Source organism: Crotalus tigris, unplaced genomic scaffold (assembly GCF_016545835.1).
Source record: "Crotalus tigris isolate CLP2741 ecotype Arizona unplaced genomic scaffold, ASM1654583v1 scf7180000017757.759095, whole genome shotgun sequence".
NCBI classification, from domain to species: Eukaryota; Metazoa; Chordata; class Lepidosauria; order Squamata; family Viperidae; genus Crotalus; species Crotalus tigris.
This window is the reverse complement of record NW_024096617.1, coordinates 584,561-728,739: the sequence shown is the minus strand read 5'-3', so window position 1 is coordinate 728,739 and position 144,179 is coordinate 584,561. Positions and strand designations below refer to the sequence as shown.

Genomic DNA, 144,179 nt, shown 5'->3' with positions numbered 1-144,179 from the left:
TGAAGAACCATTTAAGTGCAATTTTTCTTTCTGGTTATAGCATTACTGAATTTCTTCATATCATCTAATATAAATTTAATGTCTTTAGTTTAGGAATGGAGAACTCCAATAAAGGCTTACTGAGTTCTCAAGACATCCTATGTTTTGGGTGGTTAAATCAGTGCTCTCTTATGTTTATTAAAAACATTCTTCAGTGAAATATATTTTAGCAGAAGACAAGGATATAGTCTTTTCTATTTTTTGCCAGGGCACTAATATGAGAAACAGCTTTCAAAGTGCCTGCCAGTTGCCGTGAATGTCTGTCTGAAAGTGCTAAACACTTTGTCACAACTGTTCCAGATTATTTATAACTGACTTCTGAGCTGCCAGAATTTTAGTAGAAACTTTACAGCATAATGATTAGAAACTCTGTTAAGAGTCCCCAGAATTGCAAGATCTCAGCACTAGATTGGAGATTACTTTAGCTAAGAAGTCTATTATGTAATACCTCAGTAAAATTCTCAGTGGTGGGTGTCCATATTTAAAATTCATAAAATAAAGACTAGAAACATGACTTCACAATTGAGCTTGGAATTTCCATTGTAATTCGTTACAGTCAATAAGTGGGTCACCACATGACCTGACTCAATTTTAAGACTGTTTTTTCAGTGGCCATAGTCGCCACAGTCATTAAGCAAATTGTGTGGTCATTAAGTGAACCACGGGGTCATTAAGCAAATCCACTCTCCCAAATGGCAAAACTGGCAAAAAAAAACATTGCAAATAATGGGACTGCAGGATGCTGCAACATGCTATAAATTCAAACATTTATAAATGCTAAACTCTTGAAATGAGATCATGTGACTGTGGGGGGGGAATGGCAGTTTCAACTTCAAGGGTGGGTCATAAGTAACTTTTTAGGGCTTGTCATAACTATAAACAGTCTTAAAATGATCAGTTGTTAAGTGAGGACTACCTGTATATGATTCATAAATTTTCCTCTATTGGGTAGTTCTGTGTTTGAAAACAAAACGCCTCTATCCTTCAGGGAAATAAAGTAGTTCATGTGTTTAAAACAAGGCATTCAGCAGTTATATTTGAGGAAAATTCCAACTAACTTGAAGCCAGATGGTAAATGGAAAAAAACTAAAGCTCTGGTATATTCTGGTGTTCCTTCCCTCATTTTTGGCTTCTTCTTCACCTAAATTGCATCCATTCCTTGTAGCAATGTATATAGTAGCTGCCAAATAATAATATTGCCTGCATTACTGTAGTGATCAAACCTCTGCTTCCTTTGCATATTTCACATTCTTCACATTCTTATGGGAAGTATATAATTATTATATAATTATTTATTCTGCTATTAAGTTACTAGTTGCTATAAGAATGCTGATGTTTTTCCTAATATAGTGAAACAATTAGCATCTTCTGATCTTTCCAGACATCTCCAGATGCTCAAATTCTAACCTTTACTTTCCAAACAACCTTCTGTTTGTTAATCCACCAAATTTATTGATATACCCTTGGGATATTATTATTGTGCATTGTCCCAAATAATTCATCATTTTCTACTTCCTTCATTGCTAAGGAAACAGTAGCTTTTTTGTATATTTAACCAGCAAATTATAGTGCTTGTTAACTATTATTAATTTATAACATGCATTTAATTAGGTATGTTATTTACTCTGTTAAATATGTTCTATGTAATTTCTATTTTTCTAATGATTGTTGACATAGTTCACAGAATATCGTTTCTATTATTATGTAAATATTCTCTTACTAAAAGATACACACACATATATTCTTAAAGGAAAACCAATTCTTTCCAATCTCATACATCATAATTTATAATGTATAACAATTATGAATAGAACAATGGAATGCTATGAATTATATAAATGGTTGCACACAGATGACTTCTTAAAACTAAAGCTAAACCAAAACATAAATAAGAGAGATGAACAAGAAACAAAGAAAACATAGAACTACTCAATTTCTAATTTAATAATAATAATAATATACACCCACTCATTGCCAAGCAGTTCAACAATATACTACAAGGAGGAGAAATTGAAAAGTGGCTAACAACTGGGAAAACCTACCTAATAATGAAAAATCCAGCAAAAGGGGCAACACCAGGCAACTACAGGCCAATTACCTGCTTACCAACAACTTTCAAATTACTAACTGGTGTGGTAGCTGATGCAGCACAACAGCATCTAGTTGAAAACAATCTCTTTCCACCTGAGCAGAAAGGAAACCGCCCCAATAGCAGAGGAACAAAAGATCAACTCCTAATGGACAAAATGATCTTGGAAAACTGCAAGAAAAGGAAGACCAACCTGAATGTGGCATGGATTGACTACAAAAAGGCATTTGACTCTCTGCCACATGACTGGATAATCAAGTGCCTAGAAATAACAGGAGTCAGTAGAAACATCAGAAAATTTATGCAAAGATTGATGGCACAATGGAAGACACAGTTGCAGATCAATGGTGAGAGACTGGGAGAGATTAATATCAAGAGAGGAATATTTCAAGGAGATTCATTGTCACCATTACTATTTGTTATTGCACTGTTTCCTCTGTCAACAATACTGAATAACTCAGGACATGGCTATCAAACATCAAAAATATCTACCAGACTATCCCATCTCCTTTACATGGATGATCTGAAGCTGTATGAAAAAACATCATCTGAAATAGAATTGCTGCTCAACACTGTCCGTATATATAGCCAAGATATTGTAATGGAGTTTGGCTTGGACAAATGTGCCACACTTACTATCAAACAAGGAAAAATAGTGAAAACTGAAGGAATCAAGATGCCCCACGAAAATAACATTAAGAGTCTGGATGAGGAAGAGTACTACAAATACTTGGGTATCTTTCAAGCTGACAACATCAAGCACACTGAAGTCAAGAAAAAGATTAGAGGAGAATACATCAAGAGAGTGAAGAAGATCTTAAAGTCCAAACTCAATGGAGGAAATACCATAAAGGCAATCAACACCTGGGCAATTCCAGTCATTAGGTACACAGCTGGAATAGTGGACTGGACTCAAGCAGAACTAAAAGCAATGGATAGGCAGACCAGAAAAATAATGACAATGAATCATGCCCTTCATCCACGCAGTGACATTGATAGACTTTATCTACCAAGGCAAATAGGTGGGCGTGGAATGCTACAAGTACATCAGATGGTTGAAGAAGAAAAAATGGCTTTGGAAGAATATCTGAAGAACAATGATGAAGATGCACTGAAATTAGTATATCAGGAAGGCTTACTGACTACTGGAGAGACCAAACTGGCCTACAAGAAAGACCAAATGAAGAACAGAATAGAGGCATGGGAAGACAAAGCACTACATGGCCAATACATGAAAAAAATAGCTGGGAAAGCAGATAATAATAAAACCTGGCAATGGCTAAGAGCAGGAAAATTGAAGAAAGAGACCGAGGGACTAATTCTGGCTGCACAAGACCAAGCCTTAAGGACAAATGCATACAAAGTCAAAATTGAGAAGACAGCAACAGACAGTAAATGCCGCCTATGCAAAGAAGCTGAAGAAACAGTGGACCACTTGGTAAGCTGTTGCAAGAAGATTGCACAGACTGATTACAAGCAGCGGCATGACAAAGTAGCAACAATGGTGCATTGGAAGATCTGCAAAAAATATCATTTGCCTGTAAGCAAAAACTGGTGGGATCATAAAATAGAGAAAGTCATAGAAAATGATAAAATTAAACTGCTCTGGGACTTCAGAATTCAAACAGACAAGCACCTGCAACATAACACCCCAGACTTAACAATTGTCGATAAGAAAGACAAAGAAGTCTGGATAGTGGACGTGGCAGTGCCTGGAGACAGCAGAATAGACGAGAAAGAACTGGAGAAGATAACAAAATACAAAGACCTACAAATAGAAATAGAAAGACTGTGGCAAAAACAAGCAAGGGTAGTACCAATAGTAATAGGCTCCTTGGGTGCAATCCCAAAACAACTGGAGCACCACTTGAACACCATTGGCATTGACAAATTCGCTATTAGTCAATTGCAAAAGGCGGCCTTATTAGGAACTGCTTCCATCCTGCGACGATATCTGTAATACCATCAAACATCCACATCTGCCTATCCCAGGTCCTGGGTAAGGACTCGATAGGTAGACAAAATGCCAAATCCAGTCTGAACATCTGGCTGACTGTGCGATGATCCATAATAATAATAATAATAATAATAATAATAATAATAATAATAATAACAACAATTGTCGATAAGAAAGACAAAAAAGTCTGGATAGTGGACGTGGCAGTGCCTGGAGACAGCAGAATAGAAGAGAAAGAACTGGAGAAGATAACAAAATACAAAGACCTACAAATAGAAATAGAAAGACTGTGGCAAAAGCAAGCAAGGGTAGTACCAATAGTCATAGGCTCCTTGGGTGCAATCCCAAAACAACTGGAGCACCACTTGAACACCATTGGCATTGACAAATTCGCTATTAGTCAATTGCAAAAGGCGGCCTTATTAGGAACTGCTTCCATCCTGCGACGATATCTGTAATACCATCAAACATCCACATCTGCCTATCCCAGGTCCTGGGTAAGGACTCGATAGGTAGACAAAATGCCAAATCCAGTCTGAACATCTGGCTGACTGTGCGATGATCGATAATAATAATAATAATAATAATAATAATAATAATAATAATCCCCCAGTGAGGCACTACCTTGACGTGGTTGTGGGGCTTGTGTACTCTGAGGAAGATGAGAGCTATGCCAGAGGTTCAACCATACTGGACAGGTCTCATCAGAGGAGTCAGACAAAGAGTGTCTCTCCCATAAAAAATATGGTGAGACGTAAATTTCAGAATGCCATACCGGCTCGGACGTCGCCCGGGTTAACAAGGTCCGCACTAGATATTGGAGTTCCTGGATATCTGGTGAAAAATGGGTTACAGGACTCAGGACTGTTGGCTGAGCAACCAGGGCCAGCAGCTGCAGAACTACTGGAAGAAAAGGTGTTTACCCGTCGCAGATACACAGTGATGGAAAACAAAGAAATAATGATCTGTTACTACAGATCAAGTCCAACAAGAAGAGGATATCTAAAACGAATGCACCAGTTCTGGAAAGAACAACATCCAGAATCAGAAATAACAGAACAGAGACTAGCAGATCAACGCCGATTTATAACACGAAATAAAGTATTCACAGAAACAGAATTGGACGAACTGCAAAGGTTTACCCAGGGCAAAGAAATCAAAGCCTTACCAGAAGTAATCCAGAATGTAGAGGCAAACCAGGGGGAGTTGGCAGTGAAGGAATCCAGCAGAGCTATACAACTGTTCTCATTTGGAAACCAGGCACCTCTTCCTCAGAAAGAACAAAACCCTCTAACTAAAGAAATAAAAGAACTGAAACAAAGAATAACTGAGCATCTAGAACAGCACAAAAACAACAGAATAAGGCTACCTGCATTGAAGCTTGTTCCAAAGAAACAGCTAGCACAAGCATTAAAAGATGCAAATACTGCAATATCAAGTATAAGCACCAATTCACTGCAAGAAACAAACCAACTAATGTACAGCACAGCTGCAGTTATAACAGAATACCTGGGATGCAAAATCAACAAAAAGAAAAACAAACAAACAGTGCACCAGAAAAATGGAAGGTTAGACTAGAAAATAAGATCAGCAAGTTAAGATCACATGCAAGCAAGCTAGAACAGATGAAAGAAAAGAAGCTGAAGAACAAGAAGACCAAAGAATACCTAATCAAGAAATACCACTTAGAAACAAGGAAGATCAAGGAAGCACTGGAAATAATAAAGCAACAAATAACAGCTATAGCCAGGAAAATCAGTAGATATGAAGCTCGAATTGCAAACTATAGGCAGAACCTCCAATTTCAATCCAATCAGAAACGTTTCTACCAATCCATCAATGGAGAAACTGCAAGGAATCAGTCAGTACCTGACAAGGAAGAAACAGTGCAGTTCTGGAAGCAGATATGGGATAACCCAAAGAAATACAACAAGGATGCGGCTTGGTTAAAAGAGGTGGATGCAAATAAAACAGAAGTTGAAATGAAAGAACTAGTAATAACAACAAAAATGGTAGAAAAAAGAGCAAAGAAAATCAAAAATTGGTCAGCACCAGGTGAAGATGAACTGCATGGGTTTTGGTTGAAACATCTAACTGTTATACACCCACTCATTGCCAAGCAATTCAACAATATACTACAAGGAGGAGAAATTGAAAAGTGGCTAACAACTGGGAAAACCTACCTAATAATGAAAAATCCAGCAAAAGGGGCAACACCAGGTAACTACAGGCCAATTACCTGCTTACCAACAACTTTCAAATTACTAACTGGTGTAGTAGCTGATGCAGTGCAACAGCATCTAGTTGAAAACAATCTCTTTCCACCTGAGCAGAAAGGAAACCGCCCCAATAGCAGAGGAACAAAAGATCAACTCCTAATAGACAAAATGATCTTGGAAAACTGCAAGAGAAGGAAGACCAACCTGAATGTGGCATGGATTGACTACAAAAAGGCATTTGACTCTCTGCCACATGATTGGATAATAAAGTGCCTAGAAATAACAGGAGTCAGTAGAAACATCAGAAAATTTGTGCAAAGATCGATGGCACAATGGAAGACACAGTTGCAGATCAATGGTGAGAGGCTGGGAGAGGTTAATATCAAGAGAGGAATATTTCAAGGAGATTCATTATCACCATTACTATTTGTTATTGCACTGTTTCCTCTGTCAACAATACTGAATAACTCAGGACATGGCTATCAAACATCAAAAACATCTGCCAGACTATCCCACCTCCTTTATATGGATGATCTGAAGCTGTATGGAAAAACATCATCTGAAATAGAATCGCTGCTCAACACTGTCCGTATATATAGCCAAGATATTGTAATGGAGTTTGGCTTGGACAAATGTGCCACACTTACTATCAAACAAGGAAAAATAGTGAAAACTGAAGGAATCAAGATGCCCCACGAAAATAACATTAAGAGTCTGGATGAGGAAGAGTACTACAAATACTTGGGTATCCTTCAAGCTGACAACATCAAGCACACTGAAGTCAAGAAAAAGATTAGAGGTGAATACATCAAGAGAGTGAAGAAGATCTTAAAATCCAAACTCAATGGAGGAAATACCATAAAGGCAATCAACACCTGGGCAATCCCAGTCATTAGGTACACAGCTGGAATAGTGGACTGGACTCAAGCAGAACTAAAAGCAATGGATAGGCAGACCAGAAAAATAATGACAATGAATCATGCCCTTCATCCACGCAGTGACATTGATAGACTTTATCTACCAAGGCAAATAGGTGGGCGTGGAATGCTACAAGTACATCAGATGGTTGAAGAAGAAAAAATGGCTTTGGAAGAATATCTGAAGAACAATGATGAAGATGCACTGAAATTAGTATATCAGGAAGGCTTACTAACTACTGGAGAGACCAAACTGGCCTACAAGAAAGACCAAATGAAGAACAGAATAGAGGCATGGGAAGACAAAGCACTACATGGCCAATACATGAAAAAAATAGCTGGGAAAGCAGATAATAACAAGACCTGGCAATGGCTAAGAGCAGGAAAATTGAAGAAAGAGACCGAGGGACTAATTCTGGCTGCACAAGACCAAGCCTTAAGGACAAATGCATACAAAGTCAAAATTGAGAAGACAGCAACAGACAGTAAGTGCCGCCTATGCAAAGAAGCTGAAGAAACAGTGGACCACTTGGTAAGCTGTTGCAAGAAGATTGCACAAACTGATTACAAGCAGCGGCATGACAAAGTAGCAACAATGGTGCATTGGAAGATCTGCAAAAAATATCATTTGCCTGTAAGCAAAAACTGGTGGGATCATAAAATAGAGAAAGTCATAGAAAATGATAAAATTAAACTGCTCTGGGACTTCAGAATTCAAACAGACAAGCACCTGCAACATAACACCCCAGACTTAACAATTGTCGATAAGAAAGACAAAAAAGTCTGGATAGTGGATGTGGCAGTGCCTGGAGACAGCAGAATAGAAGAGAAAGAACTGGAGAAGATAACAAAATACAAAGACCTACAAATAGAAATAGAAAGACTGTGGCAAAAGCAAGCAAGGGTAGTACCAATAGTAATAGGCTCCTTGGGTGCAATCCCAAAACAACTGGAGCACCACTTGAACACCATTGGCATTGACAAATTCGCTATTAGTCAATTGCAAAAGGCGGCCTTACTAGGAACTGCTTCCATCCTGCGACGATATCTGTAATACCATCAAACATCCACATCTGCCTATCCCAGGTCCTGGGTAAGGACTCGATAGGTAGACAAAATGCCAAATCCAGTCTGAACATCTGGCTGACTGTGCGATGATCCATAATAATAATAATAATAATAAAGTTGGAAGGGACCTTGGAGGTCATCGAGTCCAACCCCCTGCTCAGGCAGGAACTCTACACCATTTCAGACAAATGGTTGTCCAGTCTCTTCTTAAAAACTTCCAGTGTTGGAGCATTCATCGCTTCTGGAGGCAGGTTGTTCCATTGGTTAATTGTTCTAACTGTCAGGAAGTTTCTCCTTAGTTCTAAATTGCTTCTCTCCTTGATCAGTTTCCATCCGTTGCTTCTCGTCCTGCCTTCAGGCGCCTTGGAGAATAGCTTGACTCCCTCTTCTTTGTGGCAGCCCCTGAGATATTGGAACACTGCTATCATGTCCCCCTCGTCCTTTTCTTCGTTAAACTAGACATACCCAATTCCAGCAGCCGTTCCTTATATGTTTTAGCCTCTAGTCCCCTAATCATCTTTGTTGCTCTTCTCTGTACTCTTTCTAGAGTCTCAGCATCTTTTTTATATTGTGGTGACCAAAACTGGATGCAGTATTCTAAGTGTAGTCTTACCAAGGCATTGTAAAGTGATATTAATACTTCACGTGTTCTTGATTCTATCCCTCTGTTAATGCAGCCCAGCACTGTGTTGGCTTTTTTGGCAGCTGCAGCACACTGCTGGCTCATATTTAAGTGATTGTCTACTAGGACTCTGAGATCCCTCTCACAGTTACTACTATTGAGCAAGGTACCCCCTATACTATACCTGTACATTTGGTTTTTCTTGCCTAAATGTAGAACCTTACTTTTCTTCACCATTGAATTTCATTTTGTTAGATAGCGCCCAGTGTTCAAGTCTGTCCAGGTTTTCTTGAATCTTAAACCTATCTTCTGGAGTGTTGGCTATTCCTGCCAGCTTGGTGTTGTCTGCAAATTTGATGAGTTCCCCATCTATCCCCTCGTCCAAATCATTGATGAAGATATTGAAGAACACTGGGCCTAGAACAGAGTCCTGGGCACCCCACTACACACTTCCCTCCATGTAGATGTGGTTCCATTGAGGACCAAATGCTGAGTATGGCTGGTCAGCCAGCTACAAATCCATCTGGTGGTGATGCTGTCTAACCCACATTTTTCTATCTTATCGAGTAGTAGGTTGTGATCTACTTTATCAAATGCCTTACTGAAATCCAAGTAAATTATATCCACAGCATTCCTCTGGTTCAGTTGTCTCTAATAAGAAAATATTTGATACACTAAATAATTGTGAAAGCCAGAATAAAACTTATTACTATGAAGTATTATTCAAGGATAATATATAAAAATTATAGCCAACTTCTTTGGTATTCTGGGATACAATTTTTCTAGCCTAGAGTTTTTAAACTTATGAAGTGAATAAGTTTAAAAATTCTAGGCTAGAAAAATTGTATCCCAGAATACCAAAGAAGTTGGCTATAATTTTTATATATTATCCTTGAATAATTATGGAAAAATAAGTAACAGGTGAGTGGAGAACAAATCTTGTCCCTGTCTTTGAAAATATGAAAAATATATTAAAAAAGATCCAGCAATCTGTATAGTATCAGTCTTATACCGATACCATAGAAAATCCTAGAGAAATTAATAAACACATCAATATATAAGCACCCTGAAAATAATGCAGTAATTATATGAAGTCAGCATGGATTTGCCAAGAACATGTCCTGCCAGACTAACCTTATTTAATAATTGACTGGACAACTTTTCTTAATTATAGGAATGCTTTAGACAAATGTTGCTTTCAATTAAATATTTGATATCTCATGATTGCTTATTGGCAGGCTAGTTATAAGTGAATTGTAAAAAAGTGAAAAAAATAACTACATGTAGTCCTTGTTTAGTAACTTAAACTGCTTCATTTAGCAACTGTTCACAATTACAATGATGATGAAAAAGTAACATTATGACCATTCCTTCCATTTTCCACCTTTGCAGGTTTATAAAATGAAGATAAGTTGAAGTAAGATCATATGCACAATTGTGTTTTCACTTAGCAACTTCTTCCTTAACCACTAAGTTGCCAATCCCAATTAAGTTCACTAAACAAGGACAAGCTGCAATGTTATGTTTTGGATCAGAGATATTATGTTTTTGAAGACATTTTGAAGATACTGTGTTATTTTACAACATTCATGTTATGTCTGTGGTTAATTTGTGCTATGTATTTTATAATTTGTATTTACTAACTTTATTCTTTTTGTCCAAGGTTATGCTTTTCTGCTGTTCCAGGAAGAAAGCTCTGTTCAAGCTTTGATAGATGCCTGTCTAGAAGAAGATGGTAAACTTTATTTATGTGTATCAAGTCCCACTATTAAGGACAAACCAGTAAGTAAAATAATAATTCTTTCAATAATTAAAACCAAATGTTCTGAGTTACCTATTCAGGTTAATGATGGCAGTTTTAGGACTGTAATCCTGAATTTACTTAAATCTTCTTAAGGATTACATTGAAGGTCATCTATGTATTCAAATATAATCATTGCATCCATTATATTGTCCATTATATTCATTTTATGAACAATGAGAATCCTAAAACTTCTATCCTGGTCTTTGATATGTGTTTAAAAAATCTTCATCTCAACAAAACAGCTGTTTATAAAATGCAAGAAGACAAAAAATTACCTCAATGCTGATTTTGCTCATTCAACGTATCTGTTTAATTCATTATGACCAAGGTCAGTAAGCAATGCAACATTCTGCTGACTTAATCATGTTACTTCAAATCATGTTACTTTCCCCGCAAAAGAGTTGGGGAGATTAAACATGTGGATTGTTTAATCTGTTATATAGAATGAAGACTAAAATGTTGTTGTCTTCCTTGAACAGACAAATAAGAATATAAACATACATACATAACAAGTAAGTAAATAACTAACACAATTTCTCTCTTTCTCTCTCTCTCTCTCTCATACACACAGACATAAAGTGTGTGTGTATGAGAGCGAAAGAAATTGTGGTAGTTATTTGCTTATTTGTTATGTATGTATGTTTATATTCTTATTTGTATATTATAAAGTACATTGTGCTCTCTCGCACAATGAGAGAGAGAGAGAGAGAGTGAGAGAGAGAGAGAGAGCACAATGTACTTTATAATATACAATGAAGTGGAATCATAACTAGCATAAAAGCATCAAATAATGTGCTCTTGTCTGTATCATATAACATTCAGCTGAGTAAGAGGAATAACAACAATATTCTTGATATATATGGAATTGACCAGTATATAAACATGTGGCTTATATGCTGCTCAGTTCAAAAAGATTGGCTAGAATAATGCAAATGTAAAATATTGGGCTATTTACTAAAAAGGGTCAATGGAAACAGTGATTGTCCCAATATAGTAAATAATGAAAAAGAACTTGACTCACTGTTTCAGATTTATCAGTCGACTTTCCCCCTATATTGTTACTGATGGGAGAGTGCACAAATTTAACATAGAATAAAGTTTTAAATAATAAATAAAATGGTATTAGCTGTGAATATGTAATATCTACTTACTTTGTAAATAAGATTTATCAGATTTATTTTGTTCTTTTAAAAATGCTCAGTACAAAATATTCAAGAGCTTATCTGCATTCAGTTAGCTAACTGATTAAATGAACAAACTAAATACTTTCCATTCAGACAGATCTCTTAGCCTAAGTAAATAAATGCATCCCTTTTTCACACAACTTTCCTTTAGCTTTTAAAATGTTATTAAGTAGCACAAACTGAATTTTTGATTGCAGATGATATTGTTTAAACATCCTTTGTCTTGCAAGGATTGGCACATAAGGAGTTTTTTAATTATTTTCTTCCCTCCTAAAAGCAAATAAACTAGCATGCCATGTTTTTAAATTACTTAAAAAATCTTCTCCATATTGAAAGGAATTTAACATGTGGTATTAGGTGGGGGTAGAGGCAGTTTTTCAAGAAATATAAACCCCTTTATATAAAATGAAATTAGGAATGCATTTCTGTAATCCTGGTTTCTTTTTCTTATAGTACTTCTAGAAGGACATTTTAAAGGAAATATTATTTAAACCTTAATATGTTATCTATTGAAATCATAACAAGCATTTCGTTTAGAGTTGTGCATGTTTAATTTGAGAAGCAAAGTCACGAAGAGGGGAAGCACTGCTCTTCCTATAGCAGACTTTTATCCCTTTTATCCTTCCTTCCTTCCTTCCTTCCTTCCTTACCTTACCTTACCTTACCTTATCTTACCTAGCTTCTTAACTTTCTACCTAGCCAGTTCAAGGGAGGTGGACCATAGCAAGCTGCATTGGTTCCGAGACTGGGAGGAATATAGCAGAGTGGCAGGCTCAAGGGGACAATGAGGCAGTGAGGATATGAAAACTCAGAAACTATAGCTACCTGCTACATTATCTTGCCCCAAGAGACAGGCCAAAGAATTTTCAGATGGGCAATTTTATATTAGCCAGTCAGTAGATCCAGTTTGATGAGGGTTTTGAGCAGACAGATGGAGTCTATTTGTAGTGTAGAGTACGGGTAGTGTAGTTTTAGCAAATGGGTTGGTTGGATCAACACATTCTCCTAGGCAGATTTTATTTTGAGATGATTTTTTAAAAAATCAAATATGTTCAATATTTAATTTTTAGTTCAGATTCTGTGTGCATTCCATCTCAAATATATAGATTTAGCATCACATTTTGCAGGAATCTATATGCAGTTGAGGGTTTTGTGTACGAAAATTTGGTGATAAAATTGGCCCTCCAGTTCCATGAACCAATCCTGCCATTAGATTGTCTAGTACTCATTTGTTCTGAATTAAGATCCTACATGCATGTACAAAAAGTCCTTGCTTACCGACCATTCATTCAGCAGCCATTTGAAGTTATAAAGAACCGAATAAAGAGACTTACAACTGGTCTTCCTAGGTGGCATTGGCATACAGTTAGATAGTTGCATCATCGCACAGTCCCATGATCACAATTTTCAACCTTCACAGCCAGCTCCTGACAAGCAGAGTCAATGGGGAAGACAGCAGAAGCAATGTTACATGACATCAATTTTAATGACCCATGGTGATTTTCTTAATGACTGCAGCTGGAACTGCCAAACCGCCATCACAAGATGGTCATGGTCATGTGATTTTTCATTTTACAAATATATCATTTAGTGTCAGAGTTGTCAGTCCAGTTGTGGTCAGTAATACATGTGAATCATTTTATGTGTATTTTTTTGCTTCTAAGATTTGGTCGCTTCCTAGATTTTAATGGCAAAAATGGATACTTTAAAGGAAAGGTTATTAATTATAGAAACAGAAGAATTATGTAAACTACAAAATAGACTGGACTTTATTCTTATATAAAAGAAAAAAAATTGAGTGAGTAATTTGAGTCAAGATTGAAAAGATAAAAAAAAATTCTGTGATATAAATTAAATTGTTGAGTACTTTGTAAAAAACATATTATGTCAAATAGTTTATGAACTATCTTATCTTTGTTCTGAATCGTAAGTTCTGTGTTTTTCATCAAAATTGTTCATGTTGCAGTAGCAAAACCTTCACATCTTCATGTCTGCAGGTGCTTTACTATCTTGTGGTCACTTATCAACTATTCATCATAGGTATATAGCTTGGTATATTGGATGCTTCACATTTGACCTAAGTTGTCTTGATATTCTAGAGTCTCTTATATTGCTCTGATGTCTCAGAGAGTAAGCTTACACATTTTGTGGGCATCCTGAATAAAATAGTAAGCTGTATGTCTGTCTGCTTATCCTAATATTCTATGTTGCTATGCCTTTCGGAAGTGAACCTCTTACACTAAGCATTAATCAATCTTTCCTACTTGCAAAACAAGTTGATATTGTGATTGGCACACATTATTGTAAAAGTAAGAATGAAGAGATTCCGGGATAAGCTATCGAAATTTATCATTTTCTAGGCAACCAATGAATGAGACTATCTTGCCATATTGGCAAAGGTTAATGTGTATTTGGTGTTCCTTGGTTAATATAGCCATGAAATAAGGTTAAGCCACAGTGTAGATGTTATTAATGGTTTTACTGCAGGTTTTCATGGAAAACATGTTTTTGTAAAAATGACTTCTAAAACATTCAGCCCACGAGTTGATTTTGATACCTATAGATAGTTAAGACACTGCATAAAAGTTGTTTGGTCTTAGATTAATTTTCAAAAGGCAGATTAAAAGGAAGCTGATTTTTGGAATATTTCAGGTACAAATTCGACCTTGGAATTTAAGCGACAGTGACTTTGTAATGGATGGTTCTCAACCTTTAGACCCCAGAAAAACTATTTTTGTGGGAGGAGTTCCACGACCCCTCCGAGCTGGTGAGTAAAAGTATAAAAAGCCAGCTGAATGTGAAAAACTGCTTGAAACTTGATAAAATAATCTGCCTAGTTTTATTTAGGGTATTTCAAGTGAGTGAGTTCTACTTCTCTTCTTTTTGTATATTTTCTATTTTAAAATGCAGTTGAATGGAACCAACTGGTTAATCTCACAAGTGATTTTTGCTGATACTCTTCTCTCTCTCTTATATTTCAAAATTTCTTCAGGATGATTGGGATATCTACTCAAACAGCTATTATCAGAGGTTGAAGCATAGGAGAGAGAATAAGTGAACATTACAATCCTATTCTTTATCCTTATAGAAAGGATTTTGGTTTTCCTCACCAAAGGAGTCCTTCCAGTTACCAAAGGCAGCTATGTTAAATTCAAGAGGGAATATTAAAAAAAAAAACCAATTTGCATTTCAAGTGAAGAATGGCTATTCCCTTTTGTTTGTCATGATCAGTTTTCAACTTGAAAGTAATTTTCTTAAACTGGTGAAGTTGAGGGAACTATGTGAGTCTCAAAGACTCTCTAGGGTAGAGTAATAAATTTGAGTATAAAAATGATATGGAGAAGCATTTGAATAATCAATCCTTGGATTTTTTTAAATGATAGAGAAACAATTACAACAGTCCCCATAATATATAGTTAATATTTAAGTCTTTCTCTGGAAATATCAGATTATCTTAAGTAAAAATTCTAATAATTCTTGATATATATTTCAGTTTTCAGTTCAAATTTACAAAAGGCAGTTCTTTAGTGTTTGTCTCAGACCCCCAACTTTTTTGGACTGATGGGTTCATTTAGAATTTTGACAACATGTGTTCACTAAATGATTTCTGAGGGAACATTTAAAAAATGCATTCCAGTGGGATATAACAGGTTCAGCAACATCTGTAATAAGCCCCAAGATAGCAAAATAATCCGTGCATTATGACATCATTGTACAAGTAATGGGATTATATAATTGTCCCATAATGTCATGTGTAAGAATGTAAATTGTCATTTGCATAATGACATAACAAACAAAGGTTGCTATTTATCTCTCACTTGTTCAGATGCCTATGGACAAATTCCAAAGTTCATATTTCACCTATTTATTTATTTAGAAAATTTGTATTGCCGCTTACTTGTACATGGTGACTCAAGGCGACTTACCTAAATAGAAAAGCATCCTATAAAAAAAAATAACAAGAGGAAAAATAAAATAATATAATAACCCCCACCCCCCTATTAGCTTGTACCTGCAATGTTCTCTCTTATCATTGCTTATTTTCATCCTCTTTCTTGTAGCTACTTAACATTTTCATTTTTAGATAGTTCATAAGAGACATTTGGTGATCCCAGAGACATTCTTGGAAATAAAGTTCACATTGGAGTTTGACATTTTTACACTTTAAAAACAGCCTTTTAAAAAGGTATTAATTTTTCAGTTTATTAATGAATCACTAAAATTAAACTGTAAACAATTACCAATTAAAAATTAAAATAAATTTCAAATTATTTTAAGTTATTAAAAAACAAGAATATGCTCAGTATATATTCATATATTCTTAAACCCTCCTGTTCAAATTATTTATCTTCATTCCACAATTTGTATATTGTTGAGGACAAATGTCACTAAATTGATTTTATATTTATAGCAACCTAAATTTGCAGATTAGGTGAACAGAGCCATTGTATCAAAAACTCTGCATTTTGTGTATAGCTTTTGCCTTAAAAACAATTTCTGATAATTTGGAGTAGCAAAGGTCTAAAATGAAATGTTATTTCTGGGCTGTAAATACTTTTACTGCCATTAAATAATTCTAATAATGTGTTTGATTTTAATATTTTGTTTTCTCCTTCAATACATGATAACAATTCTGATGGTGTAAGTGGTATATTTACCTACCTAAAATTTGATGGTGTATACACGGTACATATACTTACCTAAAACTGGACTGCCAAAATTGTTGGATATTGGAGCAATCCTATAATGCCATGCCAGTACATTCTAATGTTGCCACATGCCTCCCAATACTCTTTAAAAATAGTTCTTGAACTATTTGCCTGAAGAATTATACTATTATATTATTGTATTTATTTCAATACATTTTCTCTAATTGATTTGAGAGACCTCTATTAACTGTTTCTTTATCTACAACATGTCTTTTTTTATCCCCAGTTTCTAATCCTCTAAATATTTTAAACAGAAAGCATTCAAGAACCTTTCATAATGCGGCATATTTTTTGACATTGCCCTTTAATATTTTTCTCTACTTCAAGAATAGTTACTTTGAAATCTGTAAGCGTAAAGGGACTTCATCATCTTTAAGGACTGTTGTTAAAATAGCCTAATCCTCCATTTATAAAATAGCACTGTTTTCCTTTGTCTATAAGGCAAATTTTGATGCTACTTTCAGATTTCATTAGAAAAGCCTAAACTAGGATCCAGAATGTTCTATACATATAATAGTCTTTCATTTAAAAAGATGTCAAGTTTTGACTATATAGTTTGAATTCTTCAATCTCTGTTCATTTTTTAAAATGTATATTTTAATATAATGGAAGAAGCATCAGTTGAAAACCTATAAAATAAATTAATCTTTCCCAGATTGGTTTCTCTTTTTTAAATACAAATTTTGTTTTTAGAAATTGCCAAAAATAATTTTGCTAGTTAAGGAAATATGTAGTATTTAGGAATGATTTAAATAATTTAAGAAGTAGAGGTATTTTTAAGAAGACACAGTTTTCACTAAAATAGTTTTTGGATGAGTGTCATAATTAAGTTGATCTTTAATTTTATGCATTAGCAAATTTAAATTAGCAATTTTAACAGGAAACTGTTGAGGAGAAATTAAAATTCTAATGAGAGCCAATTTGGTATAGTGGTCAGGCTAGAAGCTGGGAGACTGATTTCTAGTCCTGCCTTGGACACAAAGCCGGATGGGTGACCTTGAACCAGTCACTTTCTCTCAACCAGAGGAAGGAGGCAGTGGCAAACCACTTCTGAAAAGTCTTGCCAAGAAAACTGCAGGGACTTGTTCAGGTAGTCTCTAAGAAACTGGCACAGTTGAATGGAAGAAAAAAAATCTAATATACTGTTTATGGCAACTTTATCCCTTACCTCAGGGGTCTTCAAACGTGGCGCCTTTATGACTTGTGGACTTCAATTCCGAGAATTCCTCAGCCAGCGTGCCTGGGAGTTGAAGTCCACAAGTCATAAAAGGACCAGGTTTGAAGATCCCTGCCTTACCTGGTGCTATAATTTGGAATTGTGTTGGTAAACAATGCCTCAGCCTTTTTAAAATTTATTTTTAGCCATGCTATTGCATGATTAGTTTAATTTTTCTTCTTTGACTAAAGGGAATTTCTGATTTGACTTAGGCAACATTACAACAGTATCCTCAGAGCATGTATAACTTGCTTCCTCAGGAGGTTGTTACTGTTATCAATAACTGTTGTTACCAATGTTATTGTTTAAATTGTATAAAAGGGCTTTCAGTGACATAGATTGGAGCAGAGAATGGGTAAACCGATTTTGTTCCTCTCTGTATAATTATATGTTGTGAATCTATATCTTTAAGTCTTACAATCACATTTAATTTAAAATATAATTTTATAAATTTAACTCCAAATATGTATTTTTTCTCACGTCTTAAGCAAAAATGACTGTGCCAACATACTGAAGACTTTGTAAGCATCTAGAATAAAAAGGCCAGTTTTTTAAATCCAATATAGAATGTTAAGAATATACCTAATTGGATTTCCAATCTGTTTGCTCCTGATAAATCCAATTTAATCCAGATTAATATAATTACCAATCATTGAATGTAATCTATTGACCAATGTTGACATGCATATTTTAGTATCTTGGTTCACTAATGGGATAGGTGTATTGGAAAATGCCTGTATGATACTTCCTGTCTTTGAGAATAACTACAGATCATTCCCTTATCCACCACTCATTCAGTGACCATGAAAAGTTTACAAGCACATTGAACAAAAAAATTATATGTCCCTGTAGCCATTGCAAACTCTCTGTGGTCATGTGATTGCAATTTGGGCACTAGATAACTGGCGTGCACTTACAATGGTCACAGTGTCCCATTGTCCCATCATCATTTGTGACCTTCATTAGGAAAGCTAACAAAAAGTTACAAGTCACTGTCCAGTAATGTGCTTAACGGCCTGTGGTGATTCACTTAATAACCACAGCTGGATGAAATGACATTGAACCACAGATGAACTGACATTGTAAGTCTGCATGATCACATGACTTTTACTTATGACCACATCACTTAGCAATGGAATTGCTAGTCACAACTGTAGTCGGTAATTGAGAATTACCTCTGCTATTATTCTAAAAATGTTGAACTGAGACTTCTTTCAAATAATTAGTTACATCTATTTCTTTAGACTATGTGCTGTATACAACCATCTATTACTATCAGCTATTGACAGAATCACTGAAATTGATTTCTTTTACTATAATCCAGTAATAAAAACAATATGTTTCAAAAGAGAAACTTTTCCTTGTGCATTGGCTAATACTTTAGCTTTTGTCTCAATATTTGTAACATGTTTAATTAATGGCCTTGTTTGCTATGTTATTTGTATTTGTTTCTTTTAAGTTTTGTCCATTGTCTAAATAATTTTAATAATGTTTAGATTTAGTCCTTTTATATTGCTTTCTCAAATTTTATTGTCTGCTACTTTAAACTGGCCTTTTTAATCATAGCTGATACCTAGATTGCTTTACTCTAGTTCCGTTTGATTATTTAAAATCAACTCAAGGTTTTTTCAAATGCAGGATACTGATTTTGATGTATCTATTCTATTTTTATTAATATGTCATATATCTCATCGTTTCAGTTTTTAGTTCAAGCTATTTAGGAAGACATTTGGGAAGTGGTGGCAATAATCTCTTCCTTTGGATATTTGGTATCCAAAGTAAATTTTATATTTAGATTAATTATCTCAAACATACACTCCTGAAAAAATATATTGAAATACTACCTATTTCTTCTAATGGTTGAAATTGCAGTTTAACTTATTTTTTAGTTATAATAATATGCTGGTGGTATTCTTTTCTTATGGCTAATCAAATTTTGCTTTTTAAGTTTGTCTCTTGGGTGATAGATCAGAGGTGTTCTGTATTAGATTTCTTGGGTGTTTACTCCATGTTCAATTTGAGGAAGGTCTTTCTAACTCCTTTTCCCCCTCCTCATTGCTCTCAAAGTTTTATAATTAATGGAAGACAATTAAGGGATCATCTTCCTAAGAAATAAGTAAAAACATTAACAGTATAGAAGTACCAGAGAATTCTAAAGTTTAAATTTATGGCCATTTTACCATATTCATGTTCTCTTATAGTTGAACTAGCTATGATTATGGATCGTTTGTATGGAGGAGTCTGCTATGCTGGCATTGATACAGACCCAGAGTTAAAGTACCCCAAAGGTGCTGGTAGAGTGGCTTTCTCCAATCAGCAGAGCTATATTGCTGCTATTAGTGCACGCTTTGTCCAGCTCCAACACAATGACATCGATAAACGGGTAAGTAAAACATTTTTGGTTGGCTTAACTCTGCAGGCGAATTGCATCGATGCCTGGTGAAGCTGGATCATTCATTGATCTATAATCCAGGATTATCCAATGTGGCTAAAAGTTGCTTTACAGAGGCTAAGACTATAATATAAATTAGTACATTTTTTAAAAATGAACAGGTAGGATTACATGTTTTGATCATAGTGTCTAATATGTTTACAAGAAAAATAAGGCAGTATGTGAAAGGTAGAACTTCTAATAGAATATTAAAACAAATTATATTTTAACATGGAATATACTCAAATATACTTGATAGTTTCACAAATAGTGCTCACTTTCTGACTATTTGTTCAGTATCTCTTTGAACTTACGATGGCAGTAAAAAATTAGTCTTAGAACTGGTCCATAAATTAGTGGCCATCATAGCGCTTGACAACTGGCGTGCATTTATGATGGTCACAGTGATTGCCATTTGTGATCCTCACAACCAGCTTCAAACAAGCAAAGCCAATGGAGAATCTGGAGGAAGTCACAAGTTATGGTCATATGACATTGTGCTTAACGACCCATGGTGATTCAGTTAATGACCACAGCTGGAATTGATATCATAAATCATCACAGTCATGACATCACACAACTGCACCACTTACAAAAGAGTTGCCAATCCCAATTGTGGTCAGTAAATGAAGAATATCTGTATATAGGCCTTTCAGTTCAAATCTGGAGTGACTTTAAACTTGAGAAAAAAGAGATACTAAACATTCCTTGTAATAGAGAAAAAAATGACAGTAATATTTGAACAACGATTAAATTAAAGGCAGAATTCCTTTGGTAATTTAAATAACAAAAACCAAGCTTTTCTACAAATACTGTGAAACATAGAAATGTATTTTTTCTGATACAACTTTTTAAATTTGCAGCAGCATGATATGACAAGATATACCAATTAAAATTACCCCTTCTGTTCAATATATGTGATGTCTTAAAGCTGAAAAACTGTTTCTCTTTCTTTTAAAGCTGGGGAATTCTGGCTCTTGTCTACTTTGTGAGAGGTTGCACTAGAGTCAATTCTGACGTGCAAGGGTCATTCACAAATGCTCTTTATTTTGACTCTGTACCTGTCTCCTTTTATAGGTGGAAGTAAAGCCATATGTGCTTGATGATCAGATGTGTGATGAATGCCAGGGTACTCGCTGTGGTGGAAAATTTGCTCCATTCTTTTGTGCCAATGTTACCTGCTTGCAGTATTACTGTGAATACTGTTGGGCGAGCATTCATTCTCGGGCTGGACGAGAGTTCCACAAGCCGCTCGTGAAGGAAGGAGGCGACCGGCCCCGCCACGTGCCCTTCCGTTGGAGCTGAGGCCCGGGCCGAAGGCCAGCAGTACTGGAGCCGACTGGATTGAAGGGGAAAGGAGTGCTGCCTCAGGGCTTTTGTGTTCTGGAAATCTGTGCATTCATCCTTGACTTTAATGAAGAGATGGGTCTTTTTATTATGATGATGGTTATGATTATAATGATGATGATGATTATGATTATTTACAGTCACATTACTGAACACTATGTCCAGTATAATACAAGCCTAGCAGAGTGTAACTGTACTGATTTTGCACTTTGATTCACACAAACATCTGCTTGGTACCTTAATTTCTGACCTGAGACTTGTCACGGCTAACAATAAGTAGACTGCTATGGTCATCAGCCTCCACTAGGTTGGTGTATATGTGATTAAGATTTTTTTAAATTATGTACTTTTATTTTAAAACTGGAGCATGCACTTATTTTCAGAAACTTTGATTTGCCCCTAGCACATGATTTACCAAAGGTAACACTCACAAGTAGGTGGCAGATGTAGCAAAAATTTACAGTGGATATTCAGCAATCATTCAGAGTAGGAAAAACCCTAAACAATCTTTAGTTGCTCTCTATTTTTACTGATAAGGATGATACCTCATAAGCTGGATCACATTTTCTCCACTCCCATCTCCCCATCCCTTTTCTATTTTGCTGAGGGTTTCCTATTTGTTTAGGCCTTTTAGTGTTATGTAAATGTATGCTGCAATAGCTTTTGCTGCTATTAAGATGGTATTACTAATACCACATTACTCTATTCAAGCTAGGGTATCATTTAAAAAGATAATTATGTGATTTAAAACAGTAATGGCTGCTGAAAGATCAGTAGAGCATTCAGAAAGCTTCCAAGGAAGGTCAATAGTTTTGACTGCATGTTTAATCAGGTTGACGCATGCAATAAATTTTTTATAGATATCTAATACAAAAATCTACCCACAGTGCACCAATTAAGATTCTATATAGGCTACAAAGTACTCAATAAAATAATTTAAAACACACACACACATACGCACACAGGTTACTGACTGGAGGAAGGCATGTCTAAGTCTGTGTAGATGCTTCTGAAATTAAAATCAGCCCATAGCCGTATCACCTATATTACAACAGATATTTTTTAAAAAGAATAGATGTAGAAATATCCTTAAACAGATTTGTGAATGATAGACGAAGTACTTTGCGGTGCTCTGTTCTATATTGTGCAATTTATTTTATATAGTAAAGTGATTATGTCTAGTACTGTGATCAAACTAACTGTTTAAGCCTCTATGTCTACCATTCACACTCTTTTGAAAGTTCAACCATAGAAACAAATACATATGCGCACTCACAAAACAAATTTTGAGCTCTTAGTTCCTATCTCATAAATGCTTGCACCTATTTATGTAGCTGCAGCCCATGTCCAGAAAACCAAAGAGCTCACAATAGCATATGTACACTACCAGCTTAAATAGTGGCTGATAAACGGGGCACATTTGGATTGGGAAAAGTGGTGCTAAAGAAATGTCTGCATACAAAAATTACCTTGGGTATGATATTTAATTTCTTAAATCCTGGATGTATCCTGTGAAGCTTGAATATATTTGAGATCTAATCTGAACAGTGGACATTTTTTTAGCATATAATATGGGGCTACAAGGCAAACACATAAACACATATTAGTGTGCTATTTATGAAAATGTGAGAATGTGTACATTATTTTTCTGGGTTTTCTGTGGGTTTGTTCTTTCCCCACCCCATCCCTAGTTTTGGAGGTCTGGGGACAGTCTTGAGTGGATATGGCGCTGCATAGTAGATGTTGAAATGTCCCCGTTTTGAGTGTTGTGATGGCCTTGTTAATGTTGTAACTTTCTACATTTTCTTTTAGTGTTCAGTTGGAATTATTGGCTTGGGGGGGAGGGGGAGAAAATCTTTCTCTGTTGAAAAAAAAAATAGTTTTTTACTGGTTTAAAATTTTTCATTCTTCTTGGTATCCCTTTTGCAATTTCTCCTGGGCATTTTTGTGATATTGCTTTATCTAGCCCAGCAATCTATTTTGTTTTGTTTGGGGTTTTCTTTTTCCTTTCCCTTCTTTTTTTCATCTATACAAGATTTGTTATGCACTACTTTTTGTAACTAGACAGTTTTCAATAGTTGGCAGATTATTCTTTTTTAAAGAAAAAAAGGCATGCTTTCTGACTGACATGATCTTTTGCAATACCTCAATTTTGAAATATAGGAAAGAAAATATTTTCTAAGTAAGTTTATTCAGAAAAAAATATATATTAATTTAATTCTGTGAGGAAATGATTTAACAGATGGGTAACTTTATTTTTTTCATGCTTATTTGCTTTTTTGAAAATGAAGTTAGAGCTTTATAACTGTATTGAAGATCATAGCTATCCTACCGAAGTCTACCTAATTATGTGAAACAAACATTTATGAAGAAATGTCCCTTTTCCACACACAAACATAGCTGGAAAGAAAGGAGAACGGGGGGGGGAGAGATGCTGGAAGTTATATAAACAATGAGATTAAAATGAATACAGCAAGGAAATTTGAAAACAAATTGCTTTGGTGCTGGAAGTTGTGAACAGAAGGTGAAAAACCTGTTTTGCCCTTAATTTGTATATTTATAATCAAGCGATTATGCACGACTGACCAGAATTGTGAGAGTTCTTCTGTTTGTATTTTTTTAAAGATAATTTTTAGTTTATTAAATTATAACAAGTTCCCCTTTTGTTTTGTAAATGAATGTGCCCCCCCCTTCCCCCGGTTGTTAATATCTTACCCCATTATTCTGAGAGGGTCCTTCCAGAAAAGAAGTTATTTTTTAAAACAAATTGTTCTGAACTGCAACTGGATGAAGGAGCCCCCGGGTACCACAGGCCCACTTGTGGCCTTCCCTCAATGCGAGACTTGAACTAGTCGGTTTTCTTTTTGAAAGCAACTTAACCTCGAATATTTGTTGTTATGTGCAATACTGTTTGTACTGTTTGTATAAAAAAGAAAAAAGAAAAGAAAAAAGGCATAAATCTTTATTGCAAATTTATTTTCATTGCAAACTTTAGACATTGTGATTCACTAAGATCATTTTTCTACTGTCAAATATGTACCTTTTCTTCATGCTGGTATTTTTTCAATAGTAATGTAGCCTTTGTACTGAGACAGATTTTCATTGTTATTTTTAGAAAGATTTTTTGCTAAGAGAAATTTAAACATTGACATATTTTTCATTTTTATTTCAGATTTTCTTTAAGGAATGCTTTCTCAACCATTAATATAGTTGTTTCTGGAAGAGACTTTCATATCTGGTCAATGTCATTAATATTATTTTGTATTTTTACTTGGAATAAATTAATTTTATGATGCTAATTCTTTAAAAGTTTATTTTTTTCATTTTCAGTTATTTTTGAAGCTAAAAACCTTTGTAATATTGTTACTAAAGTGTCTAGTTTTTTGAAATGCAAAGCTTTATGTATTAACTTGCTGATGTGGTTTACAATGGTGTGAAAATGGTTGGATATGTGAAATGATTGAAAAACTGTAATGAATAATTGGGCAATAAAATTACAGAATGAAGCAGGAAAATGATGTGATATTTTTTAGAAGCTTTTTCCTTTATCAGAATGATTTAGGAAGACAATAGGGATGTCACAGTACCAGTTCGCTGTCTAGATTTGTACAACACCAATGTTAATAAACACTGTTGCTGTTGTAATTCACTCCAATCCGTAGAAATAACAGGTCTACAATCTTGGCTGTTTAGCATCCTACCAGTTTGCTTCCTCACCATTACCATGGGCATATCCAGTACTGTTGCATAGTGGGTGCACGGGTGAAAAATAAATGGAACTACGCAGCATTAAGGCTTGGCTAAGTCACCTCCTCCGTACTCAACCATCCATCCTCTTTATGGACGTTTTTGTTTTTGAACTATTCCCTTAAATCTCTCCCAAATGGCTTCTGGGTGATCTGCCATGCTTTTATTTATTTATTAAACCTATCCTTCATGCTGCATTTCCCTGCGCCTCTTTACATGGTAACTCAGAACAAATGGAGGAAATTTGTATAGTATCTACATAATGTTACAGTGTACCATACAGTGTAAGTTTCTCATAGTTAGTGCTATCTAATGCATGTGTAGGAACCCTTATTACCTGATCTGAGCACTTTTTTCAAGCTGCCTGTATATTTCTCCCTTTCTTGTGTTAGGCCTCTTACAGCGTAAGAACAGCATCTGTTGCTGCTATAAAAATAACATTGCATCATTTTTTGTAGTTCATCTCCACCTTTGCCTGTCCTACCCCTTTACTGCAATACTAGCAAAACCTCTGTGTGGAAGCTGGGTACTGTTATCCCTTCCTTTAGATCAGTGATTCTCAGACTTGGCAATTTGAAGATATGTGGACTTCAATTCCCAGAATTGTGCAGCTAGCGTGGCTGGGGAATTCTGGAAGTTGAAGTCCCCACATCTTCAAGACACCAACTTTGAAAAGCCTTGCTTTAGATCCTGCAACTCAAACTGGTGTTACATAAACAGAAGATACAATGACCTTCTCCAGATAAATCAGTCATGGGATTTTATCTGTTTTTATGAGTACTTCAGCTGAAGGGAAGCTGTCCCTTGATGTCTTCTGTAAATATCTGGAGTTGGCCTTTGTGAGTTCTTTGTAAGTAATGTATAGGCAATTTCAAATAGTAAAATTTAGACTCTAACTAGGTTCTATGGTTGGAACAAACACAAATTGAAAAAGCATAATACAGTAGAAGTGAAGGAGAATTTTTTCAAACTCCTGCAAGAATGGAGTGAGGTGAGTGTGTGCTTATACTCCTGCCTACACACTTGCCTAGTAGGAAAGCAGGTTTTTTAAAAAAATGTATTACAAATATGCAGTTATTATAGATTTCATTATCTTTGTTAGAGTAGTACAAAATACTGTGCTTTACTAGGAGAAAATCTCCTATGCTAATATTTCAGTATTGTGACATCTCTACTTGCAAGATACGAGTGAAAGATTAGTCACAGATTGGTTTTTTAAACTATTTTTGTTAAACCTGCCTTTTATGTAGTTGCTTTTTACACCAGTTTGTATAATGTCAGCATTCCTTTTTTTCCACTTAAAAAGTTTTCTTAATTTCTACTGTTGTAGTGTTTCTGTCTTAACCATACAGTCTGTTCTAATATTCATGCTATGATTTACTCCTGAACAGGAGAAGAGTAAGAGCTGTTTTGTTATTCTGCACATTTTAAATTTATTTAACATTGTTTAGCAACAAGTAGATATTCAGGGTGCTAATACAGGAAAATCATTTCTGCTTTTTTTGCTGGTTTGTTTCTGGATGTTGTTCTGTTGGGGTATAAAGTATTAGGTATTTGTAATTTGCTGTCTAAAATAATGGAGATGAGTGTTCACAGCTAAGATCTCTGTAGTTGTTTTTTTTAACTGACTAATTTTCAGTGTACCATATCTTTTATTACATGTTCTCTTTAGACTGGTTTTGCTAGTAACCCTAAAAGGCTTTTACCTTTTATTTTTTATTTTTTTTGGCTTGGACTAATGCTTTGTATGGAACTGCAGTACTGTGACTAAACATGAAGCTCCACGCTGCTATTGCTTACAACTGCTTCAACTTTGTAGTTTGGAATTATTTTTTTTCTGTAATAACTTATTAAATCTAGTTGTATGAAGTATGGAAACTTGTCATCATTTGAATATTTAAAAAAGCAACGGGGAAGATACAATCGAATTAGAAATTGGAAATTTAAAGCACACACACCTTCGGCTACATGTTACACTTTTAACAAAGTACACATTTAAATAGTGTTTTCATTATTGTTTTACTTATCACAAGAATTCATCAAGAGTATTTGACACCGAAGCACAGTTGCACAAGCACAAGTGGCATCGTATCTACTTACTAGGATCCTAAGAGATTGTCACTCAATATCCATCAGGTGCAAGATTTTAATCATTTTGTTCTCATTTCTTGGATCAAATTTCTGTACACCGAGGCAAAAATCAAGAGTGCTTGTTGGAAGAAGAGGAAGATGGTATAATGCAATTTTGCTATTGCTGGGAAACATTGTTCTGTTCTTTCTGAGCAGAATTTCTCAATACTATTTTATTTCTCCACCCTGAAATTTGTTTAATAGGTCCTTGTGTTATATTTTGATTACTGAGCCCTATTTGAGCCAGTAATGGGGCTTCAGTAGCAAATTTTGCTATCTATCTAATAGCAAAAGAGTTATTAAGAAAAATAATAAATTGAACCATTGAGTTTATAACAATGAGAAAACGCCACAGGTCTTTGTCTATCAATTCCTATAGTTGGAAAATAATATCTAAACTCTCTTAAACTATTCTGAACTTAGACACTGACTCCTACCCCATTCTATTAACTCCATGCAAGTTGTAATTATAATTGTGTAGGTCAAATTCCAATGATTATATTTTAAAACAAGGGAGAAACACATGAAGGAAGACAGTGACTTTTTCCAATTGTTTTAATTGATTGCAATCTGGCTAATACCTAAATCGGGTTCCCAACCGGGGGTGCTTGCATCCCCTGTGGATGTGAGTCGATATTCGAAAACGTGGGTTTAGAAGTTTCCAAAATTACAGTGTATATGCATAATTTGTTGCCGTTATGTCGAACATTTGTAAGGGGTGCAAGAATATATCAGAAGCGTTCTAGGGGCGCAGGGTATAGAAAAGGTTGGGAACCGCTGACCTAGATGAACTGAAAAAATATAGGTAGTAAACTTTTCATTTAACGCTTCCCACTCGGCTTTCTCAAAACTATTACTCTTAATATGGAAACCTGATTAAAGAGCAAGCAGCAAGGGTGGTTGATGTTTTATATATTGAGAGGATTAAATAAAAGGGCATGTATATAATATATTTGGATGTTTAGGAAGCAAAATTTGGCTTTAAATTCAGCTGCTATGTATTTTTTTTAATTCAAAAAGTTATACAAACTTCCCAAAAAAGAAAAGAAATTTTACAAAAATACAACAAAATTAGACAAAAACATTAAAAATGTGGATTAAAAAGACTCATATCCCTATATTGTTTGCAACAATTATTAACTTCCTCCCCTTCCAAATCAGATCCAGGATTTAGAAACATCTATATCTATTTGCAATCAGCTTTACCTGTTATACATCTATCTATTATAAATGTAAAGAAAAAATAGTTAGCAGGTTAAACCAACAGTGAAGTTAAACTTCAAAGGCCTATGTTAACAATCTATTATTGTAACTGACTCGTAGGAAGTCTACAACAGCTTCTTATTATCTACTACAGGTCACTGCAATCATTATTTTTAATGCATCCAGGATCAAATATCCTTGTTTGGTTCTTAATAAAACTTTTAAGATTTTAACATCTCATTTCCCAGAGTCATAAGTCTTTATTGTAAATATCTCTGCAGCACCCATTGTTCAGGAAGCCTCCCTGTAAGCATCATTTCTTCTCAATTATTGTCTGGTTAAGTATAGTAAATCCATCCTCCAAAGTCGATTCATTTTACCAAGGAAGTCCAGTCCATCCCTCATCAATGTCATTATCTCTGAATTTCTTGTATTTGTGCCCTTTCAGCCTTTTCGACACAGCCTGCAGTTCTCGGATGAGGCACTGTCACCTTCAGGATTGGCAGCTCCAATCCAGGTTCTAATCCATCAGACTCCAAATCAGGTCCAGCTGTTATTCTCTACCTTTGAGTAATATCCTGGAATTGATTCAAAACCTTTGCTGACCCATCAAATTTTTTATTTAAATTTTCAAATATAGTTTGTGAGATAGCATTTTTCCCCCAAAGGCTTCCCAGAGAGCTTTATCTCTTTTTGTACGTATTGTAAAGACAAACAGTTCTTGATTTTAAGGACAAAAAAAAAAAAGACATACCATAACAAAAATCCACAGAGAAAACTTGATGTAAAATTTCCCAGAATATAAAGTAATGAAAAGAAAAGGAATTTTCCCAACAATAGTTAAAAAAATAGGACCAAGCTTTTAAAAATCTAATAAAAACAAAATCCTTATAGTAAAATCCAATATAGGTGTAAATCAGATTGAATAGCTTTCACTATCAGAGAGTGAGTTTTCTCACCATTGGCTTCCTTACAGTGAAAGAATAAAAATGGTTTAGAGTTCCAAAGTGAAGAACTTTATAAAAATCCAGCAAGGGATGATAGGATAGACCAGCCTTCAACTAGTCAGTTCAAATGTAGATCAAAAAGTAAGCAAAGCTTTAAAGCAGTGGTTCGCAACCTTCCTAATGCCGCGACCCTTTAATACAGTTCCTCAAGTTGTGGTGACCCCTAACCCCCCCATCCAGCTGGCCGGGGAGGGGTATCAAAAACTTGACCAAAAGAAAAAGAAAAAATGGAAAAAACTTAAAACCATTTGTTTAGTGATCAAAGTTACAGTGGCACTGAAAGCCAGATTTGCTTAACAATCACATGATCCATTTAACAACTGCAGTAATTTGCTTAACCATAGCCAAAAGGTTTTAAAACTGTGTGTGACTCCCTTAACAACTAGCTTGCTTAGGAAGAGAAATTCTAGTCCCAATTGTGGTAATAAGTTGAGGATTGCCTGTTCTGTTTCACATAATATATTTAAAAAGGCACAGCTGTTATTCACTCTATTAAGTAGTTAAATACAGATTTTAAATTTCTACAGCATTCTTAACCAATAAATCATTTAAAAGTTGTCAGAATGCTGTAACACTATAATGGAAGCCATCCCCTATGATGCTTTAAAGTAGATAATGTTAATGGGGAGCAATCTGGTAGGCAAACTAAAGAGAAGATGGAATTTGCATTTAATATTCATTTTTATTTATATTTATATACACACAATGTCAGTTGCAGCTAAGAGAATATATGGTATATATATCTTGCAACTACACACATACCTACACAGAGTGAATTGCAGTTACTAAAAGCAATATTTCTCAAACTTGGAAGCATGATGTTTGACTTCATTTCTCAGAATTCTCCAGTCACCAAGCCAGAATTCTGAGAGTTGAAGTCCACACATCTTCATGTTTCCAAGCTTGAGAAACACTGCTTTATAGATAAATAGCTGAATAGGATGGAGATAAAAGGGAGTACTCAAAGATAGATATTATTGAGCTCAGTTTCTACAGAGTTCCATATGTATGTACTAGTCCAGAGTTCCTCAACCTTTCTGGCTTTGTGGACCCACATAGGCAGGGAGAAGGGATGGTTTTGCATAAGTGGTGGGGAACCAGGCGTGCACAGCTCCATTCACACAAGCAATAGGCACATGTGCCCGCTGCGCACACAAATGGACTGTACACGCACACCCTCACCTGTTGCTCATGTGAGTGGGGATGCATTCACATGCACACATGCACTTCTGCAGCCCAGTTCCAAAGGGCTCAAAGCCCAGTAATGGATCACGGCCCAGAGTCAGGGAAGTGGGGGGAGGGAGGGCAATTTTTTTTTTCAACCCAAATGCTAAAACGGATGCTGGGATGAGATATGGAGTAGAATTTCATGCTTCAAAATGGTGCTGGTTGTTTACAAAAATTGATCATTCTGGTGCTCAGGGAAGAAAATTCCAGATCCCAGAGTCAGGGATGGGAGGGGGAGCAGGAGGACCAAATTTTTTTCAGCCCAAATGCTAAAACAGATGCCGGGATGAGATTCTGAGCTGAATTTCGTGCTTAAAAATGCTGTTGGATGCTGTTTTTAAAAATCAACCATATCTGGTGCCCTGCAAAGAAAAATCCTGATGCCGGGGTCAGGGACGTGGGAGCTAGGAGGCCAACATCTTTTTAAATTCAAATGCTAAAATGGACACCGAGATAACATTTAGTATTTAATTTTATGATGAAAAATGGTGCTGGTTGCTCTTTTTAAAAATTGACCATAATGTGTTTGGCAAAGAAAATTTCGGATGCCGGGGTCAGGGACAAAAGGGGCTGGGAAGCCAATTTTTTTTTCTACAAAATGCTACAACAGATGCCGGGATAAGTTTCTGAGTTGAATTTGATACTTAAAACAGGTTCTGGTTGCTCTTTTTAAAAATCAACCATATTTAGCCCTGGTGAAGAAAATTCATACCCCCGGGGTCAGGGACGTGGAGGTCGGGAGGCCAATTTTTTTTCAGCCCAAATGCTACAATGGAAGCTGAGACCAGATCTGGGGTGGAATTTCATACTTGAAAATGGTACTACTTGCTGTTTTTAAAAATCAAACATATTTGGTCCCAGCCAAGAAAATTCCTGATGCTGGAGTCGGGGATGCAGGGGGCTGGGAGGACAAAAAAAATTCAACCCAAATGCTAAAAACCAGAAGCCTGGAGTGCAATTTCATGCTTAAAAATGGTTCTGGTGGCTGTTTAAAAAATCGAACATATGTGGTGTCCGGCAACACCAGAATTTTTCTGATGCTGGGGGCAGGGATGTAGGTGGGGGGCAGGTGGCCAACATATTTTGAAACCCAAATGCTTAAATGGGTGATCGGATGAGATTCAGGTTTTAATTTTATTATTTAAAAATGCTGCTGGTTGCTGTTGCTGGTGAAGAAAATTTGTGATGCTGGGGTCAGGGATGCGGGAAGCTGGAAGGTGAAAATTGTTTTCAACCCAAATGCTAAAACAGACACCAGGAAGAAATTTGGGGTGGAATCTCATGCTTGAAAATGGTGGTGGTTGTTTTTAAAAATTGACCCAGGGTAGAAAATTCCTGATGTCCAGGTTGGGGCCGGGTGGGGTGGGAGGCCAATTTGTTTTTCAACCAAATTCTAAAACAGATTCCAGGATGAAATTTGGGGTTTAATTTTATTCTTAAAAATGGTGTGGTTTGCTGTTTCTAAAAATCAACCATATCTGGTGCCTGGCGAAAATTCCTGATGCCGGGGTCAGGGATGCGGGGCTGGGAGGCCAAAATTTTTTTCAACCCTAATGGTAAAACAAACACCGGGACAAGATCCGGGGTGGAATTTCATGCTTAAATATGGTGCTTTATGATAGCTTTTGGAAGATCGGTGCTCTCTGGCCCAGCTGAAGCCACAATACACTGAGCCAATTCTTTGGTGGACCTTTTTGCACTACAAACGGACAGGACCTCTTCAGGATGGCCTTTTCCATCTTCAAAGATTCGTCCTAGCTGAATCGCTAAGAATTGCACATCTGAGGTTTGTGAAAAGCTAGAATTAATTGCTTTTTTGGATTCTTGATGTAGGATTATAGATTATTTCTTTTACGCTGTATGCCAGGGGGTATCCAATCCTGGCAATTTTAAGGCTTGTGGACTTCAACTCTAGAATTCCTCAGCCAATTCTAGAGTTGAAGTCCACAAGCCTTAAAATTGCCAAGCTTGGACACCCCTGGCATACAACGTAAAATAAATAATCTATAATCTATAATCCTTGAAGGAAAAGCCTTAACCCATCAGCATTTCAAATACTAAATCATCTTTCAGAGCAGGTCCTTCCTGTGGGAGGATTGGCCATGTAGACCAAGATGGCTGGGTTGCCAGAGAAAATGAGCCATCCAGCTGGAGAACAAGTACTTCTAACAGTCCTTCAGTGTCCTTCCACTCTTATTTCTAACTTAGAGTTTATGTATAACTCTCTCACCAGTGGGTTTCTTCATATGACCAGCTTGTTTTTTTTCAAGCAAAAAATACAAAGAGCTGAAAGTATGGGTTTTTTTCTCTGTATCCAATTCACGTGCTTTAATCCCTGAACTATAATCCTTCTGTTTTGAAAAAAAAAAAATGAAGATTCCAAGTGCACAATTTACAGGACGTGAAGGAACACGGTTTCTAGTCCATTCTCTGAAATAAAGGACTTAATTGATCATCCACTCTCAATCCTTTGATAGGATTGATTTTGTTCTTTATTTCAATGAAATGCACCTTTTTATGTTATATTTACTTCCCCAAAGGGTGATAGCTCAGATGCTTCTCTTAGTTTCAAGATAGTATCAATTAGTAACAGGGTGTTTTGGGGAAGGAGAACCTGTTCCAGCGGTTGCTGGTGATGTAGACAAGGCAGGAGGAACCATGAACCTTTGACAACAGGAATGGATGAAGTGGGCCCTGGACTCCCTTTTTTATGGTCTATAACAGTGTTTCCCAAACTTGACAATTTTAAGGCATGAGGACTTCAACTCCCAGAATTCCACAGCCAGCGTTGCTGGCTGTGGAATTCTGGGAGTTGAAGTCCTCATGCCTTAAAATTGTCAAGTTTGGGAAACACTGGTCTATAACCACAACTGCTAAAAATTGATGTTTACTTGAGGTTAGAAACAGTTGTACTTACAGAGTTATACTTATAGAGAGAAACACAGACTTGTTTAGCTCCAATCTAGCAGCTTTCAAACTTCATTTTTAATACCATTTTCTTACCTGATAGAAACAATGCCATCCCTTGGATGTCATTGGTATTTTCTGCTTCTACTTTTGGTTCCCTGCAGAGCATGTAAAAACTCATCCTGCTGAGCTCCTGCTGGCTGAACTAAATACTAGGCTTGTCTAACAGGCAGTTTAATTGAATGAAAATATACATGAGATAAAAGTGGAGGGGGATCTTAATTTGCATGGGTTTAATATAACCCAATGGGTTTTTAATTGTTGCATTTTAATGTTGTAAGCCACCTGGAGTTATGGTGTGTGAGTTGGGCAGTCAAATAAAGATGTTTAGTAAATAAATGGATAAACAAACATTATAGATTTAACCAAGTGCGTGGATTAAGGAGTATAGTTTGATGTACAGTATAAGGAAAAAAGGCATGAACCTGCTCTTGTTAAAGGATAAATTGATCAAAGCAACAAATCCCTGTAAGGATTCGATTATTCTTGCTGGAAAGGATGGCCTTCACTCTTGAAAGCGCCATCCTTGAAATACTTCCCCTTGTCTGGTATTGGATAATGCAACAGGTACAAGGCCAAGCAAGTGAAATAATAACTTCTAACTATTTCATTATAAAGTCCCAGTTAATTGTCCATCTATACTTACTGTTGTACAGGCAATCCTCAAATTATGACCGGTTGCTTAGTGACCCAAATAATGACCAATCTCCCCAGGGCTGCTTAAAATCTGGATTCAAAGTTCTGACAGCTGGGCTCCACAGTCATGTGATTGCATTTTGGATGTTTGACAATTCTTTAATTCCTGTTTTATCGCTTCGGATAATTGACCCACATTTATGGCTATTTGCAGCATCCTGCAGTCACATAGTCACAATTTACAATGTTGTAAATTGGCTTTTTCTTCCAGTTTCTGGTAAAAAAAAGATGCCCATTGTAGACCTTGGGTTTGCTTGCCAACCAAGGTGCTTGCTTAACAAGTGCTGCAAAAAAGGTTGTAAAATTGGTTGTGGTCACATGGTGATCTGCTTAATGACCGGCAAGACTTACAACCATAGTTCCTGGCTCAGTTACAGTCATAGGTTGTATCACATATCACCAGAATCAACCTATAACTTAGGGATGTGTAATAGCTTTCTCGGTCCATGACCAACATAAATAAATATACAAATAAACAAACAAATAAATAAATAAGCAAGCAAGCAAGCAATAGAACACTCACCTTAACATCAGATGAGTTAAAATATTAGCATAACAAAGATGACACAATAAAATGTGACATACGGCTTCCGGTTCAGCGCAGCTAGTGCACCAGCTGAGGGATAGAAACAATCTGATCCCTACGGCTGATTTCTCTCTGTTTGGGGACCCTAAATAGGCCCTAAGCCACCCTGGAGAGGTGGCAAGGAAGGAGGGAAGCCCCGCTGATCCTGGGGAGATGGTGGTTGATCTGGACATTTGGGAAAAGCTCTCCAAAAACCAACAGAAGAAAGACTAGCATCATTTGTGAGTCTAGCCCATGCAGCTGAAGCCAAAAAGCACTAAACTAAGTGTGGTTGTAAACAGCGTGACTGAACTGGGTCAGAATATTGATTTTCTCTCTTCTACCTAATTGATTTCCTGAGGGAAAAAAAACCCCAGAAGTAAAAATCCTCCGAAAGTGAGGGGGGGTGTGTTGCTCCACCTATCTCTAAATGGAAACGGCGAATTAAGTAAAAATTTAAACGCATTCTCAATTTAACGTCACAACAATCAAATGATCAGAAAATAAAAAAGAGAGATTGTATAAAGCAGACAACTGAATATAAGCTAGTGGAGACTCAAGTGTAGAAGGACTTACAAGAAACATTGAATATTGAAAAGATAACTCCAAGACCTCAAAGTAAATTTGAGGATAAGGAAAAAGATTTGACAAAATGGATTGCTGAGTCATTGGGAGTTCTGTAAGAAATGGGGAGACAAGGGATGATGAGAGAAATCTTCAATGAATATGAAGGGGCAAAATCTTTTTACAAAGACATGATGTTTGATTGCATACTATATCCACAACATTTACAAGATTATGGAAAGACTCTTTGATGCAACTGAATATATTGATTGGGAGAGATGCTTGCCAAAAGAGGGCTAAAGTGAGAATTGAGGAAATAGATGATAGGGTGTATCAGAGGGAATATTTAAAAATCAAACACTTGTTTGAATATGGCTGAAGAAATTGAAAGATTTTAGTTTGAGGGATGAGCCCTCTAAGACAGTATCTTTTTTTTCTTTTGTTTTTCAATATGAGAACTATAAAAATGTGGGGGAAGATTAACATAAAGGAAATGTTTTAGATATTTAAATGTAATTGATTTTAAGAAAATTCCAATAGATAACTAAAAATAGGAAAAAATGTTTTGAATAGAGTTAAAAGATTAGATGATTGGATTTATTAAATGGAACATTTAAAGATTAAACATAGGTTTAATTATGGGTAAAAAGAACAGAAAGAATTTGGAAATAAGTGTATACTAGTTCAAGAAGGATACATATTTTAAGTAGTATATTACTTTCTTCCTTTTTTCTTCCTTGTTTCTTTTTTCTCTCTCTCACGTCTTTTCTTTTTTTATGCCTTTTTTGTGTCTTTTTCTTACTTATCTTTTAAGATATGAAAATAGATTTAAATACTTCAAGGTAATTAATTCTGGGAAAATTTTAACCAGTAGAAATGTTTTGAACATTGTAAGGAAAATAAATTTAAATAAACAGGATTTGTGATGATTACCAGATTACTAAGATTACCAGATAGAAAAGAAGCATGATATTGATGAGATTATTATTGGTAGAAATTTTAGAAAAATCTTTATATTTGTTACCTATCAAATTAACAAGAATTGTATTAATTTAAGGTTGCAGAGAGAATATTATTGGAAGAAGAGAAAATTAAGCAAAGTTATGAGGATTTTGGAATATAGAAACTAACCGTTAGTGATTACTTTGTAAATATAAACTCAGACAACATGCTATTTACCAAATATCAAGATGTTTATATTAAAAAATCAATAAAATATATTTAAAATAAAATGTGACATACGTACCCAGCTATAAAACTGCTTTATCTGTACAAGTAAAAATCTAAAATGTTACAGTCTATAAAGTATAATATATATCATCTAAAAACAAAATAGCTAGTATGTATTAAATCTAAAGTGGTAAATAAAAGTGATTATTTTTATAAACAGCTGAGCCTTACTTTCATTGCGACAACACAGAATTTAACTGCTGCACAGGTAATAAATGTTTTTGAATCTTCTAGAAGATGGTTCATATAGAAATTGTCTGGTCTTCCTGGAAATTTACATATTAGGGGCAGAAAAGAAACAGACTGATACTGTAACCCTGAAAATGTTTATAATATTGTATAATTCACATGAAAAGGTTTCAGTCTCCTGGTTGCCACATGAAGATTGGGAGTACTGTACTGTTAACGTCATTTTGAGTTTCTGCTTGGCTTTGAAAAATTCTCAGTTTGAGGAAAATTAGATTTTGTACATATCTTGCTGGTTCAGAAGTGCCCCTATTCATCAAATGTCTGCCATGTTATCCTATTAAATTAAGGATTAAGGTCTTGGTTCAAAAATTACCTGCTAATTCTTCATATTTTAAAATCATATCTATTGAAAACAAAGGACAGATCACTCAAAATTTTAATTTTAAAAGAAAATGTCCTCCCTGGAAAGGCTCTTGATCATTAGCAATTGCCTAAATACAATCAGGGCAAAATTCCACTGTGGTTTAACAATGTTTACTGGTTAGAAAGCATTAGACTCTTAAACTAGTTCACTTGTGTATATTTTTCATGATTAATTTTCCAGGCTTTCCAACAAGAAATTAGGCTGGTCTAGCTGAATAATCCATTAGAGATGGATCTGAATTGCATATCTACAGCCATTAGATGAATGTGGATCCTAGTTAATGCAATTAAAGGTCAATCCTTGTTTTAAGTCAAGATTAAACCATAAATGCTTTTGATGGTCTTGGTACCTTTGTAATTAATTTTACAATATGTTACAGATAAAACTTTTTACAACAGTTCAGCTGAAGAATTCTAACAAAGCTGGACTTGTATTACGTTTAAAGGAATGCTAAGTTAACATGATAGCAAAGGTTAAGAAATCATCAATTTGGTTGCTAATTGCAGTGTGTTGGTTTGTTCTAGACAGCTTTCTTCCAGGCTAATCAAAGGAGCTTCGGATTTCAGAATCAAAATCTAAGTCATTGTTTCTCAATCACGGCAACTTTAAATGTGTGGATTTCAACTCCCAGAATTCTCTAGCTAGGGAGTTGGGGAATTGAATCCACATATTTTAAAGTTGCCAAGATTGAGAAACACTAAACTAAACCAAACCAGTATCTTTACTCATAATTTTGCCAACACATTGGTTCAAAGGTCATTGTTTTGAGCATCCAGTGTCTCTAGCCCCTACCTCCAAGACATGGCCATAAAAACCTTGGACCTGAACAGCCGCTGCATCCCTAATCCTTCCCCCTTGACCAAGAAGGCAGCTGATGGGGTTTGCCTGCTGCAATAAGGGTGGGAGAGATGCTGGTGCTGTCACACTTGTCAGTCAGTGCTTTGATGGAGAGACTGGTTTGTCCAATCTCTTCTCTCCAGTGGCCTTTCTTGGAGCCCTAGGCAGTTAACTGAATTTTGACAACGTCACCCAACAAACAAGTGGATGTAATTGAAGCCTTGCAAGATGAGAAATTGGCACTCCATCTTACATTTGTGATCTCCTTTGGGCTTCTCCACATCACACTAGTTCCACCAAGTCTCAGTTAAACAAGCAAGTGTGCTTTGGCACAAAAACTGAGCAATACCACTTTTGTCATTCTTTCCTGAAGTTGCCACCATTTACCTTCTGTTTGAAACCCTTTGAGTGTGTCTGCTTTCCTAGCTGTTAAAAAATATCGTTTTTCTGCTTGGAGAAACATTTTCCTCATCAAGACGTTGAATGGATAGACAGGTGAGAGACAGAACAGAGGAATAGGCTTTAGAAGTTGTCTTCTCCACAGGGTTGATTGACACCAGTTCTATGCCTTGTCAATTCATATATATTGCCCCACCATGGTCCTTGTTACCTTATGTTGTCTACTTGAAACTGCTAGGCAGATCATCTGAATTTTGGGAATCAAGTTTCATCTAATTTTAATGTAATAACTAGCACTATTGAACATTCTTAACTTTGGTAAGGGGAACAAGTTGAAATTTAATTCAGACAAATGCTACTATATGAAAAACTGATGAAGATGTTTTGGACAGGGATGTACACTTCCTGAAAGATGAGATAGAATATGGAGGATCCTTCTTAGTCTTCAGTTAAATATGGAAAAGGCATTTGTACTTGCCTTGTGTACCAATTACAACTCTTCCAGAGTTAGTCAGAGTTGATCAAAGTTGATAAGACACCTTGGTGATACAGTCTTAATTAGGAAGCTGCAGTGCAAAATGTGGTAACCAGGTTTTTAAATAGTGAAAGATCCAGGGATTGCAGTTTGCCTGTACTGAAATATTGACACTGGTTGCTTATTTCTCACTGAGTATAACTGACTGTTTGATCCTTTTAAGATTCCACTAACTTATGCTTGTCTTCTGAAGATGACTTGCCTCCATCGGAAGGTTGTTTATTTGTGATATAGGGAGGATTCATATTCTGTATTACTCCAGAGTTATAGAATGCATTTCCATTGTGTCTGCATGCTGAAGTTTGTAAAGACATTTCATCAAAGTTGTAATTAGCAATATTAATTTTTCTGTATTTCTGTATGGGGTTTTAAAATTTTTAGCCACTGAGCACTTTGTCGGAAGAAGGAAGGCAGTGTATAAAACAAATTAAGAACATATTGATTGAATTTTATAGCAGGGCAGAAATAAAATCTCCATTTCTATCAAATTATGCTTAAGTTTATATACCTTGCTAAAAGGATCTGAACAGTGCAACCTTCCCTTAAAGGAGAAATGCTTCAGTTTCCTGATAATTTGACAGTGGGCTGGGGTATTGCTGGATTCTACACAATCTTCACATAGTTAATAAGCAGAGAAGATATTCATGATGTTGTCTTCAACAATCCTCATTTTTCTGTATGATTGATATACATAATAACACAACTTTCCATCCCACTATTGTTGTAAGCCAGAAGTCCAATGGTAAGGAATTAAACTGTAATTCAAAGGGCCAAGAGACCATTAGGTTTCTTATTCTGATATAAAACTACAACAGAATGGGCACTGGATATAAAGTCCACCAGGCTCAAGCTCTCATGCTATCTCAAAGTTAAGGTATATTGTGACCTGTGAGATGGTGCTATTGGTATTGAGTTATTAATTGGGAGTAACTGCAAATGGCTATGTACTGTTTAGAATTATACATCTCTGTCCATTGAATAATGCAACATAACAATACCTCTTTTTATAGGGAAACATATTCCATTTTGAATATGATGTGCAAAACTAAAAGTAACAGAACTAATTATACATGCACAAGAGCCTACAGCTTTCAGCCACTCTGGTTAAGAACTAGAAAATTGCCCACATATTGCAGTGGGTGGCCAACTTCAAACAACGGTAGCCAATATAGAAAGTCAGCTGGAGATTTGTGTTGTAACTTGCCAGCCCCCACCAAGGATGGCAATGCAAAATGGAAGAAGCCCTCTCTTTCTGGAAGATCAGTTCCTCCAACAACAAGAAATGGTAATTGGTAAACCATGGATACAAAGTCAGGCAAAACTTGTCATGCATTTCCTGTAATGTAATTTGTAAGCAAAGTATTATAATACAGCATTATAATAGTCAGGCAAACAGGAGCATCAGCAGGAACATCATGAGGTAAATCACAGAGCACAAAAAAGAAAAAGGCAGGGGGAGGGGAAAGGGAAACTCCCCCTCCATACCCACAGCAACAAATCACAGCGCACTTGCCTCACGCAGGAGCCAGCACTCTTCAACCAATCAGCTATAACTGTTTTAAATACACAAGCTATTTATTAATCAGAGACAATGTGTTTTTCTGCTTCCATGGACTTAAACATTTATAAACAAGGATGCAGGAAGAAAAATGTCATAAAACATATAAGGGATCAATTAATGCCAATTTGGCTTTTTTATTTTCTTTTTTCTTCTTCAAGGAATGCTAGTTTAATGTTACAGTATGGCAGTTTGTATATCTGCTGAAATATGACACAGGTTCATCGTTCATATCTGAGTGCTGAAAAACAATATTGCTCCATAAGCCAACAGGTTGCTTTTCCTCTTGAAATGTTTAAAAACAATTACTTAAACATTACAGAGGCCTCACAGCTGTTCAAGCTCTGATGCCGAAGTGCACACATGCTCAAACCTTAGCTATGACATCTATACACATACTTATTTATGAAAGAGTTTATATGGTTTGCCTTAAAATATTTAGAAAACGGCATATGCATTTGGTACAGACATCTATGCACAGACATGTCACCACTGACTCCCTTTAAGAATAAGGTTTTTTTTAAAAAAATGTACAACTGTTATTTTTACTCTCCTTTATTACAGCCTCTTTAAATTTGTATTACATGATTTCTGTTCAACATTTTATTCTCTTGGATATAGGGTAAGCATTTCTAATAGGTGTTTTTAAGCTACATCCCTAAATAAAACATTACCTTTTTATTTAAGAGGATCGTGCACTAGTGCATTTGGGTATTTTTCCAACATGGATTCTTAATTTTATAAGAACTACTGCTGGAAAAGCTTTATTTATATATTTGCTCTTTTACAAAAAAATATAACATCGAAACCTACTGCATACTTTAGATCTCTGAGCTGACTACACTCTTGCCATTATATACATCCACAAACACTCATAAAAATAGCACCCTCTAAACAGGATGTAGAAATGGCCTGTTAGCCATTTCGGTAATTTTATTAAAAAGTCAACTGCTCTCAAAATGTCAGAAGACTGAAGAGCACCACATACTTAAATATATAAAGGTGGGAAGTATAGCATTTGCAAAGCTCATTTATTTCCTCGGTGTTTTCCAGAATGGTATGCTTTGCTGTTATTATGTCAATGTACAACCTGAAGTGAACAAATTATTCTGAATAGGTAAACCAAACATTCCTACAGTGTACCATTAAAACAAGCTAGGTTTAAAGTAATAAAATACTCTTAACTGCAGAAATTTTGTAAAGTTCAGGAAAAGGGAAATGGTGAACTTATTTTGAATGAAGGTGTAATATTTAGCAACATATGCAAAACTATAAGAATTTATAATTATTCATGAAATTCAAAGCTAAACTGCAATTTAGAATTTTAACAATGTAAGTATTTAAGACTTAGCTATCCCAACAGAATATGTTGGCTTTATGCAGAACATCAGTCTTCATCTTTTTTTTCAGGTGATGCTGGAAGTCCACTATAAATGTTTTGAAATATGCTGAATATCAGCTGAAAAAACCAAAAAACCATAAAAATGGTTATTTGAGTGAGTGCATAAACTTTTCTAGGCTATATTCTGAATCATACTGTTCTTGATCCCAAAGTTCTCCGAGATTTTCAAGGACTGACTTCATAGTTGTTTTCCCAGAAAGAGAAGTGGCACCATCTGATTTTTCAGTTTTTCCATCCTGTAGGAAGAATGTTGAGGAAAAAAGAAACACTTGTTAAAATCTGTGCATATATTGTCTGTGGCAATAATACAAAAACACTGGAAATCATTACTTAAGCAACAAACTAATAATTTAAAATTTGGACATTATGAGACATAGAAAGAAAAAAGCCTTCACAATTTCCATGACAAAATGTCTTAGTGATGAGCAACTCTTCAATGGAGAATGACTTAAATGATTAAGTAAATGTTATCAGAAATATCTCTTGCTATTATTTGCTGATTGTATTTAGATCTATTATGAAATGTACTTCATTAGAATTATTAGGTTTAATAATCGCCCCCAGGGCGATTCTGGGGACCTTACACTTTAAAATAAAAATATAAAGAACAGACGAGATTATGTATGTCCAGACAGAGCACGCTATATATCTTTCAAAAACATAACTGATCCTAACTATTCTACTAGAAGAACAGACAGTTTTTAAAAAACGTATGGAACATAAACAGGATGCGAGGAATGGATCTTCAAGGGGGTAAGCAGTACAATGAGCCGAGGTGGCGCAGCAGTTAGAGTGCAGTACTGCAGGCCACTTTAGCTGACTGTGTTCAGCAGGTCAGCGGTTCAAATCTCACCGGCTCAAGGTTGACTCAGCCTTCCATCCTTCCGAGGTAGGTAAAATGAGGACCCAGATTGTTGGGGGCAATGTAAATATATATATACATTGCTTACTGGTGTACACCGCTTAGAGAGTGCTTGCACTTAAAGCGGTATATAAGTCTCATAAAATAAACAAACAAACAAACAAACAAACAGAGAAGGAATTATTGTTTAATTGATGGGGCTGCAAGTGTACCAACTTTGCCCAGCAACTTGGGATGGGCAGAAACTATTGAAGAAAAGCAATCCCTCATATAACCCGGCCCTATGCCATGAAGGCAGCATTCCCAGCACCATGAATTGCATATGGAAGCTAATTGGTAGCATCTACAGTTTGGAACACAGAGGTGTCTTATACTCTGGCTGCCCATCACTACCTATGATGCTACACTCAGGATCAGCTGCAATTTCCAAATGGTCTTCTACCATCTAATCGTAGAATGCATTGTGACAATACAGCCAAAGGTCACTAGACCATGAGTGAGCCATCCAATCGAAACACGAGGCAATTGGCACACAAGAGGGAGCTGTGCAATGACAACTCCCAGATTGCACAGCCATCCCAAATGGGGAAGTGCAGCCAAGACTAAAGGGAATGACCCCAGATTTGATTTTGTGTGTGGTATAATTTGCATACCGATGGTATGGGAGCCTGTCCTGATAGATGAGCTTCCCCAACAGTTTCCTGCTGAGGTTATACAGGAAAGAGCCTTGAGTCCCGAGTCACCCCACAAAACTATATTTTACCTTATCCAGAGTGAAGAGGTCAAGAAGCTGATCTGTTCCCATGCTCTGCAGACTAGTATTCTCTTGACTGATCACTGTATTTGCAATATTCATTTTGAATTTTTGAAGACCCATTATTTTTTCCTCCAAAGTTCCTCTTGTTATCAATCGATAAACATTAACAACACGTTTCTGCAACATAGGGATTTAATGGAAATTTATACGTATGCCAGCTATTACACATCACACAACAAAAGAAGACATCCAATTAGAGGAACAAAGAACAATTAAATAAATGATACACGTGTGACATTCATATAAGTCTTGAATGTAACAACAGTAAGAATCAAACCGTGCTTAAATGAAATTTAAGAATTCAGAATATTTTTTAAGACAGCAGGTCTTAAAAAATATCATTCCTGTCTTTGCTCTAAAGCAGTGGTTCTCAACCTATGGGTCGTGACCCCATTTGGGGTCGATCGACCATTTTTCGGGGGTCGCCAAAGAAGGCGATCCGCCATTTTCTCCCCTCAGGGGGCGGCGCCGCGCATGCGCAGAACGTTTGTGTGACGGGGGTCGCTGTCACACAAACGTTGAGAACCACTGCTCTAAAGTCTTTCTGATTTGATCTAATATTTTATAACATAATGTTATAAAATACTAGATCAAATTAAATAGTATTTTAATAACAAAAGGAAGAAAAAACAAAACAAAAAAACCAAAACCCTAAGTTCTGAGTGATTCACCATATATGGTATTAGTTTAAGAAATGTCAAGCAATTTTTGATTAATTTATCTTATCTTAAATGATCTGGATTAATCTTTTTTACCTGTCCAATACGATGTGCTCGGTCCATTGCCTGGAGGTCTTTCATTGGATTCCAATCATGTTCAACAAATACCACAGTATCAGCTCCAGTTAAATTAAGGCCCAGTCCACCCACATGAGTAGTAAGCAACAGCACATCTATGGATGGGTCATTGTTAAACCTGTCAATTAAAATAAACCCAACAATGATTGCAGATGGAATGAAGATGTCACTTCTCTACTTCCATCCTACTGTAGCTGGATTACTGCTTAAGTTGTACTGCATCTAATACTGACGTTCTAGTAAGTTGCTGTTATTATACCATCCTACAAATACAAAAGATGGAATTGAATCACTTGGTTTTTTTGCAGCACATCTTTTTTTAATGAAATGGAAGATTAACAATGGTTTATTGAAGTAAGTTAAGAATTAATTGGACAGTTTCATGTATGGAAGATATCCAGAAGACTAAGATTAAGAGAATTTTGGGCAAATGAATCAAGAAAGGTTAGCCTTTTCCTCCCCAGCAATCACTTCTGCCCCCAAATGTAGCAATTAGGCTTTTAAAAAACTCAGCTGGCACCACTGAAGTTTTGAAGTTTTGATAAGGAACATTTACAAACTCTGTTCTCTGACTGATAGCTGTTCAAAAAATTTTTTCTGCCAAATGATAGGTGAATTAAAAGTGTGCAGGTTATATGGGGAACCAACATAGACCATATTAAATCAATAACTCAAGGGTTGACTATATCTCCTCTAGAACAGGGCTTTTCAACCAGTGGTACGGGTAGCACCTGTGGTACATTGGCACCTAGCAGGTGGTACACGACCATCCTAGAAAAGTGGTAGTGGGGGAGGGGAATGAGCTGAACCGGTGGCAGCACCGCACAAGCCTGAGCGAGAGATGGCTGGAGCTGCAGGGCTGTCAGGGTTCAGCGGAAGCGCCAGGATCAGTGCCGCTTTCCAGCTGATTGGTGCTTCTTTGGGGCTGTCAGGGCTCAGTGGAAGTGCCAGGATCAGCGCCAGGCTCCAGCTGAGCCCTGAAGAACCAATCAGCTGGAAAGCAGCACTGATCCTGGCACTTCTGCAGAGCCCAGAAGAAGCGCCGATCAGCTAGAATGTTGCAGCATCTCCAGGGTCTTGTGATTTACATCCAGATGCTTGGCAACTGATTCATATTTATGATGGTCACAGTGTCCTAGGATCATGTGAAGTGACCAAAACCTGCTGCAACAACCCAGCAGATGGGGGAAAACCAAACACCTCCCCCACCCCACCTCCGCTGCCAATCCTCAACAGAAATGCTCACAACAATGAAAACTTCGGACAGGAGGAAGAGCACCGCCGGGTGGGCAGGCAGGTGTCTTGCTCAGCTGTGGCTTGGGGGGCACTTTTTTCAGTGCATTGTAACTTCAAACAGTCACTAAGCGAACTGTTGTAAGTCGAGGACTACCTGTACTTTATCACTTTTTTCCTCTTTTTTGGTGTTCAAGTTTTTGACACCTTGCTAGGCGACTGGTGGTACTCGGATATTGACATATCCTAAAAGTGGTACAATGGGTGAAAAGGTGGAAAAGCCCTGTGCTAGAAGACCAAAGGAACCACCATATTATCTTTTTTTACCAAACTAATTTTACAAAATCAAGATAATTGAGATTGGAGATAGCAGTGACATAAAACACTTTCAGCTATTTGGAAGTTGCCATCAAGGACTTGTGCCACCATCATATGGGCAGCTAAAGGCAACCTTTCATTTTTAGTTAAATGCCAGCTTAATGAACTTTCAGCTGAGCTCTCTCAGCAGGAAAATATGAGGACATGACCTTTTCCTGCCTCAACTTGTCCCTCTCTATTGGAAGAGCTTTTATTTTTCAAATATAACTATTGCACTGTGAAAGTCTTGGTTGTTACGAGGGGTTACTACAAAGAGCTAAGCAGCAGGCTTCAATGATATCACTGCTGGCTGTTTTCTCACCCTGGGAAGGATCACAGCAAGATTTCCTTCTGAGAAGGTGGGGATTTGTTTTTTCTTAACTAAGAAGGTGTTGCTCTTTCTTCCTAGAGTAGCATTTTTCCCACTTCGGGAAAGAAATACTTTTCCACCTCAAATATGGAGTCAAATAAATCACAGATGTGGATGTTCCTGAGATTACGTTTTGAACTGAGTATAGATTTGTCTTATCCACCTTCCACATGAATGGTCCTATCTATACATACCTTTATATTAGATAGTGGGTAGGAAAGATTTCTCAAATAGACAGTAGTGTGCATATAGAACATACCGATGGACAATGGTAAATAATATACAGGGGCCAGGTAAGGTGAACACTTTAATGGTCTACCCCAGTGAATAGCAAAATCACATCTATTTCAGCCAAAAAGGGAGCTGGGAAAACACGATTTCAGTAGAACTAAGCAAACAATGTTGGCTTTACCGTGAGACGATTGAGTGTCTCTGACCAGCTGGTATGCTGCCATCTAATCGCAGATAGGTAACAGAGGGCAAGTGAGGCTTCAGAAGGTCATGTTCTACTATGTCCAGCATGCTCTTCAGTTGACAGAAGATAAGAATTCGGTGTTGCGCAACTATCGTTTCGGTGCCGCTCTCTGGAGAGCCACCATTTCCTAGGCCACAGTCAAGTAATAGCTTAAAGAACAAAAATGATTAGTCAGCCAGCTTCTCAAGGCCTTTTCTCCACAACAGTATACAAGAAACTTTCACATACTGCTTACTGCATTTCTATCTCATTTTGAGGTTGGTTTGGCTTACAGGGAGACTGGCTCAAAGTCATACATTTTACTATTTAGCCTCAGTCCAAGATCTGAACTATTACAGTACACTTACAGTTACGTTATGATTGTAGAATAATAACTGAATGACAGGATTTTTTTTCCTTGCCATTCTTGGTATTTAAGGACCAGGAGATTGGGAAAAAAGCTCTGCTTCGGTGAGGTTCCAGAGACACACTTTAAAAGGTTGTTAAGACCCCAAACTAGAAATCAGGAGACTGTGAATTCTAGTTCCGCCTTAAAAATGAAAACCAGCTGTGTGACCTTGGGTCAGTCAGTCCTTCTAAGCCCAACCTACCTCACAGAGTTGTAGCTGTAGAGAAAATAGGAGAAAGGAGGCGTATTAAGTATGTTCGTGGCCTTAAGTTATTTATAAAAATAATAAAGGTGGGATAAAAAAACCCTAAAACTAAATGAGAATAATAATACTGGACTAGATGAACAAATAAAAAGGAACATCTACTATACCGAATTATAAAATAGAGCTGCATTGAACCTTATATAGCAGGCTCAAATTCTGGCATTTTTTAAATAAGAAATACTAGCTAACAATTATACCAAATAATAAATTACCACTTCAAATTTGGTAAATACCAATAACTGAAACCAACCTGCTATTTTTAAATAACTGAAAATTTTGTACAGTGTTATGGAAAAATTTGAATGAGATTCTTATTCCATTGGTAGCACAAGGAGTTTGGCTTATGTAAAAAAAAAATCCTTTAAACTTAAGATGGCAACAAAGTTTTCTGTTAATTATACATAATGTTACACACACAAAAATTTACGCTAACACTTTAGATATTTTATGTTGCCTCCTCCACGGTTTCATCTTTCTAACATTTCTAGATATTCCTTTTTAACTACCAATTAATTAGTAGGTTCTAGAAACTAGCAGAAGTATCTCTTTGAAAATTTGGAAGAGTTCTTGTCTGGTAAATCAAATACACAACTGAGGATGTGTCCACCTGTTTTAAAGCAGAGAGTTTAGGTGCATGCTGGATGTCACGAAGAGAAGAATTCTCTGCTGCAAGCTTCTCTGTGATCCTTTTATGTTCTGGGTGATGAGTGGTTAAAACTAGTGCTGGGTGGTTGCACAATTTCCTTAAATACTGCAGTGCCTTTTAGAAACAAGCCACAAAACAAGAGATTAAATAAGCACAAGAATTTCAAGATACATTTACTTCCTAAATGGCAGAACACAGTATGCAGCCGTTAAATGTGAAACTCTTTGTAAAAGAGCTGGATGGTTTGCCAATTGCCAGTCACAGTTAATTTTAAACACTAACTAGTGTTCACACTGAGAAAGCAAAAGGCTGTTGAAATTTTAAATGAGAGGGATTTTTTTAAAATCAGAGGTAGTAAATTATTGCCCATGGAATTACTTTCCATTCTGCATTTGAATTTGTTCTTAACTGGCCCAGAATCTTAAAAAATTCAGTAGTTCTTTTACCACTTTATCAAAAATATTTCTCTATTGTAAAACCTTAAAAATTTTCAATAAAAAAATATTTCTCAATCCCATATTATTCTTTTTATAAGGATACAAACTACTATATAGATGTGTTTACAGCTTTCATAAATGACAATAATTTTTGTATATTCTGTTGCTGAGCAATCTGGTAGGAAACCTTTGCTAAGACTCCTTTTCAAACAGGTTTATTCTTACATTTGATTGATTCTGATTCTGCATTAATCTGAAGTTCTAAGGAATTTTACACTTACACATACACACATGCAAAACTCTCTTGTTTAAATACTGTATGTCTTTTTGAAGCATTCTATCAAAAGGCTTTTCTTTTTTTCCTTTCATAGGTGCTATGAAAGCTCATATTTCTAAACATATTTTATCTTTAAATCTTAATTTTATATTCATTTTAATGTTTGTCAAGCTATTTTTCATTAAATGTGGAGGATTTCAAGCAATTTTCATGAGGTTGGTTCAATCTGCCATTCAGACTGAAACAACCTCATGAAAATAGCTCTCTTTTTCTTGATAATCATCTTTTGAAATCCAGATCTGGATGTCTCTCCTCTGCTCACAAGCTTTGAAATCCCATGCTGTGGAAGTGATAGCAAAATCAGTACCCATTGATACTGAAACTGAGAAGTTAGAGTAACTTATGATCAAACCTCAAAATTTTAGTTCAAATCTATTACTGCCTTTTCTAAATTTTAAAAGGTAGAGAACTCAGTTACCTCTTTCATTTCCATTTCTTATGGAACCAGACTATCCCCAAGAGTCTAGAAGACTCATATTCAAGGGAAACCTCCTCTCCATCCAGAAGGCGTGATATGTTCCAGTTTCTGACCTAAATGTTAGTCCCCCTTAATGGTATTGGTGGCTCAAGCAGAACCTGAAGGGAATACTTCACATTATCAATGGTGCTGAGACTAACATGTAATTTGAATTTAAGTGAGGGAGAGTTGTGCAGTCAGTCTCACTCTCTTTTCCCAATTTCTATCTGTGTCCAGTGACAAGATAGTCAAGACAACTGGAGATGGGATTTATGCACAGTGGGTGCCAGGATGTCTTCTGGGCCTTGTCTTGCTCTCCACATTCTATGATGCTTCAGGACCATTGGATCTTTTAATGGTCTGACCTGCTCAATCTACTGGAGTGTGTGGTCTCATGCCTGGATAGGCAGTTCCCTGTCTTTACAAGGGTTTAAGATCCAGCAGCTACCCTCTGGTTAAATTTAATTTATAGGGTTTAATCCAACTTGAGGAACTTCTAGCTTAAGAAGCCTCTCCATCTGCACTGTTGGGGCCAGGATGCAAGTTTGGCCCTCAGATAAGCTATGTTTCTTTGCGCAGGGTCACTATGTAGAGAAAATGTGTTTGTGCTAAGAGGTGAAATTTCACTCATGCTGAAGATCAGGGTTTTGCGTCTAACTGGGGAGCAAAATAAACGGATGCATTTCTAACCTGAAATACATGTCCTGTAGCTTTAAGCTTTGGTTTTTCAGTCTCTTCAGTGACTGAAGCTGCTGAAACTGTTTCATCGACATCACATTTGGCACGAGACTTGGCAAAATCTTCATAAAGTTGAATCTATGAAAATAAACAAATATATTATTTACAGATACAGTAACTGGAGCCAGATTGGTGTAGTGATTAAAGGACTGCTGGTCTAAAAAAGCAGGAGACCAGGAGTTCTCATTCTCCCTCAAGCCTCAGTTAAAGCACCCACTGCCTTTGGGCCAGCCAGTCTCCCTCAGCCCAGCCCACTTCACAGGGAGTCTCTTGGGTGAAAGGAGGGGGTAACAACACTATTGTACAAAATGAAGATCAGATTGGTGTTTTAATACTTGCAGCAATCTCTACTCCTTGAAATACTTGCATATTATGGGTTAACAATCTCTTTATGCTCTGCTTTCTTCTCTGCAAGGCATGTCAAATTATTTTTACTTTCCTACAACTGCCACTTTGAAACATCTGCTTTATCAGACCATTTTTTTTTATAAGGAAGAATTTTGGTTTGCATAAAAAAAAGATGAACTGTCATTGGGGGATTCTTTTAAAAAACTAAAATGGCTGTATCCTCCCACTGTCCCAAAGACGCTTTTTTCATGAGGCAACTGGACTTCCTTGTTTTTCTTTGAAGATGTTTTGCTTCTCATCCAAGAAACTTCTTGGATGAGAAGCGAAACTTCTTCAAAGAAAAACAAGGAAGTCCAGTTGCCTCATGAAAAAAGCATCTTTGGGACAACTATGACCTGGATGACTATGAATCTCCATAGACGTATCCTCCCATTAGCAAAATGTCAAATCCTAGTTTAGCAATCAAACATTATGTCAACACGTATAGTGACTCTAATATGCTAAACTATTACTGCAAATGCTAGTATTGTATCCCACAGGTTATTTACATGTTGGGTTGATTGAAACCACTGCAGGGAATCACCGTTTCAATGTTCCAACAGTAGAGAAGCCACTTTTACAAAATGTATCACCTTCTCTGTTGGTACCTATCTCTATTTCACAATTCTCTCCATTCTCCTAATCAAACTCTTAAATGAGATAGGGGGGCTACAAAAGAAGAGAGAAGGAATAAAAATCACAGCCTCCTCCAGTTGTAAGAAAAATATACTGGATTCCATCTATTTTTCGAGGCAACTGTATCACTAAATAGGAGCGCAGTGGGCTAGCAGTTAAGACGCTGGTTTTGTGTTCCGTGTGCCTTGGCATACAGTCATGTCAGCCACAAGACCACGAAAGTGTCTTCAGACAACACTGGATCCTCCGAAAAGAAACGGAGATAAGCACCTCCCCCTAGAGTTGGACACGACTGGTCAGCGAAACTTTTACCTTTTTACATAAATAAATATAGCAGGTTTTTCCTTAAGAGGTAAATTCTACAATGGTTTCCAAGCACACTTTCAACAGTGTAAGGAAAGATCCATTTAGAAAAAGCAAAGGATTTTAGAAAATCCCCAAGTTTTTCTTCTCTTCCTTGTTAATGTCAATGTGATTCAAACTAGGTAACTTGCCTGGAGAGGGCTGAGAATACAATAATAGTCTTGAATAATTTTTGGTGGGAGATCTTGTAACACATCCTCTTTCATCCTTCGTAATAAAAATGGCAGGACTTGCCTGTGTAATGCTTCCATTGCAAGGACACCTATAAAGGCACATAAAAAAAATGTATTGAAACACTTAAGATTCTTCCACTAAATCAAGAGCAAGAGTCATGATTTCCTTCAAAAGGAAAGGAATGTTATTAAGTGGAGTTTCTTACCTGCCTCCTGTTCTCGACTAGAGCTCCGAGCATCTCTACTCGCTAATATGGGCTTGCCATAACGAGCTGCAAACTGGCGCTCGGTACCCAAAAATCCCGGCATAAGAAAATCAAATAGTGACCACAATTCTAAGACATTGTTCTGAAAGAAAAAGATAAGATAGAAAAAAAATGTAAAAAGTTTTTTTTACTTGCAGTAAAAATTATAGTGAATTTATTGTAAAATAGAGAAATTCATCATGACTGCCTAAACCAGGGGTCTTCAAACTTGGCAACTTTAAGACTTGTGGACTTCAAACTTGGCAACTTTAAGACTTGTGGGCTTCAACTCACAGAATTCCTCAGCCAGCCCTGGCTAGCTGAGGAATTCTGGGAGTTGAAGTCCACAAGTCTTAAAGTTGCCAAATTTGAAGACCCTTGGCCTACACAATTCCACAAAGAGTTTTCCAATTTATTTTGGCATGTTTTGCTTGGGCATGAAACATGCATGAAAAATCTAGTCCATGTAAATTCAAACTGTACAATCAAAGCATCTGAAGGGGCACTGCATCAGTAGAAGTAAGGCATCCCTCCATAACAATTTAAACAATCTCTGGGGAAAATCGGAATGATTTTTCAAAGGTTCACCTTGTTGCCTGTATGGGTAAGTGACTTTTCCCCCCACTGAGATAGCCAGTGATTGTTGGTGCACATACCTGCGTGCCGAGCTGGGAAAAACTTCCCAAGCAGTTCCACCACCTCTTGAGGAGGGATATCTCATTCATGCTGACATGCAATGTACAGCTCCACTTAGTAATCAACATCATGCCTAGAAGCTGGCAATCAAATATGTGGATATCCAGCATCTTCTGATGAGAGATGCTTACACTATGTGATTGTAATCTTCCTCCTTGACTGAACTAAACCCTTGACTGACCTAAATAAGTGGTTTTTAGAACCTGAAAAAATCTATTTCTCTATTACAATGAGCCTATTTAGACATGGATTACCTGGATTGGTGTCCCAGAGAGTATTATTCTGTAATTGGCAGTCAACTGCTTTATAGCTTTTGATAGCTTCGTTTTTCCATTTTTGATGACATGTCCTTCATCAAGAATACAGTAGTTGAATTTAATATTTCTATGAAAGAAGATGCCATTAATTAGTTCCAGTTGTTTTAAAGCATATGAAACATCTATTTTTGTTTTTAAAAAAACCCTCTCACCTGAAAAAATCAATGTCATTTCTCACAACATCGTAAGAAGCTACAATTAGGTTGTGTCTTTTTACATGGTGCTGTAACCTGAAGGAGACAAAAGATGGCTTTTATACACAGCATAAAACCATACGATCTACAAAAAGATTTTAAAAATTTAAATAATTCCAAAAAAAAGAAATGGTTCAAACCACCAAAAATAACATTTTTAAATACATCACTTACCTTGCCCTTTCAGTTGGAGGGCCAGTATAGTGCAAAGGATTCAAAAATTCTTTGGAACAAAATTTGCCCACTTCATCCACCCAATGACCTGTCAGGGTGGGCGGGCACACAACCAAGGATGGGAGTGGAATATTATCAGCCATCTTAGTTCTTGCATACTCTTGGGTCCTTTGGAGAACAGTAGAAGAATATTCATTCATTTATTTATTGTACTGGGGGGAAAAAAACTCTTGGAGAAATATTGAGTAGCAGTAACTATGTAGTCTACCTGAGATAGTGATCTCCTGCAAGAATACAGATGGACTGCAGGGTTTTTCCTAAGCCCATATCATCACACAGGATACCATGAAGTTTATATTTGTTGAGAAAAGCCAACCAGTTCACACCTTCCTGTAAGATATGACAAACATTCTAATAATGTGAGAGCTGCAAAATATATATTGGACTTCTTTTATTTACTGTTATATTTACTTATGCCTTTCACTCTTAATAAAGGCCACTGAAGCAGTTTCTAAGTTACATAATTTTGACAATTTAAAATGTGGCAACCGCAAAATGAATTGAGCAGTAGAAAATTTCAAAAACACCAATGAAACTTGAACCACTTAGTTACCAATCTAAAGCATCCTTCTTTAAATGGATCATTTCATCTTACCTATCTCAAGAAGTTTTATAACAAAGGATCTAAAAAAAATCCTAGGTGAGAGCTGTTTAACAAATGAAAACTTGTTTAGCAAGTGAAAACTTACCTGTTGATATTTTCTGAGTTCTGCTTTAATTGGTACTGGAATTTTATAATTTTCTAGTTTTTTCCCATCCAATAATTGTTCCAGGAAATGGCGTTCCTTGGCTTTTATTTTAATTAAATGTTCAGACATATTTGGTGGATCTGGAATACCAGCCTGAAAGAAAATATAAAAGTACAAGATCAAAACTGAACACTTTATTTGGCCAAGTGTGATTAGACACACAAGGAATTTGTCTCTGGTACGAAAGCACTCAGTATATCTATTATGATCTATTTTCTGCTAAAAAGGCAAACTAAAATCATGCTGTTTTCAGAGTTTGTAAAATGCATGTAGTCCTCCAATTTACATTAGTCAAATATTTAAGCAAATTTGTATAGTAATTTACTATTGGAATAGATTGCACTTTAGAATGAAAGAAGGGGTGTTCTGAAAGGCCAAGCAATGATGAAGAATTGGAAAAATGATAACTCTAAATGAAAATAAAGGTTTATATAGAAAATATATTCTTTGGGCTATGCAGAACTGTAGGACAAGGAGAATTTTTAAAAATATTTTAATATCTATGCCTTGTTTATATCATGTGTATATTTAGTTTACTATTGAATTTACCTTTAAGAAGAAAAAAGCAGAGTCATCTACAACATAACAGTGTGAGGCCTGTAACAGCCACTAAAGTAGCAGAGCTTATCCATGAACACCAACTAGCAGTCAAAATGAACTCCTTAATGGTGTAGGGCAGCGGTTCTCAACCTGTGGGCCGGGACCCCATTTGGGGTCAAACGACCATTTCACAGGGGTCGCCAAACAATGCAGTCCGCCATTTTTTCCCCCTTTTCCTTAGCTGTGCTACTCCCTTTTATTCTACTGGCTTTTGAAAGCCAACAGAATAGACTCTCTTGAATAGAGTCTAATTCTATTGGCTTTCAAAAGCCAATAGGAAATGTCCAGGCTGTCTCTGCCCTGTTGAGCCCGCCAAAAGTCCCATTCTGCAAATGGTGCTGCAAGTTGTCTGCAGCGAAGGCGAGCTGTCTGGAAGTTTCCACTCCTCCCTGCTGAGCAACTACTAAAAATGTAAGTAAAAGAGGGCCAGGGGTGGGAGGTGGGAGGCCGGCGGGTGCAGGGAGGGTTGCTGGCGCGCGTGGGGCCCGCCGGGTGCCTTACCTCCCTTGGGCTGGGCCAGCTGGTGGCCCAGCCGGTGGTCGGCCTGAGCCGTCTCTGCTGCTTGCCAGCTACGCCTCGGCTGGCCGGGGGGTGGCACCACGCATGCGTGGCACTCCCGGGCAGGGAAAGTCCTCGACTTACGGCCAGTTGGGTAGTCCTTGACTTACGACCAGTTGGGTAGTCCTCGACTTACAACCGGTTGGGGGGGGGGTCGCGGCATTAAAAAGGTTGAGAACCACTGGTGTAGGGTTTCCTGCCTGAGCAGGGGGTTGGACTCGATGACCTCCAAAGTCCCTTCCAACATCATCATCATCATCATCATCATCATTATCGGATCATCGCACAGTCAGCCAGATGTTCAGACTGGATTTGGCATTTTGTCTACCTATCGAGTCCTTACCCAGGACCTGGGATAGGCAGATGTGGATGTTTGATGGTATTACAGATATCGTCGCAGGATGGAAGCAGTTCCTAGTAAGGCCGCCTTTTGCAATTGACTAATAGCGAATTTGTCAATGCCAATGGTGTTCAAGTGGTGCTCCAGTTGTTTTGGGATTGCACCCAAGGAGCCTATACTATTGGTACTACCCTTGCTTGCTTTTGCCACAGTCTTTCTATTTCTATTTGTAGGTCTTTGTATTTTGTTATCTTCTCCAGTTCTTTCTCTTCTATTCTGCTGTCTCCAGGCACTGCCACGTCCACTATCCAGACTTTTTTGTCTTTCTTATCGACAATTGTTAAGTCTGGGGTGTTATGTTGCAGGTGCTTGTCTGTTTGAATTCTGAAGTCCCAGAGCAGTTTAATTTTATCATTTTCTATGACTTTCTCTATTTTATGATCCCACCAGTTTTTGCTTACAGCAGTGGTTCTCAACCTGTGGGTCGGGACCCCATTTGGGGTCGAACGACCATTTCACGGGGGTCGCCAAACAAAGCTGTCCGCTATTTTCCCCCCCTTTTCTTTGGCCACACCCCTGGCACCCGGTGATGTATAAGTGGTTGGGGGTCACCACAACATGGGGAACTGTATTATGGGGTCGCGGCATTAGAAAGGTTGGGAACCACTGGCTTACAGGCAAATGATGATGATATTATTATCGATCATCGCACAGTCAGCCAGATGTTGAGACTGGATTTGGCATTTTGTCTACCTATCGAGTCCTTACCCAGGACCTGGGATAGGCAGATGTGGATGTTTGATGGTATTACAGATATCGTCGCAGGATGGAAGCAGTTCCTAATAAGGCTGCCTTTTGCAATTGACTAATAGCGAATTTGTCAATGCCAATGGTGTTCAAGTGGTGCTCCAGTTGTTTTGGGATTGCACCCAAGGAGCCTATGACTATTGGTACTACCCTTGCTTGCTTTTGCCACAGTCTTTCTATTTCTATTTGTAGGTCTTTGTATTTTGTTATCTTCTCCAGTTCTTTCTCTTCTATTCTGCTGTCTCCAGGCACTGCCACGTCCACTATCCAGACTTTTTTGTCTTTCTTATCGACAATTGTTAAGTCTGGGGTGTTATGTTGCAGGTGCTTGTCTGTTTGAATTCTGAAGTCCCAGAGCAGTTTAATTTTATCATTTTCTATGACTTTCTCTATTTTATGATCCCACCAGTTTTTGCTTACAGGCAAATGATATTTTTTGCAGATCTTCCAATGCACCATTGTTGCTACTTTGTCATGCCGCTGCTTGTAATCAGTTTGTGCAATCTTCTTGCAACAGCTTACCAAGTGGTCCACTGTTTCTTCAGCTTCTTTGCATAGGCGGCACTTACTGTCTGTTGCTGTCTTCTCAATTTTGACTTTGTATGCATTTGTCCTTAAGGCTTGGTCTTGTGCAGCCAGAATTAGTCCCTCGGTCTCTTTCTTCAATTTTCCTGCTCTTAGCCATTGCCAGGTTTTATTATTATCTGCTTTCCCAGCTATTTTTTTCATGTATTGGCCATGTAGTGCTTTGTCTTCCCATGCCTCTATTCTGTTCTTCATTTGGTCTTTCTTGTAGGCCAGTTTGGTCTCTCCAGTAGTTAGTAAGCCTTCCTGATATACTAATTTCAGTGCATCTTCATCATTGTTCTTCAGATATTCTTCCAAAGCCATTTTTTCTTCTTCAACCATCTGATGTACTTGTAGCATTCCACGCCCACCTATTTGCCTTGGTAGATAAAGTCTATCAATGTCACTGCGTGGATGAAGGGCATGATTCATTGTCATTATTTTTCTGGTCTGCCTATCCATTGCTTTTAGTTCTGCTTGAGTCCAGTCCACTATTCCAGCTGTGTACCTAATGACTGGGATTGCCCAGGTGTTGATTGCCTTTATGGTATTTCCTCCATTGAGTTTGGACTTTAAGATCTTCTTCACTCTCTTGATGTATTCACCTCTAATCTTTTTCTTGACTTCAGTGTGCTTGATGTTGTCAGCTTGAAGGATACCCAAGTATTTGTAGTACTCTTCCTCATCCAGACTCTTAATGTTATTTTCGTGGGGCATCTTGATTCCTTCAGTTTTCATTATTTTTCCTTGTTTGATAGTAAGTGTGGCACATTTGTCCAAGCCAAACTCCATTACAATATCTTGGCTATATATACGGACAGTGTTGAGCAGCGATTCTATTTCAGATGATGTTTTTCCATACAGCTTCAGATCATCCATATAAAGGAGGTGGGATAGTCTGGCAGATGTTTTTGATGTTTGATAGCCATGTCCTGAGTTATTCAGTATTGTTGACAGAGGAAACAGTGCAATAACAAATAGTAATGGTGATAATGAATCTCCTTGAAATATTCCTCTCTTGATATTAACCTCTCCCAGCCTCTCACCATTGATCTGCAACTGTGTCTTCCATTGTGCCATCGATCTTTGCACAAATTTTCTGATGTTTCTACTGACTCCTGTTATTTCTAGGCACTTTATTATCCAATCATGTGGCAGAGAGTCAAATGCCTTTTTGTAGTCAATCCATGCCACATTCAGGTTGGTCTTCCTTCTCTTGCAGTTTTCCAAGATCATTTTGTCTATTAGGAGTTGATCTTTTGTTCCTCTGCTATTGGGGCGGTTTCCTTTCTGCTCAGGTGGAAAGAGATTGTTTTCAACTAGATGCTGTTGCACTGCATCAGCTACCACACCAGTTAGTAATTTGAAAGTTGTTGGTAAGCAGGTAATTGGCCTGTAGTTACCTGGTGTTGCCCCTTTTGCTGGATTTTTCATTATTAGGTAGGTTTTCCCAGTTGTTAGCCACTTTTCAATTTCTCCTCCTTGTAGTATATTGTTGAACTGCTTGGCAATGAGTGGGTGTATAACAGTTAGATGTTTCAACCAAAACCCATGCAGTTCATCTTCACCTGGTGCTGACCAATTTTTGATTTTCTTTGCTCTTTTTTCTACCATTTTTGTTGTTATTACTAGTTCTTTCATTTCAACTTCTGTTTTATTTGCATCCACCTCTTTTAACCAAGCCGCATCCTTGTTGTATTTCTTTGGGTTATCCCATATCTGCTTCCAGAACTGCACTGTTTCTTCCTTGTCAGGTACTGACTGATTCCTTGCAGTTTCTCCATTGATGGATTGGTAGAAACGTTTCTGATTGGATTGAAATTGGAGGTTCTGCCTATAGTTTGCAATTCGAGCTTCATATCTACTGATTTTCCTGGCTATAGCTGTTATTTGTTGCTTTATTATTTCCAGTGCTTCCTTGATCTTCCTTGTTTCTAAGTGGTATTTCTTGATTAGGTATTCTTTGGTCTTCTTGTTCTTCAGCTTCTTTTCTTTCATCTGTTCTAGCTTGCTTGCATGTGATCTTAACTTGCTGATCTTATTTTCTAGTCTAACCTTCCATTTTTCTGGTGCACTGTTTGTTTGTTTTTCTTCTTTGTTGATTTTGCATCCCAGGTATTCTGTTATAACTGCAGCTGTGCTGTACATTAGTTGGTTTGTTTCTTGCAGTGAATTGGTGCTTATACTTGATATTGCATATTTGCATCTTTTAATGCTTGTGCTAGCTGTTTCTTTGGAACAAGCTTCAATGCAGGTAGCCTTATTCTGTTGTTTTTGTGCTGTTCTAGATGCTCAGTTATTCTTTGTTTCAATTCTTTTATTTCTTTAGTTAGAGGGTTTTGTTCTTCCTGAGGTAGAGGTGCCTGGTTTCCAAATGAGAACAGTTGTATATCTCTGCTGGATTCCTTCACTGCCAACTCCCCCTGGTTTGCCTCTACATTCTGAATTACTTCTGGTAAGGCTTTGATTTCTTTGCCCTGGGTAAACCTTTGCAGTTCGTCCAATTCTGTTTCTGTGAATACTTTATTTCGTGTTATAAATCGGCGTTGATCTGCTAGTCTCTGTTCTGTTATTTCTGATTCTGGATGTTGTTCTTTCCAGAACTGGTGCATTCGTTTTAGATATCCTCTTCTTGTTGGACTTGATCTGTAGTAACAGATCATTATTTCTTTGTTTTCCATCACTGTGTATCTGCGACGGGTAAACACCTTTTCTTCCAGTAGTTCTGCAGCTGCTGGCCCTGGTTGCTCAGCCAACAGTCCTGAGTCCTGTAACCCATTTTTCACCAGATATCCAGGAACTCCAATATCTAGTGCGGACCTTGTTAACCCGGGCGACGTCCGAGCCGGTATGGCATTCTGAAATTTACGTCTCACCATATTTTTTATGGGAGAGACACTCTTTGTCTGACTCCTCTGATGAGACCTGTCCAGTATGGTTGAACCTCTGGCATAGCTCTCATCTTCCTCAGAGTACACAAGCCTCACAACCACGTCAAGGTAGTGCCTCCCTATTATTATTATTATTATTATTATTATTATTATTATTATTATTATTATTATTATCATCCTAGATCAAGCAAATCCCAAAATGTTACTGAATTTTTGAAAGCTTGAAGTCAGACAATTAGCGATCAGTAACACATAGATATAAACCATATTTACATACCATTTAAAAGAGATAACAAAAAGGTAAGAAGGAAACAAACAAACAAACAGACCAGAACACATCCTGTCCAGCAGCCAGATAATCAGGAATTAACATCAGACAAATAATCAAGCAGTACCCTAATCAGGGAATTACCAAGGAGAAAAACCATACTCCCACCAATGCTATCAGGACAAGCTATTCTACAGGAAGCAAGCCTCCCACTTAGCACTAATGATATCACCTACCCCAGTACATCTGCAAGCAACAATTAAGTTCAGAGACCACCAAGGACTCCCCAATTCAACCTGAGCTACAGGTATTTTCTTCAACTGGATAAATATTAATGTGTAGTTCAAGTAAATCAGATAGAATGCAAAGGACAATTTTCCCAAAGAAGGGCTCAAATGTAGTTTCCCGTTCATCATTAAGATTAATTACCTATTACTGAAAAAATGTCTTTATTAATTTCTGATAGTAAACACTAAATGAGCTATTTGACATTAACTTTATATTATCCCTGGGTACAATCTTTCACAAAAATGCATATATTTTTCACTTGCATATGTCTTGCATATATTAGATATTAAAATTTCAATTTGACCCATTTAAAAAGTCCTCATATTAATACAATTATCAATTACTATTCATTACAAAATGCATTCTATGTCAACTATGTTGGGCGTGAACAACCAGACTCACAATTGCAGAGTTCACGCTAACTACTTGATTATGTTCTGCCTGTAATACAGGAATCTCTCCAGTTTGGTAGCTCACCCTTGGGAACAATTAGATAAGACTCTAAGGAATTCAGGGAAGGTCTGTTTTGCCCTTTTACAGTTGTGCAGCGATTCTAGACTTGGCCCATGCTTCATCTTTCCTTCTTCCCTGGTTGGATACTTCTGTACAACTTTCCCTCACTCTAACAATTTCCATAATATTTACATTAATTGCTGAAAATCAGTAAAGAACTTCTATATATAGCCCTGGTGGTGCAGTGGTTATAATGCAATACCGCAGGCTACGTCTGCTGACTGCTGGCTGACAGCAGTTCGAGTTTCACCAAGCTCAGCCTTCCATCCTTCCAAGGTCAATAAAATGAGGACCCAGATTGTTGGGGGCAATATGCTGACTCTGTAAACAGCTTAGAGAGGGCTGTTGAGCACTGTGAAGCGATATATAAGTCTAAGTGCTATTGCTATATATGAACAGATTTAAAAAAAACTGAAAAAAATGAATGCTGTTCAATGAAAAGTGCAGGTCCCAACTAAATCTACATGATTACAGAAAAGAAGCCATAAAAGAAAACACAAATTAGTTATACCAGAATGTACATGTTTTTTAAAATTAGCATAGTTCTGCTGACTTCAGCTGGAATTGTACTTACATGTACTAAAAGCTCTAGCAATGACACTGAAAATACTAAAATGGTTATTACAGCACATTCTCATTTAATTTATATTTTATATATTCACTGTTATGAAACTTCTGTTTAATAAGTTTGCAGCACTGATTTTTTTCCTTAGGTTGCTTGGTTTCCATAACTGTCATTCTGTCCCATGATATCACCCTCAGCAGAATTTGAAGCAAATCACTCTTGAATTATAGCAGTCAGAAGCCTATACAGACAGTCCTGGATTTACAGCCATTCAGTTAGCAGGCAAAGTTACAAAGGCACTGAAAAAAGTGATTAATTGCAATCCTTGCAGTTACAACTGTGGTGCCATCCCCCTGGTTATGTGATCAAAACAGCTGCAGTCCTGGATTCATGTGATTGCCATTTGCAACCTTCCCAGTTGGCTTCCGACAAGCAAAGTCAATGGGAAAAGCCAGATTTGCTTAGCAAACATGTGAGTCACTTAACAGCTGCAGCAATTTGCTTAACCGTGGCAAAAAAGGGTTGTAAAATTGGGTGCAACTCACTTAATGCCTTGCTTAATAGTAGAAATTCTGGTCCCAATTGTGGTTGTAAGTCAAGGACTACTTTTAGCTTAAGCCCCAATTCAGGGAACAAACAAGCAAACAAAGGCGGCATGTCTTGAGACACAACAGGGAAAGGTCTGACTTACCTCAAGTGGCATCAATCTAATCAGAGTTGCAAAGCACTGAGTAGCCATGAAACGGACACTGTCTGTCTGATCACTCATTCTGCCCAGAACAGGAACCACAAGCAGAACTATGTAGGGAATAATTCCAACATCTAATTGCTCCATTATAGCTGTATATTCATTGTTAAAGATTTCTTTCTAATTAGCAATAGAGATCCTTTTACACCAGAAACAATTCTAACAACCCCCCCCCCAAGCTTTTGCCCCTCTGGTTCCAGTTGACCAAGGAGAAGCATCTCCCTGCTGAGCTCTGCAGTTTATCTACTTAATCAAGATAAAAGAGAACATTCCTTTCTTTTATTTACCTTGGATGTTATTACTTTCAAACAGTCAATTTCAGGATTATGTTTTATTTAGACAAATCTAGCCTTCAGAGGACATCCCCACACAGACAGACTACAAAGGAATTTAGCAAGGATACCGCTGAGAGCTTCAATTGCACCTTCTTGCTTGGTACTATCATCTATCGCTCCCAGCCAAGGAAGAACCTTTTCTAGAAAAATATGAATGGTTTCCACGGTAGCTATTTTGCTCATTACACCCACACAACGAGCAGCCATGTGCCTCACTGCAGTGCTGGGGTGTTGAAGGCACATACAAAGGTAAGGCAAGTGCTGTACTAACTGAAAAAAGAAACCACGAGTCAGTCACAGGTACAGTAAAGGCTGCTGAAGATACTCTTTTACTCTATCAAAAGACAGCCCTTTTAATTCAATGTTAGTGTGAGTTATTCACGATACTGAATACATGATTTATCTACTTGCAATGGAACAAGGGACAAGGGAATGTCAAGGTGTATTTGAACAATCAGAAACAGACACAGGCATACGAAGGTGCACAACACAGTTACCTAGAGCCTTATTTTTAAAGACATAGTCAAATCATTATTAGACCAGAAACAGCTTAAAACAGCTTCAAGAGTTATTGCCTTTTAAGATAAAACCACAACTCTTAGACCAATTTTTTTTCAAAAAAGGTAGGGTCGATTGAAATATAAAAACCATAACAATAATATTTTTAATGGCAGGTGGCAGTTGTAATCATTATTCCAAATTTAAGAAAAGCAAAAACAAATACTACTAAACCTCAGTGAGAATGCTAACTATTTCTAAACAAAATTCAGTACCAGAGAGTGAAGCCGAATATCCATAGAAGCTGCAGTTATTTCAAAAACTTGCAAAGAATTCACCAGTTCCTGAGCTGGTCCATCTCCTTTTTCCAAGAGTAACTTTCGATCTATTACAGGAAATAGTATTAGATTTTTTTTAATTGAAATTTTAAATTAGCCAAGCCTTAAGAAATATACCTACCAAAGTTATTTATATCGATACTGTTCTTTAAGGACCCGACCATAGTATCCCAAAGATGTGGCAAGCCTACCGCCATTTCATCACCAAAATGCTTTGCTATAGTGGATAAAGCAAATTCAGCTCCTCTGCGCTGTACAATGTAGGGCTTCTGAGCCTAGAATTTAATAAGAAGATAATTTAAAAGCAAATAAAGGCAAATAAAGTAGCATGTTGGTATTTAATGCAGTTACTCCAGGAAAAAAAATAAGGTGCTTTTCCAGTTTCCATATATCAAATAGATAAAGAAAAATTAAAGTGGAAACTATACTACAATATACTGCTGATCCAAATAAAGGACCAACATGGAAGAGCACTAACAGTCAGTGATCAACTCCCAACTTTAAAACAGACCTATAATGCATAACGTATCTTAAAAGAAGATTAATATGGTATAATCAATATCGGGTTGATGGCTAAAATTTTGTTTTAATTCATGCATATGAGTAATTTAAAAATAACTAAAATGTTTCAAACTCAATGTGAAATTCAGTGAAATTTAGGGCTGTTTTATAATGTATGTTCAACAATGATGAGAAAAGGGTTCAGTAAAATAACTAACATGATAATTGCTTCAAATCACAATGCTCTTTTTTAAAAAATACATTTAATTTCCAAGATTTCAAGCCGTCAAGCTGAGCATCACACCCACAGATGTTTCTTTGTGAACTGGGTAGCAGGATTAAAAAAGAATCAGAAAAGTATTTGCTAGCAACCTTGTTCTTTCCTTCGATTCTTGCCTTTCTCAATCTCTTTTAAAATTGATCCTACATGTCTAAGAAACAAACATGTCTCATTTTCTCAGGAGCAAAGAAACAGTGAAAGGACTGGCAGAAGGAGGTCAGTCTAGGCATGCACAAAAGCTTCACTCATTTCCATTAAAAAAAAAGAGGGAGTGGGAGGGAAGAGTGTTATGGCCAAGGAAAGAAACTAGGACAGTCTATTTTTAAAAAGCTGCAACATTTTTCTCTACTTAACCCCTTTTTGATTAGCTGCAGTTTAGCTGATGTTGATTTTTAGCAACTAAATAGACTTCCTCCAGGATAACCCCCCCCCATCCTTCGGGACCCATCAATGTTATAATCAAGTCCCTGCTAATCGTTATCCTCTTCTCTTTCCTCCCACCTTTCCCAAAACTATGACACTTCAAGGGTGCTAAGTCTTCACATAATGTATCTAAGATATGCTAATTTGAGCCTGGTGAGAACCCTGGACTGATTTGTTTTGTGATCCATTTTTTTTCTTCTTGGTTATCCTTGGGATTTTTAGGAGACTTCTCTGACACCATAATTCAAAAGCATTAACACTCTTTCTTACTTTGCCTGTTCAGTCTTTTACCTCCATAGAAAGCCACAGGGATAACCACTGCCTCCACAGTTCTGATTTATGGATACGTCACAGAATCTGAAAACCTTTTCCAAGGCTTTCATTGCTAATCCTAATCATATTTCTACCAAGTCTAGTTTATGGTGTATTTCTTGACTGCTAGCTCCTTTATTCCTAATAGCTGATCCTAAATGAAAAAGCTATCCACTTGAGTATCTTCATTGTCAGTTCTAAAGCTGATCGCTATACCTGTTGTCATTAGCTTATGTTTTGGGTTTTTTAAGATAGCTCCATTTTTCCTTCGCTTTCATTACTAGCTAATGAAAAATCAATGAAAATTATTGGTATTTTCAGCTAGTCCAACTAGTGTTACCAGCACAGTGCAGGTTGCTAATGTTGCTTCCTCTAATTGTAAATCTACACTCATCATCTTTGAAACCAGCCTCCCTAATATATATTCAGCATATAATGAAATCTCTTGTATTCAACCTCTGCCCTGCTCCCCAATGTACACCGTTTTCCCCCCTCACCACCAGAGGAGCTTGGTGCATTTTTCTAAGACAATTCAAGTTACCTATCTATTTATACTGGAGCACTGTGTAATGTTTGCAAAATTGAAAAATAAACTTTGTACCCACTTCATCAAGCTCTGTTGTTACATTTCCACTAGTGCTTGCAGGCAAATCTCCAATTTGGGCTTTGGTGGCCTTTGGTGTTGGACCCCGTCGGCTTGTGATGGCAAATGCAGCTTTTTGGTGCCTATAGAGTGTAATTATACCTCTGTGCTTGGTAACTGTATGATGCATCCCATCTCTGTCAGAATTAGAACCTACAAAAAAGGTGGCAATTAAAAACACTGATAGAAGCAGCAGGGATGATCATAAACATGTTCTTTTGTCACAAATTGTAATGGAAAAGGAAATTAGAGAGAAAAATCAATCTCTAATATTAATTCTTTAAAAAACTGAACTTGAAATATAAAGGGATTATGATCACTAAAATATTTGGTTTGAAATTCAGAGCAGCATGCTGGCAAGATAACACTTTCACTTATTTTGTGAAATGGGCAGATATATAAATTTGAAAAATAAATAAATAAATAGGACTGAATTATTCCGACACAGATATAGAATTAAGAAACACTTAAGAAACTTGGCAAATTAGTATAGAACTGTAATTAAGAATGCTGCAATAAAAGTAGAGAGACTCAAATGCAAATTTTTACTTATTAATGAAACTCACTGGATGACTTATTCTAGCTCAATCTAATCTTTTATGCAGGGATATGGTGATAATTAAATAAACTAGGGAATATCTCTGGGTAAAATGTGGGAGGTATAAATAAGTACAGTAATGTATTATTTTTTCTTTCCTTGGCTAGTTTATTCCTCCCACTATTTTTATCATGGAGAGGAGTTAATAACTAAGTTGTAGTGATTAGAAAAAGGCCTCTAGTGCCTCAACATTTTAAAGATTTTCATTTCACAGGATGATGGATCTAGAAAATAATGATTATTCTTCTGACAGTATAAGTAAAAGAAAGCAGCTTCAAATTCAAATCCTATAATCAGTGGTGATTCACAAAACCAAAATCAATAGTATTCCAAAAAAAGTCAGTGAATGTTTGAGAAACATGAAACATATTTTAAAATGACACTTCTAATTGCTGAAAAAATATATTATATGAAATAGTATAATCATCATCTACAAACAATATGTTGAAAGGAGACATAACTTAACCAAATGTGTAGAATGTCTGTGATATTTTAATCTTATCTTAGATTCACAGATTGTGCAAAGCAACAATGCGATCTTTCAGGTTTTGGCTCAGATAGCAAATTAATTTCAACTTATGCCACAAACCCCAGCTTAGCAAGATACGGTGAACTGAAGCCTAAGCATACAAAAAATCTCCGTAAGCACTTATAAGGTGAGGTTCTTCTTCATAGCAGTTGGAACAAAATTGTGAGAATTCATCATGTTTTAAAATCATAAATTACTAAAAGTGCTTTAGAAAGCATTAAATGCTACAATGTATTTAAGCTGACGTCATCTGAACGTGTTTCAAGCTCTATAGCAATGTTTTCCAACTTTGGCCACTTGAAGAAGTGGGGACCAGAATTCCCCAGCCAGCAATTTTGGGAGTTGGTTCACATATCTTCAAGTGTCCAAGGTTGGGAAATTTATTTATTTATTATTAATTTGCCACCCATCTTGCCATGGGCCTACTGTGGGAGAAGAAGGTAAAAATATATAAAAAATGTAAATATAACAATAGTAAATCAATAAAACAATAAAAATAAATGAAAATACAGCAATATGAATTAAAATGTGTGGAGGACAGGATGCGCAGGGGGAAGTTGGGGTCAGCTATTAGTCCAATAACTCCCCCACTGGGTCCATAGGCCAATTGGCAGAACAGGGCTTCAGGCTCTTATGGAAGGATAGGAGGGTGGGGGCAGGCCCACCCCAGGAGGCCGGATGTTCCAGAGGCCAGTGTTGTGGCAGAGAAGGCTCTTCTCCTGGATCCCATCAGACCTAATTCCTTGACTGATGGGATCTGCAGCAGGCCTCCTCTGCCAGGAGGAGTAGAACGGGCCTTCCTTGAGGGATCAAGTAACCTGGATCCATGCCATAGCCAACTGCCTGAAATACTTCTTTATAAGATTACGAAGATGGTTGTATGCAGTAAACGGAAGATTAACAGTTGGTCAACATACCTTTTGAGTTTTCATGGCTGCTCTGTTGCTGTGCTGGACAGGATGCTAAAGGAGTAAGATGTGGATCCACACAAAGCGAGGTGCAAAGATTTTTGATGATTTTTGAATTGGGACAGGGAGACCTTGCGATACATTGCTGAAGCAATTTTGCTATGCATAAAGCTGAATAATTTTGTACTAGTGTATTTTCTTCTTTCTTCACAGCCTCCATCAAAGGTTTTATAACAGGATTTATTTTTTCTGGAAGCTGCTCCAAATTTACAACAGCACAAGCAGTAAATGTATGTACTCTCAGCTGCAATGTTTGCCATTCAAGGTTTGTTTCTGTGACTGTCATTTGAACTTGCTGTCGCCTGCTTTCTAATTGCTGTAAAACTTTGGGATTTAGATTATGAGATGATGTGGCTTCATTAAAAACAGAAGTAACCTTAATAAAAAAAATAAAAAAAATCATTACTATTTTAGGACATTCAAGGGTTTTAAATACTAGAAGCTGGTACAAACCCGTATTTATTTTTGCAGATTTTGATCCCTCTTTCAAAATGCTAAACTCAAAATAATCAAAAATATATATCAAAACACAAAACAAGACTTATGAAATTAAAAATAATTGTAGGAAGATTATTACACATTCATGCAATTATCCAGATATTCAGAAAAAGTCACCATTTTTATTTATGTAGTCAAGTGACTTCTAGGTTGCTATAATTATAGTTCAATTTATAAAGTACAAATAGTTAAAACTATTAGAAAGGAAAGGAAAAACAAATAGCAAATTATTCTTAAATTATACACAAGTGCCATATGGAAAGTGCAACCCTATAAGTAACTAAATTTGGAAAATCCACAGAGGTAGAAATTCCTTGAATCTAAAGCTACTTGTAAGTCTTGCTATGATTGAGCTCAAAGTCTATTTCTCTCCATCCAGATTCTACCAGCCTCCAGGCCTCGGGACAAGATGTTAAAAAAAAAAAAAAAACCACCTCTTTAGCCTAGAATTCTGATATATAGCTGGGTATTCTTTATGTATTGATGACATCTGACCCTCATGTGGATGGATGACTTTGTTCAGCAATTTCATATAGAATTTAAATAGAGGTGGGGCAAGTATTAAAACTGAGGACTTTCCTCCTCCCCCCAAAAAGCCCCCTGGACTTTTCTCCACATCAAACTAGACTAAAACCAGACTTGGAGAAAGGAGAACCGGTATAACAGGGTGTCCCCAATAAAGTGAATAATTGTAAATCAATACAATAAAAAAGTTTAGCTTAACCTTGGTGTTTGTAATCTCAGTCCTCACAATCCATTTTGGAATTTAAAAGAATTTTATTACATTAACATCAACACATATTTTTCTTGGTTCATTTTACAGCCTTCTGTATGTAACATCTTACCTAACCCAAAGATTTTGAAATCTCAACAGTTCACATGTTGGGAAAGGTACGATGAGTATCTTATAAAATGAATAATATTTGCCAGCTATGGCAAATGTCTAGATATTCTTACAACGTTCTTCATGCAGAAGGGCATTTGCATGAGCAAGAATTCAGCCTCGCCCTTTAAAATGATAATGGGAAATTACAATATTATCTCTTACCAGGATCATCTTTGCATTTGCTTAAATACTAAAGATGCATCTGTGATTCATGCTACAAAAATATCCTATATCTGACATTTTAACTCACTATGCTGCTTGTCTGCAAATTTTCAGACCATTCCCAACCAGGAATTACAAAACAGTTATTTCAGGATTAATTGACTGAAATGTCTAGGAAGACAATGAAACCCCTAGCTGTTGCTATTACTATTTGAAGATAGGTCCTACAGCTAAGTATGACCAGAGTCCATGTTGCATTTATCATTATGAAATTTGCTCTTTCCACCAAGATTTGTACATAATTTGTTTCATTATTTTAATCCTTATGAGAAGATATTGGGTTTCATCTATTGGTAGTTATAATTTCTTTCTTATGGATGTAATAAAGATAATTTTAAAATACCCTAATATCCTCCCAGCTTCCAAAGTTAGTTTAGTCTGGAAGACATAAAATAGAATCAGGACAGTTGCACCATCAGTATCCCAGTCCTACCAAAAATAATTAGGTGCAAGAAATTTATTTATTTATTTATTTAATTTTATTTATATGCCGCCCAATCCCAAAGGACTCAATCCCAAATGGCTACATTGAGAGAGGAATCAATTATCATTTGTTATTTTTGAAACTAACAGGTTACAAACTCGTGCGTTCAGAAGAGCTAAGAGGAAAGCTACACATTTATAGTTCTATATAGCATACCGACCAAAGATAATTTGAGCATGTTGTAGAGAAATCATATGGCTCTCAAGTGTGAAGACAAAATTGCTTCACAATTGATAAAAAAAGATAATTAACTTGAGGAAACTGGTATATCTTTGTAAGCATAAATGTACTGCAGTAACCTTCTTTGAAATGCAGCGCTATAGCTTTCATATGTGAATGACATCAAGCTTCAAATGGTTATTCTGACTCTAATGAGCTAACCAAATACTTAAAAATGGCTCTTGTGAAGAGTAGTGATAATGATACGGCCACTTATCACAATGGATACTCTAACAACATGGGTTTTTACATATCTCCAGAGACAGTGTGTTTTTTGGTGAAACTGGTCTATCAGAGCAACCTGGTCTACCCAACTATGGGATGGAGCATACTGCTTTCGCCATTCAGCCCCAATCTAGGAGCCTTCACAGGCAGTCGCTTCTGCGACAAACTATTTCTGTGTTAAACTTAAATTTACCGACAAAGAATTAAGGGAGACTAGTATAGCTGTTTTAAGCTATTTAGTTCTAATCAGCTGGCCAGAGAGACATATCTTCAGAGAAACTTACTCTTTTTTTTTTTCAGTGCCACTCCAGAAACCTCTTATGTTTTGTTATCTCCTGGAACTGCTTGAAAACCAGCCCCAGAAATTGGCATACTGGGGGAAGACAACCCAATCTAAGGTTGCCACTTTCACCCTCATTCTGGGTGTTGACTAAGACCTTGATTGAGCTGCTGACCAGAAACTCATGAAACTTCCAAAAAACCTTCTGGAAACCAAATGGATCCACTATGTACCGATATGATTTGACAGTTTCAGTGGAGATAAACTGCTCAATACATTGATCAAGATTTTTCTGATTTTTCTTTTCCAAGGATATCCCTGGGCTGCACAGTGCTTTAGAAAGGAGCTTTGGAACTGGTGATGTATGAGCATAGCACTTGACTGCAACTCTTTACAGTAGCTGTGTCATCTTCTAGGATTGTTTCAAGGTTTTTTTGGTTCTATATCCTATACAATTTTCTATCAAAGAACTTGGGCCTTACTGTAAAAGAAACAAAAAACTTTTGGATTCAGAGAAGATTATTTATAATTTTACAGGTATGCTATTATTATATTTAATATTTAGAGTAAGATCTAAGAAGATACACTTCATGAACTAGATTATTTCTGCATCCCACCAACACAATGGGAATCACTCTTTGGGCATCCCTTATACTATTATTCATAAACATAAAACATGAATGGAAAATTTATACAGCAGAAGGTTAGCATCCCTACACTATTTGTAATTAAGAACCTTTCTCTTTAATTCCTCACTCAGGAATGGAATACATGCTGCACAATCATATATTAAAGCAGAATAGACACAACTTGAACTTCTCAGGTACATACTTATATTTCTACCTGGAAAACAACCATATGTAAAATGATTTTATAATAGAAGCATCAATAGCTGCAGTAGCTTATTTTAAAATTTTTAACTGCCTTACTTGTCCTCTTTTCATCTTTAGAGAGACTGGAACTATCAACAGGATCATCTATACTAAAAATAGACTGCATCTTGGAAGAGACTTATTTTGCTCATCTGTATCATTGTTATCAAAATCAGGGCTTTGATTACGGCTAATAATCACATTCTCTGTAAGAGATCACTTTGTATCTCAATGCTTCCTCCTCATTTTCTCATTTCAAAGGTAGAAACAGATGTCTTTCATCATAAGGTAAAAGGAGATGAAGACAGCTATAGCAAAGCTTAGCTTATTCTACTTCTTCAACAAACAGGAACTATTAAGCGCTGACATCTTTTCACCTTTAGAAGTCTTAAGGAAACATTATTTTCCAGCAACCTTTTTCCAGTGATAGTTCTATCTCAAACTACTTTATTATCATTTACATCAGGGGTTCTCAACCTTGACTTTGCTGGCTGAGGAATTCTGGGAGTTGAAGTCCACAAGTCTTTGTTAAGTCTTAAAGCTGCCAAGGTTGAGAACCCCTGATTTACATGAAGAGGCCAATAGGAGTCATGGTGGCACAGTGGTTAGAATGCAGCATTGCAGACTAATTCTGCTACCAAGGGTTCGATCCTCGCTGGCTCAAGGTTGACTCAACCTTCCATCCTTCCAAGGTTGGTAAAATAAGGACCAAGATTGCTGGGGGCAATATTCTGATTCTGTAGAGCTTTAAAGCACTATGAAGCAGTATGTAAGTCTAAACATTATTGCTATTGCTATTAATATTGATAACTGGGCAGAAGAAGCGTATTTCCTCCAAGCTCAGCTCAACCTATATCCACAGAAAGCAGGTACAATAATAAGATACTTGTAGAACACTTATGCATTTGTAGAGGATCCGAGGTATTATGTTTGCAAAGCTGATTATATTCTAATTTGATAATGGAAAGCCCTAAGACTTGGCTATTCACCTAGGTCTTGGGGTAGGATGGCTGGGACTCCCCTGGTTGTGATGCTTTAGTTTTATTTTGTGGCTGGATTGTCATCTTGTGATCATTTTGTAGTTATTGTATGCATTTTGGTTAGTTTTTTGTATTTTGCTTTTTAATGCTATTTCATTGTTGTGGGATACTCAGAATCAGTTAGAGCTGGGCCATATCCAAAAGGAATAAAATGAAATAAACACTGTAAGAAAAAAAAAATCTGGGGGGATAAATATAAGAAACACTGAAGAGGATGTCAACCAATGCTTTTTGAGATGATGATGATGATGATTATTATTATTATTACTGATTTCAGTATGTCATTACAAGGACTGTTTTTTTTTAATCTACAATTATTAATATTACAACTGAGTGAGTGACAGGAACTGGGCAAAAGTGGCTGTGGCTTCCGGGATGTGGCAAGCAGCTCCAGAGCCATGCAGTTTTGGAGCTGCTTGCTGCACCACAAGGTAGAGTGGGGGGGGGGGAGATAGGCAGGTGGGGGAGTTGGAGTCAGTCCCTCACCTTACTGAGGCTCAGGTCTGTGAGGAACCAAGACTGGAATGACTTGGATTGGGGTGAGTCCTTAACTAATGATCAATAAAATTTACTTAATGACTGCCAATTGTCAGGATTGCAAAGTAATGTGGCCACATATTGTCTTGCTTTATAACTGCAGCACTTAGTGACACAAATTCTGGTCTGAACTGTGATTGTAAGCTGAGGCCTACCTGTATGCAAAAAAATCCTACCTATTTTGGAGGACCTACAGGCTTATTTTAAAAGGTAATTGCACAGACTAGGGAACACTTTGCCACCATAGTAGTTTCAATTGAAGTGTGAAGGCAAATATTTTTATTAATTTACTCACCAATTCATTAGCTTGATCTATTGTAAATACACTGCAGTTTACTTTACTGGAAATATCAATGTTTGCATCGGTGAATGAAGAGATAAGTTGTTTACATTCATTCTGCATTCGGGTGAAGGGAATAGCAATTTCATCATAATAAAGATGCTCAGAAAGAACACCAAGTAAGCGTGACAGGACAGCATCAGCCACTACTTTATTTTCCTGCAAACAACCAAAATTTTACATTTTAAATGAAAATGATCTTAAAGGCATACAGAGGATTAACTTAGTACAAGTACTGAAAACTCTCTAAATGATTGAACTGGTATTTATTCAGTTTCATGATTTAAAATAAAAGTACAAAGAACTGTATTGGATACATATTAAGGAACTTAATACTTAACATTAATGTACATCTAAATAAAAAATGGACTTAACCAGATATGTACCCCAAAAAGCAGCAATGTTTCAAATAGCCACCTGCTGGCTTTCAATCTCAAGCAATTTTGGAAAGCACATTGCAGCATGATAGAAAAGTTTATTATTCACACACAAACATTTAAACGCTGCTGTGCGTATTCTTAGAAGACTGTTTGGGTACTTTCAGCCTTTGTAACTAAGGTTATGAATTACAGTTCTATCAATTCCAGTCAACCTGAAAATTATCTTACACATGGATTGTTATCTACTTATAGAAAAAGGCATTCTATCTGAAAATGATAAGCTTTATTAAAGAGAGGCAGAAATGGTTTAAGTTGTAGAATATATGTTTTAACAGCGGTATTATTCCTACCTTCTGCAAGGCTGCCCACTCACAGATTACTAATGCAACACTAAACCTCTGCAAAGCTGACTTGGAATTTAGGTGGAAAAGCAAGAGCTGGGCAAGTGATTCAGCTGGCTTGATTTCTTGGGAAGCAGCATTCACGCTTGGATCACAAATACAGCAGCAGAGTGCTCCGAGTAATCTGGAACAATATATTTCTGTTAGTTGAGTTACAAAGTTTAGGGCAATCTAATTTGAATCACATATCTTGACTATAGGTTTTCTCTTGTTTAACATAAAAAGGTTTTCAATAATCAACTGACTTTGCTGCCATCATCCGAGCTCTCATAACAACAAAATCTCTAGTTGCTGAATCTTCAATGACACTTTCGGCACCAGCTATGTATTCTTGTACCACTTCTTTGGTCTGGGTTTGACTTGGACGCATCTTCCCACCTGACTTTTCCTGTGAAAACAACAAACCTGCTGTTAAGATAGGATCTACCTTTTTTATATACATGGCTTTTCTTTTTATAACAGTAATATTTGAAATGTGTATTTTCATCACAGATGAAATCTATGCAGTAATACAACAGGTTCCTAAATTAAATAGAATATAAACATTTTCACTGTCTCTAATTTTGGAGATGATAACTTCAAACACAAGCATATGTACACAGATCTATAAGAGCAGTAAGCTTGTAACATTAATTGTCTCCAGTTTCCACCTCTGTTCTAATTACTGAAATTATTAAAACAGCACTTGTTATTCAACTGCAATTGCTGGCTAAAAGGCACTTATGTCCTGATGTGCATAGAAGAGAAAGAATGCAGGTAGAAAAAACATTATCAGACAAAAGGCAAATATGGATTTGCTTTCCATTTCCCAAGTATAAACAGAGATGAAGCTTCATTTGCCCATTTGAGATATTTATTCTTTCCTTCTTAATAATTACAAATGCCTCAGGCTCCCCCCCTTTCAGAAAAATATTAAAAGCTGTGATACTTAATTGTTTTTATCTTTTCCTCCCATGCCTAAGAAAGGGACTTATTTTCCTCGTCTGAAGCTTAAAATTTGACAAATAATAGATTTTTAACTTGGATATGCATCTGAGTGAAATCTGTGTAACCTAATGAAAGTATAGTATATAATATAGAAAATATAGTATAATTTCAGTTAATTTCAGAGGAAAGTGACAAGGGGGCCAGGATGTACCTCAAATCAAACCACTCCTAGTCCCAACTTTGTAACCAACCAAAAACTGGACAAAACTGTGTCCTCACATTTGACCATTTCACTGAATTTCACTAGTACCATTTCAAAGTGGAGTATACACCCAATGGTATTACAAAATAGCAAATAAATGTAAACACTCCTCAGTGAACTCAGCCAAGAGGCAAGCAGAAAAAGCCTTTGATCTGATAAATAAGAACAATCAGGAGGGAAATTATATGGTGATTAACAGCATAAGCTTTCTAAAGATATATAGAAATAGACTTTTTGACCCATAGTCTGTGTTCCGATGTAAATGGTATGGGTAGGATTTTCCATCCCCTTTCTCCTCCCTTTTCTTTTCTGCTCTGAAGACACAGGAAGACCTATTCCTCCTGTAGATTTCCCAAAATACTTCTAGGCAGTGACTCAAAGCAGGTCATTTCAGTAGTTAGCTTTTGATGTCAACAGAGATTACCCATCAGACTGGCCTCTTAATTGGGTAGCTGCAAAATGATGACTTGATTTTCCCTAAGCTATTTACATGCAGCCTAGTGGGACTTGGTAAAGGCAACTTTCTACTCACACAGATCAGGTAGTGCAAAACTTAGAATATTAGGGATATATAATCACAGACCAAATCTGAAAGGAATGGAACCTGCTAATTATTAGTCCATCTGTTTGCTACTTACTACAAGTAAACTAGATGCAAGACATAAACCTAGGAATCTACTGAATTAGCTGGGACAATGAGACAATGGTGCATTATGGTAGAGGAATAAGTTGGTTTTAAGGCAGGAGGTCAACAGTTTTATGTATTATTTATTTACCTGGCATATGGCAAGTATCTTATAAATGGTCAAATCCCACACAAGGGGCTCTGCGCTTAGAGATGGATGGCAGAAAAAAAACAGACAATCTTGATGGACTTCTGTTAGTGAGAATACCAGAAGGATAACGTCAAGCCATTAACTAATATTATCTGATAAATAACTCTCTCTGTGTCTGTTGGGATACACAGGAGAGAAGCTTTGAATTTTAAGTTGAAATTCACAGTTGGCAGTTGTTGCTTTTCTGCTTTGTTAGGGCTTCTTTGTTATCTGTAATAATATTAAAGAGCTGTATCCTAGATTCTATGTCTACTAGTCTTCCAGTTCAGATAACAATCTCGGTGCAGCCTGACAGTTGCTATGGATTAAGATGTCACACAAAAATATCTCAAGGCACTTTAAATATTACAGTGGGGCAAAAAAGTATTTAGTCAGCCACCAATTGTGCAAGTTCTCCCACTTTAAAAGACGAGAAAGGCCTGTAATTGTCATCATAGATAGACCTCAACTATGAGAGACAAAATGAGAAAATAAATCCAGACAATCACATTGTCTGATATGGAAAGAATTTATGTGCAAATTATGGTGGAAAATAAGTATGTGGTCACCTACAAACAAGCAAGATTTCTGGCTCTCACAGACCTGTAACTTCTTCTTTAAGAGGCTCCTCTATCCTCCACTCAGTACCTGTATTAATGGCACCTGTTTGAACTTGTTATCAGTATAAAAGACACCTGTCCACAACCTCAAACAGTCACACTCCAAACTCCACTATGGTGAAGACCAAAGAGCTGTCGAAGGACACCAGAATCAAAATTGTAGACCTGCACAAGGTCCTGGAGTGGCCTGGCCAGTCTCTAGATCTCAACCCCATAGAAAACCTTTGGAGGGAGTTGAAAGTCCGTGTTACCCAGCAACAGCCCCAAAACATCACTGCTGTAGAGGAGATCTGCATGGAGGAATGGGCCAACATACCAGCAACAGTGTGTGCCAACCTTGTGAAGACTTACAGAAAATGTTTGACCTCTGTCATTGCCAACAAAGGATATATAACAAAGTATTGAGATGAACTTTTGATATTGACTACATACTTATTTTCCACCATAATTTGCAAATAAATTCTTTCCAAATCAGACAATGTGATTGTCTGGATTTGTTTTCTCATTTTGTCTCTCATAGTTGAGGTCTACCTATGATGACAATTACAGGCCTCTGTCATCTTTTTAAGTGAGAGACTTGCACAATTGGTGGCTGACTAAATACTTTTTTGCCCCACTGTATATAAATTAACTAATCAGATCTCAACAAAAGCTTAAGCAAGGCTATGCATTAGCTCTGTTTATTTTTATATACAAATGGCACTCTCTAACAAGAGAAGAATGCCATCTGTTTAAGTGAGTTAGGCATACTCCTATATCCAGATGATACAATTCCACTGACAACCCTGGCAGGCCAAAGGAATGTATACTCCGAAAATGTGAAATGCAAGTTAAAGTTGCCACAGAAAAGTGGGTCTAATGCTTACCCTGAGCCAAAAGTAGCAACTGCATTCTAGTTGCCCTCCCACCAAGGTATTTAGTGCCAAGGTAATCATATAAACATTTTTATGTTTTCAAATTTATTTATTTGGTTAGGCAAACTGTCCAGCCCAAATTTATACAAGCAATTTTTGATTACCATGTTGTATTTCAAACCTCCATGAATACTTACATGGAAATACCATCCACCGAGATCCAGACCTACCTATATTCTTTAAGTTACTGACATAAACTAAGATTTTTTCAACCAATCCCTGGCATTTCTAACCTCTGTGGTGGTTTTATTTTATCCTGGAAAAAAAATGGAAGGAGAATATACAACTGCAATTTTGTTTCAAGGTTTTGATCCCATTTCACCGAGACCAGGGGTAGGCAACCCAAAACAGTCAAAGAGCCACTTGGACCCATTTCCCACCGAAAACAAAACACCGGGAGCTGCAAAACCTTTTTGATATCTAAAATGAAGATAACACTGCATATATCCTTTTTTACCTTTATTATAGGTGTGTGTGTTTTCTGAGGTTTTCGCGGGTGTTTGCATGTAGGTCTTTGGTTATTCGGGTTTTCTCCCGCGTCCAATTGGAAGTGTCTTGGCGACGTTTCAACGAAGTCTCATTCGTCATCTTCAGGCTGGTGTTTTCAGCTTCGTGCTTCTAGGAACACGAAGCCGAAAACACCAGCCTGAAGATGACGAATGAGACTTCGTCAAAACGTCGCCAAGACACTTCCAATTGGATGCAGGAGAAAACCCGAATAACCAAAAACCTACACACACACACACACACACACAGGTAAAAAAGGATATATGCAGTGTTATCTTCATTTTAGATGTCAAAAGGGTCTCTCTTTCTCTGTATCTCTCTCTCTCCCTCCCTCTCTCTCTCTCTACCTGCCCTTGATCTGCCAGTCCTCTTCCCCGACTCTCTCCCCCTCCCCCCCTCTCTCTCCTATCTGCTGTTCACCTGGCAAGCTGGCTTCAAGCTGTTCTCCAACAAGCGCAGGGTAGGCAACCTCGCTCTTCTATGACTCATGGACTTCAACTCCCAGAATTCCTGAGTCAGCATAGTTGGGCTAGCTAGCTCTCTCCTGCCCTTCCTGCTTCGACACAGTAAAAGGAGGAGTTCCGCCCAATAAGCTTTTCAGCTCCTCGGAGAACACTGTGAGTGCACTCTCTTTTACACACACACACAAACAAACAAACACAGAGAGAGAGACAGAGAGAAGCAGGGAAGCACAATTGCCTCTTTCTGTCTCTGTCTCTCTCTCTGCAAATGGCAGAGGAGGCTGGGAGCCACAGGGGAAGGCTCAAAGAGCCGCATGCAGCTCTGGAGCCGCAGGTTGCCGACCTGTGGCCTAGACAGAGCTGAGATAGAAGACAGAGATCAGATATATGAGTGATCACAATGTGCCTTTTCTCCTGAGTGTTTAGACAGAAGAGGCTTACAAATGGTCAGCCATTTATTCTCACAGGTGTAAATCAAATAAACTTATGTATTATTGTTGTTCAATCCTTTGATCTTGGATTCTACCAGAAGGGAAGCTCAGTAGTGTTTCTAGTGATCAAAATGCTTCCCATTGTGTGCATTAAAAAATAGAATCAGTGGATCAAATTTTATTCCCATGTCCTTTCTACAGGGTATTTTGATCAATTTATATAATTGTGGCAAGAACTCAGGAGGAAGCATATATTACTAGGAACCAACGAATTGCAGTGATTAAGCTATTGGATTAGAAGCAGGGCATCCTGGTTCCAATCTACTGTCAGCAACAGAAGCTCACTGGGTGACTTTGGACCATCGTTTTCTCTTAGCACAGCCTACTTTATAGGACAATTATGAAAAAAATAGGGAGGATGGAACACTATGTATACTTTCTTGAGATCCTAAATGAAAAGCAGGATACATATGTAATCAAGTAATATTACTTCTCTCCTATTAGATCAGTGGTTCTCAACCTTTTTAATGCCGCGACCCCCAATCGGTCATAAGTTAAGGACTACTCAATCGGTCGTACGTCGAAGACTACTCAACTGGTGCAGCACTGTTTGCAGAATGGGACTTTTGGCGGGCTCAGCAGGGCAGAGACAGCCTGGACAATTCCTATTGGCTTTTGAAAGCCAATAGAATTAGACTCTATTCAAGAGAGTCTATTCTATTGGCTTTCAAAAGCCAACAGAATAAAAGGGAGTAGCACAGCTAAGGAAAAGGGGGGAAAAAATGGCGGACTGCGTTGTTTGGCGACCGTGAAATGGTCGTTCGACCCCAAATGGGGTCCCAACCCACAGGTTGAGAACCACTGTATTAGATCAATGTGTTATCAATGACGTTGCTGAATTCTATCCAACAGTCATGTAAATGTAGCAGTTACTCAAAATTCATTAGACTTGTATGAAAAAACTCCAAGGTGAGCACAGGGCATATGAAATGTTTAGAAACACCCCCCCCCGTATTTCTGAGATGAAGTATCTAAGACATGGAAGACTGGTGGGAGAGAGGAAGGGCTATAAAGATTGGCAACCCTGATGGAACTGGATAGGCTGATGGGAAGGAAAGAGAGAAACAAGTGGTTACAAGTCCTGGTAGAGCAGTGGTTCTCAACCTTTGGGTCGCGACCCCATTTGGGGTCGAACGACCATTTTACGGAGGTCGCCAAACAACGTGATCCGCCATTTTTCCCCCTCAGGGGGCGGCGTCGCGCATGCGCAGCGCGCATGGGGCGGCGCTGCACATTGGCATCGCGCATGGGGCGCCCGCCCGCATACGCCCCCCGCATGGGGCGCCCCCCGCATGGGGGTAGCCCTGCGCATGCGCCCTTATGACCGGGGTCGCCGTATAAAAAGGTTGAGAACCACTGTGGTAGAGTATCTACAGGGAAGTCAGGAGGTGTGCATATCTCATGGGGTTTGACTTTTTATTTTAATTAAGTCATTATTTTTTTTGTTTATGCTTATTGTAAATTTTATATATATTACATACATATGCACATGTGTATGTTTACTTTTAATTGAAAATGTGGTTCAATGTGGATTAAATACAACATGGAAAATGGGAAGATTTTCTAAAAAAAAAAAAAACCTAAAAAGGGGGCATGATACCAAAAAATTAGAGATCATTCCTTTCCAAATATTAATTCTTGCTTATTATTATTCTTTCTCCTCACTTCCAATGCTTCCTAGTAAATAAGTTCCTGAACTTCATTCTCATCTCAGGAAATTTATTTTTTGAAAAAGGAGAACACTAGCTGTAGTCTACCAAACTAGATGTAGAAGACAATTCTGTTTGTCATTGTCTTCCTCAATCTTTCTCCAAACTCTTAAGTTGCTTGCAACAGGTTGCCTTCAGACATTAACTTGTCTATGCCACAAAAGAACAACAAAATAGTTTTGGTTTTCTAGAATGTGACTGACTCTCACAGACACAACATAGGAGCCCAAAAGGTGAACAGGGGGGAAAAACATGGAATGCCTTTGAAAAGAAGCTTTTCATAAGATGTATAATCTATGGACAAGATGCTTGTTTCTTTATGCTCTGCTATGCTATAAAGCGGAAATAATATTCAATTTTCAAAAGCACAAGAGACTTAGTCTTATTTTATGTGAAAAGCAAGTTGCACATTGTAGACTTAAAGAAAAAAACACTTGGCACATAATCAAAGACACTGTATTTTCTTCCAGTAGATAAAAATATTTGAAAGTTGTCCAGCATAATTTGAGGGCTTTAGTATTTTAAAAAGATATGTACTTGCAATGAATACAAATAACAGCAGCAAATAAATAAAAAGTAAGATATTCAATATTGTTTAAAGGAATGTAGAGGAAACAAAATCAGGTAGTGTAACCCCTAGAACAGGGGTCTCCAAACTTGGCCCTTTTATGATTTGTGGACTGCCTGGGTGAGGAATTCTGGGAGTTGAAGTCCACAAGTCATAAAAGGGCCAGGTTTGAAGACCCCTGCCCTAGAAGCTTATACAGACATTATAAAGTTAGTCTGAGAGTCAATAGCTACCATATGGCAGTTTCTCAAACAACACAGCACATGTGGGTGTTATGCTGCTGTCCCCTTCCCAGTATCAAATGCAAGTTAGCTACTTGATTTAGTACTTAGAAATAAATAACACTATATTTATATATTAAGTACTATTTCCCATAGTGTCTATATACAAGTCATTTTAAAGGGACCAGAGTATTACTTGCCCAAGCATCAGATCAGTGTTTTTTCAAACTTGGCAACTTTAAAGAAATGTGGGCTTCAGCTCCCAGAATTGCCACAGCCACCACGTTGACTAGGGAATTCTGGGAATTGAAGTCCACAAATCTGAAAGTTACCAAGTTTGAAAAACACTACCTTAGGCCCAGGGAAGGAAAAAGTTGATAATCTCTGTTAGTGAAACAGTGATATACTGTACAGGACTCTTTGGTGCCAAACTGGGGATCTCTATAAGACAAAAGTCTGTCCAGCATTACAAATATCCCATTCAAACAGGTATATAGTAGTTAAAGCAATACTTTGTTTCCTCAAGTCTGACCTTCAGTCTGGCTTTCACCTCCAGCAACATATTTAAATCAATAGGCAAATGAGAAGGCTGCATCATCAGGCAGAGCCAAGCTCCCATCCATGGACATGCAGCAGCTACCACATACTGTAAAGAAGCTTTGCTCAACAATTCAAGCCACACCTATTAAAGAGAAAGAAAGAAAGCATTCATGAGCAATTTAAAGATACTTACTGATCTTAATAAGTAAGCAGCAGTTCTTTTTCAGGATATAGTTAACTTTGGATCAAAAAGCTAAAAAATGTCATATCTGTAAAACTGTCATCCTAAATAGTAATTAACATTGACAGAATATTTTCCTTTCTCTTTTCTATTCTCAATATTCTCAGCTATCTAAATAATAGAATGTTAATAATTTTTAAGCATGTAATAGAAACATCAATATGGAAATAGCAAAATGTACTATGATTTATAACATAATAAAAAGGAGAAAAAAGATACTTGTTATTCAATGCAATATTCTAAAACTATTATAGAATATTATTTGTTCTTCAGTGAACAACTATATCCAGATCCTTCCAATTTCAGTTCTACAGAACTGCATTTCATGCATGATGCTCATGAAATCAAACAATGTTAAAACTCAACCATCAGAAAAGATACACAGATTTATTAATAAGGTAAAGCAAATGGGACACATACCTTATGTATTAATTCTAAAATTTCTTGGTTACTTTCCAAAATACAGAACTGAAAGATATGTCTTAACATGTCTTGCAAAATGGGAGTTAGCCAGGTTGCAGAAATCTAACAGCAAAAAGGAATATATAAAAATTATTTTAATTAGCAACAAACTGATTTAACAAAGCAGGTAAGAATTACCATACTGCAATATTTCAAGTTTAAATCAATTAAATTACTCATCTGCACTATATTAGTTCTATTTTTAAATACCGATTGTTGTAATAATAAAAAATGCTTTGAATGTGCTACAGAGAAAATAAAAGTAAAAAATAGGATTTCTACATAATCACAAATTAAGTACAAACAAACTTCCCTTGCTCCTGTACTCTAATGATAGCAATTACTCACCTGATCTTGTGTAGACAACAGAGTAAACAGAGTTTCTAATGCTGCTTTTCGGACAGAAGATATTGTGTGATGAAGAAATGGCCACACACGTGGTACCAGAACTGTGAGTGACTGCTGATTACTAAAACATGGTAGAGGAACAATAAAGATAAAAAAAATGACTCAATAAATTAGTCAATATATTTTGCAATGCATATTTACATTTTCAGATTGAAACATTATCATTATGTTAATACAAGTCAGCTTATGTAGCCTACTAATATCTACCCAACTGGCAGTAAGCAGTTCAATTACCTTATTACTATTTTTGCAAGCCTATTTTATGCTTTGGGAAGGTTTCCCCCCCCAAAACTACTCTAAAAATGTACAGAAATGTAAAGGAATTAGATAAATGTGGGGAACTAGGTCCTAATTCACCATCAGTCATGGAAGCTTTTTTGATTTGAGATCTCTCAGTCCAATGTATCCCACACATGTTGTTTGTTCTATGGAAAGCTGGACTAGAGTGATATTTTACCTTGAATGTCTGGAATAAAAGCAAGATACATATCTAATGAACAATGAATGCATTTTATATAAAGCCAAAATGGGAATACTTATTATATTGTTTAAGGATATAGAGAATAGAACAACTGCAGATCACAGGAACCATAGTTCAAAGCAGTATGAATAAATTTTCCACTCATTCCATTTAGCCATGGTGAGACAAGTTAAGTTTTTAAAGAAAAATATTCAGAAAGAAATAAAAAATAATTGGATTGCACATTTAATTGAGTAAGACTTGATCGGACATGGATTTACAGGAGAAAAATAACTATTCAAGTTTGATTCCCAATGTTTATGAAGAATGAAGCTATTAAGCACACAGCTTGTATTTAACTCAGATATAAAAAGTTGGGAGGAGCATTTAAGGGTAAACCCCCACTCCCCCACAATACCCCAGATAAAAGTGCATGTATTAAGTGGTCACAAATGTAGATAACTTTTAGGGAGGAAAAGAAAAATGGATGGAGGTGACCTATCTCCATGTGGGGGTTTGGCTGAAATGATTGAGAAGAAAAATTCTATACTTCATATCATTTTATGGAATTTCTCTTTTTATATACATGTGTTGTTTTCTCCCTGTAGGGAAAGAAAGGATTCTGTCTCTCTGCCACAAAAAGCCCTCCAGAAATTATTTTGATCTTAGAGCTGGCAGCAGGATTACCATCTTGAACCATTCTGAATATCTGAACAAGCCCTTAGTACTCAAAAGACTATGTCATGATGCAATACACATCCATTATTTATTGTTTTTTACTGATTCAATTTACAGTGACTCTGGGCACCTGACCAAAAAGGTGACTGAAAAAAATAAACCATCAACTATGCAACTCTGCCCAAACAATAAGAAGACATATGCTGAATCGCAGCTGAGGGCTATACCAACACAATAACTTCCCTGTGATGGGGCTTCTTAACTTCCTGACCCACCCACCCCCATATCCAGGATCACAGGTTTTTAAGTGTTTTGTAAGCATCAGCAATGCCCAAAACATTCCTGAAGAAGAACCATGTAACTTAAAAGGGAAACATATACAGCTTAAATATATTTGGATGATTTTGGGTACACTTATGCTGAGTATAGGAAGATGAAGCAGAGGTGAGACTGAATGCACGATATCATGCATTTTTAAAACAAACATATTATCACTATTGTTTCTATCACACAATTCAAAACAGCTAAAGCAATAAATGCCTGCACAAATGTATTAAGTATATTCTAAGATCCATTTTGCCAGCTGAACAAAAATAAGGTTGGTGATCAAGATAAAACAAGGATTTTCAACTATAAAAATTACATAGATTACCTGCATCTTTGGACCTGAGAATAAGTTAAAAGGGATGAAAGGAGGGTCATGATGCTGTTTGTGGAAGCTGTCAGGTCATCTAAATCTAGAAGTGCATCCCAGAGTATATTAAGAATAAAAGGTACCTAAAATATGAGCAGAGCAATGAAAAATGCATGAGGTCAAATATGGGACACCTGGGACTTTCTCTAGAACCAAGCCAGCAAGTACAGAAATATTAGCCTTTCTACTTACTTTCTCTGGCTGGAGGTGGACAAGACTCTCTACTACTGGCACCAGAGATGCTGCGGCAACGGCTCTAACATCATCATCCAAATCTTGTAGTCCTTCAGTGATTGCAGGCAAGACTTTAGGTAGTAATGTTTCAATTAGATCCTATAAAAGTAAGATCTGTTAAGCCTAGGGCCCAAAGATAAAGGAGATTTTGGGCCTTCAGGGAGAACTGTCTTCCAGTCGTGTCCTCTTTCATTTTCCTATCATTCTATTCAATAATGAAACCAACACGTTAAAACGGATAGGCCAAGCATTAAAAGTAAACTGGAGCCACCTCAAAATAAAGTTTGGAAGGTCTCTATACATAAATGGAAATTTATTCATTAAAAAAAATATCCCCCTTCCTTCTCCTTCCCTAAAAGCTTGATGAATGTCAGCTAGATTCATACAGTAGATTAGTTATAGTAGTAAAATGGAAATTGAAAAATGAAGACTTGAAAAAAAACACCTCAGATTATGCCAGTCTAAAAACTTGCTCTGTGCCTGATAACAAGACTAAACAGTAGAGCATCCACTGAAAAAAAAAAAAAAAGACAGCAAACCAGTTATTTATCTGCCTAAGAATTTATAGCAAATATCCCAGAAGTGAAGAATGGGACGGAGCTGAAAGTCACAATGTTAATATTCTCTGGCAAATAAAAGAAGAAACAAAATAAATAAGGAACTTTTTCTGTTTTTGTGTAAACTATCACTCAAATTAAATTGGTTTGGGACTTTGGGGGATAGAATTAGAAGACTACTTCATATTTCTTCTCAAATAATAAATCCTCTTATCAGCTGTCTGATTAGCCAATGTAAGTTTTCTGATGTTCCATAGTTGCTTGAGCTCTTAACCAGAACACATGAAAATTGCCAGTTGGACCTGTTTATTTATTATTAATAAAGCAATCATTAATTTATTCTTGGAAATGATTTATGTGGCTCATCTGGAATATTAGAAAGACTTTTAAAACAAAATGAAGGTCTCAAGTAAAATAAATTTCATCGTAATTATTCCCCTCTGTGAAATAATGTTTAGGATAGTCCACATATGACCCCAAACTCCTCAGATTGTATCTCCAAAATTTAGCAGCAAAAAGTGGTAATACTTTTTTGTTTTCAAAACTAAGTGAAAGGATGATAGTAGAAGCTCCACATTTCTTTTTTCCTCTTAAACACCCCAAACTAACATTTTATGTTAGTCATAAGACCAATTATGGTCTTTTCCTTAATTTAAAAAGGAGTTTTGAAAAGGATTTTAAGAGTGAAAATGTACATGGAAAGCAAATTGTTCTAATTCTCATTCTCCAAATGGATGATTTCAGGTTTTTTGTTTGCAAACAAATTCATAGCATGGTTTATGACTTATATAGCTTTGCATGGTTTGAGACCTCAATAATCAATGGAATGTATCCTTCCATGGGTAACATCCACACGTTAAAATAATTACCTATTATACAGAATAATGACTTTTTCCCCCAGTTCCTCCTCAGTATATTCCTCCTGGGATTTCACTCTTTAATTTCAAGCTTTCTGTTTTTCCCATGTTTAAATATTTAATGTTACTCAGAACCATTCTGAGTATAGGTAGCCCTTGAGTTCTGGTTGTAGGTCTACGTGGTGGTTATAAGTTGTAAGTTTGTGGTGGTTATTATTAAATCTATTGTTTTTGCTGAAAAGCAGAAGTACATGCTGATTCTTGGCAAAACTGGTGTAAAATGTGGTCACGTGACCAAGGGCTACTGCAAACAAGTCATAAATGTCACCTGTTGCCGACTCCTTGAAGTGTGGTCATGTGACTGCAGAAGCCCCTCTCAAACCATCTGAACATCAGATCTGGGTGAGAAGTCCCCTTTTTTAGGCAGGCCATAACACTGAATGATCATAAGCTACCAATCGTAAATCAAGAACTACCTGTAGTTTAAGTTTTGTTACAATTTTTTTTAAAGCTTCCACGTCCAATGTTTGGTATTAGCATTTGTCATCTATCAAGAAATTTTACAAACGGGTTTCTTTCACATGTAAATTAGTTTTATAACTGCAAAAGTCAAACAAAGCAACAAAAGTTTGACAAAAGTTTAATAGTTACCTGACGAACCGCTAAAGCATACTTTATCCCTAGAAGGCCTCCATGCCTTACTTCCCACTGCTCTTGTGTAAGTAATTTTAGCAGGATAGCAACAGTTTTATGAACTCCACTCTCATTCATATGTTTCAGCACTACTCCCAAAGTTTGAGCGCAAGTTTCTCGCACAGGTGCCACTACCTAAGATTAGAGAAAAATAATACTCTTGTAGGTGCCATTTAAAAAAATTGGGTGTGCATAGAAGCTCTGAAGATGCATACTTACTTCATCTGAAACAAAATCACCAAATCTGTCTAAAGCAAATACACAAAGAAGTCTGATAGCCAGATCTTCCAGCCAATCTTGGTGTTGTTGAATCATCTGTTTAATCAAAGAGATTTTAAATTGGTAACAAATAAAAATATTCCCCTTTGGTATGAAGGCTCTCATAAAACAATTAGTTATTAAATATGGAATTAGCATTTAATGATGCATTATTTGGTTCTCTTGATAAGCTTCCAGCAGAAATTGTTAGAGATAACCAGTAATGGAATAGGGAAAAGATAATTCTGTTTTTCTATTAGATTGCTTTATTATAAGGTGCACCATGAAAGATTACTCTGTTCCTGAGAAATTATATTTATTTAAAAAGATAAGGACATTTATATTGTATGAGAAAACACACTAGATAACCAAACTCCATGAATGAACAGTGCTAGAGAATTAGTCCAATTCTGAAGTGGTAGACTAGATAGCATACTAGCTAGAGAATTAAGTTCCCCAAATTAAAAAAAAAAGAATGAAGAGGAAATGGTCTTCTATATACAGCTTTCACATTGCCATGCTAACTTCTATCTGAATTTATTTACTAAAAAACTCCGTGAAAGGAAAGCATAAAAATTTACCATCTGCTCACCTGCCAATACACACAGTGATATAATAGATTCTCCAACACATTTTACTTTATGTATAAAGCCAATAGATACAAAATCTGTATCTTATGAAAAGCTCCATTAACACAGAAACATTCTGAAGATCAAGACAAACTGATATACTGTTTTCCACTAACAACAGAGACAGCATTCTCCTGGCAATTATGTTAGATGCTATGGATTTGGGTGAAAAAATGGCCGATTGGAGTGTTGCGTCCGCAGCGTATTCCGTGGCTGCCACCATCTTAGCCAGGTCCTGGTGAGTCCACATGTCCTCCATAGGAACCATGGCTTGCAGTTGTAGCCACAAGAGGGTGGTCCGGACAAAAAAGGAGACCCAGGTAGCCGTTTTTACGGCCCATGCCGCTGCCTGATGGGTTTTGTGGAAGGCTTGCTCCCACCTTTTGTCATTAGCCTTGAGAGCCTCCACTAGGTCCCCAGCCATGGCTGTCTGCGAGACCAAAGGGGTCCAGGCTTCATCTACCTTAGGTTTGTGGATGTGCTGTACAATTTCTTGTCCGTACTGCTCACTGATGGGAAGGAAGCAGGTGAGTCCATTGTTTCTTGATCCCTTTCAGGAAAATGGTGGGACAAGGCACGTGGTGTTGAGTTGTCAGCTTCTCAAAGAATATAGGCCTGGACATGGTGCCCGGTATCACCTGCGGTTGAGGGAACTGATCTGCCCCTATGTTCGCAGTGACTGTGGCCTTGCGGAGTATGGTGAGGAAGAGGTTGGGATTAAATAACCTCCCAGAGATGACTCAGGAGGAAGTTCCTCATCCTCTGACATGGTAATTTCTGGTTGCTCCTCCTCTTGTGGAGAGGAGTAACCGCTCATGGAGGACTGGGCTGGGGAGGTGGGCTCCTGGATGCCTGAAGGCTCTGTGGGGAATTCAAAGGATGGCATGGTCGGGGTGGAGGCCCCCAGATCGTGTTGGACAGAGCGCTGCGTTAGAGCTCGGTCCACCACTTTGGTCAATAAGGCCTCCAGACATCCGTCTGCCAAGATGTCCCCTATGTCATGACCCCTGAGTATAGTGGCAGGGGGTGGCAAAATGGGCTCAGTAGCTGAGCCCGCAGCAGTGGCTATTTGATGGGCCGATGCGGGGGGCGAGACCAGTGGTGGCGGTGTTTCTGGAATGGATCATATGCCCTGGGTTGATGTCGATGGACCCAATGGTAATTCCATCTCAGTGGCCGCCATTTGAACCAAATCCAATTGGGCCTGCCTCTGCGCTCTGGAGAATTCCTTCTCCAGGGCCTGGTGCCTACAGCTGGCTTGCTTTTCTGCCAACTTGGAGGGCTTCTTAAGCGAATGCTTTATCTTTGCTTTGCACTTGCCTTCCGCCTTCTGGCCAGAAGGTTCATTGCAGCCATAATTGGAAGGTGGAGAGATCGTGCTCATGGACTGAGGCAACGAGGGTCCCTCCATCCCGTTTGAGCGATCCCAGGAAAACACTGAGAAGGAGCTCAGGCAGGCAAGTAGTTGACGGAAGCGAGATTGGAACAAGTACCAAGACTGTTCCCCTGATCACCCGACTAATAAAAAAATTCTCTCTGGGCTACGGTCACGATAGTTGAGGCAGGTACTGAAGGCACGTTTGGAACCACTCTCTGGGCTACGCCCGGAGGCCTTAGATGACCAGGCAGTGCGCACCAGTAAAAGAAAAGGACAAAAATTTAGGGCAACCACAAGGATGTTTTGGAGGCCTGAAGTAACCACTAGAAAAAGGCACCAAATGGCAGCCACCCAGAATGGAAAGGGGATACAGATTCCCCCCCCCCCGTTTAATTTGCTGCTATGGTTTGGTCCTAGGCCTTGCAGCAGGAATAGGCCTCTTGGCCTAGGAGCCTCCTGTGCCTTGGTAGGCCTTGGTAGGCCTGTAAGGCTTCACGTGAGGCCCGGGGCTTCCTTACTGCAGGGACTCGCGCTGTGTAACTCCGAGCGATTTTGGGGGTTAGCTACCTTCCGGAACCTACCCCCCAAGGTGTGGATTGCTATGGAATTTTTTTAGAAATACCCATTGCTCGTTGGGGCTATTAAAAATGGCGGCCGTGGCATGTTTTCCTCCGAAAACGGGCTCCGCGGCCTCCTGGTAATTCCTAACGCCCGAGGGAATCTCGAATGAAGTGCTATCAGAGCGCTTCTATTCTGTCACTTTAGGATGCCCCCGATCAGCTGGGAATTCCCTTTTTGGCTCCGTCGCTTTCGGCTTTAAAAATGGCGGCCACGGCCCGTTTTCCTCTGAAAACGGGCTCCGCGGCTTCCAGGTTGCTCCTAGTGTCCGGGGGAATCATAATTGAAGCTCTAGCTGTGCACTCCAATTTCGCCGATTTTGGATGTCTTAGAATGGAATTTGCCTTTGTTGCCTGAAAAACGGCAACTAAAATGGCGCCCGCAGTTGCCCTGGGCTGCTGGGACAAGCTCCGACGATCTGGATTCAAGTTTTGAATCCGGGTCTGGAGCTTATTATTTTCCCCCCAAATTGGGAAAAAACACCCCCTGGGGGCTGGGGAGAAAAGCTCAGCAAGTTGTCTCTGCTGCTGCCTTCTCCCCCCCCACCCACCCACCCAGAGCCCTGGGAAAGGAATGGGAACCTGTGGGGAAAATTCCCCCCCCCCACACCCCACCTATTAGTTAATTTGAGATCAGGAATGATCTCTGGACTTGTGGGGAAATTGTTAGGGAAGGTAAAAAATTTTTTGAAAGGGATAGCCAATTATTTAGGGAGAATCCACCAATGGGATGCTTTGTCTAACCTGAAATAGCTGAGAGCCACGCCAAAACGAGTCTTCAAGAGCTGAGACCAAATTAAGAATGGGCCCTCTGGGAAGAGGGGGCATGTCAAGCTTTGGCTACTTGGTCTCAAGAGCAGGGAGACAGAGAAAACCCATTGGTGGATTCTCCATCTCCTGTACTGGAGAACTTAACAACCAAAATGGAATGTTGGATTTGATGCACAGAGCTTACGACTGCACTGAGATATCCTATTACTTTTTTGGAAAACTGAAGACATCACACCGTTGAGTGTACTAATTCGATTTTGAGCTTACCTCTTCTACAGTACTGTCTCCCATTTTACCGCCACTTTTCCCATGAGCTTTGAGTACCTCTCTCAGTCCAACACCTGCACCATGACGGATCTAAAAAACACCCCCCCCCAATATATTAGGATTCTGGAATTATAAGAACAGAATTTTTCATCACGCAAGATTTATAGAAAAATATAGAAACACATATACACAACCCTATCTCTTTCTTCTCTTGGAGCATCTAACCAGAGTTTGCTGTGATGTCAAGAGAACACTGATTATCCCTACTCAAAATCTTACCTTCCATGTGATTTGCAGTTATTTTTAATGTCCTCCCCTTAGTACTTGGATTAAATACTCAGTCAGATGCTAAAGAGAAAATATGTTTGATATCATGATGCATGATTGTCATTCTACTGTCATCATAATTAGGAAGGGATGCCTATGTTATGACTATGATTAAGGGAGAATTCAACTTACAATATACAAAGGAGCAAAAAAAATCAGAAGAACAGAGTAGATAAAATTGAGAATATGTCAAAAATTAAAGTCAAATGAAGGCATAACAAAATAAATACTATTTTAAAACTTAGATGAAATCAGATGTAAAAAGAGGGTTGACAGGTCCAAGACTGCACTACTTTTCCAAAACCCAATCCATCATTTTGTTTAGACATCTTATTTAAACCTTAACTGTTCAAACCACTAAAACTTGCATGAAAATAATTTGAAATAGTGATTAAGAACACCAAGTTAGAAACCAAGGAACAATGAGTTATTGAACTTTCCATAGTATGAATACAGCTGAATTATTGTACTGAAATGACCAATAAACAAACTTGTTAAGCAAACTGAAAACTAAGAAAAATATATACATACTCCTGAAGTAATAACATAATAGCAATATTTGGAACGATGTTATGCCTTGAAGACAGTTTATCAAGGAAACACTCATTTATAACCGATAGTGTTTCCATTAATAGAAATGCTTGTTATAATATGTTATTGGGATATGCCACACAAGACCACCCTAATAACAACTGTGCACGAGGGGGAGGTATTGGAGAAAAAAGAAAAAACACTCGTAGAGAGAACAGCTGCATGGATGTGGATTGGGGGAAAAAGAAAAAGGGGAAATGCAAATCACCAAACCTGAGGGGGAAAGTGGAACAGGGGGTGAGAACAACCAGGGAGATAGGGAGGGTGTTCTACCTATTCTGGAATCCAAGGAAAAGAAGACAAGTGATGACATACATGTAGATAAGGGGTGCAGGAAGAAACAGATCACCGGAGTGCAATCCACCCAATTAGGTCCAATAACAAGATCAAGGAGCCGGGCGCAGACTTTGGCTTGCTTATAAGAGACTCCCTCACTTTCTAGCGTTTTAAGCCCTGATGATGCCGGCAGGTGACAGCGAAAGCTTGGCGTTTTTTAATTAAACTTTTATAGTTTTAACTACCCTGGTGCTCATTTTATTTTGAACATGAATATACCCAGGGTTCATATTTTTAATGCTATTACTCATATATATATATATATATATATATATATATATATATATATATATATATAGTGAATTTGGAACTGCTCCAATTATCACCATTTGTTTTAAATTAAATTTGATTGCGTTATGTGTGTTATTAGTTGGTGATACAATAGGTTTAAACAAATTAGATTGCTGGTTCCCAGCTGTGGTGCCAAAAACAGGAATATATGTGCATGTTCTCAGGAAAGTTTTCCTCTGGGAGGAAGATCAGTCTTTTCCTGGGCTTCTCCTATCCTGAATGTACCCATATTATAGAATCATCTCTTCCTTACAATCCAGTTATTATCAAGGACAGAGAAAAAAACATTTACCTCCCAGGATGGATCAAAGAGATCATTACACACTTCTTCACAAAAACTTTCCAAAGGCCATTCATTGCTCTAAAGGGAAAAAAATATGACTTATGATTGTAATTGAAATTATGCTTTAAAAAGTGAGGTTGTACAGCGCTGTATTACCATTTACATTTGGCATAATCCTCTGAGCATGATTTGAAAAAAAAGCAATTCTATACAATAATGAAAGTAACTAATGTAAGGATTTAAGATATGCCTTGGGTTTAAAAATTCCTTCTCTAGTCCCAGCCTTTTCCTTTCTCAAGTGGGCAACTGAAGCAAGATCTCTCTGCTCACCACTCCCCATCATGAGCCTCTTCCTTACCTTTAGGTCTTGAATCTAATGTTAGGGAAGAGCCAATTAGGCAGTCCTTGACTTATGATTGCAACTGATCCTGAAATTATGGTTGGTTAAGTCATGGCAGTAATTAAACAGATCACCATGTGATTGATTTTACAACTGTTTTTGTGGCGATTGTAAAGCAAAGCAAATGCCACAGTTGTTAAATGAATGCCTTTTATTCAAAGAGCACTTTTTTTGCTGTAACCTGGAAGTAAACAGTAAACTGGCAAAAAAATGCAGAAAATCTTACTTATATGATTACAGGATGCTGCAAATGGCCATAAATGTGAACTAGTTGTCAAGCACACAAAATGTGATCATGCGACCAGAGCGGTGTGTGTGTGTGTCCAGCAGAACGCCACTGAGTTGTAACTCTCTTTTGGGGGACCCATCATAACTTCAAATGGTTGCTAAGCAACCAACAGTTAAGCAAGCTTTAAACGACTCGAATTGGCATTGCATTAAGAAGTGCCATTCAAACTGAGAAAGCTTTTGCATCCTAAACTTCCAAACTTCAGCATCCTAAACTTCTCTAGTTTGCTTTAATTACTATTGCTTTTATCAGGATAAATGTAATGTCTACCATGAGCGGGATTTAATGGAGAGTTTATATGTTTTAAAAAGCAAATACTTCATTTTAAGTAACGAGGATGGATTTTCTGTCAATTAAAATTGTTATGAAGACTTTTTGTACCTCTTCTGGAATATTATCAACTAAAAGTTTGGAGTCAGTTGCAGGTTGACTGATGATAACATTTCCAATTTTTCTTCTTTTTTCTTCTGGTTCACCATCAGCGCTGTCATTGCTAGAAAAGATATTGAAATATTTGTCAAATACTTCCATAATGTTGCTCACATTCTGCCAGGGGTGTCCAACCTTAGCAACCTTAAGCCTTGTGGACTTCAACTCCCAGAATTCTCCTGCCTGAGGAAATCTGGAAATTAAAGTCCAGAAATTTTGAAGTTGCTGAGGTTGAACAACCCTGCATTATACTGGCTGTATTTATACTCCAGACAAATTGCTATGTTATTAAAATGGTTCATATTAGGGAAAGTATATTATAAACACATCAAATTATCATTAGCAAATGCCAGAATATGGATAAATCAGTTATAATTACTGAGAATATTCCAATATCAGAAATTTCTAAAAACTGAAAAAGTAGAACTATAAATAGTAATAACAGCAGCAGCAACTGTAATAATTCTTAAATGCTGCTTTACTCAATTTATGATTTATCATTACATTCTTGATAATATTTTACTTCAGAAAATCCAACACTATTGGAAAATATGATAATAATGGTTCGTGTTGATAGCTGGTTCATTATGATAAAAACATACACAGAATAGTATTAATACTCATTAACAGAATGAGTATTGAAATGCAATGACTTTGGTGTACATACTATAATTAAGGTCAGGGAAATAAGGCAAACTGAGAACAGTTGTCAAGAATTTTACCATGTTGATTAAAACAGGACAATAAGATGCAGGGTAACATATTGAATTGAAAACAATGAAAGTAAATGGACAAGGTAACTTCACATAAAACTATTTTTTTAAAAGATACAAAATGAAGTCAACTGAGACTGGAATCTTCACTCGGTGAGTGAAGTGGTTGTTGAGTAAGATGTCATGTGACTGATTAACTCAACAATAACTCATTCACTCAATAATCACAATCCCAGCACTCCCGGTTGTAGTTGTTAAATGATCTCCAGGGTCGCTTAGACCAGGGGTCCCCAACCTGTGGGCCACAGCCCACTATTGGGCTGCGGCTGCTTGGCCACCGGGCTGTGTGAAGGGATGGCATGTGCACTCACCTCCCCACACTTGTGCTAACGCCGCCCCAAGCATCCCACCAGTGCTAGCACCACCCCACCCCAAGTATCCCATCAGCGCTAGCGCCGCCCTGAGCATCCCGCTTGGGCTAGCCCTGCCGCGCCCTGAGAGTCCCACCGGTGCTAGCGCTGCCCCAAGCATCCCGCCATGGCTAGTGCCATCCCATCCCTGATTGTCCCACTGGCACTTGTGCTGCTCCGAGCACCCCGCCAAGTATCTCATCGGTCACCCATAGTGTCACTAGTGCCACCCATTGTTTTCCACCAGCACTAGCGTCACCCCATTTGCAGCACTCGCGCCCATGCAGCCCCGTTTGCATGCATGCATGTGCTTGTGTGTGGCCCAATTGTGCATGCGCACGGGGTTTGTGTGCACACACGCACGGCCCATTCACACACATGCACATAGCAGTGCCTGCCTCCCTTTCCAGACCACCAAAACAACAAGGTTGGAGACCTCTGGCTTAGACAGAATGAAGTCTACCTAACAAAGGGACTCAGCTCCACGTGAGCCTGAAGCCCTCTGGCAGGCAGCTCTTTTGCTCTCAAAAAAGCTGGCTGAAAAAGGCCCAAGTAGGATTTTGGCTGAGAGCATTTGCAACATGGGACATTTACAGCCGGTTCCCCAAAACAAGAGGGACTTCTCTTTTCTCTGGCAGTTAGTTGCAAACGCCCATGTTAAAAATCCTGCTTGGATTTTGGGATGGACCTTTTTCAGGCAGCCCTCAGGAACTAGAGGAAGTTGTCTTAGTAGGCAGCAATGGCTTGCAACCTTTCCTTGTTTCCCATTTTTGGGAAAGATAGCAGGGAAGATTGAAAATGGACGTCACATGATCCCAGCAAACTGTCATAGATGCAAATGAGTTGCCAAGTGCCCAGATCACAACCATGTGACAATGGGATTGCTGCAACAATTCTAACTTTGGGCATGGGGTCAAAGATCCCTGGCTGTATTTGTCAGCAAAAGAATCAACAAAGTTTCCTGTAATGTCTTTTGATTTAAGAGGTTGGACTAGATGGCTTCTAAGATCTTTTTCAACTCTAGAATTTTTAAAATTCTATTTACAGTACCTTTTTTCATTGGTCTCTACTGCATCTTTCGATCTTTGTTTTGCAAACAACTTGGCCATTCTTTTAGCCTTATTTTTTTGTCTGCTACTCATTCCAGCTCGAAATTCTGAATCAATCAATTCCGCAGCTTGGAGAGTCTGAAAAGGTTCATAAATTTAGATAAATCCGAGAGAAGCAAATTTTCATTCCATTCATGAAAAACAACTTTCTTTACCCCTCCACCTCTTGTGGCAGCTACTAATATTTCTCCCAAACTTGCTTGGCTACCAAAGAAGTTGTATGGCTTTTTAGAGGAAGATGATCTTGAGATACAAGATTACACTTGTAGTAAAGTTTAGTAAAGATGATGTAAGACCTTTACTTGGAGCAAAGATCGGTGTTTTGATCTCACCAACCTGTTCTTTAAAGGACAACAGACGTCCCTCAATATGCAAAATCATTTCTAATGATAATCTTGATTGGCCTTTCTAAAGCGGTATTTATTGGCAGCTTACAAAAAAAAAAAAAAATCCACTGCGTAAGTCCATGCAGTCCAATAGCCTGAAGTTTTACCTACAGGTTGTTTGTGTACCAGAATCGATGAAGCTGGTGTGTAGTCCAAATCCTCATCATTGAACAAATCTTCTGTACTCATTCCAATTGCAGCTCCCATATCAAGGCCAAGTTTCTTTTGAAGCAATTTCCTTTGTCGGGCTATTCTTTCTTTAGGATCCACTTCACCTTAAAAAGGATACAGCCTATGTTCTGACAAAACGTGTCTATATTTTGCTGAAATAAAGTCTGAACACATTTTAAATCTAAAAGCCCCCCAAAACCCTTAATAGTTTAGTTTCCTCCAGTGATCTTTACAACAAAGAAATGTTGTGCAAAGTACACCAAACATTTCCTGATTATTGTTATGTTTGGTTTGCAAACTATATTTCAGCTTTTATTGTTTGAAAAGAAAGAGTCTATCTCTTTAGAAGCGCTATGACGTAAGAACTGCACAATAATTTATTTTGCTGCTATGTTATATTTTTCAGGCAACTAATATTTTCAAGGTCTTATTCCATTATTATCTTTGGTAAGCTTACCCACTACAGAAAAACAGAAAGTTCTGAAAAAGCTTCTTCACTAATTCATGCACCACTAGATACCCAACTAATTAATTCAAAGATACAGGCAGAAGATTATATTTAAAGTCTTATCTTCTATGAAGTGAAGTCTCCTTCCAAACACAGAAGTTTTTATACAGAACATGCAGGGTGCCTGTTCTGTTGCCCTCCTTCTGAGATATATCTGTTCCCCTTTCCCCTGAAAATTTGGTTCTTCCCCTAGAGCAGTGTTTCCCAAACTTGACAATTTTAAGGCATGTGGACTTCAACTCCCAGAATTCCACAGCCAGCGTTGCTGGCTGTGGAATTCTGGGAGTTGAAGTCCTCATGCCTTAAAATTGTCAAGTTTGGGAAACACTGCCCTAGAGCTTCACCTTAGGTTGATATTTTATTGTTATTGAACAGTTGTTATTCCATAAGTTTGGGTTTTTAATTATATTTTAGCCTTGATTTTACTGTGTGCCACCCAGAGTTGTATGGCCTTAGACACTAAATAATCTAAAAAAATAAATATTCTGGTCAGTAAACGTAATAAGAACATTCATTCATTCATTAAAAAAAATAAAAAATAAAAGAACACCTCCAATGAAAAATTCATTAACTCCTCTCAGCTGCCTTTTGTGCTGCCCTTCTCTGCTCAAGAAAGTTGTGAAACTCTCTAGAACCTACCAGGGCTGAAGAAAGAACAAAGAATTTGAAAACAAAGCCTTATTTTTCTTTCCTACCAGCCAAGCCATCTCAAATGCAATTAAAAAATTACTCTGCTAAAAGGAGACATCCTCAATCTACTCTGGTACATAATATGTAAAATCAAATTAATGCAATAAAAATAGAAGAATCTACATTCTTTTAATGACATGAACATATTTCAAATGAAACAATTTCCTATGACGCAATGAGGAATTACTGAGCTTTGAAAAGAAATATCCTATGAACTGTAAACCCCGTGAAGACTAATTCTGTCACCAAAATCAGAAACAGAAAAGGATTATTTAGTTTCTATGTGAGCAGGGTGAGAATTTAGTTTCACTCGCTGATTTGATAAAGGAAATAAGATTCTGGCAGTTGTGGTTACCTGAATTATTAAAGATGAGATAATGATTCAGTTAGCTGTAAAAGCAGCTAACTAAATGTATTTAATCACAAGAACAGAAAATGTAATTGTTTACAAATACATGAAAAAAATATTGCTAAGTATACAGGACAACGTGGAAGTATTAAAGGAACAAGTACCAGATGTATCATCTTGAACCTCAAATTCAGCACCAGCAGACCCAAGAAGAGAAGCTCCATGCTTTAAAAGTCGACAAATATCAAATTTGTCAAAACGTAACCGATCAGAAGTAGAGGTATCTTCCATCTGATTTTCACAGCCACGTTCTAGATAAAAGTTAGCAAAACACAATTCAAACATATTTTACTATTTTACTAACATTGTAAAGAATTACGTTTGCAAGTAAGGTGCAGGAAGAGATAATGCTCCTATCATATACCTCCTAATTTCCCAATATTTTATGCCCAAGGAACACTTTTTTTAGTATTTGTTGTATTTCTTGCCCAAATGATTTCATTTATTACAATTTTAAAAGTAAACAGAAAGACAGCCTATTGCAAAGCAAAGCACTATACTTGTACTCCCAATAAAGCTTTAGGAACTCACATAAACACCCAAGGTGTTCTTAGAAAATGAAATGGCAGGTTGCATAGTAATATTTTTTGGGAATAGCATGCTCACTTGCTGAGAAAAAAATAGAAAGAGATACTGAGATTGTAAAGAACATCAGGGGAACTTGGAGGCTGCTTGGGGGAGCAACCTTGGTGATTTGTTTTCTGGTGGCTGGGATTAGCCACCTGCATTATGTCAATCATTCAAATAGTATTTTTTCCACGCTCCCAATATGCCCCAGAGTCAAAAAAGATGTAGACCCCAGATTAAACAGAAGAGTCCCCTTGTGTTGTGTTCTTCATTAACTTGCAAGCATGTTACATAATTAAAAAAATGTTACAGACAAGGTCTAGAACAATTCTTGAAGATGAAATCCATTTGCAGACTATATAATTATTCATATATAAGCAGAATTTAGTATAGCTTCTTTCTAAAGCACCTTGCTTTGGTTGTGGAGTTGGATTCCATTCAGGTACATTTTTTACTATGGCTTCCACAGCTTGTCCAGCTGCAATGCGGGTATCCCAGTTTGTACTCCTTATGTGTACCAATACCTTTAAGAAAAATTTTGAAAAACAGTTATTCATATTTCTTATCTTAAATGTACTTCATTTAATTCCCGACTAATATTGCAGCCAACGGTCAAGAATTTCTGAAGGATAAAAAGCTAATAGTTAAAAAAGGGTCTATAAATATACAGTAAATCACTTTTAAAGATTCCCATAAACTGGCATTTATCAAATGATAGATTGAAAGTGTCAATATTGATTACTAAATTTAATAAGACATTTTTCTAATTATTTGGTTTGTACAGAAGTGTTTGCAGAAACCTAAACATTTAATGATTATCATCAATTATATGGCTTTCTACATTTCATATTATTTTTTTTTGCCCAAAACCATTTAAATTAACCTAATCTTTTAATGATTTATAGATGAACCACCAAAAAAGAATCATTGTCTTTTAAGAACACAGATAATGCCACTGATTAGCAACACAATAATAATAATAGTAAAGTTGGAAGGGACCTTGGAGGTCATCTAGTCCAACCCCCTGCTCAGGCAAGAAACCCTACACCATTTTGGACAAATGGCTGTCCAGTCTCTTCTTAAAAACTTCCAGTGTTGGAGCATTTACTGCTTCTGGAGGCAGGTTGTTCCACTGATTAATTGTTCTCACTGTCAGGAAGTTTCTCCTTAGTTCTAGGTTGCTTCTCTCCTTGATTAGTTTCCACCCGTTGCTTCTTGTCCTGCCTTCAGGTGCTCTGGAAAATAGCTTGATTCCCTCTTCTTTATGGCAGCCCCTGAGATATTGGAATACTGCTATCATGTCCCCCCTTGTCCTTCTCTTCGTTAAACTAGACATACCCAATTCTAGCAACCGTTCCTTATATGTTTTAGCCTCCAGTCCCCTAATCCTCTTTGTTGCTCTTCTCTGTACTCTTTCTAGAGTCTCAACATCTTTTTTACATCGTGGTGACCAAAACTGGATGCAGTATTCCAAGTGTGGCCTTACCAAGGCATTGTAGAATGGCATTAATACTTCACGTGATCTTGATTCTATCCCTCTGTTAATGCAGCCTAGCACTGTATTTGCCTTTTTGGCAGCTGCAGCACACTGCTAGCTCATATTTAGGTGATTGTCTACTAGGACTCCGAGGTCCCTCTCACAGTTACTACTATTGAGCATGGTGCCACCTATGCTGTGCTTGGGCCCAGAACAGAGCCCTGGGGCACCCCACTACACACTTCTCTCCATATAGATGCAGTTCCATTGAGGACTACTCGCTGAATATGGCCGGTCAGCCAGCTACGGATCCATCTGGTGGTGATTCTGTCTACCCCACATTTTTCTATCTTATCAAGTAGTAGGTTGTGATCAAATGCCTTACTGGAGTCCAAGTAAATTAGGTCCACAGCATTCCTCTGATCCATTAATTTTGTCACTTGGTCAAAGAATGCAATAAGATTTGTCTGGCATGATCTATTTTTGACAAACCCATGTTTGCTTTTAGTAATGACTTTGTTTGCCTCTAGGTGTTCGTTGATTCGTTGTTTGATTATCTTTTCCAGGATCTTCCCAGGTATTGAGGTCAGGCTGATAGGTCTGTAATTTCCTGGATCCATTTTTTTTCCTTTTTTGAGGATGGGAACTACATCAGCTCTTTTCCAGTCCTCTGGTAGTTCCCCTGTGTTCCAGGATCTTTGACAAATATAGTTCAGTGGCTCCGATATCACATCTGCCAGTTCCTTGAGAACTCTGGGGTGTAATCCGTCTGGTCCTGGCGATTTGAACTCATCTAGGCTGGACAGGTGCTCACTTACCATTCTCCAGCACTGGAGATGGATAATCCACCAATGGGTTGAGACTGTATTCCTGCCCAATCAGATCAGTCAGCCAAAGTTGCCACGCCCGTCCTGGACCACGAGATTCCCAGTCTTGACTGATCTTGACCAGCATTCAGACGTGCAACTTGGCTCTTAGGCAGGTACAGTTTCTCTCCATTGGTGGATTATTCCAGTAGCTGAGAGTTGGTAGCAAGGATTAAATTCTGTTTAACTGGCCCCTACTAAATTTCTAAACTTTAAAATTTCAAGGGAGCCTAAAATTCACAACCCCACGGGGAAGTCTCCCTTGATAGAGAGGAAGGAATTTCCTTCCTCTCTATCTTACCTATCTTACCTCTACCTTACTCCTCTCCCTTGACCTAGCTCTCTTCCCTTCACTTCCCTTACCGTTCAGCCGGATCAGCTGAGCAGCGCAGACGGAGCTTGTGGCTGCAGCTCCACGGCAGAAGCACGCTTGGGAGGTGTTTGTGAGAGGAGGGGAGGCGCGGGGAGAGAGAGAGAGAGCAAAGCGCAGGGAAATCTCAGGCCCTAGTGTGGAACAGCTGACAGAGGGAAAACAGGAGAATTTGCCTTCCTTCTTCACCGGAGAGCTTCGACAGTTTAAAAGGACCGCCATTGTCGGAGCTGCTCAGCGCACGCGCGTCCCTTTGTTCTAGTGCACGTGGCATCGCACAGCAAGAAGGAGCTACTGCGCATGCGGAGTTTTTTCCCGGCAGCATCAACTGTTTTGGGGGGGGGGGGTTTCCCCATCACTCACAGAAAGGAGAAATCTGACCAGAGAAAGATAGCAGAGAGCATTAAGGTAAATAGAAAAATAGCATCTTCTCTTCCAGGACTTGGTGTCTCTCCAACTACAATCAATTAAAACAAAATTAATTGCTAATAATTAATTTAATTAATTCAATTAATTAATAAAAAAATTTTAAAATATTATCTGGCTCCACCCGGACCTCAGGTAACCCATCAGTAGACCTGTATGTATCTGGATTATTATTGCTTGGATTCCAGGCACCCCAAATCGTGTGCCTGTCCTTATCTGCAGCAGAGCGGGCCGGGTTCCAGGCATCCCCATTAGTGTGCCTGTCCTTACCCGTGCACAGCCATCAATTCGGGCCTAGACACAGAGGCTGTACCTGGGTTCCAGGCACCCCCTGTAGTGCGCCTGTCCTTACTCAGCGTGTATACTCTCCTATTACCGGGGTTCCCCTCTCGTGACCCTGCGCTATTGGAGAATGGAGGAAGCTCTCATGCCCTCTACAGGAGCCCTGCCTTCCACGTCAGGAGCACCCGGTTCAGAGAGCTCCGACAATACAACAGCCTCTAAGGCCAGATCTACAAAAAAGTTGTCCAGGAAGGCAGACAAACAAGCAAACAGGAGACACCAAGCCCTAGAAAAAGAATTTGCCCGTGCTCAAAAAAGGGCCAGAATAGAGAAGAATCAGAACGGGAACCTAGCCCCTGAGTTACCTCTGGGGGCCTCATCATCCCCTCTGGGGGTCTGGTCAACAGGGGAATCATCCCAGTCCCCAGCAAGATGCGGGAAAGGTGAATTCTCATCCCTATCCCAATCTTCTTCGCCACGGAGGTCACAAGGAGCTCCAGAGGCCACATTTACACCTGTGACAGCGGGGACACAAATGAACTTGGCCCCTCTTATTCCATCGGAGGACCGGCTAGCGGCCTTAATAGCGCAAGCGGTTGACCGTGCCCTCGAGGCCAGAGCCCAGAGCATCAAGCCGGCAGCGGCCAGACACAGATCTGGCCATCAGAAGGAAACAGAGGACCAACAAGACCCCTCCTCCCCTTCTGGGTCATCCCTTTCCGATGACTCTTACCTTGACCAACCAGGCACATTGCAGGAGGTTCAAATGTCCGAGGACGAAGACAACCTGCCTGAGGTGCCTTCTTTCAACGGTCTCTTTAACCCTTCTCTTTTTGTCACCCTACTGCATAAGGCCAAATCCATGGCTCATCTCGGGCAGGGAACTCCAGCAAAACCAGCCCTTCCCGACGCGGAGGCAGACCCCAGGTTCGCCGAAAAGGTAACCACTCAACACCGCATTCCTTGTCCGGCCCTGTTCCTAAACACGGTCCGGAAACAATGGACCTCACCAGCCAAGGAACTGGAGGAGGCGTTGGAGGTACTGATGGTAGATGAGCCCTTAGGGCCCCTAGTATCGGACACTGCCATATCGGGAGACTTTTCAGAGGCCCTTAAAGCTGAGGACCGCAAATGCAAGTCCACCTACCGGAGAACGCACCAAGCAACAGCATGGGCTACTAGAGCCTCTACCTCTGCTTCTTTTTTCAGCAGAGCCACACTCTGCTGGCTGCGTGAATTGCAAGGCCGAGTCCCGGTAGAGGACATTACCCAACAGGAACTCAGCAAAATGGTTGCAGCCACGGAGTATGCGTCAGACGCAACACTCCAAGCGGCCAGGTTCTCAGCCAGAGCAATAGCGTCCAACATTACGGGCAGACGCCTGCTTTGGTTAAAACACTGGCAGACCGAAGCCAAATCCAAATGGAAACTGGCATCTGCCCCGTACCAGGGAGCCAAATTATTTGGCAAGGCACTAACGCCTTATCTAACGGAGAATAAGGACAAATGCAAGGTCCTTAAACACATTCTCAAGAGACAGGAGAGACGACCAGGTTACTTCGGAAGGAAACATTCCTTTCGCGCAGAAAACAGATTCACCTACTCCCAGCCAGCACAGCCCTTTCAGGCTAGACAGAATAGGCAGGAGAGACAAACAGAAAGGCAAAACCCAAGGCCTAGGCAGCAAGCGCAGGGAAGGCGGCCCTTGCAGGGGAACAACCGTCCCTTTCGTCACTCCAGATGACTCCTCCTCAACCCTTCCCATAGGGGGCAGGCTCGCCCAGTTTGCCCACCAGTGGGAAGAAACCACCACGGACGTATTAGTCAGAAACACCATACGCCACGGGCTCTACCTAGAATTCCTCTCCAAACCACCAAACCGTTTCCTTCCCTGTCCTTGTCCCCGAAACCAAAAAAAGAAGAAACTCATGAACGAAGCCGTTCAACACCTACTAAGTATCCGAGCCATAGAACCAGTACCACTGGACCAGAGAGGTCAGGGATTTTACTCCATACTGTTTGTGGTTCCCAAACCATCAGGAGGATGAAGAGCTATTCTAGATCTCAAAGGCCTAAATTTCCATCTGGCATATCGCAAATTCAAGATGCAAAGGTTGCACTCCATACTAGGAAGTGTAAGAAAAGGGGACCTCCTGACGTCTATCGACCTCATGGAGGCGTACTTATATATCCCCATCTCTCTGACCCACCACCGGTTCTTACGGTTCGCTTACGGGGGATGTCACTTCCAATACAGGGCTCTCCCATTCGGCCTATCATCAGCCCCCAGGGTGTTCACCAAGATACTGGCGGTCCTGGCAGCTCATCTAAGGGCCATACCGGTCAGAGTTCAGTGCTACCTGGACAATATATTAATCCAGTCATTGTCTGCCCGCTCCACCCAGGCGGACCTCAAACTAGTAGTGAGACTGCTACAGGATCACGGCTTCTCGGTGAACTTCCTTAAGAGCCACCTGGTTCCGTCAACGAGACTATTACACCTCGGGGCCATCACAGACACAGTGGAGTGCAAGGTATACCTCTCCCAGGAACGCCGCAACAGCATAAGGGAGGCAATAACACAGCTACGCCGACGTCAGTCGGTAACGCTGGTCAGCCTCTCCCAACTGTTAGGGAAAATGATCTCGACCATAGCAATCGTCCCATGGGCCAGACTGCATTCACGGGAGTTACAATGGTTCATGCTTCCGTTCCAGAGGCAGGAGCTCAGCGCATCTCAAAGAAGGGTAGGGTCACAACAGGTATGGTGTTCCCTCAGATGGTGGCTATCACCAGCCCTATTCAGAGGCTCCAACTTCAGGGAGCCGGACAGAATAGTACTCACGACCGACGCAAGCCTGTTCGGTTGGGGAGCTCACCTTGGGACCAGGTGGATGCAGGGCCGCTGGTCCACAGTGAACCTCCGTCACAACATAAACTGGCTCAAACTTCGAGCCATCCATCTGGCACTACGACACTTCCACAGCAGGCTAACATGGCCCCACGTACTAGTCCTAACAGACGTGACAGCCAAAGCCCACATAAATCGGCAAGGGGGAACGCATTCCCACTCCCTGTGGTCCAAAGCATTCCTACTGGGGACTTGGGCAGAACAAAACCTGGCCTCAATAAAGGCCGACCATATATCAGGGGAAACAAACACCCAGGCAGATCTATTGAGCAGGTCAACGGTAGATCACACGGAATGGCGCCTCCACCCGAGGATCTTCAAGGAGATCTGCCACCGCTTCGGCCTTCCTCAGGTAGCCCTATTCGCTTCCCCGTCCAATGCCCAGCTGACTCGCTTTTTCTCCCGATTCCCATCCGTGGGAGCGGAGCAGACGGATGCCTCCTATACACTTCCCCCCCCTGCCTCTCCTCCCATCCGTAATACGCAAACTTCTCCAGGAACGAGCCGAGATAATCCTAGTGGCCCCATATTGGCCCAGGAGACCTTGGTTCGCAGACTTGAGAAGCCTCTCTCACACGAATCCCTGGCGAATTCCCCCAGAGAAAGTCTTACTCAGCCAGGGGATGATCTTACACCCAGAGCCACAATGGCTACAACTAGCCGTTTGGCACTTGAACGGTCAATCTTAAAAAGGGGACTTTGTTCACAGGGAGTAATCAGGGTTATCCAGGCCTCCAGACGCCCTTCCACGAACCGTATTTACGAAACCACGTGGAAAAGCTTTCAGGCATGGTGCTCTGAACGGAGCCTGTCCCTCAGAGAGCTCACAATTCCCAACATTCTGGAATTCCTACTAGGCGGCCTAGAGAGAGGCCTAGCGCCAAACACACTGCGTAGGCAGATCGCTGCCCTCTCAACAATACTGTCGGGCAACGCTGGTGAACCCCTGGACCAACATCCCCTATTCTGCTCCTTCCTCAAAGGGGCTGCGAACATTAGGCCACCTACCGTACAGAGGTACCCCTCGTGGGAGCTACCACGAGTACTGCGAGCTCTCACCAGAGCACCGTTCGAACCACTCAAAACATGTGACATCCGCTACCTAACCCACAAGGTAGCATTCTTGATAGCAATTACGTCGGCTCGTCGTATATCCGAGTTAGCTTCACTCTCAACAAGGAAAGACCTGTGTTACTTTCACATGGACAGGGTAATCTTGCGACTAGACCCTTCCTTCATTCCAAAGCTCAACTCCCTTTTTCACAGGTCACAAGAAATAGTCCTACCGGATTTTTGTCCAAATCCAACTCATGCCCTAGAACGACAATGGCATACATTAGACGTCCGCAGGGCGCTAAGGTACTACATTTCACGGACAGCGGAATTCCGCTGTTCAGAGGCTCTCTTTATATCCTTTCACTCCTCCTCTAGAGGCCGGAAGGTCTCTTCCTCCACCATTGGCAGGTGGATCAGGGCATGCACTGCTGGGGCATATCAGGCGGAGGCTTTGCCGGTCCCCAGACATGTCACGGCTCACTCCACAAGGAGTGCTGCCACCTCAGCAGCATGGGCCACGCAGGCTTCCATTGAGGAGGTTTGCAAGGTGGCCACTTGGGCCTCGCCTTCCCCATTTATTCGCCACTACAAAATCAACAAATACTCCTCTGCAGAGGCTTCCTTCGGTAGGAGGGTTCTTCAGCAGGTGCTAAACGAAAGTTCCACACAGGACCAGTCTATTCCCCACCCCGAGGGACAATAGGCTTTGGTATGTCCCATTGATGGATTATCCATCTCCAGTGCTGGAGAAGGGGCGTTGCCTTACCTGAACGCCTTTTCTCAGCATGGAGATGGATAATCCACACCGACCCTTGTAGACCATGATGGTTAGGGGTAAATAGTTTGAGCCAAAACGTCTTGCTGTCAGTCAATGGCTTCGCTCGTGTCAAGACTGGGAATCTCGTGGTCCAGGACGGGCGTGGCAACTTTGGCTGACTGATCTGATTGGGCAGGAATACAGTCTCAACCCGTTGGTGGATTATCCATCTCCGTGCTGAGAAAGGGCGTTCAGGTAAGACAACGTCCCTTTTCTTGCCTATCTTAACTTGTGTTTCTATTTTGTTTTTTATGGCACTATTTTTGATAGGTTGGTCTGTTTTTTCCCTTTGTGTAAAGACAGATGCAAAAAACGAATTAAATAGTTCTGCTTTCTCCCTATTGCTTGTCACCTTCTTGCCACTTCCACCCACTAATGGACCAATCATTTCCTTCACTTTTTTCTTGTTTTTTACATGTTGAAAGAAGCTTTTTTTGTTATTTTTGACTTTGGTCGCAAGCCTTAGTTCATTTTGAGCTTTGGCTTTCTTCACTTCATCTTTGCAGGCTCGGGCTATTTGCTGATATTCTGACTTAGTGCCCCTCTTTCCACTTTCTATACTTGTCCTTTTTATCTTTCAATTTGTCAGAGAGTTCTTTATGCAGCCATGCTGGTTTCTTTTGGTATTGTGCTAGACTGTGCTTTTATTATCTCATTTTTCAAAATTTCCCAAGCTTCTTGAGTTGTTTTCCCCTTGAGGATTCTCATCCATGGAATCCTTCCCAAGCCCTCTCTAAGTTTATTGAAATTAGCTCTCTTGAAGTCCAAGACTCTAGTTTGACTGTGTTCTATTGCTTGTGCTTTCATAATGATGAATTCTAATATTGCATGATCACTTCCTCCCAGGGTTCCTCTGGCTTCAACACCTTCTATCATTTCATCTCTGTTAATGAGAATTAGATCCAAAATGGCTAATCCCCTAGTTCCCTTCTCTACTTTTTGGGATACAAAGTTGTCTGCTAGGTTTGCCAGGAACCTGTTTGATCTTCCACTTGGTGCGGAGTTTGTCTCCCAGTTGATGTCAGGGTAGTTAAAGTCCCCCATTACTATTGTGATGTGCTTCCTACATACCTTAGTTAGTTGACTAGCAAAAAGTTCATCTATTTCCTGTTTGGTTGGGTGGTCTGTAGTATACACCTATGGCAATGTCATTTCCCCCTCCCCTTTTATATTGACCCAAATGCATTCAAGACAGTTTTTATCATTGTTGTGCTCTATAGAGATGTAGTTATTTCTTATATAGAGATGTAGTTATTTCTTATATAGAGAGCAATTCCACCTCCTCTTTTATTTGGTCTGTTTCTTTTAAATAATTTAAATCCCTCTAGCTGTGTGTTCCATATGTGGGTTTCATCCCACCATGTTTCCATAATGGCAACAATATCGTATCTGCCCTCATTAACCTGAATTTCTAGTTCACCCTGTTTGCTGTTCATACTCTATGCATTGGTGTATAAACATTTGAGTCCTTTGTGAGTGGCCCTGTGTTTCCTTTCTACATAATCTGTGTGGTGCCTGAGTTCCCCTATTGTCTTACCACCTATTGGTTAGTGCACTTTGTGTGGCACTTGCTATTAGAGGCTTCATTTTGCTTGATAGCAAGGTTGGTATTCTTGTCCACACACACATCTATGCTACATGCACTGATAGCCCTATAATTTTTAGATTGCTGGGGACAGGGTTGTTCCGTATCAATTAACTTCCTGTCCCCGCTGTATGACATTTGAGTTATACAAATGACTCAAGAATGGAAACACAGTAGCCCAATAAAAAATTCAGCACATTCAATATCAGTTCCAAGACAAATATGCATGGTGTCTAAAAAGTTATGCCCCCCCCCCCCTCAAATGGATGGGGCAGAATGTTCTGTATTTTGGGAAACATCTATGGAGAAAATAATGCTACAATATTTGCTTAAAGCACCCATAAGATGTCTTAGTTTTTCTGAATCTAGCTCAACAGGCTATAATCTCACCCATTTTAGAATATAGTTCTCAAAAAGCCTAACACAGCTCTAAAGTTGTAGAAATTCTGCACTCCTGTTAAATAGGCCGTTGTATAAATTTTTTCATGAACATCTCCATGCGCTCCTTAAATTGGAACACTCTTTCTGTGATAGAATGCTACAGAAAATGCAATTTGGCCTTTGAGAGGTAAATCCAATAGTTTTTTCCTCTGTTCAATCATGTCCAATTCTCGATATTGCTTAGCTATTGCCAGCAGTTTTCTTAGCAAGGCTTTTTAAAAGTGGTTTGCCATTGCCTCCTTCCAAGGGCTGAGAGAAAGAGACTGGCCCAACTGGCTTTATGCCTAAAACGGGATTAGAACTTATGTTTTCCTGATTTCTAGCTTGATGCCTTAACCACTACATCAAACTGGCTCTCTTATCCCCAATGTTATATTGCTTATAATGACATCCAAAGCATTTACCTTAGCCAGGAGATTATTCAATTCATGTGGATGAAGTTTTACAACCTCCCCAAGTTGCTGGGCAGCTGCTTTCCTTGTAACTGGTGTTGTGCCAGTGTCCAATAAGATAAAGAGGCGATCAAGTCTGACAGAGGGGAAAAGATAAAACTATATAAGATATATATTCTGCCTCATCAATCTTAAAACAAAATACAATAAATACAATTAATCTACAATAATTGCCAACCAGAGTTTGAAAGAACTCCAGCTGTTGTATTTCTTATATTTCATAAAAATATCATTTGGAAAGCTTATGAGAAAAACTTACATTATTTCAAAGTGCATTTTTTGTTCTAAGTTCCATCAAGTGGCGGTATACAAAAGAGGGCCCACTTTCTATTGTTCCATCTCTCTTTCTAATTACACAGGAATAACTTTAGACAAAATGTTTTATTTGCAATAATGAGATCTAATATCTAAAGCTGATATTGGAACAAATGCAACTGACAAATGCGATTCCCAGTGGATAACAGTACTGGTGGTTAGCTAATCCTTCTAGTCCTAGTTGCCACTACAGGAGGTCCTCGACTTACAACATTAGTTTAGCAACTGTTTGAAGTTAAAATGGCACTGAAAAAGATTTAATTTTATGACCATTTTTCACACTTGCAACCGTTGCAGCACCCCCATAGTAATGTGAACAAAATTCAGATGCTTGGCAACTGAATCATATTTATGATATTTGCAATGCTGGGATCATGTATTCACTTTTTATGACCTTCTGACAAGGTAAGTCAATGAGGAAGCCAGATTCACTTAAAAATTGCATTACTAACTTAACAGCTGTGTCAAGAAAGGTCATAAAATGGGGAAAACTCACTTAAAAATGTGTCACTGAGCAACAGAAATTTTGGGCTCAATTGTGGTTGTAAGGACTACCTGTATATGTGAACACTTCTAGTGACGATTTATGTTAAAAAAAACAACAAAACAAAAAACAGTCACTGCCTTTAACATAACTATTATAAAAACAAGGTACATATACAATGGGGCAAAAAAGTATTTAGTCAGCCACCAACTGTGCAAGTTCTCCCACTTACCATAATCAGATAGTGTTTTACATCAACATATTATCACTTCAAATACCTCTTGCAAATATATTCAAGTTCTTAATCCCTCTCATCCCTTTTTTATCACCAATCTTATTTCTTCTTCCAATAATAACTAGTTTAGTTAAAAAAAACAATATTATCATATCTTATCAAATCATATTATTATATACAAACATCTCTTAAGTAATTAAACATTACACATGTATAGAGTTATAGTTTTCTTACTTCTAAATCTAAATCATTATCCTTAACCTTTCAACCAAATAAGTCCATTTTTGTTACTTATAGTAGTCTTTGACGTAATTCATTTCCATTCATTAAAGAAACCAAATTCCATCCAATTAATTATCATACCATATCAAGACGTATTATTATACACAAAAATCTCCTAATTAAGCATTTCAAAATTCCAGTCTAAATCAATCTATTATTCCAAGGTATTCATTCTTAGTCTCTATAACGCCGTTTCTTTTTTCCCTCCACATTTAACTTTCATATTTCCATATCAAATTTCCATAAAACAAAAAAGTCATCAAACTAAACACACATAAATATAATTGTAGATTTCTTAGTTCTAAATCTAAATCATTATCCTTAAAACAATCTATAGAACCAACATTGCCTTTTAATCCATTAAACAGTTTTTACTAATTTAAACACGCATGTATATAATTGCATTTTTCCGTTCTAGATCATTATCCTTAAAACAATCCATGAAGTCAACATTGCCTTTTACTCCATTAAAAATTTTTAAATTTGTTTTTCAATCTAATTCTGGGTTTCTTTCTATGCCACACAGGCTTCCATAAAAATGCTTCCCTTTCAACCAATATGTCCATTCTCGATGCTTGTAATAATCTTTGAGCAAATGTACATCTTTCTCTGCAGTAAACGTCTTTTTTCTCTTTCAACCAATACATCAGTTCTTATTGCTTGTAGTAGTCTTTGAGAGAGTATAAATCTCTTCCTCTGCAGTAAATTTCTTTTTCCATTCTCTTTGCAATATAGTTGCTTTGTATTTTGAAGTCTTAGTCTTCGCTTCTTCTGGTTCTCTAAGTTGCTGAAGAGGGGATTGTCAAATGAAGTAAATTCCACTTCTATCTCTGTAGGTTCCTCTTCTGGTACATTTTGATTTATGACATGATCAGTTGTAACCTGGACATCAGTTTGAGCAAATGTAGTAGAGTCTCTGGATCTTAATTCTAAAGTACAGTTTTTAAATGTAGCACAAATTTCTGCAGTGGCCTCATAAATCTTTTCCAATATAAGTACACAGTTCAGTTGTATCTGAGGTTTCTCCATTTTAATACTCTTAAAAGGAAATCTCTTTTTCTTTTCTGTAGAGGCTTTGTTTAATGTAAAAACATCCATCCCCACAGCATCACAAACATTATCTTTAATGTTTGAAGTTCATAAAAAAAGTAAACAAAGTTACAATATTAAATTTCCACCACTAGATGTCCTCAGTGAGTTAGGAAAATCTTTTCCAAAAATCAATTCTTTTTTTCTATCTTCTAATATGTATATGTATAATATGTATATATATAAAAAAAGTAGAAATAATAACGTTCTTAAAAATAAAGGAGAGAGGAAACCTTTCCCTTCTTTTTTTTCCTTTTTTGTGTCCAGTTTATAGCTTTTCAGTGTTTGTAAAATGCCTTTCTCCCCCCCCCCCCCCGAAAAAGCAGAAGCTGCCATTCCAAGCCAGGGAAATAATTTCAAAAGCTCTTTACAGGCACACAAACAAAGAAAAAAGTGGAATAGAGAGAAAAATAAGAAAAAATTCTCACCCGGATTCACCACAGGGGCACTAAAAGCTTAGATGTTTTCTGACTTACGGTCTGAAGTGGCAGGGCGATCGGCCATTTTCATGGCCGATCTTCTTCTCCGTCGGCCTTCAGAGATTCATCCTGACAGCTGGAGGAGCCGCCGCTCCTCCGCAGCCGGACTGCAGCCTCCTCGACAGAAGTCGCACTCTCCAGGGCGATTTTGGACCCGTATAAGGGTCCACCGATGAAGGGAAACCTAGTTGATGAGGAGAGGAGTCTCCCCGTGCGACTAGTGACGCCACGAAGTCGCTTGTACTATCCTCAAATCATGTCATTATAATAGTTTTTTAATGAAAAAGTCAGCAAATTAGATTCTAAGTTCTTCATAAAAAATTTCTTGTTGTCACACAAGAAAAAATGGAGAAGAAAAATTAAACTCAGAAACTAGATTCCATGTACTGCTGGATACCTTCTATAAGGGTATCACCTTAGCAGTGGTGGCAAACCTTTTAGAGATCGAGTGCCCAAACTGCAACCCAAATCCCACTTATGTATTGCCGGGTGCCAGGTGGGTATGGCTATGGTGGAAATGACAGGCTGGGTGGTTGTGGCCAGGGTGGGCATGGCCAACTCGATGTTGCTATGGTGGGTGGGGCAGTGGGCAAGAGGGCATCTTGCTCAGCAGTGGGAGGACATGGGAGGGAGGCTCCTGAGCCCCGCAGTTTTTCCAAGGGGGGAGAAGGAGCTGTGCTGGGATTGGGGCTTCTCGTGCCTTCCGCTTCCCGCCTGCACTCTTCTGCTGAAGATGCTGTAGTTCCGCTTGCCTGGCAGGGCAGGGGCACGCTCAGGCATGGGGACGCACATAAGGCTGCTGCCTCGCTTTCTGTGCCTGCTTCCGCTGAACGTTACTCCCTTTATAGCCTCTCGCCTATTCCCAGACTGCGCATGTACAGCTCTATGGAAAGCTGCACATGCACAGAGAGGAGGAGGGAGCAGGTCGGCCCAACAATTGCCGGCATGCCACCAGAGACAGCGCCGCATGCCACCTGTGGCACGCGTGCCATAGGTTTGCCACCATGGCCTTATAGAGTAGATACAAATGAAATAAAAAAATGTCTTATAGAAGTAACAGAAGCATGTTCAATTTAGAATCACATGGTTTTAAAAGATAAGATGCTGAAATATGTATTATTCAAATGTTTACAATAGGCCTATTATCTCAATCCAAGTCACAATCTCAATGAACAATGAAACACTGTATTAAACAACAGACCACACAATCACTTTTATTTTAGAGAAATAATAAAGCCACAGTCATACAAGAGGGAAAACTGTGTATGCTGGCTTGAACTGCTCAATGAAAGGCAAACAATTAATAAATATTTAAAAATTTTAAATATATTAAAATGTTTGCATAAACCATTAGCCCAGAAAAAAGATGTGGCTGCTTTAACAGTTTAAAGATAAATTCTTTATATGTATTATTGTACTGCACATTCTGAAGCAATTGTTTGGAAGATTTTGCACAGCTCTATTCTCTATCTTATCACCTGCCACCTGCCTATTATGGGGAACAGTTTGTGCCTGTGTATTATTGGAATAAAGACTTGGTTTTTGCTTATATTTATCAAATGGTGCTTATTTTCCCAATAGTGATCCTTATTTGCTTATATTATAAAAATGTTTCCATTAAAGTATTATAATTTGATTTCAATGAACAATAAAAGGTCTAAATTTACAAGACAAGAAAAGACTTAAAGGAGCACATGAAAATATTTACAAAGTAATATTTTGAAGAATTATACACATTCAGTATTAACATGACTTGCAATTCTACCACAGATTTTTGTTTCCCTAAAAGAAATGAAGGAACACAACAGGAAACAAAACTAAACAGTCCACTGCTTGGATGATCTAATCACAAATCCTAAAGAAAACAAGGCATCACAGAGGAATATCATAGAGATTTTTAGCCAGAAGGCTTTTGTTTGGACTTACAGAAACAAAAAGCTAAATGTCTAATCTGATTTTAAGCTCCATGAAAGTAATTCTTGAATTACAGCAGTAATTAGAACCAGAATTTCCGTCGTTAATTGATGTGGTTATAAAGCATGATGTTATGTAATATCAGTTAGTGGTAGCAATCCCAGGACTCTCAGTTGCTGTCATTAACTGAATCCCACCAGCCATTAGACAACCACCTGCTTGGTCCCTTCCAGTCCTAAACCTGGAGTAAAAGATAAAGATGAAAGGTGGCCTCTCCTCATTAACCCCCACCTACCCACCTATTCCTCCTCCATCTCTGCTCTTTTGGGCTCTTATAGTCTGCCACTTTTGTTGGACTTGCGGCCTTGTACTCTGCTCATCCTGGACTCATTGACCCTGCCACTTCTAGCTAACCTTTGGCATCTTCCTCCCACTGTTGACAAGGGGAGACAAGCCCTTTGAAGCACCCTGAGAATGACATGTGATTTTTGAAGAACGGGGTGAGAGGCCTTGGGAAGAAGGCATGGTCAGCAGCTGCTTCACAGAGAGCCAGGCCAGACACCTACTGTCAGCAGGAGGAGGAAGTTGGTGAAAGTCAAGTGGAGGTGGAAGAGCCAGTGAGCACAGGATGGCAAGGCCATCAGAGGTGACAGAGAGCATGGCAAAAAGGCTGGCAAAGCAAACAAAGCATTATCATTTTGCACTGTCATGCTGGGATAGCTGGTTACAGTGCTGAGCTTGAGATGGCATTCCTTAGAAGCAGCACTGAGGTTGAGATAGAAGCCTGATTGGGTCTACGACAAGTCGTCATGGCCAGCTCACCATGGCCCACTTGTCATGGGACAACTCGTTGTAAGACAGGAATTACACTATTATCGAAGAAATAGTAGAACAGATTCAGTAAAGGATGCCAAAGGAGGGACAAATGAAATGTGAATGACAGTAATTGATTTTTAAAATTATTTTAAGTAATTAAATTGAATTGTTGAATTGTCCCGTGGCGAGTTGGCCATTGCAAATTGACTGCAACGAGTTGTCCCATTCTGGGCCCCATGGGCAGCCAGCTGAGATTTCTAAAGGCCCCAGACCTCTATTTCAATCCCAAAGCTACCACCTCCAAGGAATGAAGTGCTGCTGTGCAGGGCAGCCGAAAGGGAAGAGATGGGGAAAGATTAGGGGTAGGGGAGGGTTGAAGTATCCCTGTGGTTGTGAATGTGGGCAGGCACTAGAATTTTGATACTATGGCTGTAGGAGTGCTGAAACAACAGCAACTTCGGGGATCAAGCTTAAGTACCATTCCTTCAGTGAAGACTAGCTATATTACAAAAGAGATAGGTACTATGCAACAAAAAAACACCTTATTAAAATATCATTTGTTAGAGAAATTTACTAATGCAACCGAATGAAAACAAATTTCCCTATTATTATGTAGATATGAATAATCAGCTACCTACTATGTTGCCCAAACTTATTACTACACTATTAGGCCAAATTTCAAAAATCTAATAGTACATAGAACATATGTTATTTGACTACAGGGCAGAACAAGCAATAGTTAAGTGTTCGACTATAAATAACCTTTGAAAGACTTCTGGCAATCACAAATACATGCAAGATTTTATATAGGTTTGTGAACCACTTAATAAAACAATAGCATTAATAAAATAGCTTTGAAAAGAATTAAAACATCTCTAGAATTTGAACATACTTTGGGAGTTTTGTTGTTTGAACTGCAAAATCAATCCCATTTTAAACTGACTTTTTTTGTTCCAGTTCTGATCAATTTTGATGCTATTTTAATAACTTAAGCAGTTTGCATAAGGAAATAAATCCTAAAAAAGAAGCAATTAACTTCTGATTAATTCCATAGAAACTGTTAGTTTTTTTCCCCTTAACACAGTACAAAACACAGACACCCAGACTGCATTTATTTTTCTCACACAAAACTATTTTATTATACAAAATTATTCCACTCTATAACGGTTAAGTTTACAACCATTTCTATTCTTATTTAATCTATAAATTTATATTTCTATGTTGGTAGCATTAAATTTTTTAGATTTGTAGCGTTATATTTTCTTATCTTAACTATTGCTTCTTTAAATCTTTCATTATAGTTCCTCTATCATGAACTATCCTTTCTGCTCATACGATTAATATGTTATCTAGCACAAAGAATCCCATAGAATTCACTTTTTTATTCAAATGGACTATAATTGCAACTATTTTATAACATACACAGATAACATAATTACTTGTAGCTATCACTACCTATAAAAACTGTATGACTTATTTTGATGAGAAATGTTTATAAAGGTTTACATTTGTCAGAAAAAAATATATCCAACAGTGTTCTAATCGTCCGTCACCATGGGTTGAGATATCATCAATATGCTGATGATACTCAGCTATACATCTCTATATTTGGCGACCCAAATGATGTTATTTCTGCCCTCTTCCGATGTTTATAGGCTATAAGGATCTGGATGAGGGACAACAGATTGAACCCTGGTCAAATTGAGTGGCTTTGGGTGCATGGATCCGAGTGTTTGTCATCCTTAGTTCTGGATGGAGTTTCACTATGCTGTCAGACCCAGTTCACAACCTAGGGGTTCTCCTGGACTCACTACTCCTGCTCCAAGAGCAGATGGCAGGCATGACCAAGACAGCTTTTGCACAGTTCCAGTTTGTGTGCCAATTGTGATCTTTTCTGGATCATTACTTAAGCCCTGTGTGCCAGATGTGATCTTTTCTGGATCACTACTTAAGCCCTGGATCATTACTTACCAGGGCTTAAGTAATCTCTCACTTGGACTACTGCAATGCATTCTACATGGAGCTACCCTTGAAGTCAATTTGGAAACTTCAGCTGGTACAAAGAGCAGCAGAGAGCAGCGACAAATACATTTAACAAAATTAATAAATTGGAATTTCCTTAAGTACATATATTAATCCTATAAACTTCATCAATTTCCATCTGAGCACAAATACAAAAAATTGAGAGAGTTAACAAACTTTTGTGTAATATACATTCCTTGTTCTTCTGTGGTCTTAAATTTTCTTTTCTCTCATTTCCAGTAACGCCAAGTTGTCCAAATCTTTCTCAATCTCTCTATTTATAACTCTGTCTTACTTTTCAAAATTCTATTTTGTCAGTTTTTGTTTTATTCTCCAGCGAATTGTGCTTCAATTTTCTTAACTACTTTCATATCTTGTTTATTCCTGCAAATCCATGTTCTTTTTAAAAACATTCAAACTATAAGCAAGTGTTGCCAAATTCCTCAAACATTTTCTGCAACAAATCTGGTGAAATGCTCTAGTTGGACTACCTGTTCTACTGAATCTTTCTGTTCTTCTCCTAATTTGGCAGCTTTTCTTATGGTTGCCATAATAAGAAAGTGAAAGTACATCAATTACAACAGCAAAAGCAAATGAATTACTATTTTTCTGTTTTGTTTTTGTCTATTTGACACACTTTAGTCCCAATTAGCTCTCTATATTGGTAGTTACAGTCACACAGTTTAGCTTATTTTATCCTTATTTTGTTAAAAATCCATCAATGACCTACTGTCCTTAATAAACAATTAACGTTCCCACAAAGATCTAATTATTAGTCTAATTACTTTTGCTATTTTGCTATTTACAAAGGAATTTTTGTCAGAAAAAAATCATTCCTTTTGTTTTCTAAAATTACTCTCTCCTTTATCCACTTAAAACTTTCTTGAATCCCAATCTTCTTGACCTTTTTGCTTTTAAATTAAAATCCTTTAAGGTAGCATTTCCTCCTCTCTTCATTCCAAGAGAAGGCATATCTTTGATTTTCCCTGTTGTTCAGAATATCTTTGTTAGATTTCATTTAGATGGGATAACTTGGAAAAGGTGATTCTTACTTTTCAACAGCAGAGATTCAGACTAAACTTTAATTCAGAAAGCAAGGGATTCTTTTGGTAAAAATTTTAATAGGACTGGAGGAAATATAAATGAAAGTTACAATGACAGTTGTGCCCAAACAAATGCTACAAAAGATACAAGCCATAAAAAAGGATTCCATGTTGGATTCTAAAAGTATTGATTTTTCTAAAGTCTTGTTCTAACTTTGGATTATAAATGCTTATTGTACAATATAAATGGAACAATTGCTTCTCAAAAAAGAAAAAGAAATTTGAAAAAGATGAAACAGGATGTGATCACTTACAAAAAACATGTATTGGGGAAAAGATACAAACATGAGTCACAAAAATCTGGGTGAAGAATTTATTTCAGCAAGAATGAAATAAAATGGAGTTATTTTGTACATTAATTCAAAACAACTTAACTGATGCTCAAGAATGGATATGGTTTGGATTTTTAAGACTTTGGCTACTAATGTTTATGAAGTGGAGACGCTAGCAAAGACTTTTTCAGATCTTAATCCAGTGACTTCAACTTTTAAAAGGAAAAATTGATCTTTCAGGTGGAGACTAAATGAGATGCTGTTACAAAAAGAAATGGTAGTGGAGGATTGTAAAAAGAACTTAAAGCGTTTCTCAACGTTTGTGTGACGGCGATCCCCGTCACACGAACGTGCCGCGCATGTGCGGGCCCATGCGTGGCGCCGCCCCCTGAGGGGGGGAAATGGCGGATCGCATTGTTTGGCGACCCCCGTAAAATGGTCGATCAACCCCAAATGGGGTCGCGACCATTAGGTTGAGAACCGCTGACTTAAAGGAATTTTTTGAGAACAATCTCAATAAAAGTACAGGAGAAAGAATGGTTTGGGATACAGTAAAAATTTTGTAAGAAGGATATTTTATACAATGTAAATTCAAAAAAGAAGGGCAAGATAAAATACAAATGATTTGGGATGAAATACAAAAATGATGAATAATTTAACAATCCCCAGAGATAACAACTCTTATTCATCAAAATAAACTTTTAAAGAGGCAATTATCTACAGTATGTTAATAGTGAGAAAGATGGAAATAAAAATGAACAAAATGCAAAACAGAGAAATGTTGAATTTGCAAATAGGGAAATGGGTGGTATATAAGTTGCCAAAAGACAGTGATATGAAATAACAGATAATGCAAATATACAAAAAGTGTTTCATCAGTATTATATTACATACAAAGGTCAAGAAATATTCTTGGAAAAATAGGATGAATACTTGCATAAACAAAATATATGATTAGAGAGAATCAAATTTTGAATGGACCTATAACAATAAGAGATCTGTGTGAAACTATTTAATAGTGTAAAACAGGAAAGGCATCTGGTCCAGATGGCTGCCAGCTTCTTACTATGTTTTGAGGATAAGCTTTTACAACCTTTAGAATAAATAACATTATTCAACAGATTCTTGATAGTTGGGAAGAAGCTAATATAGCAGTAATACCGTATCTTCCGGTGTATAAGACGACTTTCTGAACCATGAAAATCTTCTCAAAAGTCGGGGGTCGTCTTATACGCCCAGTTGTCTTATACGCCGGAAAATACTGTATTTTCTGGCATATAAGACTTTCTAAACCAGCGGTTCTAAACCTGTGGGTAGTAACCCTTTTGGGGGTCGAACGACGCTTTCACAGGGGTCGCCTAGGACCATCGGAAAACACATCTTTCCGATGGTCTTAGAAACAGCTCCTCTATCTGGCGGCTGCCACCACCCTCCTCTTCTGGCTCCTCCGCCTCCAAGGCGCCCTTCTCTGACAGTGCCTGCTCCTGCCGCCGCAGCACCATCGTGTGCGCCCCTGACGCTGCCTTGGGCTGGCTCAGCAACCGGTCTGAGCTGAGTCGGGTCTGGGCTGCTGCTGGAGCTGCCGCTGGGCTGCTCCACCGCTGCCGGCTGAGCTGAGCTGCAGCGCCGAGCTGGTCTCCACGCCTCCTGGTTGCCTGGCCATGCTCTGCCCCCACCTGCTCTCCACACCGCGCGGGAGCGTCCCCGCGCCGCCCGGCCAGCCTCCCTCGCTTTCGGAGTTCGCCTCAGCCCTCTAGCGTCCAGCGCGGCCGTGGGGCTGCTGGGCAGGAGCGGCTCCTTCCCAGCTCGCCGGGCTCTGATGCCCGCATGTGCGTCGGAGGCCAGCCGGCGGGCAGAAGCGGCACCTTCCGAGCGGAAGATGGCACTCCAGCCACGCCCCTCTTGCGTGTGATGGGCTGCACGGTGTGGAAAGGGGCTCCCGCGACCCCATCGCTGCGATGGTGCTCAGGAGGCTGGAGGGGCGGGCAGGTCCTGGAGAGGCAGCTGGGAGAGGGCAAGCGGTGCCGGGATGAGGATGGGGGGTTCCAGGTTGACGTGTGTGAGAGGGAAGCCGGCGGCTCTGAGGCGTGCGGATCCTCCGCGCAGCTTCCGAAGTCCCGGATGTGCTGCTGGTTGGCTCTCCACCAGGCTCTCTGCCAAGGCCTCCCCCCCTCCCCGGGCAACTGTGTGGAGCTGCTTGTGCGTCCTTGGCAGCGCCTCCCCCCTTCAATCTCCTTCCTTCTCCATCTCCTTTCATTCCCCTTTAATCTTCCTTCCTTCTCCATCTCCTTCCTTTCTCCTTCAATCTCCTTCCTTTCACCTTCAATCTTCCTTCCTTCCTTCCTTCCTTCCATCTCCATCTCTTCCCCTTCAATCTCTCTCTCCTTCCTTCCCCCTTCAATCTCCTTCCTTCTCCATCTCCTTCCTTTCCCCTTCAATCTTCCTTCCTTCCCCTTCCCTCTCTCCCAACATTTTTGAGCAAGGAAGAGTAAGCTTCTCCAGCGAGCAATGCTATATTGTTTTTGTGATTAATCACTATGCTTTAATTATGTTCAATTCGTAACAATGAAAATACACCCTGCATATCAGATATTTACATTACGATTCATAACAGTAGCAAAATTACAGTTATAAAGTAGCAACGAAAATAATTTTATGGTTGGGGGTCACCACAACATGAGGAACTGTATTAAAGGGTCGCAGCATTAGGAAGTTGAGAACCACTGTTCTAAACCATGAAAGTCTTCTCAAAAGTCGGGGGTCGTCTTATACGGCCAGTCGTCTTATACGCTGGAAAATACGGTACTTAAGAGACACCAGATTTGACTTTAACAAGAAATTACTGACCAATATCCTTATTCAACAAAGACTATAAGTTATTTTGCCACAATGTTAGTTGAGAGGTTGAATTTTGTAGGACTTTACTCCTGAAGATCAATGTCAGTTTTGATTTTAGATAATTATGAGATAATATTGGAAACATTTGGAATATTTTGCAGTATTCAGAGCAACATAATGAAAAATAAAGCAGCAGTGATATTCTTAGATGCAGAAAAGGTCTGTTGTCAATTTGAATTGGATTTTCTTGTTTTGAGTTCTGGAACACAGGAATGTTGGAGATAATGTTATTAAATGTTAAGATGGATTTATAACTGGCTGCTAGTTTGTTTCTAGGTTAATTCAAGGTGCTAGTTTTGACATTTCACGTCCTTCATGGCACAGGATTGACTCTCCCTGATTACATCAGCCCATCCCACTAAATCCAGCAGGGAAAGCATGATATGGGTAGCATCACAAGGGACTATGTTTGATGGGTACTAGGAGATGAGCCTTCTCTGCTGTGGCACCTGCTTTATGAGACATTCTCTTCCCCACCTAAACTAGATTAACTCCTTCCCTTTAGAAAGTCCCTCAAGACTTGGTTACATTGTCGAGCTTGGGGGTTCCAGAAAATCAGCAACATTTTAAGCTGACTCCCCAATTGTGGTTAATATGCATACTTACTTTCATATGTTTGTGATCTGTATACTTTAATATTGTAAGTTTAATGATTATCCACATTTTGTGATTATTTTTATAATGACTGTTTTTATATTATTGTTTTATTTGATTGTTAAACACTCCCTAGTCATTTTTGGTGACATGGGCGACTATATAAATGTAATAAAAAATTTAAAAAATCTTGTACGGAGATTCAAAAAGAGTCAAGTAAGGATGCCAGCTGTCTCCGTTCTTGTTTATTTTAGTTCTTGAAGTACTCAATAGACACATAAGACAAGAATCAAGAAAGTTAAGTTTTAAAAAGAAACTTACATGTTAAGGGCATTAACAGACAACCTGATATTGGTTTTGGATGATCCAATAGAGAGAATAGAAACATTAATGGGAAAATTAAAGGACTTAGCAGGTTAAGATTAATAATCAAAAGATGAAATGTTAACATGCAATATAAAATTAGGTTGAATAGAACTGATGGAGCAAATTGGTTTTAAGAGTGAAAAAAATAAAATACTTCTGTAACTATAATAAAAATAAATTGTATGTTATTTCTAAATTATATTGTAACACAGAATGAAATTGAGATTTTAAGATGGGAGAAATTAAAACTGTCTCTGTTACATAGAATGAAAGTTTTGCCAAGAATGTTTTTATTTCAGACAATATCAGATTTGGCAACTGATATACCATGCAAACAATGACAAAAAGATACGTCCAAATTTATATAGCAAGGGGGGAAAAACCCCAAAGTTAATTAAGTTATTACAAGATGCAAAGGAAAGAGGAAGACTGGGTTTACCGGATTTGAAACTGTATTTTGCAGCTGGATGAAAGAATGGATGTTGCTGAGAAACAAGAGACTTTGAGTTAGAACGTCATGACCTGAGCTTTGAATGGCTTGGATATTTAAGGCACATTAAATTAAAATCAAAGGGGACTTTAAAAATCATTTTATTAGATAAGCCATATTGAAAATATCTAATAGATATTAAAAACAAATAGTGTCCAAAAACTTCTTTGTGGACCTCAGATCAAGAAGCATATCATAAAAGAGAAACAACAGGTAAAGATAAATGGTTCATGAACTGGGAATTATAGAAAAAATGTCAAGAGGAATTTAAAATTAAATCAAGAAAAGAAGGTATAGCTAATAGCAGATATAGTTGTCAATGGTTTTCTCATCAGAAAGATTTAAAATGGTAACAAGTCTTATGGTATGCAGCAAAGTATGACAGAATTCAAAGTACAATTGTATGCTGGTGACAAATGTGTAATTGCTAAAATGCATAAACTTTTGTTCAAATGTAAAACAGAGGAATAAGAGTTTAAACAATGTATGACAAAGTAGGCTAAGCGCTTTGGTTGTAACATATAGATGGATCAATGGGAAAATATGTGGTTAACGGGATGAAATTTACTTTGTTATGACCTTAAAAAAGTTTATTTTTTTAATTTTAATCTTAAAAGTATTAAAGATATGGAGAGACCTGGCCCATAGAATCACCAGGAGTCAGACATGACTGAATAGATAATATCATCATGATCATGATCGTAAAGAGTTTTTTAATAAAATGAGATATATTCCAGAGAAAGTATCTATGGTAAAATGTATAAAGGCATTTTTTTTTTCATCCTAGCATTTTTCCTGCAACTGCAGGGATTGCTTTTTTGGATCAAAAGAACGCTGATCATTTGGTTGTGACACAAATTGATCAATGGCTTTTTGTCCAAACTTAAACTCATGAGCTGAGAGTGATTGGACCAAAGTCACCAGGCTAGCTTTCATGCCTTAAGGCAGGACTAGAACTCAGTCTCCTGGTTTCTAGCTGGAGCTTTAACCACTATACAAAGCTGGCTCTCTATAACAGGGCTTTTCAACCTTTTCACCCATTGTGTCACTTTTAGGATATGGCAATATCCGAGTACTACCAGTCGCCTAGCAAGGTGTCAAAAACTTGACTGAAAAAAAAAAGGAAAAAAGTGATGAAGTACAGATAGTCCTTGACTTACAACAGTTCACTTAGTGACTGTTCGAACTTACAATGGTACTGAAAAAAGTGCCCAAGCCAAAGCCAAGCAAGACGCCCACCTGCCCACCCACGCTCTTCCTCCTGTCCGAGGTTTTCATTGTTGTGAGCATTTCTGTGGAGGATTGGCAGCGGGGGTGAGGTGGGGTGGGTTGGTTTTTATTCTCCCCCCCCCCATCTGCTGGGTGGTTGCAGCAGGTTTTAGTCACTTCACATGACCCTGGAACACTGTGACCATCATAAATATGAATCAGTTGCCAACTATCTGAATGTAAATCACAAGATCCTGGAGAAGCTGCAACATTCCAGCTGATTGGCGCTTCTTCTGTGCTCAGCAGAAGCCTCAGGATCAGTGCTGCTTTCCAGTTGATTGGTGCTTCTTCAGGGCTCAGCAAAAGCACCAGGATCAGTGCCGAGCTCCAGCTGGAGCCTGGCGCTGATCCTGGCGCTTCCACTGAGCCCTGACAACCCTGCAGCTCCAGCCATCTCTCGCTCAGGCTTGTGCGGTGCTGCTACGTGTTCAGCTCATTCCCCTCCCCCACTACCACTTTTCTAGGATGGTCGCGTACTACCTGCCAGGTGCCAAACAGGTGGTACCCGTACCACTGGTTGAAAAGCCCTGCTCTATAAAGACAGTTTAAATGAATATCGGAAATGTGAAAAATATGAACATTCTATCATACTCGGTGGATATGTAAAAACAAGCTAAAATATTTTTAAAATTTATCAAACTATTTTCACTTTTGGTAACCGAAACAGACAAGGGCAATTGACAGTAGCAACCAGAAAGTGCAGTCCATTTTCCTGTCTATACTAGCAATTAAGGGCTCTACAGATTTCAAAAAAGATCTTCCCTGTTTTTATGAATAAGTGAAGAAACTATGAGATTGAATTTAACAACTTGTAATGCCAAAGAACTATGAGTTTCTAAAGTTATTATATGTCACTGTAATAAGCTACAATAACTGCATACTTGTGAATGTAAAAACAAGAACTTATAACTGTCAGTTAATGATCATACATAAGAGAAATTTAAATGGTCAGAAACAAACTTCATTAATTAGCTCCATGAAGAAAAGCTATGAAATAGCCTTATGGTTCAACATAATTAATCAGAAAAGAATATAAAACAATCCAATCTTAAAACAAGGAATTAGCAGAGCCTATTTTTTAAAGCATAAAAGCAGGAGCACACCAAGGTTTAGAATAGACTGCAAGTAACATGAGGACCAAGGTCAGAGATTCAGAAGATTCTACCTGAGATATGATGTTCAACCATTTTAAATGTGATAGAACAAAAAATTAGTTTTATATTAGAATTTAAATTGCAACACTGAAGCTGGCATACAGCTGACATTGTGGCCTGCTGCTTGGATCCAGGCATATTTACTAGTTTTATATCAAAAGGAATTTGGTAGGACATTTTTCAATTAACATGCTTCATTAGAAGGCACAAGCATGTCTGAGCTACAGCTTTCTTAATCAGATGAAATGAGTGGCTTAACTGATGTACGTGCTATAAGACTCCCAATTTTTGGCTTTCATAGATGAACACAGTTCTCCTCCTACATTGTCAGCTTCATGGTATCCTTATTTGCCACTAACAAACCACTCAACTCTTATTAAGGAATGTGTCAAATCAGAAAGCAGTTCAGATTCCTTCTGAATCTGAGTATTAACAGTCACAACCAACAAACAAAATGGTATTACATAAAAAATATATGGAGAGAGTAACACAAGTACCAAAAATCTTCACTTGTAAAAACATCCTTAGCTTTGAAATCACAAAAGAGGTATAAGCAACAGAATGAAACTGAAACTTCAGCAGCTAAAAGAGAGGATCAACTACATCCTGCAATAGTAGGATCCCAAGTGAATCCAGTTCAGTTCAACACAACTCGATGAGCATGGGTAGGGCGAGAGACCGAAACAGATCATTCTTACACCATACTCAATTATATTTAAAGACTAGACTAGGGCACCACCAAAATCCTGACCACCGTTGTTTCCCACGGATTTTCATGAAACCAGGATATGACACCAGCAGCTTAAATACAATGAACTCCCCGAGCTTGATCATCACATTTCAATCCGCTGTCCTTTCCCTAGATACTTTCCAAAGTTAGGATACGGAGATCTTCAGGGATGCCACGCGTGATGATCCTTCGGGTTGAAGAAAAGCGGAGGGCCCAAGCCCATAAAATCCATTTCCCCCGCTTTCGAGGTAGCGAGGAAAGACAGGCTATCCACAACCCAATGAAGAGCTTCCCCATGACGATCCCACGAGGCCTGCCCCACTCGTAATAAAAAAAATCAGGCGCCGAGGGCCCCAACGACCCACAAGACGACTTGGGCGACTCCCCACTCCCCTAAATCCAACCTGACACCAACCTGGAGACCGCCATAGCTGGAAAGAGATGGAGCTACGGCCCGGCCCGGCAGGGGAGAGAACCCCCACGGCTCGGGGAGGAGGCAGGACCCCGGCCTGGTCTTAGGAAAGCACGCCGCGGCCCACAAGCGAAGGGCCGACTAGAGGCGGCTGTACCTAGCGGCGGCCTGAGGCCCCGTCCCCTTTTCGGGCGCCCTTGCGAGCAGCAGCGACATAAAATTCGGCCCTCACGGATTAAAGCCTCTATTCCTCCATCACCAGGGAGAAGCCCGACGCCTGGTTTTATATGAGCAGCCATCTTGTATTTATTCCCTTCCTCCATGGAAGCCGCTTCCTGATTGGCATGGACGTCAGACCGCAACCAATAGCAGGTGTCGTTTGAAGGAAAGAGCGGGGGCGGGAACATAGAGGGGCTAAATAGGAATCTACCATTAGAGTTCACAAAGTCCGTTGAGGAAGAAGAGGAGGAGGCGGTGCTTTGCCGCCATTATGGGAAAGGGCGGTACCAAATGTATAGTTGAATGGAAAGATTAAGTAACACAGGTTTGTCGGTTTTCCAGCCTCAGAAAAGGAAAAAAGGAATCATTTTCCGGCCGCGCAGTGCCTTAATTTGTACAATGAAGTGATGAACGCATTAAACCAAAAGGAAAATAATACCGCAACCCCCCTACGAGCTTGTGTAATTGGAAAAGCCTATTTTCATGGGTTGGGATGATCTAATAAATTAGCCTGGATATAGAATTGGGAAACTACGTCTCCCAGCGTTCACTGCAGTAAAGGCGCTTGGAGTGCTTGATTTTTCTTTTGCCCATCCATAAAGGGAAACGGAGAAAGCTTTACGTTTCTCTTGCGGTAATACGGGTCTTTTGAAGCTAACTTCTCAAGAAGTGGACGTACCTTGTTCTCAAAAGAAGGAGGATGGCTCGTTCTATATAAAATAGCATGCTTGTCTGCAATTTTATATAGCAAGGTAATGAGATCTAATTCCCAAGGAAAAAATGGACAGCGCAGTACAAACAGTACAATTTAGAAAAGCTTCTGGGCTACTTTCTCCAAATCTGAGTGATCCAATGCAAAGGATGCCTTCCAAGAGTGACTCGAAAGAGCTGTATTTGATAAGTGCTTGCACCAGATCATGTCTGCATTTGCACAGCCTCCATGGTTAATCGAATGGGAATTTACATGAGATAGAATCCTTGGGTTGCGGGTTATGCTGAATTATGCCTAAACCTCATGAATTGGATTTGCAACTGAGCAAAAGGAGCTACCTCATATGAACTGAAACCTAGTACATTGCAGCCATCTATTTGCTGCCATCTGGTATTCTTTTTGTCAGCTCTGCTACGCTAAAACACGGATTTGTAGATAATCCCACGGGTTCGCACAGTGCAGTAAGATACAAACGATAATTTCTTGGAATGTACGAATCGGGCTGCTAAATTGGCAGATGGTTCTGTTGGGAACTGTATTGCTTATTTTTCTTGTGCCTCTTTAATATTCTGTTCCCTTGCCTTTCACTTTTCATACAAATCTATTTTTCTGGGTCATTCACTACTGTAGGCATACTAATAATGTTTCCGAAATAGAAAGCAGACAAACCTTATTAGGTAGTCCAGATGTGCATCATTAAAGTATTTGACCAAATTTTAAAGAAACAGAATCTAAAAGTTAATGATGAATCATTAAGAAGTTTTTGTAGAGGGTGACTAATATATTTGCATTCTCTTTGCCTGAACCATTAAATATTAAATACTATTATCCTTTGTGCAATGGGAAATGCAATGACTTACTATCAATTCATAATTTTAATGTACATGAATATTGAAACCTCTATGTAGAAGAAATTTAAACTAGTACAGAAGTTGGCAAAAATCCTGTTATTAATTAGAAACCTATCTTTAATAGTTTAATTCACCACAAACAAAATAGCACTGGAGAAAATTTGTAATACACTGTCATCTTTCCACTTTCCAACTAAAATTAATATAATTCAACCTATTCTGCAAAAAGTTATCATCCTTACCTCTACTATGAATTTAATACAAACATTAAATATATACACAACAATAGTAACACCAACCGTACAATTCACCCATTACACTGTTGCTTATTATATTTAGAGATTATGAGTTTTGCACAAATGTCAATTGCTACAATTCAGATACACAATCATAGAAGAGGTTCTGAAAAATAGTTAAAAATATTTTGTTCTTGCCATTATCTGCTAACATTAATTAGCCAAATCTTGTCACAAAAAGTTTTTAATTAAAATTCCTGATTCATAGCGTCTTGAAATTTTTGTAACCTAGATTTGTCATAAGTGACTACATCTAGTTTGCAGTCATTCAAGATCATGACCATTCCAAATCTGCAGAGAGGATAAACCAGAACCCCAGTTAAACAGAAGCCTATGTGAAGGTGGATGACAGGATAACTATGCTAGTTAATTTAGTTTTGCAATTTATTCATTTGTAGGACTTATAAACTATGTCAGTCTAAAATCTCTAAGTGATGTACAAAATAAACAGCTAATGGTTGCATTCACATAATTTAATCTTAGCCTATGGTTGACCTAATCTGATTTACTTAATTTTCCAGGACTGCATGATTCCTTGAACTATAAACTAGTCTTATAGGTTGGGTTTGTACAACAACTAAAATACCATTGGTTAATTTGTGTTTCAGCGTAGTCTGCAAAAAACAGCCAATGTATTGGGTGGATACATTATTATAGATAGCATGTTCATACAAGACACTAATCCGTGGCTAATTGAACCATTACTTACTGATTTGCACAACACACTAAAATATAAGGTAACCAGGATAAACAACCTGGTTAACTGTTTTATGATTTGGTATATCATTCAAGCACAAGCAGACTAAAGTAGCTAAACTATTATGTGTTTATCCATGGTAAACATAAAAGTTCCGCTGGCAGTTGTGTCTGATTCTAGGGCACAGTGCTCATCTCTGTTTCTTGACCAAGGGAGCCAGCGTTGTCCAAAGATATTTCCGTGGTCAGGTGACCAGCATGGCTATATGCCAAAGGCACATGGAAGGCTGTTACCTTCCCACTGAAGTGGTACCTCTTAATCTACTTGCATTTGCCAACTGCTAGGTGGTCAGGAGCTGGGGCAGGTAATGGGAGTTCATTCCCTTGCATGGAGCTCTGGTGTCGAATCCAAGCTGTCAGCTCTCCAGCTGACAAGCTCAGCATCTTTAATCATGGTACAAATTCCAAAAACAATGGTAGGTTGACTTAAAACAATCATGCTAAGATATGAGCCAAGATTTACAAACCACTGTGGCTGGATTTGCCAAGGTGAAACCAAATACACACATTATGTGTTGTCTTAATAAGTATACCTGCCTTTCGTTATGGAGCATACCATCAAAGAACTATGATAAAATTGTGGCCTTTTTCTTTTTGGCACTTTTAAATTTTACCAATAGACATTCACACAACCGTCAAACTCTGTCCTTTAATTCTTGAGTCCTGATTTCAGATTAGTCACCAGGATCACATGGCAATGTCATGACTTGTCTCTTGATCTCACCTTCCCTCTCCCCAAAGACAAAGTTATCTACTTCCTTTTGGATTGAAATCACATACTGCATTATGTGTTTTCTGACTAGGGCTACTACAATGTATTGGATATGATTAGGCAAAAAACCCACCCCTTTCCCTTGCAATAGAAAATGAAATTTTTCAGTGTTACCCCAGTTTTCCACTGTTTCAGTTCAGCTCTGTTTTTTTTCTAAATAGGAAAATAGAAAAAGAATGTCCTACCCTTTTTATTTCCTAGGAATTCATGGATTCTGTGTGTGTATGTATGTATGTATGTATTGTTGTTGTTGTTGTTAATTGCAAAGTCTTGTCCGACCCATCGCGACCCCATGGACAACATTCCTCCAGGTCTTCCTGTCCTCTACCATCTTTTGGAGTCCATTTAAATTCACACCTACTGCTTCAGTGACTCCATCCAGCCATCTCATTCTCTGTCGTCCCTTTCTTCTATTGCCCTCAATCTTTCCCAGCATTAGGCTCTTCTCCAGTGAGTCCTTCCTTCTCATTAGGTGGCCAAAGTACTTGAGTTTCAAATTCAGGATCTGGCCTTCTAAAGAGCAGTCGGGATTGATCTCTTCTAGGACTGACCGGTTTGAACGCCTTGCAATCTAAGGGACTCGCAGGAGTCTTCTCCAGCACCATAGTTCAAAGGCCTCAATTCTTTTGCGCTCAGCCTTTCTTATGGTCCAACTTTCACAGACATACATTGCAACTGGGAAAACCATGGCCTGGACTATACGCACTTTTGTTGGCAGGGTGATGTCTCTGCTTTTTAGAATGCTGTCTAGATTTGACATAGCTTTCCTCCCCAGGAGCAAGCGTCTTTTAATTTCTTGGCTGCAGTCCCCATCTGAGGTGATCTTTGAGCCCAGAAAAATAAAATCTGTCACTACCTCCATTTCTTCCCCATCTATTTGCCAGGAATTGAGAGGTCCGGATGCCATGATTTTGGTTTTCTTAATGTTGAGTTTCAAGCCAACTTTTGCACTCTCCTTCTTCAACCGCATCAAGAGGCTCTTTAGTTCCTCTTCACTTTCTGCCATTAGAGTGGTATCATCTGCATATCTTAGGTTGTTGATATTTCTCCCGGCAATCTTAATTCCAACTTTTGATTCATCTAGCCCTGCCTTTCTCATGATGTGCTCTGCATATAAGTTAAATAGGCAGGGCAACAGTATACAGCCTTGCCGGACTCCTTTCCAATTTTGAACCAATCAGTGGTTCCGTGTTCAGTTCTCATTGTTGCTTCTTGACCCGCATATAGGTTTCCCAAGAGACAAATGAGATGGTCTGGTACTCCCATCTCTTAAGAACTTGCCACAATTTGTTGTGATCCACACAATCAAAGGCTTTTGCATAGTCAATGAAGCAGAAGTAGATGTTTTTCTGGAACTCCCTACCTTTCTCCATGATCCAGCGTATGTTGGCAATTTGATCTCTAGTTCCTCTGCCTCTTCGAAATCCTGCCTGTACTTCTGGTAGTTCTCGATCCACATACCGCTGGAGTCTAGCTTGTAGGATTTTAAGCATAACTTACTAGCATGTGAAATGAGTGCAATGGTGCGATAGTTTGAATATTCTTTGGCATTGCCTTTCTTTGGAATTGGAATGTAAACTGACCTTTTCCAATCCTGTAGCCACTGTTGAGTTTTCCAAATTTGCTGGCAAATTGAGTGTAGCACTTTTACTGCATCGTCTTTTAAGATTTTGAATAGCTCAGCTGGAATACTGTCACCTCACTAGCTTTGTTGTTGCTCAGATTTTCTAAGGCCCATTTCACTTCACATTCTAGGATGTCTGGTTCGAGGTCAGTGACCATCTCATTGTGGTTATCTGGGACGTTAAGCTCATTCTTGTATAGTTCTTCTGTGTAGTTTTGCCATCTCTTCTTAATCTCTTCTGCCTCTGTTAGGTCCCTGCCATTTTGGTCCTTTATCATGCCCATATTTGCATGAAACGTTCCCTTCATATCTCCAATTTTCTTGAAGAGATCTCTGGTCCTCCCTATTCTGTTGTTTTCTTCTATTTCTTTGCACTGTTCATTTAAGAAGGCATTCTTATCTCTTCTAGCTACTCTCTGGAATTCTGCATTCAATTGGGTGTATGTATGTTTATGTATGTATATATATGTATATATGTATGTGTGTGTATACATACATACATACATACATACATACATACATACATACATACATACATATATATATATACACATACATACATATATATATATATAATTAATTAATTAATTCCTGGATTCTGTGTGTGTGTTTATATAGGGTCCAGAAATAGTCATGGAAAACGGATTAATCACAAGGTTTTTGCAGCTCCATAATTTCCCTTTTAATTTAGAAGTTTGTAAATAAAAAATATCAGTTATAGAATGAACGTGATACCTCATATAGAAGTGTCCACAAGGAAGTTGACATTTGTGAATTGAACACTTGGCACAGAGAGGGCATTGTAAAAAAAACAAGAGCAGCTAATTTTAATTATTCAAACAGAATCAACCCAAACCTATAGCTTGATGTTGCCTTTGTGAACTATGTTAATCTAGAATGTTTATTTAATCTATGCTGCAAATTCACTTCTGTCATTTTATTTTCTCTTTTTGAAAACAACAGCTTTGGGAAAGAGCTGAATTATATGCATAATCTCTGATCCTGTTTATTCAGCAGTTGAGTTTATTTCTTATCTGCCTGATGACAAAGGCATGTTCACTTTTTATCTTTTGTTCCACGGGGCTTCATGGAAAAGCTGTCCCAGCTTTTCATGCGTGAATAGTACTTTCATAAAACACCCTCACACTTTAAATTGTGCAACACTTATTGTCTGTGAGCATAGCTTTTAAGTGTATGAGCCAAAGGGAAGCATATATAAATCAAAATATAAATAGCCTCATCAAATGAATAATACAAGCTTCTGACTATGTAGCATAATAATCTTTCAGGCATGTGGCAAAGCCACTTTTCTGAATCTGAGGCAACAGATTGCACTGAACAATGATGGGAGACCAGTGATGGAATAGAGAGATCTAGGATCAAGTCCAGCCTCAGCCAAGGAAACACAGTGGGCCCTTTTGTTTCAACCCAACATACCCCTTGGGGTTGTTTTTCTGGGAGAAGAATGGGAGGGGAAACAAAATGAGATATAAACAAATTAGAGAGCCTTTTGATGCAGCAGAGCTGAAAACAAGATTGTTAGTTTTAGTCTTCTCTTCTGCATGAAAGCCAGCAGGATGACTTTGGGCCAGTTGCTCAGTTCAACCCATTCCCAACATGTTCTGATGTTGGAGCCTCTGATGAATGCCATGCCAGTGACTGATTGGCAAGCTAAAACCAAAGAAAAATGCCTCCTCTCTCTTATCGTTTAGAGTATTTTAATGGGCAACTTAATAAGGATCTCATAATTTTAAATTCTACTTCTCATCTAATTTGAACTCACCAGAAATAAATTCAAATTACTTATTTAGGATTTATGGTGAACTAAGCTCTGTTAAGATAAATATGAGTTTAGCTTTATTTGTTTTTCCAGATTCTATGACATAAATCTTAGAAATGTTCAGGAATAAAGCCCTAATTGAATTTTCAAGTATTTCACATTTTTCTAGGCACTTTAAAATACTGGGGTAGCCAGTGCAATTGTCTTTGGTTTGTGTCTGTAAGGAGATTCTTTATTATGGTCAATGAACAATCTATAAAATATATTGCATAAACTATAGTAATATTAATTCATTAGCCAAGCACAACATGTTACATGACAAAATTTGGCCACATTTAAAGAAAGTCATTGAGTCTGAAAATAATCACTTTAAATAAAATCAGTGACCATGGAATTTAGTTATATGTGGAGTTAAGAGCAAATATCAGCATGAAATAAACAGAATAAAAAGACATTTTGATAGTTTTAATGACTTCTCTGCATATATCATCTAGATTTGAATGTATCTCCCCTCTAAAACAGAGCCTCTGTTAAAAATTAGTCTGGGGACAGTAATTTGGTTAAATTTTGTAGAAAGCAAAGGTGATCTGGATGGAGTTATACCCATATATATTTTAAGTCTGCCACAAACAGATATTTAGAAAAGGCTAAAAACAACACCTCTCTAATGCATTGAACTGTAAATAAAAGACTTGCAAGATTCTGTTGTTATAACTACTCTCAATAAAAATAGCTTTAGCTTTCCTGTGGAATTGGTTTTTTGGTCTGTTCTTCCTTGTGGGGATGACTAGTCTGAAACAACAAAGGCTACTTTGAAGTGTGCCTGCAGAAAGAAACATTGATGTCCTTAAGGTATTGGATGATTACCTTTACTGTATGCTCTTACTGTAAACACTTGAATTAAAAACTTAAGTGTTCCATTTTAATATATTGTCTCAACCCATGAGGAGACAAAATCATTGGAAAGGGACCTAGGGACTTAGACCTACTGAGGAAAAGAATAATTTAACCTAAAATGTGAAAATTTGTACCAAGTTGGGATGTAGAATTGCATTTGAGATGCAGTATGGGACTTGAAATATGGTCCTAAATTTGAATTATTTCCAAAGGGGCAAAAGAAGAATTTGAATGCAAATAAAGACCAAATAATAATTGTGCCCCACTTGAGTTGAATGCGCTTGTAATACAGGGGGAATAAACAGTGCCCTTTAGTTTAGAATAATATTTACAGGGCTGAAGCAGATCTTCAAATAACATATTTGATATGTACTTTACATGTGGCTGTGGTATGAAATTCAATAGTGAGATGCTTCTGTCTTATATCCAAGAAACTAATTAATTTATCTTCTCCTGGGAAATTAGAATGGTAAATATACTATATTTATATTCACTATATATTCAGGCTATATTCTAACTATCTGGTCCCTCAACTAAAAAGTGAAGTCTTGATATAATATAGATATAATAACGGAACACAAATCTCAAGTTTATTGTTTTTTTTCTAGTGTGACAGGTTTTTTTCCTGAAACAATATTTACATGCACATTTTTCAAAAGAAATATTGAAAAATCTAGATTATTATTATCAAAAGAATAAGCCACATTACCAGAATTGAATTTATCTTTATATATTTTGCATTCCTTTCAAATCCTACTTTATTTTAGAGTAACATTATATCAAAATCAGTAATCCAATTGTTTTACTATATTTTAGCTGAAACACTTTATACAAATGTTGAGGAAAGCAGCGAGAACAATTTGTTCATGGTTATGATTGTTCAGTCTCATGAATGAGAATCTAGTTTTATTTTACATAAATCAGGCATTGTTTTCACATATATTTAACCAATTATTTATCATTTAAATAAGAAAAAAATGAACTAGACTTGTTACCGATATTTTTTTGTAACGTTGAATGATAATGAAGTTTTTTTTAACCTCAGCAGTAATTTGGTCAATTTACAGGAATAAAATAAAATAATGCATGCAGGTACATGTCCAATTCATTTCAAAATGTAGTGCTCTGTTGTGCGTGGGTCATAATGAACTCTATCTTCCTCTTCAGAAGCATAGTCCAAAGGCAAGCCATAATTATAATCAATGGTTACAACCGGTAATTTTTTCCCCTGGCTCATCTCTCCCTTAATTTCATGCTGATGTTCCCTTTCACTGTGCAATGAGACTGAACTCAGTTCCTGATGTGAAGATGAAGAGTGAAGGGTTGGGTAAGAAGAATATGGTGCAAATCTAGCTTTTCCTTCTCTGTTAATTACATCTGAAGGATGGATTTTCCTGTAATTGTCAAGGCGATCAGATCTGTAATATGAAAACAATTATTAATCAAATGTTATAATGAACAGAGTAATGTGTAGCAATGAGACATACTAACATTGGTATTATTTTATTGAAACAACAAATAGCTAATTCAAAGAAATGTATCAGAATGTACATGATTTCACTGAATATTGTCTAGGGAAAGAATCTTTCAAAGTAAATGTAGAAAATGCCTTCTTTCAAATTATACTACAGGTTCTGTGTAATAGTTCTTTCTCATTGGCTTTCTAATTTTAAGCTATTTTGCTGAAATATGTGATGAGACAGATGCTCAAGTATGGAAAGGTTCCAGTTTGTCCAGTATCCTCTCTAGAAGGATTTTTAATCTCTTTAACAACATGGGACATGTTTCATGTATGTCTTGGAAAACACCCTTTAAATCTACTCACACAGAACTGTAGATTACAAGTAGTCCTCAACTTTCAATTGGTTGTTTAGTGACTGTTCCAAGTTATGACAGACTCCCCAAAATATATTTATGATCCGGTTCTTAAAATATTGACAGCTGCCTCCTCTCTGCGATCACGTGACTGCATTTGGATGCTTGGCAACCAGCCTGCATTTAGGGCCATTTGTAGTGTTTCAGTGTCACATGACTGCAATTTTTATAACTTTTTGCTAAAAATCGTGTTTAATTCCCATTTTTGGCAAAACCGGGCCATAGCAAACAGTGGGTTGGCTTATTGATCACAGATTCACTTAACAATCATGGTGATTTGCTTAGTGACCGCTGCAAAACAAAAGCCATAAAACTGGGTCCGTCACATGGTAGCCTGCTTTACAAGAGTCATGACTTACAATCGTAATGGGCAGGTACTATTACAATTGTTAAGTCGAGGATTCCTATGTGCAGAGTTTCACAGCAAACTTATACACATCTTTGTCTCAGATTAGTACACATTGAATCATAAATAATACTTATGAATATGCCAATATGACTGTATTGCTAGAATTTAAGTTATAGGGTTTTATGCGTTTTTTGTGATCATACCTTTTTTGGGAATAAATATTGCTGTTTCAGATTAAGTTAAGAATACATCAAAATGGAACTTAACACTTAAATGTTAGCTAAGGTTTTCACCTAACCAGAATTAAGTCTTTTAAATGATGTATCATTTTCTTAAAAGACTGTCTTCTTGTTAAAGTTGAAACAGCAGAATTATATACAGTTTTATGATCATACAATGTATATAATTTTTCAGGACTGGTGTGCATTAGGCCTTTGAATAGCATACCTGGAGCCAATTTTAATCTTAATTTTTGAATCAAAACAATAATACATTTTGTATGAACCCCTGTGACAATCACAATTTTACCTGCAAGTTCTACTATAATTATCTTTATCAGATCCATAATCTCTCTGAAGTATGGGAGACTCTGTGTAGTACTCATGAGAAGGAAAACGATGGCTTCTGAATGGAAAAGAATAAACCTTTTCAGCAGAATATAATACTCTAATCAAGAAACTACCAAGGAAAAAAATCACATCTCTACCACACTGGCAGGGTAAGCTACTCTATAAAAAGGAAGCAAATCCCACATTCGCTAGCATTAATGATGTTTCCTACTTGGGTAATGAAATGTCTGCAAGTAGACCAAGGTTTAAAACGAGGTTTACTCAGAGAGAACCAAGGACTCACAAGTGTAAATTGTTAAAGAGATCATGTAATGAAGAAAAAAATAGATGTGATACTATACAGGTAATACTTGACGTATGACCTCAATTGAGTCCAAAATTTCTGTTGCTAAGTGAAACAGTTTTGCCTCATTTGATGACCATTCTTGCCACAGTTGTTAAGTTAATCACTGTGGTTGTTAAATTAGTAATACATTGTTAAGTGAATCTGGCTTCCCCATTGATGTTGCCTGTCAGAAGAACGTAAAAAGGTAATCACATGACCCCAGGACACTGCAACCGTCATAAATTTGAGTCAGTTGGCAAGCATCTAAATTTTGATCACATTTCAGGATGCTGAAATGATTGTAAGAGTGAAAAATTATCATAAATCACTTTTTTCAGTGCTGTTGTAACTTCAAACAGTCATTAAAAAACTGTTGCAAGTTGAGGACTATCTGTATAGTTAATTGACATTAGGTAATCAAAAGGATTGGTTCATTTATAATACATCCCAGGATCCAACAAAAATGCCTTGCTAGATGGGTTTTTCACAATTTCTCTTCCTTCTCTAGTCCAGCATCACTTTATATTCTATTGTGATGAGTTCTACAGAACTCATCCCACCCTTTCTCCCTTAATCTTAGCCATAAAATTCTTTTTCACATAATTATGGATCCAAACATACATACCTAACCATGTAATGTAAAATAAATGTTGTGTAATATGAGGGTGATGGACTTCCAAAGATTATTAGGCTTTAAAACAAAATTTTCAGCAAGCTTTGCAATTTTCATTACGACTATATCTCATTCCATCAATCATTTCTTCTATGTTCTGTGACATGCAAACCTGTTACAGTATATACATGCCCTTTCATGATAAGCAACATTTTGCAAAGTGTAGTTGGGAAGTAAGAAAATGCAAGGCTAAGAAATGAGATAAGAAATGAGAATGTGGTTTACCCGGGGAGAGTTTGTACAAAAATGTAAAGAGTATTTAAAGGAGTTTTTTGCTTTAAATATGAATAAGGGTACATCGATGCCCATGGTCTGGGATGCCAGTAAGGCGTATATGAGGGGAAATTTAATTCATTTAAATAAAGTTTTTAGGGATAAAAGGATACAAAGACGTAGAGAAATAGAAGATGAGATTAAAATAAAAGAAGAAGCGCTTGCTCTTAACCCAACTGATAATAACTTAAAGGTTTCTATAAAGATGCTTAGGGAACAATTTAATATGTTGATGGCAGATCAGGCGGCTACCAATTTTCATTATATGAGACATAATACTTTTTGTAATGCGAATAAGCCTGGGAGATGGTTGGCTTATCAGTTACGAAAGAAACAGAAGGCTAGGATTATAGAGAAAGTAAAATATAAAGGTACTGAGGTTTTTCAGCAAAATTTGATTAAAAAAGAGTTTTTTAGATTTTTACACAAAACTATACTCAAGTGATAATATAAAGGGAATGGATATAGATAAATATTTACAATCAGTACATTTTCCTAAACATTCTGAGGAACAGCAAAATGAGATGAATTGTTTAATTACTGTGGAGGAAATTGGCTTTGCTATCAAGCAGTTAAAGGTGGGAAAGTCTCCAGGAACAGATGGATTGACGTCAACGTATTATAAAAATTTATATGAAGAAATGTTGGAGCCATTAAAGGAGCTTTTTAATAGTATCTTGCTGGGAGCACAAGTTCCTCCTTCTTGGAAAAGAGCGTTTATATCATTGATTCCGAAGGAGGATCAAGATCTTACAGAGCCTAAGAATTATAGGCCGATATCATTATTAAATGTAGATTACAAGATTTTTACAAAAATTTTGGCAAATAGATTAATGCAGGTTATGAAGGATTTGATTCACAGTGATCAATCAGGATTCATAACAGGGCGATACATAAAATATAATGTTAGACAAATTATTAACTTAATTGAGTATTTGGATAAGAACAACCAGATTCCTGTGGCTTTTATATTTTTGGATGCTGAAAAAGCCTTTGATCAATTAGATTGGCAATTCTTATTCTCACTGGTAGAGAAAATGAATTTTGGGGATAATTTTTTACATGCACTTAAAGCTATATATCAGCAACAATCGGCTCAAATTGTTGTTAATGGGGGATTGACTGAGACTTTTAATATTGAAAAAGGGACAAGACAAGGATGTCCATTATCTCCATTGTTATTTGTTTTAACATTGGAGATTTTGTTGATCCAGATTCGAGAATCAATGGTAATCACGGGTATAAAGATAAGAAAAAATGAGTATAAATTACGGGCTTTTGCGGATGATTTGGTTTTGATTTTGGAACAACCGATTAGAGCGATTGATTGTTTATTAGAACTTATAACACAGTATGGAAAAGTTTCTGGTTTTAAAGTCAACAACCATAAGACTAAGATATTACCTAAGAATATGTTAGCCAATGACAAGGAAAGTTTGGTTAAAGCCACAGGTTTTCAGATGGTGAAAAAGGTTAAATATTTGGGAGTATATTTAACTGCCTCAAATGGAAAATTGTATAAAAATAATTATGAATTACTATGGGCAAAAGTGCAGAAGGATTTAAATGACTAGAAAAAATTGCAATTGTCACTGTTGGGGAGAATTTCAGCTGTAAAAATGAATGTTCTACCAAAGTTTCTTTTCTTGTTTCAGATGATACCTATTTTAAAAAAAGATGTAAATTTGGAGGAATGGCAGAAGGATATCAATAAATTCATTTGGGCTGGGAAAAAAACAAGGGTTAAGTTTAAGATTTTGCAAGATGCCCGAGAAAGAGGAGGACTTAAAGCACCTAACTTGAAATTATACTATGATGCAGCAGCCTTAACTTGGATAAGTGATTGGCTTACCGTATATGCTGGCATATAAGATGACTTCCGGAAGTGCTAAACTCGGCACCAAAGACGGGGGTCGTCTTATACGCCAAGTCGTCTTATACGCCGGCATATACGGTAATTTAACAAATAAGGATATTCTTGTTCTTGAGGGGTGGGATTTAATGTATGGTTGGCATGCATATTTAATTTTTAATAAGAAAGTGGACCGGGCTTTTAAATTACATATTTTGAGGAGTGCCTTACTTTGAGTTTGGAAAAAGTATTATTATAGGTTAAACTATAAAATACCTATCTGGGGGATTCCTAGACATGCAATTGAGGGGATTTCTAAGGGCATGAACTTTGATAAAATTTCGTATAAAGAATTATTAATTTGGTCAGGTTCGGATTGGCATTTAAAATCTCTAGATGTATTAAGGCAAGAAAATATTCTACAGTCATGGTTTCAATATTTACAAATAGTGGACAGGTGGACTGTAGATAAAAAGAAGGAATAACACTAGAAGATGGAAATCTGGTTATTCAGATTAAAGATCAGAGTCAGGCCCATATAAAAAGAATTTACAATGCTTTAATAGAATTAGACTCTGAAATAGAATTGGTTAAAGACTGTATGATTAAATGGGCTCAGAATATCCAGGATCCGATCCCATTGGACTTATGGGAGACAATTTGGATTAGAAATGTTAGATTTACACAAGCTCAAAATTTGAGGGAAAATTTTTATAAAATGTTTTACAGATGGCATTTAGATCCTAAAAAATTATCTTGTATGTATCCAAATTTACAACCCAAATGTTGGAGATGTGGTAATATGGATGCGACATATTTTCATGTTTGGTGGAATTGTAAAAAGGTAAAGGCTTTTTGGATTATGATTTGGTGGAACATTCAAAAGATTTTTAAAAGGAAGATAAAGTTCACCCCTCAATTATTCCTATTGGGTATCTTTGTGGATTTAAATGACAAAGAAACTACTTTAATGTTGAATTTATTAACTGCAGCAAGGTTATTAGTAGGCTCGTATTGGAAGAAGGACTCGTTGCCTACTTTAGAAGAATGGATATTTAAAGTTTCTAACTTTGCAGAAATGGCAAAAATTTCTGCTTATTTGAAGGATCATACACAAGAAAGATATATTATTGTATGGAGAAGATGGATAGATTATATTCAGAAAAAATATGGGACTATAAAGTTTCATTTATTTTATGAGTAAATTTTATAGTAATTGTTGTAGAGATTTGTTTATATGTCTTAATTTAAGGGGAGTTAAAGGTTAAGTATGATGTTTTTTTTTCTTTTCTTTCTTTTCTTTCTTTTTTTCTTTTTTTATTATTGTTAACCTTCTTATTAATAACCCTGTACTCTGCTCTGGGAAGCGAGGGGGGGAGGGTTGAGGGTGGGTGGGTGGGTGAGTGGGTGGGTAATGATAATATAGACATGGTAAATGCTTGGGCATTTCCCCTATGCTGCGTTCATGTGTGTGAGAGGGATGAGAGGGGAGGAAGGAGTAGGGAGGAAGTAGGATGGTTAGAGGAGATGAGGAGGGGAGGAGAGTAGGAGGGGAGGAGAGAAGGAGGAGGGAAGTAGGGAAGGTTTAGAGAGGGTGGACGCAGCCTGGGGGGAATGGGCAGGCGGTACCAATGGTTAATTGTATTTTGTATGAATAAATGGAAAATAAAAACTTTTTAATAATAAAAAATGATTAGCTCAAAAAAAAGAAAAAAAGAAATGAGAATGAAATTTAGTACCTCTAATTTATGCCAATACCATTTTAGCTCTCTAGACTAGTTTGCTTTCATAATATTTACAGTATATACAGCTTTATACATTGTCATTTATTCTTTAAACTTTTATCTAGAGAGCCAGTTTGGTCTAGTGGTTAAGGTACTGGCTAGAAACCATGAGACTGTGAATCTAGTCCCACCTTAAGCATGACAGTCAAGTTGCTGACTTTGGGCCAGTCAGTCTCTCAGTCCAACCACTTTACAGGGTTGTTGTGGGGAAAATAATAAGAGGGAGGAGTTTGTATGCTGTTCTGAGTTACTTATAAAGTACTAATCCAGGAGAAAAATCAAGTTAATTAATGTCTCACCTTTAAAAAAATCTCATTAATTTCAATTGAACACAACTTATTCCATCTTGACTGATTCATTCTTCTTTTATATATTTTGCTCACAATTCGTTCCCTCTATATCATCAAACTTCCTTAATATATTTCTTTCATACTGGTAATTCAATCAATTAGTAGTCAATCCACATTAATCCAGTACCCATTCATTCCTGTTCATGTTTTACCATGTAACTTCAGTAACTTATTCCCATTCCATTCAATCTTTATGTTTCTTCTGTTATAGACAGTTTCCAATAAATATTTTCATAATAGATCACATACTTCTCATCACCTTTCTAGTAGTAATTGCATGTCTTAACATTTCTTCTTTTCCCTATCTTTACAAAACATTCCAGCAAAGATTACGATTTCATCTACCTGCACTTTTTCAACATTTAGGTATAATTTGCAGTCATTCACTCCAAAACTTACTTGGTATTTAATACCTAATTTTTAGTTACTTGTTGTTGCATCACACTATTTACCTAACATTAGCTACAAATTATACAGGATCTCAACAACAAGGCATTTCTGCATATAACATTTTCCCAATTTTTATGTCCCCAATTAGCACATCTCTGCATCATCACAAGCATTCCTTATAAATCCATTAATACGTTACACAACCAAAGAGACATAACACATCCCTTCTTATTCTTTGCTAGATTCTGAATTTTGTGCTAAGCATTCCATTTATTATTCCATTTTATTTAGTTATTTCTTTATAAATAATTTAGTTTTTGTAACTTGAACTTCAATGATTCTGGTGGTGCACAAATTTAAATCCAAAGAAAGAGAATAACACCAGAGAACAAAAAAGGAAGACTGACATAGAACAGCTACAAAGCTCTTTGCACAGGGAGGCCACATCCCACCTTTGCCCAAAGTCTGGGAAAAGAGCCAAGATTTTAGAGCTCATTTAAAGAACAGCAGGGTTCAAACCTCTGGCAGGATGCTAGAATGAAACCAATTCCCAGGCACAGTTGGTTTTGTAAGCAAAGCACATTCATATTTAAACATTTCTTCAGTTATGCCATCTGCACCTATCCTATCCATACCATGTGCCATCATCTTCCAGAAATGTTCCTCTG

At 37.9% G+C, this 144,179-nt stretch overlaps 3 protein-coding genes across 10 annotated transcripts in view; 1 reads left to right on the top strand and 2 right to left on the bottom strand.

The window, feature by feature from the left end:
* Positions 1–27,219, top strand: part of LOC120306908 (cytoplasmic polyadenylation element-binding protein 3) — a 57,490-nt gene extending 30,271 nt beyond the window's left edge. For all 4 annotated transcript variants that reach the window (XM_039340952.1, XM_039340951.1, XM_039340950.1 and 1 more), the window contains 4 exons: positions 10,575–10,693; positions 14,552–14,666; positions 20,026–20,207; positions 21,333–27,219. In XM_039340952.1, coding sequence (XP_039196886.1) covers positions 10,575–10,693; positions 14,552–14,666; positions 20,026–20,207; positions 21,333–21,560 — 644 coding nt within the window. In that variant the 3' untranslated portion in view covers positions 21,561–27,219. The remainder of the gene's footprint in view (positions 1–10,574; positions 10,694–14,551; positions 14,667–20,025; positions 20,208–21,332) is intronic.
* A 13,425-nt stretch (positions 27,220–40,644) lies between these two features.
* On the bottom strand, positions 40,645–127,481 carry BTAF1 (B-TFIID TATA-box binding protein associated factor 1). Of its 2 annotated transcripts, none has more exons than XM_039340947.1 (38): positions 127,168–127,480; positions 110,193–110,316; positions 99,967–100,081; positions 99,095–99,241; positions 97,324–97,487; positions 96,768–96,904; positions 94,547–94,658; positions 93,486–93,554; positions 91,649–91,738; positions 87,948–88,043; positions 87,687–87,863; positions 85,580–85,720; positions 85,346–85,470; positions 83,496–83,616; positions 83,106–83,210; positions 82,437–82,586; positions 74,655–74,797; positions 74,359–74,533; positions 73,584–73,787; positions 67,975–68,401; positions 65,893–66,083; positions 63,893–64,046; positions 63,709–63,818; positions 63,004–63,205; positions 62,544–62,692; positions 54,396–54,548; positions 53,915–54,036; positions 53,647–53,814; positions 53,431–53,508; positions 53,216–53,345; positions 52,227–52,368; positions 51,979–52,109; positions 50,414–50,539; positions 48,454–48,606; positions 47,131–47,342; positions 44,717–44,876; positions 43,908–44,078; positions 40,645–42,518 (listed from the first exon to the last, which is right to left on the bottom strand). In XM_039340947.1, the coding sequence occupies exons 1-38, from the start codon at positions 127,179–127,181 to the stop codon at positions 42,369–42,371; spliced, it is 5,538 nt and encodes a 1,845-aa protein (XP_039196881.1). In that variant the 5' UTR covers positions 127,182–127,480; the 3' UTR covers positions 40,645–42,368. The 2 variants fall into 2 exon arrangements, with proteins under 2 accessions (XP_039196881.1, XP_039196882.1); XM_039340948.1 differs by having other exon boundaries at positions 42,369–42,518; positions 97,339–97,487; positions 127,168–127,481.
* An 8,163-nt stretch (positions 127,482–135,644) lies between these two features.
* LOC120306905 overlaps positions 135,645–144,179 on the bottom strand; it is a 37,085-nt gene continuing 28,550 nt past the window's right edge. For 3 of the 4 annotated variants that reach the window (XM_039340943.1, XM_039340941.1, XM_039340942.1), the window contains 2 exons: positions 137,824–137,919; positions 135,645–136,489 (listed from right to left, as the gene is read on the bottom strand). In XM_039340943.1, the coding sequence (XP_039196877.1) occupies positions 136,177–136,489; positions 137,824–137,919 (409 nt within the window). In that variant the 3' untranslated portion in view covers positions 135,645–136,176. The remainder of the gene's footprint in view (positions 136,490–137,823; positions 137,920–144,179) is intronic. The other variant, XM_039340944.1, reaches the window with a different exon arrangement.

Coding starts and splice junctions, on each gene's coding strand:
- BTAF1 (XM_039340947.1), bottom strand. Junction 88,044..91,648: donor GAGACAGTACTGTAGAAGAG/GTAAGCTCAAAA, acceptor TTGATTAAACAG/ATGATTCAACAACACCAAGA. Junction 64,047..65,892: donor TAACAACAGAGCTTGATGAA/GTGGGTACAAAG, acceptor ATTAAATTCTAG/GCTCAGAAGCCCTACATTGT.